The following is a 130410-nucleotide window of genomic DNA, read 5'->3' as shown; positions in this document are numbered from 1 at the left end:
GAGGAAGATTGGCCCTGACCTAACATCTGTGCCCGTCTTCCTCTATTTTGTATGTGGGACGCCGCCACAGCATGGCTTGATGAGCAGTGCGTAGGTCTGGCCCTGGGATCTGAACCTGAGAACCCTGGGCCACCAAAGCAGAGCACACGAAGTTAACCACTATGCCACTTGGCAGGCCCCAATTTTCTTCCTCTTTAAAGCTGAATAATATTCCATCATGTGGCTAGACCACATTTGAGTATGCATTCACCCATCGACGGGCATTTGAGGTGCTTCTGTCTTTCGGCTATTGTGAAAAATGCTGCTGTGAAAGTGGATATACAAATATCTCAAGACGCTGATTTCAATTCTATTTTTTTTTTTTTTGAGGAAGATTGCCCTGAGCTAACATCTGTTGCCAATCCTCCTCTTTTTTGCTGAGGAAGATTGGCCCTGGGCTAGTATCCGTGCCCATCTTCCTCAACTTTATATGGGACGCCACCACAGCATGGCTTGACAAGCGGTGCATCGGTCCGTGCCTGGGATCCGAACCTGCGAACCCCGGGCCACTGCCGAAGTGGAGTGCGCAAACTTAACCACTACGCCACCGGGCCGGCCCCTCAATTCTTTTGATTATATACCCAGAAGTGGAGTGGCTGGATCATATTCTATGATTAATTCTATTTTTAATTTTTTGAGGAACTGCCCATGACGGTTAATTTTGTGTCAACTTGACTGGACTAAGGGACGCCCAGATAGCTGGTAACACATTGCTTCTGGGTGTGTCTGTGAGGGTGTTTCTGGAAGAGATTAGCTTTTGATTCAGTAGACTGGGTAAAGAGACTCACCCTCACCAATGTGGGTGGGCATCATCCAGTCTGTTGAGGGTCTGAACACAACAGAAAGCCCAAGGAAGGGCAACTTCTCTCTTTCTCTCTTCCTGAGCTGACACATCCATCTTTTCCTGCCCTTGGACATTGGAGCACCTGGTTCTCTGGCCTTCAAACTCCAGGACGTACACCAGCAGCCCCCTGGGTTGTACCACTGGCTTTCCTGCTTCTCCAGTTTGCAGACAGCAGACTGTGGGACTTCTCAGCCTCCATGACTGTGTGAGCCAATTCCTATAATAAATACCCCTTTATATCTATCTATATGTCCTATTGGTTCTGTTTTCTCTGGAGAACCCTGACTAATACAGCGCCATACTGTTTTCCCAGCAGCCACACCATTTTACATTCCCACCAACAATGCTCAAGGGTTCCAGTTTCTCCACATCCTCAACAATATATTATTTTCTGGTTTGGGTTTTTTTTTTGCTAAGGAAGATTCACCCTGAGCTAACATCTGTTGCCAATCTTCCTTTTTTTTGCTTCAGGAAGATTAGCCCCGAGCTAACATCTGTGCCAGTCTTCCTCTATTTTGTATGTGGGACGCCACCACAGCATGGCTGACAACAGTGGTGTAGGTCCACAGTGGGATCTGAACCCGTGAACCTGGGTCACCAAAGCGGACCACACTGAACTTAACCAATACACCACCAGACCAGCCCATGTTTTGTTTTTTGATAGCAATGTTTTGCTGTTTTTTGATCCTGATGGGTGTGAGGTGATATATCATTGTGGACTGGATTGCATTTCCCTAATGATTAGTGATGTTGAGCATCTTTTCATGTGCTTGTTGGCCATTTGTATATCTTCTTTGGAGAAATGTCTATTCAAGTCCTTAGCCCATTTTTAAATCTGGTCATTTGTTTTTCATTGTTATTGAGTTGCAAAAGTTCTTTCTATATTCTGGATATAAACCCCTTATCCGATATATGATTTGCAAATATTTTTTCCCATTCCATAGGTTGACTTTTCACTCTGTTGACTGTGTCCTTTGATGCACAGAAGTTTTTAATTTTGATGTGGTCCAATTTATCTATTTTTTTGTTGTTGCCTGTGCTTTTGCTGTCAATTCCCAGAAATCATTGCCAAATCCAACGTCATGAGACTTTTCCCCTAAGAAAAGCTTTCTTCTAAGAGCTTTAAAGTTTTAGATCTTACATTTAGGTCCCTGATGTAATGGAGTTAATTGTTGCATAAGGTAAGGGTCTAAGTTCATTTTTTGCACGTGGAGGTCCAGTTTTCCCAGCACTATTTGCTGAAAACATTGTGGTGAGATGTTTAATGCCAGAAGAGCCTTTGTGTGCGGACAAAAATATTTACAACTGTTTAGGTTTTTTTGGTAATGATTAATTAAATTTTAAATAATCAACTTTCCTCTAAACATTCACTGACTACTTCCACAGCTAAAAATAGCAAGTCATGAATTTCACAATTTTGTATTTCCCCAAACATTTGAACATTGATAGCAAATTCAATCAATGAACTTTTCACAAGTCTAGTATCTCAGATTTCCTCAAGCGAGTTAAGTGCCTTGAACAGAAGAAAAACAGTAGTACGATCTTGATCATATTTTTCACACGTCTAATGTACCAGATTCTCACAAATGCTTTAAATATCTTCAAGGATGGACAAATAGGAGTACAGTGATTATCAAATTGGTCTGTTTCCTTACATTAAACTGGTCACAAAAGTGCCAGCGTTGTGGATATAAATCTATTTCTTCAATACTTCTATTCTGATCAAGATTTTGATTCAACAATCCTGATGCGCCTTCTTACCTGTGATTTTTCTTACCTACAAGAGAATTAGGCTTCACTCATCCGCCAGCTGAGGTTGAGTTAACAGTTTGATGATTGAAGACTCAGGCCTGGGACAGGAGTGCCGGAGTCCCTTCCAAGCTGATTCTCACCAAGCCTGAGTTCAAAGGACAGCTAGACTTTGTCACGACCACATGAATTAGGAAATTGACTTTGGTGATCCTGATTTATTTCCTACAGCTGTTTGCTCAGAGTATCATATCTTTATAGTACAGCCTGAAAAACGTGTTCTAAGAGTCATATCATTTTAATAGGCTGGGAGGTGAGATTATTAGGAGCTATTTGTTCTGGGGCCTTCTCTGTTAAACGTGTGGAACATTTCCTCTTTTTTTATACACCCAGGGTGAGCCTGTTCTCCCTCTGTTCTGGTGAGGCTGCTCTGTTGTCTCTTTAGCATGAAGCTTGCCCTCCAACTCCGTGACCCTCTTTGACAACCGCCAGGAGTGGCAGGAGACTGGGGACAGGAGGGGTGAAGGGACTTCTTTCCCACCTCCTGCCCCAGCATGCATTTTCCCAGCAGCCTGGGGCAGCAATGTCTCCAGCTTCCAGTTACTTTAGGCACTTCCAGCACCAGCCAGCCGCACCGCCTTGGTAGGGAGATCTCCAGCCCTCTCGGACAGAGATACTGTCCCCCACAGTCCACACCCTCTTACTCATAGCCCCCTCCCTAGATGTCTGAATTCTCCCTGCAGAAGCCACTCCTTCAAGCTCCTACCCCCTGGGTGTTTGAGCTGCTTCTGATAACTATTACCTCTACTACCTCAGGGATCAAGTTTTGCCCTTCCAGCCTCCTAGTGTTTGTGTAACCAATTCCCTCTAATAAATTACCTGTATTTGAAATATCTGGCATGGTTTCTGTTTTTCTCTGTGGCTCCAGAAACCTGGTCTGTTTCAGTTCAATTGAAAACCTCTGGTCAAATTTGAAATCACAACTTATCTTTCTAATAAAGCTTAAGATCTACCATATTGACAATGAAAATGAACACGTTCAAACATCTAAAGACATTTTTTTAAAAAGATTAGAAATGATAAAAAGCAAGGCATTATTAAAAGACCGGGCAAGTTCGGAGAAGAGCAAAATAGAAGAACTTCTAGCAGGAATGAAACATACAAGGAAACAAAATAGTCATTGAAAGGAAAAACTTGTCAGAAGAGTCGAACAGCAGATTAGAAACAGCAATAGACAGCATTCGTGACCTGGAAGATAGATCTTAGTATATCACCCAGAAAGCACCACAGAGAGAAGCTGATGGAAAATTGAAGAAGAAAATAAGAGTCATGGAAGGTAGAACGAAAAGGTCCAGTAAACTTCTGGAAGAAAATGTAGAGATTAAGGGAGAGGTAAGCTTCAAGAAGATAATGGCTGAGCGTTTCTAGAATGGATGAAAGAAGTGAATTCTTAGATGTAGGAAGCACAATGTGTCTTGGGCAGGATCAAAGAAATGCACACCTAGACATATTCTAGTGAATCTGCAGAACACCAAAGACAAAGAGAAGACACTTAAAAAAGCCAAGGGGTGGGAAACTGGCCTACAAAGGAGAGACAATTAGATTGGCAATCGATTTGTCAACAGCACCAATAGAAGCCAGAAGTCAGGGGTGTAATATTTCCGAGGTGCTGAGAGAAAATAAATAAACCCAGACTGAAATACAACCTACACCACCTTTAAAGAATGAGAACAAAATAAAGGCATTTTCAGACAAAGAAGAATGGGAAAATGTTTATTCTAGGGGCACCTCCCTGAGAGAGCTGCTGAAGAATGTAATTTACCAGGAGAAACTAAACAAGCATGGCTTCAGACTTTTATACAGCAAGGCTTACTTCAAGAAGGCCATGGAGCAATGCCCATCACGACCACAAGGAAATAAAGCGTGATCCTAAAATTTCATACCCAGCCAAACAATATAATGACAATAGACAATATTTCTGAGCATGTCAGAGTGTGGGGCATGGAATTTCCATGAGCACCGCCCTACAAAGGTATGACTAGAGGTGAATGGAGATACTATGTCAAAAGAATAGAGGAATTAAGAGAGATTTCTACAGAAATAGGAGAGACTTCTGATTTGAAAATGGTGGTGGATGGGAGAAACAGCCATTTTGGCTCCCTTCCTCTCATAAAATACCCCAAATACCAAAAACCACACCTTTTAGCCCCTGATTATTTTTTCACTTAATGCTATGTCTTGGAGCTCTTTCCATAGGAATATCTAGAAAGCATTTCATTCTTTTATACAGCAACATAGTATTCCAGTGGTTGGATGTACTGTAATTTAATAAATCTCTTTCCTTTTGATGGCTACTTGAGCTGTTTCCAATCTCTTGCCACATCAAAGAATGCTACAGTGAATAACCTTGTAAATACTTCATTTGGTATGTATATAGATAACTTGTAAGCTAAATCCACCCAAATAGGATGGCTGGGCCAAAGAATACATTTGCAATATTTTAGATGCCGCCAAATTGCCCTCTATATAATCAGCACCAGTTTGTACTCTTACCTATGATCTGCATTCCTTCCTCCCCACAGAGTATGTTATCAGACTTCAGGATTCTTGCCAATCTGATACAGGGAAATGGTATCAAGATGTGGCCTCAATTTGCATTTCTTTTTTTGTCAGTGAGGTCCAGCGTCTTTCCATAGATTTACAAGCCATTTGAATTTCCTTCTCAGGGCACTATATGGCTTTATCCTTTGCCTATATTTGTATTGGTTTGTTGGTCTTTCTCATAATGGTTTCTATGGTTCTTTATATATTAGAAATTAGCCCTTTGAATATGAGTTGCAAATAATCCCCCCCCCATTTGCCATATATCTTTTGAGTTTGCTTAAGGTGTTGCGTGTGCCATGAAAAATTTGTCCTGACAAAAAAGTAATTTTTCTTAACTCTGAAACAATCACAAACTTATTTTAAAAATTTAGAAGTACGGTACAATCAGCTCTTACTTTCCAGAACCGTTTGAGTAAGACGTCCCCTTGAAGTCCCATCATCACATTAATAACACGCTTGAGCATTTATCTTTGTGTGTGTGTGTGAGGAAGATCAGCCCTGAGCTAACATCCATGCCAATCCTCCTCTTTTTGCTGAGGAAGACTGGCCCTGGGCTAACATCTGTGCCCGTCTTCCTCTATTTTGTATGTGGGACGCCGCCACAGCATGGCCTGACAAGTGGTGCATCGGTGCGCGCCCGGGATCCGAACCAGGGCCACCAGCAGCAGATCGGCGCACTTAACTGCTACGCCACAGGGCCGGCCCTGGGCATTTATTCCTTACAAAGTCATTCTCCTACAGAACCACAGCACGACCATCAAAATAATACATTACTATCCTGGAATCTTAAAATGGCACTCAAGTTTTGCCAATTGTCCCAATAATACCCTTTGTAGCAAAAGAATGCAGTTCGGAATCATCCAAGGCTTCAGTTGCCAGGGCTCCCAGGAAAGACCAGCTCCTCAAACTTTCCTGACTTGCATGACCTTGAATTTTTGAAGATGATAAGCCAGTTATTTTGTAATCTGTCCCCTGATGTGCGTTTGTCTGATGTTCCCTCATGATCAGGTTTTTTGGCAGCAAAAATACTAAGGTGATGTTGTGGTTTTTTCATTGCATGTCAGGGGCTCCCAATATCCATCTCTCCGGTGACGCCTGATATTCACCTCGGCCACACGATTAAGGTGGCATCCGCCAGTCTCACCCATCGCGAAATCACTCTCTCCCCCTCTGTAATTAATGAGAACTTTGTAGGGAGGTACTTTGAAACTATACAATACCCCACTCCTCATCAAACCTTCAAATTATCATTTAATTTCTCTCTGTGTAGACTCAGAGCTTCCTATTTTATTCCATGAATTGGGAATAAAATTCCTATCGTTCTTTATTTTTGGTGGTCAAAATTCTTTCTTTTGATGTGTTATTTGTTTGATTGGGGAGTGCTCAATTTAGTCCACTATTTTCCCAATAGGAGCCCCTTCAAGCTGATTTCTGTGTCCTTCCGACACGCCCTCATCACCCATTGAGCATTTCCTTGCTTTCTGATACAGCAAAATGTCCCAGGCTTGTTTTCTTCATTCTATAACTCAACTGTAGGGTCAGCCATTACTCCAAGGACCTCTGGGTTCTTTTAGTAGAGAATGGGAATCTGAGATCTGAACCCTAAGGGGAGTCATTGCTTCTTCTGGGGTTTTGTTCCTCACAGGTTCTCCCAGAGAACAGAGTTTATAGAAGAATATAGATACAGCTATAGATAGACAGATCCCACATATTATATATGCATAGATAATGTATATATTATATATTGTGTCAATATTATGTGTATGGTATATACATATATAGTATATATAGATACACACATATATATACACATATGTACATATACACACACACATATATATACAATATGTGTGCATATACACACATCTATGTATTAGGTATATCTACATATACACACGTGTTTATTAGGTGGATGTACATTTATATATTTCCGTATCTCTTTATGTATATTGAAAACTGTGAATTCACGACAATACTAGTCCAACTAGTCAAGTCCAACTCCTCTAGTTCCATATTTATACCCCCCTGCTCCGGCAGTGAGAAATCTGACTTCCACTTTCCTTAATTTACTTCTTTGATCAATTCTCCTGTATATTACCCCTCCCTCCTCCACCCCCACCCAAATTCTCATCACCTTGTCTCTCGCCAAGCCAGTCGGCCCCTCTCCCAGCACAAACGCCTTACACCTCCCACCTGGGAGCTCCTACTCTGCTGAGCTGCCCTACAAGTAGATGCCCTGCTCACCCCACTCAGGTCCTGACACCCCATTCTGGGCCACTGTCCTCACCCCTACCCCCAGCTGGCCTTCCCTGCTCCACCCAAGGGCCTTAGGACTATATTGTTCAGGAAGAAACAGAAAAGGAGGAGGAAGAATGTTTGATTCCAGTCCATGCCTTTAAATGTATCAGTATTTTCTTTTCTGGCTTCTGGATTTTGACTCATAATTCAAAGCCTTTCTCCACACCCAGGTTATTAGGGAAACTTTACGGTATTTATTTCTCTTATTTACATTGAAATCTTTGGTTCATTTGGAGTTTATTCAGCATATTATTTTTTCCATTCTTTCCTTCTATTGGGTTAATGGGGTTTTCTTTATTCCCCTTTTTTCATATTTATTTTTTTGTCAAAGTTATATATGCACACAGTTTAGTCACAAAGTGTTACGTGTTCAGTTTAAACTTTCACATCCTGTCCCGTTGGCAATTGATCCCTGAATTAGTTAAAGCAAGGTCAACCACTGAGGCAGATAAACTCTGAAATACCAGTGCTTTAAACAACTGATTTTCATTTCTCATTCACATAGAGTCCAATCAGCAGAGAGGCTGAGGGACAGGAACCCAGACTGATGGCAGCTGGGTGGTCGTAACATGTGGCTCCCAAGGTGTCCCTGGATGTGGCAGCCAGGCTCCACCAGGAGCCCCAATAATCTCCACCTCCTAATGCCACACGCTATGTAGTCCTCTCCCACAACGCGCTAGGGTTGGTCTATGTGACCGACAGCACATGGCAGAAGTGATGGGACATCACTTCTGAGAGTAGGTTATAAAGACTGTGGCTTCCATCTCGGGCTCTCTCTCTCTTTCTCTCACATCACCTGCTCTCAGGGAAACTAGCTGCTGTGCGACAAGAACACCCAAACAGTCTATGGAGACGCCAACAGCCATGTGGGTGAGCTTGGAAATCAGATGACTGCAGCCCTGGCTAACAGCTTGACTGAAACCTCATGAGAAAGCCTGAGCCAGAACCACAGGCTAAGTTACCCTGGATTCCTGACTCTCAGAAACTATGTGAGATAATCAATGTTTGTTATTTTAAGCCATGAGGAATTGAGGGGGGGGTAATTTGTTACACAGCAATAGATAACTAATATACTGTCATCCACATCCAATCATCAGGTGGAGAAGAGAGAGATGGACACGTGGGAAGATTTTTGTGAACCAGATCTGGAAGTGGAGCACAGCTCTCTTGCCTGTACTCCATTGGCCAGAACCAGCCACATGACCCCACATCCATGCAAGAGATGCTGGGAAATGTAGTCTCTCCATGGGCAATATGGAAAACAATTCTTGGAAGTCAGCTGCCTTTCTCTGTCACCACCACTTCTTCTGCCTGGGGAATTCCTTTCCATCATGACCTAGTTCAAATGCTACATCTTTGAGGAGACCTTTCTCAATCCGTTAGCCCACTCCATCCCTCAATGACAACACTCTCTTTACTAGATTCTCACTAAAATGCGTAAGTTGGCATTAGGGTTGGGTTTGCTGCTAAACATGTCTGATTCACCATCCACCTCCGTCCTCCTCACAACCCTGCTTCCTGGAGGATTAAGTGTGTTTCAGCATTGTTTCTGGGATTTTTCTTCCAAGCTGCTGATCTCTGCTCAGCAAACTGTGAAGCTGGTACTTTTAAGTCCACACACGTGCAGACAATGAAAACTTATAAGACCCCATGGATTATAAGGTGCATCCTGACTTCAGAGATATTAAAATGTGCCCCTTAGATCAATGAAGCAGGGTCTATAATATATTCTGCCTCCTGGATTCACTTTTCCCTTTCATGGCATCCAAGCTAGCAGGTGGCTAACTACGCAAGACAGGGCTGCAAAGTAGAGCTTCATTATTTTTAAATACTCAGCATGAAAAAGTTCAAGTGGGTTTGAAATCCATTTGCCTTATCACAAGACCTTTCAATATTAGTCCATGAAAGAAAAGAGAAAGCTGTTAGGTTAATTTTGAAGCTTTTTATTCTGACATATAACATAAATACGTAATACATTGTCAATGCAAATCACCAATAACCATTCTATAAATAAGAAAGATAGATGAATTTTATTTGAGCCAAGCTGAGGACTAGCCCAGATGCACAGTCTCCACCAAGGAAGAAAGCTCTCTGGAGAAGCATGGTTTTCAGTACAGTTTTATACCTTTTTAGAACAAAGGACGTACATCAGACATGTCAAGAATACACATTCCTCAAAGTTTCAAAGAGATATTTAGTTACAGATTACCACATACACAGCAGGTCAACATGACGCTGATGTCTGGGAAAGAAAACATATCTTCAAAGGGGTGCTGGTACTTGTGTCATAGGAAAGGAGGTATGCATCCATATCTTCAAAGAGTGCATTCTTTCCTTTGGCATAATGTTTAATGCATCATTTACTTTAATGATTAAAGCAGATGTACAATGTATGTTTGACAGGCCATAAGCCAGGCTTCTTTAGCTCACATACAGTTCAGGCCGAATCAGGTTTAAACCAGAATAGCTTCCCCATGTAGGGGAGGAAGACAAATCCTCTACCCTCTAGATCCTTCTGGCCGGGCTACGAATTAAATTGACAAGAGATAGAATAACGGGAGAAAATCAAACAAAGCTTTATAACATGTATGCATGGGAGAAACCCAGGAAAACTGAGCAACTCACCAAAATGGCCAAGGTTGTCATCTTAAATACCATCTTCAGTTAAAGGCGAAGGAGGATGTTGGGGGTGGAGGGGAGTCAGTTATGGGAGATTGCCAGAAAAGCACAGTCAACAAGAGTAAGGTTACTATGCAGATTTAAGTCCTTGCCTTCCGAAGTGATAAGAGTTTTTAGAGATAAGATCATCCTCTGCTTCCACCTGGTACAGAGAGGGAGATGGCTTTACAAATGGAGATTTCCCTTACAAATGTAAATGTCTCTTACAAAGGGTAACTTCTACTTCTCAGAGCTTCTCTCCAGTCTGCAGTTTCTTAAAAGTAGCCAGCCGAAAATAATCCTCATGCCAAAGAGATACATTTTGGGGTGCCCAGTTTTGATCCCCCTCATCACTCCAATTTTGTGTGTGTGTGTGTGTGTGTGTGTGTGAGGAAGATCAGCCCTGGGCTAACATCCATGCTAATCCTCCTGTTTTTGCTGAGGAAGACCTGCTCTGAGCTAACATCTATTGCCAATCCGCCTCCTTTTTTTTTTTCCCCAAAGCCCCAGTAGATAGTTGTATGTCATAGCTGCACATCCTTCTTAGTTGCTGTATGTGGGACGCGGCCTCAGCATGGCCAGAGAAGCGGTGCGTCGGTGCGCGCCTGGGATCCGAACCTGGGCCGCCAGTAGCGGAGCGCACGCACTTAACCACTAAGCCGCGGGGCCAACCCTAAAAGTTTATTTTTAGAAAAATCAGCAACCTACAGAACGGAAAGACAAAAATGAAAAAAGAACACACACACAAAAAGCCTAAACTAAATTAAAAATAAAAACAAAACTGAAAAGACCAAGTGTTGACCAGTAACATAGAACCCTCATACACAGCCGGGGGGTTGTGAATTAATAACACATGCGCTGTAGAACCACTGATTGGTATATGCTAAAGCTGGATATAGTCATAAATTTTATTTGTACAAGTCCCAAATTGGAACCTACTCTGTGACATTGTGATTTATAATAAGAAATATACATTGGGTCTTGTCCTGATTCTGGCATTGAGCTCCCAAAACCCTTGGAATTTCCCAAGTGGTCAGAATGATAAAAGTGTCCTGTTACTCATAATAAGCCACTTTCAACCACATTTGAGTTTATGCTAATGAGGTGACTTATGGAAAGCCCCTAAGGATGGGGGCTGGTTGCCAAGGGAACCAGTCATGTGATTAGAGGATTGGAACTTTCAGTCCCCCCCCCCATCTCTGGGGAGGGAAGAGGCAATGGCAGGTTGAATCAATCGCCAATGGCCGGTCATACCTATGTAATGAAGCTTCCAGAAAAACCCAAAAGGACGGGTTTCAGAGAGCTTCCAGGTTGGTGAAGACATGGAGGTTCTTGCTGCCAGTGTGGTGAGCCCAGGAAGCAAGAAAGCTTTGTGTCCCTTCCCCATATCTCACCCTATGCATGCCTTCCATCTGGCTGTTCCTGAGTTGTATGCTTTTATAACAAACCAGTGATCTAGGAAGTAAAATGTTTCTCTGAGTTCTGTGAGCCCCTCTAGCAAATTCATGGAACCCAATGAGGGGGCCGTGGGAATCTCCCGTCAGTCAGAGGCACAGGTGACAACCTGGACTTGAAATTGGCATCTGAAACGGGGAGTTCCACTGGTCTGACCTTTAAAATGCACCCAGAATCCCATCATCCCTTGCCCCGCCCACAGTTACCACCCTGGCCCTGCGGCCAACACTGCCCACCTGGATCGTTCAGTCTTCTCACTGGAAGCTCCCTGCTTCTGCCCTCGCCTCCCTCTGTCTGTTCCCCACACGCCGCCAGAAGGTGCCTGTTTCCACTTACGCAAGGTCAAGCTCCTTTTCTGCTGAGATAGGTAGCTTCAAGTTCGGGCCTAAAAAAGTCTGAGAGCTCATGGTGAGCCCACAAGTCTCTGAAGGGTCTGGCGCCTTCCCTCTCTGCCCTCTTATCCCACCCTTTGCCCCTGGCTTGCTCACTCCATTCCAGCCACACTGGCTTCCTGGCAGTTCCTGAAAAACATAGGGCACCCTCTAGCCTCAGGGCCTTTGCACGGGCTGTTCACTCTGCTTGAAATATTCTTCCGCCAGACACCCATGTGGCTCGCCCCTCTTGCTTCAGGTGGCTGCTCCATGCCCCTTTCTACCAGGAATTAGAGGATATTAGAGAATCGTTAATTTCATTAGGTGTGGTAAAGGGATTTACAGCAGAAAAGAATGCCTTCTAACAAAAAAAGAGATAAGAAGGAGGCTAGAGTCGAGATGTGACAGTTACCATGATCACCTCAAGGCTGAGCTATGGGCAGAAATTAGAAATTACATTTTAACCTTGACTGTTGCCAGATGGCCAGAGAACAATGCGGTAGTTTTTCTCTCCACTTAGGACACATAGAAAGCCCTGGGCACAAGATAAACTATAACTGGAAAGGACGACCAATCGGAACTGGACTCAGCCTTAGCCTTGCACACTCTGCACTTTTTGCCTTTATAAACCAGCCACCCCAAGACCAACGGGGGGGGGGGTCACCTATCAACTTGTGGGTTGAGGTGTACTTCCCTAGTTTGCAAACCTTTTTTTAATAAAGCCTCTTTTTTCTTTAAAATTGCATTTTTGGGGGCTGGATGGCATAGTGATTAAGTTTGGTGTGCTCTGCTTTGGCGGCCCAGGTTCACGGGTTCATATCCCAGTCACAGACATACGCCACTCGTCAGCCATGCTGTGGCAGCATCCCACAGACAGAGGAAGATTGGCAACAGATGTCAGCTCAGGGCAAATCTTCCTCAGCAAAAAAAAAAAGAGGATTCAAAACCTCTCACAATGGAATGCACTTTTTGATTAATATGCAAAAGCTTCTGAAAGACAAAATGACTTCAAAAACAGCTCTAAAAAGGATCCTTACAGCAAAAAGAAAAGAATATTTAATAAAAATCTTTGGCCACCTGAACAAGTTCATCTGCAAGGGAGCAATTTAGATCCAACTATTCTTTTGAGTTTTGTGCCTGAGACATGGATAAAATTTTAAAGATCTCTGTTTGTGTCTATCTGTCTGTGTATGTCTGTGTATGTAAGTCTCTATATGTATTTATCTGCCTCTGGATGATATAATATCTAAAAAACTCTAATTGGCTGGAAGTAAGGACTTATATAAACTATTTCTAAATGTAATAGAAACTAGCCCAGATGTCAATAAAAGATCATTTAAGTTTATTGGTTTAATAAAAACAGGCATGTCTTCTGAGTTATCAATATTAAATATAATGTAAACATATACTTGGGTTTGCTGGTTGGATGGGCTTATGATGTTTCTGTTGTGGAATCTGTCAGCAGGGGGAATGACTCAGGATGATGGTTAACTATTTAATGTCTAACCCAAACATAACTGTTAAAAACAAATGTTTAAATAAATGTAAATAAGGCCAGCCCCGTGGCTTAGTGGTTAAGTGCTCGAGCTCCACTACTGGCGGCCCGGGTTCGGATCCCGGGCACGTACCGACGCACCACTTCTTCGGCCATGCTGAGGCGGTGTCCCACATACAGCAACTAGAAGGATGTGCAACTATGACATACAACTATCTACTGGGGCTGTGGTGGAAAAAAAAAAAAGGAGGAGGATTGGCAATAGATGTTAGCTCAGAGCCAGTCTTCCTCAGCAAAAAGAGGAGGATTAGCATGGATGTTAGCTCAGAGCTGATCTTCCTCACAAAAAAATAAAAATAAATAAATAAATAAATAAATAAATGTAAATAAGATAAAAGCTTATACTAAGTTAAACTAAATAATGGATATTCATTGAATATCTAAATCATTTCTGGATAGGATGGTAAACTGAGACACTGATTGCTAAACATAAGTTTGTCTAGTTTTGGCTTTCTAAGTTTTTTTTGCAGAGACAAACAGTATTTGGGTCTATCCATAGACATGTTTTGTGCCACATTGAAAAGTCTTCTGGGGCCGGCCCCGTGGCTTAGCGGTCAAGTGCGCGCACACCGCTGCTAGCGGCCCGGGTTTGGATCCCCGGTGCGCACGGACGCACCGCTTCTCCGGCCATGCTGAGGCCGCGTCCCACACACAGCAACTAGAAGGATGTGCAGCTATGACATACAACTATCTACTGGGGCTTTGGGGGGAAAAATAAATAAATAAATAAAATTAAAAAAAAAAAAGAAAAGTTTTCTGTAAAGAGAAATATGCTTCTAGAAATTATGACATGTGTTTATGGGTTTGCTAATCTACTACAGGATGCTGATATATGATAGACAGTTCACAACTGCCTGCTTCCTAATTTTTTCACTGGAAAGTAAAGATTACAAATCACTAAAAAGAAAAAGTTGGAAGAAGAGCTGAGAATACAAAATGAATCAAAGAGAAAATTTCAGAACACTTAGAATAATAACAACACGTAAATTAACTCTATGTAAACTGAGTGAACTGATGCTGAGAGAATGCAGACAAAGCAGCAGGAGCCCCTTTGAAGATAAGAAGCAATGAATCTCATGAGAACTTTCTCCTACTATGGGAGGATTTAACGTAATTTCCTGTTTTTCAAACTATGGTCCAAGACCATTGACAAATTATGAGTAACATTTATTTAAATAAAAAATGTATATGGCATCTACATTTATCAATATAGATAAATGGATAACACATATATCTTCAATTTTATCTATAATACATAGATAAATTTATTATTAAATTTTTTTCAATTACTTGTATGATTTTATATATATAGGTATATGTTGGACAATAATATACAGTATATTTCTCCCTACCTGATGCCTCCAGAATTGAGAAACTTTTTTTTTCCCGAAAGCCCCAGTAGATAGTTGTATGTCATAGCTGCACATCCTTCTAGTTGCTGTATGTGGGACGCGGCCTCAGCATGGCCGGAGAAGCGGTGCATTGGTGCGTGCCCGGGGTTCCGAACCCGGGCCGCCAGTAGCGGAGCGCACGCACTTAACCGCTAAGCCACGGGGCTGGCCGTAGAAACTTATGATAAGTGAGTATTCTTATTTTCATGGCAATATAGTTGTTTGCATAAGTTCAATAGAATCAGTTCTTCTTACAGAAGGACACATTTAGAAAGACTGGTTATATTGCCAACACTTTGACTGGAATGTCATATTTGAGAGAAACATGGATAACCTCAGATATGACCAAACAGCTTTGAGGAACAAGGATTGACTTTATGAAACAAATAAAGCCTTTTGGAAATATGGCCTGTTACCTTGTGTACAGGGTTCCCAGCAACCTTACCAGGTGAGTAAAGAAGGTCCCTTCCCTGGCAGGTGCAAGAACCTCAGGATATTTTGGGGAATCTCAAAAAGACAGGAATTCAGGGGCTGGCCCAGTGGCGTAGCGGTTAAGTGTGCGAGCTCCGCTTCGGCGGCCCAGGGTTCGCAGGTTTGGATCCCGGGCGCGCACTGATGCACCGCTCATCAAGCCATGCTGTGGCAACATCCCATATAAAGTAGAGGAAGATGGGCACAGATGTTAGCCCAGGGCCAGTCTTCCCCAGAAAAAAAAAAAAAAAAAGAGGAGGATTGGCATCAGATGTTAGCTTAGGGCTAATCTTCCTCACCAAAAAAACAAAAAAAGAGAGAGAGAGAGAAGAATTCAGGGCCAGCCCGGTGGCATAGTGATTAAGCCTGCATGCTCTGCTTCAGTGGCCCAGGGTTCAGAGGTTGGGATCCCGGGTGCAGACCTATACACGGCTCATCAAGCCATGCTGTGGAGGCATCCCATATACAAAATAGAGGAAGATGGGCACAGATGTTAGCTCAGGGCTAATCTTCCTCACCAAAAAAAAAAAAAGAGAGAGAGAGAGAGGAATGCACCCACATCTGTAGGTATTGCAGGGGAAGTCTGATGACAATTCCTTGGCTTGGGTTCCTGGCCTCAAGAGGTCTTTAAAGCTCAGTCTGAGATTCCTTATAAAAAGTTCCAGCAAAGCAGATTTAAAAGAGCCTATATGATCAATTGCTATTCTTGCTGTACTTATGTAAATAATTGGGCCAAGTTTATTAAAACTAGACTTATTTTGCAAACCAACGAGTCTTAACTTGGCTATGTTTGGTAAAAGTGAGGGTGATTATAGAGAGAAAAATTATGTTTCAGTAAAAACTATAATACATATTTGTGGATAATGGATTCTAGTTCTGTTAATTGTCTTGGGGGTTTTTATTTTTTATCTGTGAACTGGACTAGATCCTGAATTCCTCTAGTTTCCTCAAATATCTGGTACAGATCTCCAAACTAACACTTTCAGTTTTTTCCATCCTTTTCATTTGGAATCATTGAGAACTGAAACCACCTTTTTTTCCTGAGGCCCTGCAAACTGGAGCTGGACAGCTTGGTATAAACTTAAGAGAGATCACCATGATAGTCCATGTTTAGACAATTTTCATACCTGTTTCTGTGTAAGCTACTCAAAAAGTTTACCTGAACACACGATGACATCACCAGAGACATTTCAAACTGCAAAACATGCTTTGACCCTGACATCTAGAAATCCTCTTGGGCTCAGGAATTAATTCACAATTTGCTCCAGTCATTAACCTTGTTTTTCTTTTTGTTTCATCAGATTTCACTTGAGGTTCCAGGCACTAACCTTGATTGGTTTACAGGCCTCTTCTCCTAGATTCCCCAAGGAATGAGGTCCATTATGGACGGGATAGTAAATTTTGGGCTATTTTGCTAATATGTTTGGTCATCTATGTAACTATAAAATGTGGACTTAGGTGTCGTTCCAAAGCCACTGATCAGAGTACAAAAATATTAGTCATGCAAAGCATTCCTCACTCTCCCCACCTGGTACCAAAAAATACTTTAAAATAAAGGTAGAACAATTTCATTCCTCTGACCCTGATCTTCACCCTTTCACAGCTGGAAGTAGCTAAAGAGGTCTTTGCCCTCACTCCCCAAGATTGAGGAATGATCATAAAGCAGTGCAGATTAAAACCAAGAATGAAGGAGTTAAAATTTCCCTGGGTTAGGGTGAAAGGTGACTCATACCAACAAGGTTGACATGGGAAACAAAGTAACCAAAGTCTCTGCGCTTGTTTTGCAGAACAACAGGAGGCTGGCTGATAAGAGAGCAACTTGCAGACAGTTCCCCCCTCCCCTGACTAAACATTGCACAGTTGATGTGTGGACACCACCCCACCACTGGCAAGCCACATGATGCTGGTTCAAGCCACCACCCACGTTCAGACCATGCCACCCTCTGATGCCGCCTATGTGGGACTGGATGGAACCCAAATGGCCGAGGGGGCACTTGGGCATCGAGGGACCTAAATACTCCCCAAACTGATCAAAGGTGTTGCCCTGGTGAACCCATGATCAACAGGGGAAATGGTAAAAGAAAGAGATAAGAATGAGGCCAGAGTCAACGTGACGGTTACCACGACCAGCTCGAGGTGCAGCAGGGCTTTGCAGGAGGCGGTGGGCAGAGGCACCGACACAGACATTTCTATGGGCAGAAACAAAAAATTACATTTTAACCTTGACTGTCCCCAACTGGCCAGAGAACAATGGGGTAGTTTTTCCCTGCAGTTAGGACATTTAGAAAGTCTGCACAAGATACACTGTAACCGGAAAGGGTGACCAAGCGGAACTCAACTCAGCCTTAGCCTTGCACACTCTGCACCTTTTGCCTTTAAATACCATCCAACCCAAGACCAAGAGGGTCTCACCTATAAACTTGGGGTTTGAGCTGTACTTCTCTGGTTTGCAAACCTTTTTTTAAGAGAGCATCTTTTTTCTTTAAAATTTCACTTTTGCCTCATCAAGCTGTTTATTTCGGTTAACACTTCACTGTTGGGAGACACCAACTGAAGCATGACGGAGTGAAAATGTCTGAAATGGACTCTAACCTGGTTCAGCAAATACGGAAATATTAAGACAGAAGCAAATGTGTGGCAAAATGTGGCAAAATGTGGCAAATTGCTGAATGCCAGCGGTTGGTATAAGGTGCGAACTGTGCTATTCTTTCTGCTTTTCTGTACATTTTTCTTAACAAAAAGGTTTCCTAAATGCCACCTAAGTGAGGCTTTTCCTGACCACTATATTTAAAATCATGCTCCCTTCCAACACTCCCTTGTCCTTTCGTGCTTGGTTTTTTCCCACAACACTTGTCTCTATTTAACATACATACATACAAATTTTATATACTTTATAACAAAAGTATACAAATAATATATACTTATAAATATACAAATTTAAATGTATAAATATATTATACTTTATGATACATAAATATACTTCATAATATATAACACCTAAACATATTATACTTAATAGTATATAAGTATGTGAATATGCTTAATAATATATATTTTATAATATAGAAGTGTATACTTTACAAGAAATATAACATATAAATATATTTATGTAAACACATTAAACAACAGAAAGTATATAATTTGTAATATCGATTTTACCAACGTGTCCTATTTACTCTGTCCCCGCCATCCCACTCCATTGGAATGTGAGAGCCAGGAGGGCAGAGGTGGCCTCTTGACTTTTTCCCTGCTGGATCCCCAGTCTCAGCCCAGGGCCTGGCAGACAGTAGGCGCTTAAGCAACGTTCATGGCATGAATTAATTCCCTGTGCCGGGTCTCAGAGCAGGCCCAGCGGTCCCTCGGGGCGGGTAGATGCTTCACCTGGGACGAGAGTGTCCGGGGGCGGGGCCAGGTTTCCTCAGCTCTTTGCTGCTCGCTGAGCCCCGCCTACTTTCAGTGCCCCGAGTTGCGGCGCCCCCTGATGCAGGGTCCGGGACAGTGTACCAGGCACAACTGTCCTATTTAATCCTCCCAACAAGCCTACGAGTGAGGTGCTAATAGGATCCCCATTTTATAGATGGGGAAACTGAGGCCCGGAGAGGGGGTCACTTTGCCCATAACCCACACAGCTGGAAGACGGAGAGGCTAGGATTTTAACTCACACAGTCTAGCCTCAAAGTCCACGTTCTCAACCACGAAACCTTACTGTCCTGGGGAAGGCGCGGGGAGGCGTGTGGATTAAGTCTAATAAGCTATGCACGCTCTTACCTATACTAAAATGAGCTTCTTGGAAGAAATATTTCCCGGCCACTAGGATTTGGGTGTGTGTGTGGAGAGGGATCCCATTAGCCTTCCCTGACCGCTCGGACTGTTCATCTCCCAATAACGAAGGCTCAGGGCATGGGCCACCCACCTAGGTCAATGCCAGCCCCTCGGGCCCTGAGCCCGCGGCCACCTGCACCTGCAGATCCTCATCGACCCAAAGGGGCGATCAGCAGTTCATCAGGTACCCTCGCCGCCTCGGTGTCCGTGCCTCGGCCCACCGCCTCCTGCAAGCTCTGCTGCGCGGGGCCCCGCCCGGGTGGGCGAGACAGGAGAGCGGGGGGCGGATGGTGGGAGCCGGCGGACACCTGCGGGAGCAGAAGGTCAGCGCGGGGGCGCCTGTGCGCCCTAGCCTAGCGACCAGTGACGTCAACAAATTTCAGCCATCCGATTGGCTACACTGTCACCAAGCTTCCGCTTCTTGGTCCGAGAAATGAGCACGTGCTCCGGAATAGGGTTTCTTAACCAGGAGTTAATGAATCAGGGCTGGACTCTTAAATCTTTTGAAATTACGTGCAAAATGTGGGCATATAACATGAGCATTGGTTTAGGATGTGGACGCACGTGGGAGGGGGGAGAGACATCCTGGGTTCCCCAGCCCCTTCCCACTGAAGTAACCTGGGGCAGGGACCTCTGGATCTTAGCACACTCATCTGTCAATGGAGATGAAAGATATACTCTAGGGTCAGTGCCAAGTACCCGCTCAGACAAAGCCCCGGACAATGCTAGCTATTATTTATTATGGGCAGCCTTTAGCGTTCTGCACGCTTAACACGTTATCTGTGTGTGCAAAATTCTTATAACATAAAATTCACCATTTTAAAGTATACAATTCAGGGCCGGCCCCGTGGCTTAGCGGTTAAGTGCGTGCACTCCGCTGCTGGCAGCCCGGGGTTCCGATCCCGGGCGCGCACGTGCACTGACGCACCGCTTCTCCAGCCATGCTGAGGCTGTGTCCCACATACAGCAACTAGAAGGATGTGCAGCTATGACATACAACTATCTACTGGGGCTTTGGGGGGGGGGGAATAAATAAAATCTTTAAAAAAAAAAATAAAAATAAAGTATACAATTCAGTGGCATTAAGTACATTCACAGTGTTGTGCAACTGTCACAACTATCTAATTCCAGAACATTTTCATCATTCCAAAAGGAAAACCCCAAACCATTAAGCAGTCACCTCCCATTTCCTCCCTCCCTCCCTCCTGCAAACCACTAATCTGCTTTCTCTATAAATTAACCTATTCTGGAGATTTCATATAAATCGACTCATACAACATGTGGCCTTTTGTGTCTGGCTTCTTTCACTTAGCATGATGTTTTCAAGGTTCAGCCATGTTGTAGCATCTATCAGTGCTTCATTCCTTTTTAAGGCTGAATAATATTCCACTGTGTGGAGAGACCATATTTTGCTTGTCCATTCATCCACTGATGGACATTTGAGTTGTTTTCACCTTTAGGCTATTGTGAGTAATGCTGCTATCTGATTTCATATACAAGTTTTTGTTTGAATATCTGTTTTTAATTTTGAATTCTTTTGAATATATACCTAGGAGTGGAATTGCTGGATCATACGATAACTCTATGCTTAACTTTTTGAGAAGCTGCCAAACTATTTTCCACAGCGGCTGCACTACTTTGCGTTCCCTCCAGCAATGCACAGAGGTTTCCTTTTCTCCACATCCTCACCAACACTTGTCATTTGCCTTTTTTTTTTTTTTTTCTGTTATAGCCATCCTAGTGGGTGTGAAGTAGTGTTTCACTGTGGTTTCGATTTGCATTTCCCTAATGACTAATGTGTGGAGTATCTTTTCATGTGCGTGTTGGCCATTGGTATATCTTCTTTGGAGAAATGTCTATTCAAGTTCATTGCCCATCTTTAAACTGAGTTGTCTTTCTGTTGTTAAGTTGTGGGAGTCATTATATATTCTAGACCCTTATCAGATATACGATCTGCAAATATTTTTCCCATTCTGTGGGTTGTCTTTTCCCTCTCTTGATAGCGTCCTTTGATGCACAAAATTTTTAATTTTGATGAAGTCTAACTTATCTGCTTTGTCTCCTGTTGCTTGTGCTTTTGGAGTCCTAAGAAACCATTGCCAAATCGAAGGTCGTGACAACTTATCCCTATGTTTTCTTCTAAGAGTTTTATAGCTTTAGCTCTTACATTTAGATCTTTGAACACTTGAGTTCATTTTTGCATATGGTGTGATACAGGGGTACAGCTTTTGCATGTGGATATCCAGTTGTTCCAGCATTGCTTGTTGAAGAAACTCTTCTTTCCCCATTGAATGGACTTAGCTCCCTTATCAAAAATCAATTGGCCATAGATGCGTGGGTTTATTTCTGGACTCTCAACCTGTTCCATCGATTTCTATGCCTGTCTTTACACCAGTACCACACTGTTTTGATTACGGTAGCTTTGTAGTAAGTTTTGAAATTGGAAAGTGTGAGTCCTTCAACTTTGCTCTTCTTTTCCAAGATTGTTTCGGTATTTGTGGTCCCTTGAAATTCCAGATGAATTTTAGGATGATCTTTTCCATTTCTGGAAAAAAAAAAAAAGGCTGTTTTTTTGGTTTGTTTTGTATTTTGATAGAGATTGCGCTGAATCTCTAGATTGCTTTGAGGAGCCTTGCCATCTTTATCATATTGTCTTCCAATCCAGGAATACAGGGTATCTTTCCATTTATTTATGTTGTCTTTACTTTCTTTCAGCCACGTTTGGTAGGTTTTGGTGTACAAGTCTTTCCTCTCTTTGGTCAAGTTCGTTTTTAAGTATTTTATTCTTTTTGATACTATTGTAAGGGGAATTGTTTTCTGTTTGTTTGTATGTTTTGGTGAGGGAGATTGTCCCTGAGCTAACATCTGTGCCAATCTTCCTCTATTTTGCATATGGGACGCCGCCACAGTGTGGCTTGATGAGTGGTGTGTAGGTCCGTGCCCGGGATCCAAACCCAGGTGCCAAAGTAGCACATACAAACTTAACCACTACCCCACCAGGCCAGCACCAGGGGAATTGTTTTCTTAATTTGCTTTTCAGATTGCTCATTGCTAGTGTCAAGAAATACAACTGGTTTTTATGTGATGATCTTGTATCCTGCAACTTTGCTGAATTTATTTATTAGTTCGAATAGGTTTTTAGTGTGGATTCTTTAGCATTTTCTACATATAAGATCATGTTATCTACAAATAAAGATAGTTTTACTTCTGCCTTTATAACTTAGGCATCTTTTATTCATTTTTCTAGCTTAATTGCTCTGGATAGAATTTCCAGTACTGGGCCAGCCCCGTGGCTTAGCGGTTAAGTGCGTGCTCTCTGATGCTGGCGGCCCGGGTTCGGATCCCGGGCACACACCGACGCACCGCTTCTCCGGCCATGCTGAGGCCGCGTCCCACATGCGGCAACTAGAAGGATGTGCAGCTATGACATACAACTATCTACTGGGGCTTTGGGGGGAAAATAAATAAATAAATCTTTAAAAAAAAAAGAATTTCCAGTACAGTATTAAATAGAAGAGGCGAAGGCAGACAGTCTTTTCTGGCTTCTGATTTTAGGAGGAAAGCTTTCAGTCTTCCCCCATTGAGTATGATGTTGGCTGAGGGTTTTTCGTAAATGCCCAAGCCAGTGTTTCTTAAACATCTCCCAGGGGCGGGCCCCGTGGCTTAGCGGTTAAGTGCGCGTGCTCCGCTGCTGGCGGCCCGGGTTCGGATCCCGGGCGCGCACCAACACACCGCTTCTCCAGCCATGCTGAGGCCATGTCCCACATACAGCAACTAGAAGGATGTGCAGCTATGACATACGACTATCTACTGGGGCTTTGGGGGAAAAAAATAAATAAATAAAATTATAAAAAAAAAAAATCTCCCAAAAGAATTCTTCCCAAACAGGTGTTCTTCGAGATGTTAGCAAGCTTTTATAGTGCCATAAAAATGGTTTTAACCAATCACACATTGAAAACTGCTGAACTGTGCTTGGACTCTCCCACTGGAACCCGCCTATTGCATTCCGTTATCTTTTCGCCTGTGAGACTTTATCCCAACACCGGCCGCCAGGCGGCGCGGTAGGCACCTCTCAGCAGCGCCTGAAACCACCAAATCTCGCTGTGGTTGGGTTAATTATTTGAGATTTCTTTACCATCCTGTATTTTAAATAGTTTTTCTTTTCTTCAATTTAACCTAATTCTTCATTATTTTTCCTTATAACAAGGAAGATATATGTATATATATATTATCTTTTTTTATTATCATCATTATTTTTATATGATACTAGGTGTTCCTGCCCAGAACGTAATTGATTTTATTAATTTTCTTGATTGGCTTATAAACGTAGAATTGGTATTTAGCATTTACAGCTAGACTAAATCTGATTTGTCGGACTCACTATGAATTATTGTTTTTTAGAAACCAATAAAATTGTTCATATCCAAAACTATGATAGTGAAACATGATTAGTGAAATTAAGGCATTTACAGCTTCAGAAAATCAAATTTGCAAAATGGTTTTATTATATGTGAATCCCAGGATATTTTTGTGATTTTTTTTCAGAATTTTGATTACTAAATTAAATGAAAATGCATATTTTGGTTCTTTCCACTTGGTGTGTATTTATTATTTCCAAATGAAGAACATCCTTAAGCATTAAGATGACAAAATATTTTGAAAAAAATCATCAGGCCAGCCCAATGGTATAGTGGCTAAGTTCGCGCACTCTGCTTCAGCAGCCTGGGGTTCGCAGGTTCAAATCCCAGGCGTGGACCGATGCACCGCTCATCAAGCCATGCTGTGGAGGTGTCCCTCATACAAAAAATAAAGAAAGATGGGCACAGTTGTTAGCTCAGAGCCAATCTTCCTCACCAAAATAAATAAATAAATAAAAATTTAAAACATTTAAAAAATAAAAAAATCAATTTTCTGAAGCCATTTAAGCCTACAGTCCCCTGAGTATTTTATAATTAAATACATTTAATCTTTACAGATATTCATTTTCCCACCAAATTGGACAGCTTTTTGAATAAAGCTGGAAAATCAGAATCACAAGGCAAATTCAGTTGTCAAAAATAACAAAAGCACTTTTATAGTGCTTTCTACATACTAGGCCCTGTTTTAAGCACTTTACATATAATAACATTTAATTCTCAGTATGGCCTTAATGGGTGGATACTATTATCCTCACTTTAAAAATGAGAAAACGGGCCAGCCCAGTGGTGCAAGCGGTTAAGTGTGCGCGTTCTGCTGCGGCGGCCCGGGGTTCGCCGGTTCGGATCCAGGGCGTGCACCGATGCACCGCTTGTCAAGCCATGCTGTGGCAGGCATCCCACATATAAAGTAGAAGAAGATGGGCATGGATGTTAGCCCCGGGCCAGTCTTCCTCAGCAAAAAAAAAAAAAAGAAAGAGGAGGATTGGCAGATGGTAGCTCAGGGCCGATCTTCCTCACACACAAAAAATAAAAATGAGAAAACTGAGGCCCAGAGAGGTGAACTCACTTTCTCAGCTTCACACAGCTATTAGGGGATTGAAAAAAAGAGTTGATCTCTAATTAGGCAATGTGAGAGAGTTATCTAAAATGTGAATGTGTGTACCCCAATAAGTCTCTTCTTTACCCTAAGTGTCTTATTCGCATTGAAACATGATCAAATAAAGCAATAATGGCAGGGCCAGCCCCATGGCTTGGTGGTTAAGTGCATGTGCTCCGCTACTGGCGGCCCAGGTGCGGATCCCGGGAGCGCTCCCCGGGAGCGCACCGACGCACCACTTCTCCAGCCACGCTGAGGCCGCGACCTACATACAGCAACTAGAAGGATGTGCAGCTATGACATACAACTATCTTCTGGGGCTTTCGGGGAGGGGGGGAAGGAGGATTGGCAATAGATGTTAGCTCAGAGCCGGTCTTCCTCAGCAAAAAGAGGAGGATTAGCACGGATGTTAGCTCAGGGCTGATCTTCCTCACACACACACACACACACACACACACAAGCAATAATGGCAAGCAAGCCTACTGGCGTCTCCCCACAGAATGTCTGTCTCACACAGAAAAAGCTTGAACCCTTTTTAAAAGGGAAGAAAAGAAGAGATAGCCCTTCTGGATTCTTTCATCAAGGGAAGACAGGTTTCCCAGAGACCTCCAGGCAAATTTCCCCTTGTGTCCCCTTGGCCCATGACCATCCCTTGAGTAATTCTTGAGAAAAGGGAATGACGGGGTGTGGCAATGGTTGGCTGCTGCCCCAACTAATCAGAATTCTAGTCCTAAAGCTGATGGCTGCTGGATAGGCCACAGATGGAAGCTACCCAATAGGGTCTCCCACAGGATCTCCCTGCAGCTGGATCAGAGGTAAAGTGACACAGCTGGGGTCACACACCAAGCCGATAACAGAAGCAGGTTTGACTCCAGACCTGCAACTGGATACGCCTGGTCCTAAGGCCGTGGTCCTAACGTCTGGCTCTTTCTACACCTCCAAATAGCATTAAAGCATGTGTGTGAAAGGACCAAAATTAGGATACACAGAATCACAAAGTTAACAGGGACTATGTTTTATAGATTTCTAGATGTTCATCCCCTCCAACAGTCCAGTATCCAGCCTCATGCCACACCCACCAGGGCCCACTATCTGTAGTACTGTCTGCAGGCACTGGAAGAGAGTGAGCGGGGGCAGCTCTGGGTGTAGAAAGACCCCTTTTGTAACCGAACCCAGTTTGTTTTTGCCCGTCGCCCAGAAAGCCAATCACCAAATCAAAGAGATTGCAGCAGAGAGTTTAATCACAAGGCAGCCAACTGAGGAGGCGAGATAATGAACTTTAAATCTGCCTCCCTGAAAATGGTGACTCAGGGATATTTATGGGGTAGGGGACAAGTGTGGAAATAGATGATTAGAGGTGAGGAGAGGTGAGGTAATTGATGAGCTGCGCGAGCGTAGTCAAGCTGCATGGCTCTTCATAGGACGCATGTTCACAAAATGGCAGCCTTAGCATGATCTGAGGGTGGAGTTTTTAGCTTCTTGACGTCAAAAAAGTCACCTATCGGGCATCTTCGAGGGCCCCGTTGATGGGTTGGTGGTCTCAACCGGCCTGAACTGGACAAGTGGTCCTAATTCCTGAAAAACAGCTCAAACATCTGTTACCATGGTGACCCAGGCACCAGGGAGATGTTATTTATAGGAACCTAGTGGGAGTTGGGTAATATATTGCCTAAGCAGCCCAGTTAACAGTGGGCAATCGAACAACTAAAAGCTATAATTACTAGTTGCAAAAAAAAAAAACCCTTTAGTTACTAGCTACCTAGTCATTAATGGCTGTTTATCGGTTTCACGTCAGGGCCAAACTTGAGGCCAGAGAGGAGGCTGGGACAAACGTCCAGGCAGAAGACAAGGTCTGAGCTGATGCAGCGCCAAGGGGACAGAGAGGAAGAGACAGACAGAGCAGAGTGACAGGGCTTTGGGGGCGAAGGGGTACAGTGCCGAGAGATCTGGTCTGGTGACTGGATGTGTGGTTGGGCTGTCCCCAAGACGCGGAAGTGGGGGAAGTGCAGGCTAGTGGGAGAAGATGCTAAACTCAGTTTGTGATGAGGTTGAAAAACCTTCCAAGTCAGAGAAACTGCCAGGACATTGGGGGCTCGGATTGCTGGGTCCTTAAAAATGAAACCGGCTGAGGACCAGGATTCCTGGTTAAAACCCTAGAGTCCCTGACTTGCATCATTGGAAATGACAGCTACTGTCTTGTTCTTTGGCATTTTACTTCAAAATTGCAGCAAAAAGAGGGAAAAAATATATATGAACAGCAGCACCAGGAGATCCGGCCTGAGAACGGAGTGATGCGGCGTCGGGGCCAAATTACACCCTTACCCACAACACGGAGCAGCCGGGAGGCCAGATCCCCAAGGCCTGAGAGGCGCGGCTAGGGGCCCAGACGCCTGGGTCCGGCCCTTAAGGCTTTGGGAGTGTAGCGACCACGTGGGGGCGCCAGAGACCCAGGCGTCCCGGGCCCCGTCCTTTTATTTTATATTGCACTTCAGGTGAGTCATTGTAGGGCGGCGAGGGTCCGGCGGTGACTACACGCTACAGGTCGGTGGATCCCAGGGGGTGGCCGGCACAGCCCGCAGGGTCATACTGGGAACATCCACTCGTGGGCTCTTGTTCCGTACTGCGGGACAACAGAGGCGGAGCGTGAGAGGGAAGCCACACTGCAACTCCCAGCAGCCCTGGGGCGTCCCAGGCTGAGCGCTGGCGGAGTCGCGCCCCAGGACCTCATGGGAAATGTAGTCCACTTCCCAGAGGCCCGCAACAATCATGGGCGGGGGGGGGGGGGGCGCAAATTGTGGCAAACACGGCGCAGAGAAAGAAGGGAGATGTAGTTCTGCAAAGAGGAATCGTTGTTGGGCCCCGAAGGCTCTTGGAAAAAATCGTTTCCAGCTGAGAACGCACGGATAGTCAAGAGAGGTGTGGTTCTAGGTCCCGCTGCACCGGAGTTTATAGAAGCTCATAGGAAAGACGGCTCTAGGTCCAGTGCCCAGAAGGGAGCCCAGAGGTTCTCGGCAAAGATATCTCGGCTCAGACGAATGGAAATACCTCCAGAGGCTCATGAGAGGAAACATTAACAGGGGGCCAAGGTCCAGAGGCTTGTAGAGGAAGATTGCTTGGGCCAAAGGGGTTTAGTAAACCCAGGGCTCCAGGGAACCCACGGGAGAGATCTTCGTGGCCAGAAGGCTGACTTCAAGTCCCAGAGGCTCATGGGAAGGGGCTTTCTCCCACGGGAAGGCTAGACGTGAGCAGCAGAGGCTCACGGGAAGGGGCTTTCTCCCACGGGAAGGCTAGACGTGAGCAGCAGAGGCTCACGGGAAGGGCCTTTCTCCCACGGGAAGGCTACACGTGAGCAGCAGAGGCTCACGGGAAGGGGCTTTCTCCCACGGGAAGGCTACACGTGAGCAGCAGAGGCTCACGGGAAGGGATTTCTCTCTTTGAAAGGATACTCAGGGGTGGCAGACGTGCAGGGAAGGGGATTTCTCAAGCCAGGGCTCCAAAGGCTCAAAGGAAAGGGTCATTTAGCCCCAAGCCGTGTTCTAGGCCACAAAAGCTCTCAGTCCAGAGGCACATGGGACGAGAACTTCTCTGGGGAACAAGCATCCAGCCCATTTCCCAGCGAGTGCGCCTCACCTGGATCGCCTTCAGCTCCTTCTGGAAGCGGAGGACAAGCTCAGGCCCATTTTCCATGGTGGGAATGTGGAGGTGCTGGGAAGAAAGTGCCGTGAGGACCGGGCTCCTCCCCCTTCTCTCCCATCTCCAATGGCAGCCCCACCTCACCTTGCCTTGGTACAAGATTTGGTGCACAGGGCAGACCTGGCAAGCGGTGCCTGAGCCAAAGACTTCCCGAACCCGTCCCTCTTCCAGCGCCCGCAGCATCTCCTTCATGGTGATCTTCCGCTCTACTACCCGGAACTCACCCTGCGGGGCAAGAGACAGATACATATGAGCCCAGCTGCAGAGGCCCGCCTCTGCCTCCCTAAGGATGCTGAGAAAGACAGAGACCCAAGTCGGGGAGACAGACACCCAGAGAGAGGAGGGCAGAGACATGCCAGTGAGCCCTAGCCCCCTGATGCTTTGGGCCCCCAACATAGCAGTACCCCATCATTCCTGCTGCCCGAAGACACCACGTCCTCACCCAGGTCTGAGCCAGGTCCAGCAGACTCTGTCTCACTACTCCAGGCAGGATGACACCGTCCAACGGGGGCGTCACCAGTTCCAGCACTGGGTCAAGTGTAAGGGATGGGGGTGTTACCTCACACCCTCGTGCACACCCTCCCATCCTCTGAGGAGCCACCCCACCCAACCCCAAGCCCTGAGACCTGCAATCTGCTAGGAATCATGGTACCACCCACTTCCACCAGGGCTTGGGTTGGGTTATGGGTGGGCTCACCCCCATCCTCGTGGGTCCAGTAGATGAAGATGTTCATGGTGCCCACCTCAGTGAGCTGTTGGTCAGGCCCATACAGCCAGAGGACTTGTTCGCAGCCCTTCCTTTTTGCCTCCAGCTGCACAAACACCGTGGGCCCATAATTCCTGGTGGAGAGCAACATAGGTGACCAGGGTAAGGGACCCCCATCCTTCCCCAACATGGTCCTAGATGAGTCTTTCCATACCGGGGCTGACCCTACTCCTCCTCAACTCACAGCCCTCCCATGGCTCCCCAGTGCCCCCAAGACAGAATCCCTGGCCAGTAGCTTGGGGTCAAGGCTCTAGGTGGTTGGTGCCCCCTTACCTTCCTTTTCCCACTCTGCAGATTACAGTACATCACTGTTTTCTTTGCTGGGATCACTTCCGCACCCAACTCCCCAAATGACCAAATCCCTAGTGTCCTTCAAAACCACCTGTGATGTCACCTCCTCTCAGCGCCATTTCCAAGCCTCAGGCTGGGTTCCAGGCCTTCTCTGGGCTCCCCCAATAAATTAAGCCACCTCGACGATTTCCCATATCATCCTGTTTTAATACTGTCTCTCATCCAGAGCTGACTTCACCCCTCATCTGCTCACAAGCTTCCCATGGCTCCCCATTGCCTTTGGGACAAGATCCCAGCCCCTCAATCTTGTGTTCAGGGCCTATCCGGGTCTGTGACTCCTTGTTAAGCCTTTTGCAAAAACCAGACTTATTTTTTTTTTTTTTTGCTGACAACTTCCGTGACTCTGCCCCCTACCCTGTCCCCACACCTGTGGCCCCTAGGATTAGAAATCGTTTACCATCGTTTGTACCCAGGAAACCATCGCCTTCCTACCCACCAGACTCAGCTGAGGTGTCACCACGTCCTCTGTGAAGTCTTTCACAATGCCCCAGTCACCTCCATCAGAGCACAGGCTGCTCTGGATATTGGGGTTCCCACCAGCCTGGGAGCCCCTGGAGGACAGGGCCCGGATCTGACTCACCCGTGTCCCCAGTGTCACCCAGCACAAGGGCCTGGCCCTTAGGAGACCTCACAAGATGTGTGTTGAAAGGATCTGAATCAACTCCCAGCGGAGGCCACACTTGCTGTCCCAGCATGCCCTTACGCCATCCTCAGCCTGATCACCACCCAGGAGACCCTTTCTGCCCTGCTGAGCCAAGGGCTCTGGAAAGATAGATTTACTCAGAAAGTCCACACGCAGGGTGATGGGCACTGGAGGCCCAGGGGACTATGGGAGCCAAGCGTGGGGGTGGGGGTGGGGCTGGTAGAGCATGGGTGTTCAGGGTAGGCTACCAGGGAAGAGACCAATGAGCTAAGTATAAACTTAATTTCTGGAAGCTTCTTGGGGGACCAATCCTGGTTTCTCCACTGACCTCCACCCAACCCCTTCCTGTCTGAGCTGACTTGTCCACATGCCTTAGCACAGACTCCCCCCACTTCCCCACCACCACAGTGCCAATGACATCACATCCCAACATGCGAGCACCGCTGTCCCCAACCATGTGAAACAGGACAGGGGGGACAAAAGACATCCAAAGACACATCCCAAAGTGCGGGCACTACACCCTGTGTCTCTGAGTCCAGTGTGCCAGACACGCGGGGTTGGGGGAGGGACTACTTACCCCCCCAACTTGTAGTTGCCGACCCCACCCACCCAGGCGCGGATGAATGTTGGGTCAGCCAGGAGGGAGACAGGGCTCACGGCGTCTCCAGGGAAGTATGTGCCCACTGGGCAGAGAATGACGTACAGGAGGGCTTGCGTGGGAGGGCTGACACCTAGGGAGGGCTGTGATGGGCAGAAGGGGACATCAGGGACGCAGGAGTCCAGGCCCCCAGCCCTCCCCTTCAGGACCCCCCCCCAGGCCCACCTCGTTCCCGATGAACACAGGCCGCACGTAGAGGCTGGTACCCGTGCTGGCAGGAACCCAGTCCTTGTCCACTTCCACCAGCCGGCGGATGCACTCGAGCAACTCGGCCTTGTCAAAACTCTAGGGGGGATTCTGATGAGTCAGGGGGCCCTTGAAGCCCTTGCGCCACCCCATGCCCTACTCCCCGCAGGCTGGCCAGGGCCCCTCACCGGCAGGCAGAGGCGCAGGGCCGAGCACAGCATCCGGTCCATGTTGAGCCAGGGTCGGAAGAGGCGCACCCGCTGGTCACTGCCTCTGAACGCCTTCATGCCCTCAAAGAGCTGTGGGGGACAGGTGGGTGGGTGGCTCGGAGACCACCTCAGACAGTCACGAAGAGACGGTGAGAGACACCAAGACAGAGACTGATAACAAGGATATAGACACAGAAGGATGCAGAGAGACTGCATAACATGCTGAGCACAGAAAGTAAGAGAGAGAGACAAAAGAGAGACGGATAGAGACCCAGAGAGACTTGAGAAAGCAAAGGACGGAGACCAGAGAAAGCAGAACACAGAGACCCAGAGACAGAGGTGCAGAAAGAGTGCCCTGCTTAAACCCTTCCCATGTTACTGGTTGTGTTTCTCAGGAATGATGACAATGTGAAAGTGATGTTTTTAAAGAGTCCTTGTGTTTTAGAGGAACACTGAGATGGCTATGGATGAAATAATACAATGTCCAGGATTCGCCTCAAAATCATACAGAAAGGGGAAGAGGATGGAAGTCTAGAAGAAACAAGACGGTGACCAACATGTGCTAACTGATGAAAGATAAAGGAGAGAGGGTGTTATATCATTCTACTTTTATGCTTGAAATTTCCCGTAAGAAAAACATTTTTCAAAATACAAAACAAAAGTTGATCCCCACCCCTACCCTGTCACTCCCCCCAGCCCTGGAGGCTCCACAAGATCTGGTCTCTCTCCCCTCAGCCTCCTATACTAACAGTGCCCACTGGGCCCCCACTGCTGCCACCATGGCCACCTCCTGCTCCCAGGTTTTGCACCCGCTGGATCCTCTGCTAGGACACTGTCCTCCTTGCTTCACCTCATGTCTTCCAACTCACTTCTCAGGGCTCAGTTTAAATGTTACATCCTTCATGGTGTTACATCCTCACCCCCAGACAGGTCAGGGCACCCTGATTCCTTCCCCATGGTTCCCTGTTTGCTTCTTCAATGTTGGCCTCACTACAAATGGGAAGTGCCCAAGGGTCCCCTGTGTCCAGGGCAGGGCTTGGCACCGAGTAGGTTTTTGTTGAATAAATGAATAACTAAATGCATGAAGGAAGAATGACAAAAAAAAAAAAAAGCAAAAATAAAAGAACAAGGGAAAGAGGTGAGAGTGGGAAGAGGCTTTATCAGATATTAAAACAGATTATAAACCTACAGTACTTAAAACAGAGTGACACTGATATATGAGTAAACAGAATGAACAATGGACAAAACTAGAAAGTGATTATAAAGCAATGGGGGAAAACATGGTTAATTCAATTAAATGGTGCTAGGACAACCAAATATCCATCTAGAAAAGAAAATTAAATTGGATCCCTACTTGGGCAGGCCCCATGGCTTAGCGGTTAAGTGCGCGCACTCCGATGCTGGCGGCCCGGGTTCGGATCCCGGGCGCACACTGACGCACCACTTCTCCGACCATGCTGAGGCCGCGTCCCACATACAGCAACTAGAAGGATGTGCAACTATGACATACAACTATCTACTGGGGCTTTGGGGGAAAAATAAAATTTAATAAATAAATAAATTAAATAAATAAATAAATTGGATCCCTACCTCACACCTCACACTAGGAAAAATTCCAGGTGGATTACAGATTTAAATGGAAAAAAATTAAACCATAATAACTATAGAAGAAAACACAAGATAACTGTTTTATATCTTGAATTGGTGATAGTATTCTAAATATGACAAATCACAGAAGCCAAAAAAGAAAAGACTGATACAATTGACTGCATAAAAATAAAACAAACTGGGGAGAGATTTTCAACTCCTATCAGAAATGGTTTATCTAATATATAAAGTACTTCAACAAATAAATTTTTAAAAACCCACTCTGATAGAAAAATCAGCCAAGAAAATGGACAATTCACAGAAAGGAAATAGTAATGGCTCTTATGCTTGTGAAAAGATGGTCAACTTCATTCATAATTAGGGGGAAAATGCAAATTAAAATGACTCTGAGATATCTTTAAAACCATTTAGGAGATTAGAAAAGATCTAAAAATTTGACAAGGGCTGTCCAAGGTATGGAGTAAACTGTCTCTGCTGGTGGGCGTGGAAACTGATACAACTTCTACAGATGTGGATGTAGCAATACTTATCACAATTACAAGCTCACACACCCTTTGACCCAATGGTTCTAGAAATTGAGCAGAGATTAAGATACACTTGCACTTAAAGAAAGTGATGTGTTTACTGCAACATTGTTTGTAATGGCACAAGAATGGAAACAATCTAAATGTCCAACAATAGGGGATTACCTAAATGAGGCATTGTTAAGATGGAATACTATGCAGCAGCAAAAAGAAGGAAAACACTCTTTGAAGGCTGCTTAAGAATCTCCAAGGAGGAAGGCAAGATGCCAAACAGTGAGTGGACAGGATGCTACTTTTTGTGTGAAAAGAATGGAGTGAAACAATTATACACATCAATGCTGATATCCAGAGAGCAGAACTCTGGAAGGACATGGGATGTGGTAATTGGGGCTGCTTCTGGTGGGGTAGGGGAGGTGCTAGGTGGCTTGGGAGCTGGGGAGGTCTATTCCCTTTTTAACTTTTAGAACTTTGGACTGAGTGAATATATGACTCATTTTTTAAAAAGATGTTTTTAATTTAAAAACACTCCAAATAAAATTAAAAATTTAAAAACACAGGGAGACAAGGGCAGAAAGCAGATTAATAGTTGTCAGGGACTGGGGCAAAGGGCATGGGGAATGACTCCTTAACGGGTACAGGGTTTCTGTTTGGGGTGATGGAAAACTTCTGGAACTAAGCAGTAGTGATGGTGTACAACATTGTGAACGCACTAAATACCACAGAATTGTAGACTTTAAAATGGTTAAAACAGTATATTTCATGTTATGCATATTCTTATGTATGAGTGTTATTACCATGATAATAAAAAATAACAATACAAGTGGTTCACTTGTTATTCTACACATGCCCCAGAGTGAGGATGACATGGGGACATGAATTTCCTGTGCCTTCGGCTGGCTTCAGTTCCCCAGGTGCCCTGTATGAAAAGGATGGCAAAAACATATGTTTTGTACACCGGGGCCTCTAAATCCCTTCATGTGCACTCACTCAACTGAAGAGAAGGTACTGGATCCCCAGCTGGAAGACAACCTGCTGTGTTGGGCTCAAAGGAGAGGTAATAAATGGTGATCTCCCCAAACCACCATCCTGGGGGGATCTGTGGACAGAATCCTGATTGTCTGTCCTTGGTTTCTAATTGCCACCGGAGGTGTGTCTCCTCTGCACAAAATTGACTGGTTCTAGTTAAACGTCCAGAGCAGGTGGGGAAAAAAATCCTCTCAGAATTCTGGCAAAAAAAAAGAAAGAAAAACATGCCGAATGTCACAGATCCCTGCCCTAGGGACAGAAATTACTCAAACTGCAAACCAGCTACTAGGACCGTAATACGTTCATTCAAATCTTGTCACAACTAGAGTTTCCTCAGGGACACTCTGCTTCCAGCCATAGCTTTAAGTCGTAAGCCAAATGCCTCCTGGGTCTCTCTCCTTACAGGCCCCTCACCGAGTCTGGCAAAGCTGATCCTCCTCCTGAGTCCCTAGTTGGGGACAGTCCCCTGGTCTACCTGGTCACCTGGCCAAACCTCTGGGCACCATCCTTGGCCCTCCCTTGCCCCCTCTCGCTCAGCCCACCAAATCCCTCGTGTCCCTGAATCTCTTGGCCTCGTCCCCTCCCGTCCATCCTCCAGCTCTACCCCTAGCTCAGGCCTCCACATCCACCTATTCTCTTCTCTCTAGACCTTCACCCCAGCCCGACATCCAGGCCTCCAGCTCATCCTCCACGTGGCCTGAGAGGGGTCTTGCTATACCCAGGGCTGGCCCTGCCCCTCTCCTGCTCAGAGCCCTCCATGGCTCCCACCGCCCTTGAGAAGGTCTTAGCCCCTCAGCTCCTCTGTGGCCCTGATGACATCTTTAGCTTCCTCCACCACCTCCAATCCCACAATTCCCCCCAAATATGCCAGCTCTTCTTCGTATTATGTCTTTGTACTGGCTGTCCCCTTGCCCTCTAACACCCTAAGCTATCCTCTTTGCCAGGACAGACCCCACCTTCCTTCCAGTTGGAGGCAGGATCAGGTTCCTCGTCCAGCCTCCCACAATGCCTCAGCTGCCTCCACGAGAGCACAGATCTCACTGGGTTGTGGCCAACATATGCAGTTTTCAAGTGAAGGAACTAGGTCTGCTCATCTCAAGGAACCCAGCATCAACCAACACAGGGCCTGGAACATGACAGGCCTCAGAAAACGGATGATGAATGCACGGAGAGAAGAAACACACAAAACGCAAACCCAGGGAGGTGGACGGAGAGAAGAAACACACAAAACGCAAACCCAGGGAGGTGGACCCGGCAAGAGACACAGCAGGAGGGAAGAGATGCACAGGCAAATGGGATAAAGTTCACCGCCATGCCACCTGCTGTGAGTAGTGAATGGCGGAGCAGGCTGGGTGCAGCATGAGGTTCTGGAAGGGCTGGATTCGGGGCTGGCCCCAGCCCTTCTCCTCATTCCATTCCACCATTAGCATGTGGTCGGTGAATGTCTTCCCAAACACCAGGGGCTTGCTGGGGTCAGGCTTCTTATGAGGCTTCTGCGTTAGTTGCAGCTGCAGGTCTGCAGCCTGAGAAAAACAGAGGCACCCGGGTGTCCTGGAATCTGGCCACAACCTCCAAACTAAAAAACTACAACTCCCATGAATCCCTGGGGCTAAGACCTAGAGAGAAGAGGATGTGTAGCCCCATGGGCTTCTGGGACATGCAGTTGCATTTCTCTCCCACTGCCTAATGGCAGGCCATTAAGCTACCCTATTGCCATCCACCTTCACCTTTGGGCCCTGGACCTTCTGGAGATGCCCACTTCTAGCCCCCAGCCCTCTCCTCCCTGAAACCTAAGAGTCCCAGCCCCCAGCCCCTCCTCTTTGAGATCCAAAAGTATAGTCTCCTTCTTTTACCTTAAAGTTGGATGAGGCATATCGTCTGGGGCCACACAGAGGCCAAGGGACAGGGAGAAGTTTTCGGGCCCAAATCTGGGGATGGGGACAGAAGTAAGAAAGGTGGTGAAGCCAGGAGAGAGAGCAGGGGGCCCTGGCACCCCTTCTGCCACCTCCTGCACTTGGGAGGTCCCTCTGGTCTGCTGTGCCCCGGGCCCAGTGCATTCTCAACAGGGCATATGGCCCTGGCCAAGACCCCTCCCCTGTCCTGATCAGCATATAGCAGGAGGAGATCCTGAAGGAGGCCAAGTCCCTCCTTCAAGTCCATGAGGGCCACTGCTAGAAAGAGCTGAATCAGCTCCCATCCCCTCCTCCATGTTGGGGCAAAGTCAAACGCAGGCGCCTCCCACCCCAGGGAACTTTGGTCCCAGCCCTGAGACCAGCTCAGACAGAAGACGATGAGGGAAGGTGTGCAGGTAAGTGAAGGCCTCCCTGGGGGACCCAAATCCCAATAAGAGTTAGAAAAGTGAGGGACCTATATATAGGTCATGCTCTCCAGTACCCGAGAGCTGGGCCCCCAGCTCCCTCCACTGTCAGACCCAGGAATCCAAGTGTTTATTCTTTTAGGGTATTAGATCAGCTGGGCTCAGATTACCTGGAACCCCTAACCCTACACCTTGGACACCAGTGATTCTGATTTTGTTCAGATCCGGGGGCTGAGGGGCAGCTACATGGACCTGGGGGGTCACCCCAGTCATCAACAGACACTATTCAGATGAACACTTCCCTGTGGTCCTGCCCGTGGCAAGCAGGGGAGAGCAGGTCTGGCTGTGTCCAGCAGGGTGGCCTCTCCCCAGTGTCTTTTGCCCTCACAATGCCTCTTTCTCCAGCCTGGCGGGAAGGCAGCTGGGTCATGAGGTTGAGGGAGACAGAACAGCCTAGCCTGCTCCTGCCTTGAGAGCTGGGTGAGCTGATACCAGCGAGAACGGACCTGAATGGCAACAGTCACTGGTCAGTAGGTGAGTCCTGGGGAGAGTGAGGCCGCGGGTCTGCAATGTCCTAAAGTTGGGGCCATCAAGTCTGAGGGGTCCTAGATAGTGTGGGGCCCAAGGGCTTCTGGGATGATCAGAGTGTGGTCCCTGGCATGGCCTCTAGGTGGCAACGTGTAGCCAGCCCAAACTTGTAGCCACGCTTCTGTCCAGGACGGGCCAAGACACTCACAGTACAGAGAGAATATGGACACACGGGGGAGCCAGCCAGCATCTGGGCGGGAGAGCAGCCCTCAGAGGGAGCTAGAACGGAGAAAAATAAAAGTGAGTACGAGAGGGAAGAACAAGAATGAGAAAACGAGAGAGACGTGGAAATAAAAACACAAATTTAAAAGACAAAAATCAAGGCCAAGAGATGCCAAAATAGATATGAGCCTAAAGAGAGACAGAGACAAGAGACAAAGGGAGAGAAACTCAGGCAAAGCCAAGCCTGGGGAAATCAAGAAAAATATGGGGGGGTGGGGCATAAAAGGAAGCCACGAGAGAGAATGAGGGAAGAGGAGAGAAAGAAACGAAGACCAGACTTTAGGTGACAGAGCGCCAAGTGAAAGGGAGACCTAGAGGAATGAGGCAAGATTGGGAGAGATGAAGCGATGCCAACGCCTACAGAGAACTATCTCAGTGTTGCTTAAAGACAGAGATATCCAGGAGAGAGAGAAAGGAGAGGCAGAAAAACACGCCCACAACGCAGAGAGAAGGTGCTGGGCTCGGTGTCCAGGAGATTATAAACCTCCACTGGCCATAGAGATCCTGTCACACTGGGGGAAGCTGCCTTCACCCTCCCAGGATATTTCTCTAGGGACAGGGGTCTCACCTCAGCTCAGACAAGGTGCCATCTGATACCATAAGCCATGGGGATTGGGCCTGAAGGAGACCTCAGATGGTAGATGGGCTTTGGAGACAAAGCGTGTTAAAGGATTGGGGCTGAATTAAGAAATGGAGAAGGGTTCTGGGGGAGTGCCAGGGCAGGGCTCTGTAACATGACAGAACCTCCTCCCATCACGGCTCAGGAGTGTCACCATTAAAGCCCAGGACTGTCTCTGTCATAGCTTAGCACTGTCCTTCACACTTCAGGACTGCCCCCACATCACAGCCTAGGGAAAGTCCCTCTCATAGTGCAGTGCTGTCCTTGCCTCAGCCAGGGACTGTCCCTATCACAGCCCCAAAGTGTCCTTGTCACAGCCCAGGACTGATCCCATCACATGTAGAACTGTCCCATTAAACCCGGGACTCTCCCATCGCAGACCAGGACTGCCCTAGGACAGCCCAAGACTCTCCACATCACAACCCCAGACTGTCCCCATCACTGCCCAGAACCGTCCCACCACAGCCCAGGAGTGTCACCATCAAAGCCCAGATTGTCCCAGTCATAGCCCGGGCCTGTCTCCATTAGTCACCGAGACTCAGAGAGTAAAAATCTACCCTGCTATCTCTCCATCAGGCTGGGAGAAGAGTCCCAGATAAAGTCAGGTGCAAAGTTAACAGGAAACACTCCTCCCAAGGTTACGCTGCAGCTGTCAAGGGTTATCAAGACTCCCTTCTCGAAGTTCTTATTGTTTCCCTTCTGACCGAGAAACCTTGTTCTCTAAAATCATAGACTCCCCGAAACTCTGCTGGTTGACACCCCACCAGTAAGAAGGGACCGTCCCACTCTCGCCTGGAGGATGTGTCACTTTGACAGTGAGAAGCTGCCTCGGTTTCCACTCTGGGTGCAGAGCTTCAGATAAGAGGTCTCGGGACACAACGTTCCACATCTATCTCAACATTTAGTTCCAAGAAAATAGGGTCTTGGGTCCAATTCCGAGTCCAGATCTGAGACAGAACTCTGTGTCACCATCCTACCCCCACCCCTAGAGGTCCCCGCGCCCCCTCACCCCCACCCCAGCCTGACTATTCCCTCCTTAATGTCCCCACCCCAGTCGCATCACTGTCCCCTCCTCCACGTTTCCTTCCGCATACCTCCCATCCGGGTCCCCTTCCCACCAATTACGTCCCCCCCATCCCCCATTAAGCCTTATGCTCTTTTTCAGGGACCCCCTCCTCCTTGGCGGCCCACAGCGGAACCTGAGCGCCGCAGGAGCAGCTCCAAGCCCGAGGAGCTGCAGGTGAGTGGTCCTCCCGGAAGTGCGCCTTCCTGCGGGGTTCCCCAGCCCCAGGCGTGGGGCCGCAAACCCACCTGACCCAGTGCGGCTGCGGCCATGGTCGGTGCGGCGGGTAACTCTGCTCTCCCGAGGCGCGGTCCCAAAAAAGCACGTTCCGGCCCCGCCCCGCTCACGCCACCTCCCGCGGGAGGGCTGTCCACCCGGCACCCCAGGCCAGCCTGGCCTCCCCAGTTATACAGCGCCCGCGGGGAGCCGGGCTCTGCTGCAGAGCGCATGCGCTGGAACCCTCGCGGCGCAGGGAGGTCAGTTGATACCCACCCGCCTCCCAGCTTCCACCCAGATTCTGTTCCGGCCACGTCCCTGCCTTGCAAGAGCGTGCATGCAGCGGTTTGCAAAAATGCATTTTAATATTTACTGTCACGGAGTGCTAACGAGGAGAAGCAGCCCAAGGTAAGGGAGGGGAAAGGCCCTGAGCAGAAACCTCCGCCTATCTCGATCCCTTAGTGAAAAGGAAAAGCACACAGTAAATGTTGGCAGGCGCCGATAGCATGAAAGAATGTACAGGAAAAGGGAAAGGACTCGTAAGAGGGCTGAAGGGGTTGCAGTCAAACCCTGTTTGAATGTAGTTTTTCCTTCCAACGACAAAATATGAGTATTCTGTGTAACTTTTTAAGAGATCAGAACACACACGGTTCACCATGCCTCCTCCCAGTCCCTTTCATCAGTGAGGCCGGAAAAATGTCAATCTCCCAACTCATCAATGAGTCTCTAAGAACAGCCCCCGGAGCAGGATTTCCTGGTGACGCCCCTTCATGAGTGACACCCCAACTTCAGGACCCCCAGAGGCAGAGTGAGCCAATTACAGCCCCTCAGGATCCCTCTAATCTCCAACAATGCAAACCTGCATCAATGTCCCGTATATGGTACTCCTTGGTCACTGTGCCCCCCAAAACATCCGGTGGTCAGAGTTCCCCCAACTCCTGCATCCTGGTTACTGTGACACCAAAATCTTTTTCCTGCTGAATCTTCAAACTCCGGTCCCTAGGCCACTGTACCTCCGTAATTCTACCCTGGGTATTTTGCCCCCAAATTGTCCCCGGGTCACTGTCCCCCAGCCCTAACAGCCACAGGCCCAGGCAGTCAAATTCCGATCTCTCCCTCTCAGGGCGTTGTCCAGTTTTTCCTCTTCCCCAGCCCTCCTCCCCAAGCACCAAGCCTGGGGCCGTAAGGGTGCGGCGCCCACTGACCGCTCCCGTCCCACCTCGCCAATCCGCGATTGCCGCACACCCCCCGCCGCGGCCAATCCGCAGCAGACATGCAGCTCCACCCGCTCGCCTGGGGCTACATACCCGGCCCCCTCCTGGAGAAATCCAGGGTCCCCAGTTTCCTCTTCCCCCAAACCCAGGAGTCCCTACCTGAGCCCCTCCTCCCTCTGACTCAGGAGTCTCAAATCCCAGCTTCCTCTTCCCTCAGCACTTTTGGCTCCTGTCACCCTCCTGCAGGCAGCGATGTCAAAATTCCTTTCCCCGAAGGGCCACAAACAAAGACGAGGCCTTTTTGCTTTCATTCCTCCATTATCCCCTAATTAGAGCTTAATGTACTCGTCCCTGCCGGCCTTTAAATTAGCGCACAGGTAAAGCCGACCTGCAATTCTTTCCCCAGGAGCCCCGGCCGACTGGCTCCTGCTGCAAGGCCCGTTGGGGGTTGTAGTCCCTGGGGTAGAGGCCACGCGTGGGAGTGATACCGGCTCAACACGCGGTTGCCATATTGTAGAAAAGAAACTGTATTGTAACTTTGAAGGACCTCTGATTAACTAACCCCAACACGCTCTGTGGATTTTATGGCCCCTCCCAGCTGCTATAAGTTGATAACTTGGTTCTTTTGAGTTCCTGAGGAATGTGATGACCCCCCCCTCCGCCCGGCCCCAGGCAGAAAGTCTACACTGATAGCCATCATCAATGCCAACTGAAAGATCAGGGTGTAGGGCATTGCTCTGGTCTCTGATGCATATCCAGTAAAACAAAATCTATGAGGAACTAAGAACAGATGGATGCCCCCACCCTGAGACCAGGTGTCTGCCTCCACCCAGAGACCAGCCCCCTATATAACTGGCCTGTAGTCTTTGTTCTGTAAGATGGTTCTTTGGGACATTAGTCAGCCACCTTCCCCCTTACTAGCAAGCTGCAATAAAGTTCTTTCTCTCCTACCTCTTTGCCTCTGGACTATTGGCATGTCTTATGGCAGGCAGAGGAAGTCCCCTCTTGAGTGGAACAGGAGCGCATGGGGCTGGGGGGGCGGGGATTGTGGTGTGGCAGGACTCACAAAGGGTGGAAATTAAATGTAATGATGCCCTCCTTCTTCTGGCTCCAAATTGCTTTTATGGGACCCTGTGGGGTGGTTTGGCACATGCTAAGTGGTAATGTCTGGAATTGGGGGCTGCACCCAAGAGGCATGTGGTAGAGGCTAGAATTTAGGAGACTGAGTTTAGGGTGGGAGAGTCCTAGTCAGGGAGGCCCAAGGGAAAACGTGGGAAATCAGGGAGGGATGGTGGGGGCTTCCACAGGGGCGCCCCACTTGGCCTTGCACCCATACCCCAGCTCCGCACCCCCAGTCACAAACAGCTCAATCCCTGTGCAGAAGTTGGCTTCGGAGGCCAGGAAGACGGCGGCAGCCCCCACCTCAGCTGGCTGGCCCATGCGGCCCAGGGGCTGGGGAGAGACAAGGGACAAAGGAGGTCAAGAGGAGGCCCCACCTGACGGCCACCCCCGAAGCCACCCCCATACCACCTGGATCTGGCCCCCACTCGTACCTGGGCCAGTGTGCCCTCTCGGATTGTGGCCGTGGGGTCCGGCGTTGAGGCTGCCAGCTCCTCCCACAATGGGGTCCAGATGTTTCCTGGGGAGATGCTGGGGAAGGGATCAGGGAAGTCGGCTGCCAACACTGCCTCTCAGGCTTACTCCCAGTCTTCCCAGTCCCCCCAGGAGGCTCTCAGCCCACTTGGAGCAGCTCACCAGTTGACTCGGACGCCATATTGACTCTCATCCAGGGCCAAGGCTTTGGTCATGGCTGTTACTGCCCCCTGCAGGAGACAGATGGGCAGAAAGTTCAGTCCAGGGAAGATGAGGCTCCTCCCATCCCCTCCTCCCAACTAGGGGTCATCCAGCAGGGGCATCAGAATGGGGAAGCCCTGCCCTCCCTGCAGGCTTCATTGGGAGGCACCAGGCTCTGTTTCTTGGGAGACACCTGGCTCATAACAACATGTCACCGGTTGAGGCCCCTGGGGCCCCAGGGAGGGAGTGAAGGAAGGGGTGGGGTACCTTGGTGGCCACATAGGGAACAGCCTGGGACTGGCCAATCGCCCCGACCAGGCTGGAGATGTTGATGACATTCCCCCGGCTCTTCCGCAGGTGCGGGAGGGCGAGCTGGGGAGACAGGAGGCGGAGTAAGCAAACCAAGGCCCTGGATCTCCTCCAGCCCCACGGAAACCCAGCCTGATGTCTGGGACAAGGGCCATCTCCCTGATATGTTCAATAGTTGATCTGTAGCATCCAGAACTCCAGAGCGCACATTCTCTGGTTTGCCCCAGTGTCTCTGGGTCTCAGCACTTAAGGGAGAACTCTGTGGTCAGAAGGTGATGTGAGAGGCCTTCATGAAATGCACCCCATATTCTTTTTTTTGCTGAGGAAGCTTGGCCCTGAGCTAACATCCATGCCCATCTTCCTCTATTTTGTATATGGGATGTCACCAAAGCATGGCTTGAAGAGCAGTGCGTAGGTCCACGCCCGGGATCCGAACCTCCAAACCCTGGGCCGCCAAGGCAGAGCGCGTGAACTTAACCACTACGCCACTGGGCTGGCCCCAAAGTGCAACCCGTATTCTGCCAACTTCTCTCCTGTGACTCCCTGGAGGTCTCTAAACTAACTCTCTCTCCCTCTCCTGCTCTCTCTCCCTCCATCTCTCAGTTCTTTTGCGGCACATGACCTTGAATAAACTCAAATTTTATCCTCCCCCTCGCTTCCCTTGGGCAGCTGAGCTGGCCAGGCAAGGCCTGTTCTTGCCGCTAAAGAATTCTGAGCACAAGCCTGCTCCCCTAAGGGGTTCTCAGAGTGGGAATGTAAATTAGCTCCCTCTCTGGTTCACGAAACCAGCTCTTTCCAAACTTCTGCACTCCCTCAGAAACAGCCTCCACCCCGTTCTCAGTGCTGTATCTTCAACACACCTGGAGTGCTCCTGTAACTGAGTAAGAAGTTAAAAAGTCTTCCCTGGGCTAGAAGAGAGCCAAAACTTTGAGATAAGCTTTGCTAACTGCAGCTGTGCATACTCAGAATAATCAACTCGTGTGTAAAACTAACCAGGTCTTTCTGTCCCTTCTTAGTACATGAGTGAGCTGTCTTGCCCAGGCAATCAAGGTCCAGACGTCAAGATTCAGCCTCACAAGGCCAAACGCAGGCTGGTGGGAAGGTGCCAGCACGGCCACATGCTCCCCCTCCCTTACCTAAACCTCCAGCACACGCTCTCCCTCACAACCTTTAAAACCCCTTGCCTCCCATCTTTTGGGGAGACGGGATGAAGTTGAGGGCTCACTCTCATCTCCCAGCTGATGTCACCCAAAATAAAAATGCTTTCCTTGCCATAAGCCTGGTGTTCTAGTTTTATTTGGTCCCTCTTGTGTGGTGGGTAAAGAACCTGGGTATGTATCCAGTAACACTTTGGCGAGCCAGCCAGGAGGCTCTTTGCCCACGGCTCTGCGGCCCCTGGGCCGACTCGAATTTCCTGGGAAGCTATCCGGCAGCTGCCTAGGTGGCCCCCAGCACCTTCCATCTGACCAGGCCCCACTGACTGTAGGCAAATTTCTTATAGCAAGGAAACAGGTTCTAGATTTGTTTGTTTGTTTGTTTTTGCTTCTGGTGAGTCGATGGACTCAATCTGAGACAGGGTAAGTCACCTCGAGGATGCTCATGAACTCTCTTCCCCTCCATCTAGGGTTCCTTCCGTTCACGGAGGGACCATCCGGGCATGCATTCGGAGTGGGAACAGTTGTAGGACTTTCTACCCTAAATCCAGGAACCGGTTCACTGGTGTTTTTCTGTGTCTGGATCTGTGTGTCTGTCCATCTCCGTGTATTGGAATGGGAAACATGCTGTCTGTCCCCAAGCGGAGCCATGGGGGCTGATTCTGAGTAGATGGTCTAATTATAGTTATAAGCCAATGTCTAAAAGGGATGATTTTCATTTGTAACACCACATGGCCACAATATTCTTTAGGCTCTGGGGAAAAAAAATGGCCAAACAACGGATTCTTAAGTTGGAAAAATTTTCAGAGAGCTCTCATCATAAACAGCTGTTTTATTGGTACCTATAAAAAGACCAAATTAAAAGGAAAATACAATGACTAGTCTTAAGACGAGTCTTAAGAACTTAACCGAACTTTGGGTCTCAGCTTCTTCTCATGGTCTTACAGATGCTGATGAAAACATTAAGCTAACAAAAAAAAAATAAAATAAAAGGAAGATGAGGAAAAATAAAGGAACTCTTTTCAACAAGGTGGAAATTTTTGAAGTTTTTCAATAATAATAATAATAATGTAAATAAGGCAAATATTAAAAGTGGAAAAGCAAAGAGGAATCAAAAAGGAAAGAGTCATAGGATGGAAATCTTTAGCTAGTTATTAAAAAGAAAAGTGGGATAAATGGAATGGACATGAATGAGGTTAAAACAAAGGTTTTAATAAAACACTGCCTAAGGTTAGATGGGCCAAAAGGACCCTCTACTGGCCCCTCAACATTAAAGGACCTCAGAAAAACCTATTCTATTCACCCCAGTTGGAAATAATTTAAAAAGCCAGAAGGCAGAAATCACAATGAGAAACCTGATCAACAATTGTTTGGGGCAACAGTTAGACCACTAAGGTTGATAAAATTATAAAGATTAAAATGTATTGAGCTGGGCCGGCCCCGTGGCTTGGCGGTTGAGTGCGCGCGCTCCGCTACTGGCGGCCCGGGTTCGGATCCCGGGTGCGCACCGACGCACCGCTTCTCCGGCCATGCTGGGGCCTCGTCCCGCATACAGCAGGTAGAAGGATGTGCGGCTATGACATACAACTATCTACTGGGGCTTTGGGGGAAAAATAAATAAATAAAAAATTTAAAATGTATTGAGCTAATATTATATGCAGAGGTTATGTCAACTTTGCCTGATTGTTTTTTCAGAAATGAATGTTATGTCTGGCTGGGAATGCTTCCCCTACACAGTACTGTAATAGTGAAACTTGTTTTTTGTGTGTGTGTATGAGGAAGATCAGCCCTGAGCTAACATCCATGCCAATCCTCCTCTTTTTGTTGGGGAAAACTGGCCCTGGGCTAACATCTGTGCCTATCTTCCTCCACTTTATATGGGACGCCACCACTGCACAGCTTGACAAGCAGTGCATCGGTGCGCGCCCGGCATCCGAAACCAGGGCTGCCAGCAGCGGAGCGGGCGCACTTAACCACTAAGCCACCGGGCCGGCCCCGGTGAAACTTGTTAATGGAATCCTAATATAAGTTGTAATTAGAGGTATAAAAGTTGATAAAATTAAGATAAAATTTTGTAAAAATTGGTATATTTAAATGGACTTCATGTAAAATGATTACATCTCTTTTGCCTGATTGTATTATAGATTATGTTATGGGGATTAACATTATATCTCACTGGGAACGTTTCCCTGCCTAATATTGTAAGACATATAAATCCACCCTTCAGGTAACGTTAATTAAACATGCTAACAGAGATATCACTTTAAAACGGCCAAAATGGGGCAGTTTCAGTTTACCCAGACTGGTGTATTTACATATGCAGTTGGAAAAAAGCCAGCTACAAAGTTAAACAACCAATGGGAAGCCTATTTTAATCTTCTGAGGCTTCTAAATGAAATCAGGAAGACTGTACTGCCTCTTTAAAAGAAAATAATTAAATAATTAAACATGCCAGCAGCCAAAGCCAATTCTGCTCTCCTCTCTCCTCTCTCCTCTCTCCTCTCTGGCTGAGCTTCCCCCCTTCAACTCTCCCGAAATTCCTGACCTAAAATTAAGCAAGTGAAAATAAGCAAACTTTTGAAATAATTTGGAATTATAATGGTCATTCTGGGGAACCTCTCTTCCAGCCAAGGCCACCTTAAGGGGACAACCTTAAAAGAGAGGATTCAGGGGCCAGCCCTGAATGGCGTTAAGTTCATGCACTCTGATTCGGTGGCTGGGGGTTCGCAGGTTCAGATCTCAGGCGTGGACTGGCACACCGCTTGTCAAACCATGCTGTGGTGGTGTCCCATATAAGGTAGAGGAAGATGGGCATGAATGTTAGCCCAGGGCCAGTCTTCCTCAGCAAAAAGAGGAGGATTGGCAACAGATGTTAGCTCAGGGCTGATCTTCCTCACACACACACACAAAAAGAGGATTCAAAACCTCTCATGATGGGATGCAATCTTTAATTAATATACGGAAACTTCTAAAAGGCAAAGTTATTTAACATGATCTAAAAGGATATTTGGTAACTGAAAGCTTATTTAAGTTTGTTGGTTTGATTGAAATAGGCATGTCCTCAGAGTTGTCAGTACTTGGATATGATGCAGATGCACAGCCTGGGTTTACTAGTCAAATAAACTCACATTATCCCTGTTACAAATTCATCAGCGAAATAATAGCTTCAAATGATAGCTAATTTTGTCTAATGTCTCATGAAGTTTCCCTGGGTATTCTAAACATAATTGTTGGAAAAAAATAATTTAGATGGGTAAAAATGGGTAAGACAGAGATCCCTCTGAGAACAGGAACAAGACAACGGTGCCCACTCTCACCGCTCATATTCAACATAGTACTGGAAGTTCTGGCCAGAGCAATTAGGCAAGAAAAACGAATAAAAGGAATCCAAATAGGCAATGAAGAAGTGAAATTCTCACTGTTTGCAGATGACATGATTTTATATATAGAAAACCCTAAAGAATCCATCAGAAAACTATTAGAAATAATCAACAACTACAGCAAAGTTGCAGGGTACAAAATCAACTTACAAAAATCAGTTACATTTCTATACTCCAACAACAAACTAACAGAAAGAGAACTCAAGAATACAATCTCATTTACAATGACAACAAAAAGAATAAAATATCTAGGAATAAATTTAACCAAGGAGGTGAAAGACCTATACAATGAAAACTATAAGACATTATTGAAAGAAATCGATGATGACATAAAGAAATGGAAAGATATCCCACGCACATGGATTGGAAGGATAAACATATTTAAACTGTCCATACTACCTAAAGCAATCTACAGATTCAATGCAATCCCAATCAGAATCCCAATGACATACCTCACAGAAATAGAACAAAGAATCCTAAAATTCATATGGGGCAACAAAAGACCCCAAATAGCTAAACCAATCCTGAGAAAAAAGAACAAAGTTAGAGGCATCACAATCCCTGACTTCAAAATATACTAAAAAGCTATAATAATCAAAACAGCATGGTACTGGTACAAAAACAGACACACAGATCTATGGAACAGAACTGAAAGCCCAGAAATAAAACCATACATATATGGACAGCTAATCTTCAACAAAGGAGCTAAGAACATAGAATGGAGAAGGAAAGTTTCTTCAATAAATGGTGCTGGGAAAACTGGACAGCCACATGCAAAAGAATAAAAGTAGACCATTATCTTACACCATACACAAAAATAAACTCAAAATGGATCAAAGACTTGAAGGTAAGACCTGAAACTATAAAACTCCTAGAAGAAAATATAGGCAGTACACTCTTTGACGTCAGTCTTAATGGGATCTTTTTGCATCCCATGTCCACTTGGACAAGGGAAACAAAAGAAAAAATAAACAAGTGGGACTTCATCATACTGAAGAGCTTCTGCAAGATAAATGAAACCAGGATCAAAATGAAAAGACAATCCACCAGCTGGGATAAAATATTTGCAAATCATATATCCAACAAGGGGTTACTCTCCATAATATATAAACAATGCATACAACTGAACAACAAAAAAACAAATAACCTGATCAAAAAATGGGTAGAAGATATGAACAGACATTTTTCGAAGGAAGATATACAGAAGGCCAATAGGCATATGAAAAGATGTTCAACATCACTAATCATCAGGGAAATGCAAATCAAAACTACACTAAGATATCACCTTACACCCGTTAGAATGGCTATAATCATCAAGACAAAAAATAACAAATGTTGGAGAGGATGTGGAAAAAAGGGAACCCTCATTCACTGCTGGTGGGAATGCAAACTGGTACAGTCTCTATGGAAAACAGTATGGAGATTCATCAAAAAATTACACATAGAAATACCTTATGATCCAGCTATCCCACTTTTGGGTATTTATCCAAAGAACTTGAAATCAACAATCCAAAGAGGCTTATGCACCCATATGTTCATTGCAGCATTATTCACTATAGCCAAGAAGTGGAAGCAACCCAAGTGTCCATCGACAGATGATTGGATAAAGAAGATGTGGTATATATATACAATGGAATAGTACTCAGCCATAAAAAAGATTGTCCCATTTGCAACAACATGGTTGGACCTTGAGGGTATTATGTTAAGTGAAATAAGCCAGACAGAGAAAGACAAGTACTGTATGACTTCACTCATATGTGGAATATAAACTAACACATGGACAGAGAGAACAGTTTGGTGGTTACCAGGGGGAAGGGGTTGGGGGGTGGGCACAAAGGGTGAAGGTGCACATTTATATGGTGACTGACAAATAATAATGTACAACTGGAACCTCACGTTATAAACTATTATGACATCAATAAAAAAACGGGTAAGAGGTTTTGGGTGCAATAATTATGTTTTATGATATATATGCTTGAAAAATAGCTTCCAAAAACTTTTTGGTAACTTGAAACTTTAGAATTTTGCTAAATTAAGTTAAATAATAAAATTTGTTGAGTATTATGTCATTTCCACATGAGATAAAATATTATAAATTGATTACTAAGCATAGATTAGTCTGCCTTTGGTTTCTTATCATCTCAAACAAACTGAAAGATGCTTGGGTTTATTGATAAACATGGTTTGTGCATGCTGAGAAAGTTTCTCTGAGAAAGCACATATTTCTAGAAAGGCTGTGTACAAGGAAAGTAAAATGTACGTTTTCAATAAAGAATAGATATTTTTGTTTGTTTTTTTTTAAGAGAGAGAAATTTGTCCTAAAGTACAAGGGAAGAAAAGAAAGGAAAGAACGCATAGGACAAATTCCAAATGTAAAAAGTAAGTGACAGAAGGTTTGTGGAAGTAAAACCCTGAGGAGTTTTGTGCATGATCAAGTTGGCTAAAGTAAGCTGGTGGAAAATTAGGATTTGGCTTTCTCTCTTATAAAGGTAATTTTCTTAAACTTTTGTTCTGCTGTTTATAGAGGTTAAAAAGGTGTTCCTTTGAGAACGTCTAGCTAAAAAACAGAAAAATCTATGTTTTGTTAAAATAATTTCCTATGTTCTAAAGGACTGAGGTCTGTCTATTAAGGTTTTGGTTTTTTTTTGTTTTTTGTTTTTTTTTGACTGTTTGAACTCTCTGTTTCCCTTTGACTGTTTCTATTGTCATCTTGATTAAATGGACAAGTAGGCATTGTTTCTTATTTGACTAAGTGTTTTAAAACCTTTTGATATTTTTGATGAACTTCTGCCAAAATTAAAGTCTTTCTTTTGACTTAAAAAGGAACTTTAAGAATGTTCAATCAGCCTTGAGACTTCTCAAAGAATTTGTTCTCTCTCTCTATAAAGAGGAAGATATTAAACTAATTAGATTTATTTAGTATGTTAAATTACATGGGAAATATTGTCAAATAAATAATAATAAGACTTTCTAGGTTATATTATGTGGGTAAATTTTATTAATATAAGTGTTTTTTAAAAAACATATAACATTCCAAGGGCCGGCCCTGTGGCTTGGTGGTTAAGTGCGCGCGCTGCGATGCTGGTGGCCCGGGTTCGGATCCCGGGTGTGCATCGAGGCACCACTTCTCCGTCCATCCTGAGGCCGAGTCCCACATACAGCAACTAGAAGGATGTGCAGCTATGACATACAACTATCTACTGGGGCTTTGGGGGGAAAAAATAAAATAAATAAAATCTTTAAAAAAAAAAAAAACATATAACATTCCAAAAGTTGTGGTCTGTCCTGGTTGTCAGTTATAATGCTAGCTATTATCTCAAAGTGCTGTATGTTACAGAAATAGCCAAGTGTCTTTATCAATTGCCGTTTTTGAATGTTTTGTCATTTGCAGAAGGTTGTTTTACTCTGATGTTTTTGCAAATATGTGTCATCTTCAGAAAAGCTCACAAAAAGGACTCTGGCACTCACTCTAGAACACAAGTTTCTGATAAACTTTCAGATCATAAAACTAAACTGGTTAAGAAATTACAAAATTCTAACTGAGAAACTAATGACTTTGTGAAACTACTAACAAGATTAAGATCAAGAATTGATTATACAGGACTAAATGAACTGATGAAGATGACTAATTTTTATGCCTTTGTTTGAAATATTGCTGACTTTTTAAAAATATTGTTTTGTTTTTTTCAGATTTAAGGAAAACTTTTTCTCTTCTCTCTCAAGCTAACTATGACATAGCAATTACACGTTTGTAAGCAGAATTGAAACATTTATCTTTTTCTCTATACCTGATCACTCCAGAATTTGGAAACTATTAGTGAATAAGTATTATTTTCATGGCAATCTGGTTGTTTGCATAAGTTCAATAAGAATCTGTTCTCCTTATACAGGGCACAATCGGAAAGACTGGTTATATTACCAAAGCTTTGACTGGAATGTCATATCTGACAAAGATTGGACTTTATGAAATAAAGCCATTTGGAAATATTGTCCTTGTACCTTGTTTACAGGGTTCCCAGAAACCTTTCCAGATGAGTAAGGAAGGTCACTCCTCTGGTAGGTGCAGAGAACCCCAGGATATTTTGGGGACCTCAAGAAGAAAAGAATTCACCCAAATCTGTAGGTATCACAGGCAGAGTCTGATGACAAGTCCTTGGCTTGGCTTTCCTGACCTTGAACGGCCTTTAAAGTTCAATCTGAGATTCCTTACAAAAAGTTCCAGCAAAGCAGATTATTTATTTATTTATTTATTTATTTATTTATTTATTTATTTATTTATTTATTTATTTATTTATTTATTTATTTTTTGTGAGGAAGATCGGCCCTGAGCTAACATCTGCCAATCCTCCTCTTTCTGCTGAGGGAGACTGGCCCTGGGCTAACATCCATGCCCATCTTCCTCCACTTTATATGGGACCCCGCCACAGCATGGCTTGCCAAGTGGTACGTTGGTGCACGCCCGGGGTTAGAAACCGGCGAACCCCGGGGCCGCCGCAGCAGAGCACGCGCACTTAACCGCTTGCGCCACCAGGCCGGCCCCGAGATATTTATTTATTGATTGATTGGTTGGTTGGTTGATTGATTGATTGAGGAAGATCAGTCCTGAGCTAACATCCGATGCCAATCCTTCTCTTTTCCCTGAGGAAGATTGGCCCTGGGCTAACACCCGTGCCCATCTTCCTCTACTTTATATGGGACTCCACCACAGCATAGCTTGACAAGCCATGCATCAATGTGCACCCGGGATCCAAATCTGTGAACCCTGGGCCACCAAAGCGGAGTGTACGCACTTAACCACTTCGCCACTGGGCCGGCCCCATAGCAGAGAAGATTTAAAAGAGTCTATATGATCAATTGCTATTCTTGCTGTACTTATGTAAATAATTGGGCCAAGTTTATTAAAACTAGACTTATTTTGCAAACTGGTTAGTCTTAATTTGGCTATCTTTGGTAAAAATGAGGGTGATTTTAGAGATAAAAATTACATTTCAACAGAAACTATAACACATATTTCTGGATGATGGATTCTGGTTCTGCTCATGGTCTTCGAGGTTTTTGTTTTCTATCTGTGAACTGGACTGGATCCTGAATTCCAGTTTCCTCAAATATCTGGTACAGATCTCCAAATTAACGTTTTCATTTTTTTTCCTGTCCTTTTCGTTTGGAATCATTGAGAACTAAAGCCACCCTTCTTCCTGAAGCCCTGCAAACTGGAGCTGGACAACTTGATATAAACCTAAGCGAGGGCACCATGAGAGCCCATGTTTGCACAATCTTGATGCTGTTGCTGTGTAAGCCACTCAAAAGGTTTACTGAATGCCTGATGACATCATTGGAGACATTTTAAACTGCAGGGGATGCTTCAACCCTGACATGTATTGACCGATCATCCCCTGAGCTCAGAAATTGGTTTATAATTTGCTCCAATCATTAACCTTGTTTTTCCTTTTGTTCCTCTAGAAATGCTTCTTATTAAATACCTGGTTACTCGCTTACACAATATAGGCCTAACTTTGGGAGACCCTTCCTATGTTCTAGAGATGATCCAAAAGACCTGGAGGGAACTTGAACTAAGGAACTAGGCACTGTCAGATGCTTCTCTGCACCGTCTTTGTCATAGAGACTGTGTCCTATTGAAATCCTGGACTTCGTCCCTGCTGGATGGGACCATACGAGAAACACCACAAGGAACGGGAACCATGCCATGTAAAAACATCACAACTGGGATCACTCAAACCTTGGCTGGCTTCATACTCTAGACACTGACTTCTCTGAATGCTTAAGCGAACCCCTGACAGACTGTAAGTTGCTGTTCAGAACACAGTCTCCTAAAGATAAGTAATAAGTAACTCTCAGGCTCTTACCTTACTCATTGGACTATTAGACAGCAGGCTACTTGGCTACATCAGATTTCACTTGAGGTTCTAGGCACTAACCTTGATTGGTTTACAGGCCTCTTCTCCTGGATTCCCCAAGGATTGAGGTCCATTATGGAGGGGATACTAAAATTTGGGCTATTTTGCTAATACATGTGGTCATCTATGTAATTATAAAATGTGAACTTAAGTGTTATTCCAAAGCCATCGATCAGAGCACTAACATATCAGTCATGCAAAGCATATCTCACTCTCCCCACCTGGCACCCAAAATTATTTTAAAATAAAGGTAAAACAGTTTCATTCCTCTGATCCTGATCTTCGCCCTTTTACAGCAGGAAGTAGCTAGAGCGGTCTTTTCCCCCATTCCCCAAGATTGAGGAATGAGCATAAGACAGTGGGGATTGTAACCAAGCATGAAGAGGTTAAAAAATCTTCCCTGGGCTAGAAGAGAGCAAAAACTTTGAGAAAAGCTTTGCTAACTGCAGCTATGCATATTCAGCATAATCAACTGTTGTTTAAAACTAACCAGGTCCTGGGGCTGGCCCAGTGGCACAAGCAGTTAAGTGTGCGTGCTCCACTTCGGCAGCCCAGGGTTCACAGGTTCACATCCCGGGTGTGCACTGACACATTCCTTGTCAAGCCATGCTGTGGCACCGTCCCATATAAAGTGGAGGAAGATGGGCATGGATGTTAGCTCAGGGCCAATCTTCCTCAGCATAAAAAGAGGAGGATTGGCATCGGATGTTAGCTCAGGGCTGATCTTCCTCAGAAAAAAAAAGAAAGAAAGAAAGAATTAAAAAAAAAAAAACTAACCAGGTCTTTCTGTCCCTCCTTAGTATATGAATGAGCTGTCTTTACCAGGAAATCAAGATCCAGACATCAAGATTCAGCCTCACAAGGCCAAACACAGGCTGGTAGGAAGGTGCCAGTATGGCAACATGCTCTCCCTCCCTTACCTAAAACCCCAGCACATGCTCTCCCTCCGCTACCTCAAACCCCAGCACATGCTCTCCCTTGCAACCTTTAAAACCCCTTGCCTCCCATCTTTCAGGGAGATGGGACAAATTTGAGGGCTCACTCTCATCTCCCAGCTGACGTCACCCAAAATGAAAACACTTTCCTTGCCATAAGCCTGGTGTTCTAGTTTTATTTGGCCCCTCTTATGTGGCGGGTAAAGAACCTGGGTATGTATCTGGTAACATTCCAACCTCAGGGCCTTTGCACCTGCTCCTCCCTCTGCCTGGAATGCTTTTCCAGAGATAGCCATGTGACTTACTCCTAGGGTGACCAACCATCCCGGTGTGCCTAGGACTGAAGGGCTTCTGGGCACATATGACTTTTCAGTCCACAGTTTCAGTGCTAAACTGGAATGATCCTGGGTAAACCTACCTCCCCAGCAACTTCAAATCCTGTGCAAATGTCACCTTCTCAGGGAGGCCTTCCCTGACCATCCTTTAAAATGGCAATCTGCTTACCCTTGGGTCCACATCCCACTTCCCGATTCCTTTTCTCTGTGGCACACACCCTTTTCTGACATGCCACATATTAGTAAAAGTAAGATACCCAAAGATTATCTTTGGAATAAATATATTTATTGAGTACCTACTCTGTGCCTGGTCCTGTTCTCAGTACTTTGCACAGATTAGCTTAGTTAATTCTCACAACTCCAGGAGGTAAAATCGATAGCCCCATTTTACAGGTGAGGAGACTGAGGAACAGAAGGGTGACTGACACTCAAGTCACTCAGAGGGTCACGTAACACCTGACAGAGCCCGGATTTGCAGCTGGGCAGTCTGAGACCAAAACCCATAGCCAAATAAGAATTTCTGACAACTCTGACTGTTAAGAACTTTAAGACAATTGGAGGGCCGGCCCCGTGGCTTAGCGGTTAAGTGCGCGCGCTCCGCTACTGGCGGCCCGGGTTCGGATCCCAGGCGCGCACCGACACACCACTTCTCCAGCCATGCTGAGGCCGCGTCCCACATACAGCAACTAGAAGGATGTGCAGCTGTGACATACAGCTATCTACTGGGGCTTTGGGGGAAAAAATAAATAAATAAATAAAATTATAAAAAAAAAAAATAAGACAGTTGGAGCCTGCCTGAGGTGAGCATGTGGACATTGTGGGTGGATTCTAACCTTCAGCCTCCTCCTCAGAGTCCGCCCCTCCCTCATCCTCACCTCCTCCCTCACTCTCACCAGCCTGGAAACAACTCTCCCTCCCACAGCCCGGGGGCTCACCCAGCCCCCACCCCAGGCCCTGCCCCTCCTCAATCCTTATCCCTCCCTGTCCAGCTATTTAACCCCCTCCCCACCCCCACCTTGCCAACAGGAGGTCCACAAGGGCTGAGACAATGGTTCATTCATTCACCACCCCCATCCCAGCACTGGCCCCACAGCTGGCACTCAATATTTGTCACACACTCCCTGCAGCCCCTTCCCAACCCTCCTGCGCATTCCTTGGCCAGCGTCCTCCCCGCTCCCAAGGTCACCTAGCACCTCTGTGTAGCTGCATCAAGGACTAGCTGGACTCTTACCGACCTGACTCTCCCTCTCCTCCCTCCCTCCCTCCCGTCAGACACCCGGATCTGGAGAGCCTGGTTCTTCTGGGTGTCCTGCAGCCTCGCTCTGGCCTGACTCCATTTCTCCTAAACGTTGGGGTCCTGGGGTCTGCTGCCCACTCCCTTAGCTCTTCCAGGGGCACCCCCACTTTGCTGGTTCCCCACCAGCATCTCTTAAATCGACCTGCCACCCTTGGGCATCTCCATCGCAATGTCTCAGTGCAAAACTCACCCCACTGTCTCCCCCCCAAAATCGGCCTCTCTCCCTGGTTCCCAGACTCAGACGTGGGGCCCACTCCCAGCCAGCATCTGAAGCGCGGAGACCTGGCAGTCTTCCGGAGACTCGCTCGGTTCCTCATCTGATCCCATCCATCACCAAGCCCCGGCCACTGTGCCTTCTAGGGAATCTCTTGAATCTATACAATTCTCTCCATCTCATTCATTCATTCAACAAACATTCATTGAGCACCCATTATGTGCCAGGTAGTGTGGTAAATGAGGAGAATACCACAGGAAACTAGACAGAGGCTTCTGCCCTCGTGAAGCCCATGTTCTGCGGGGCAGGCAGCAAGAAACAGATACATGAATGCATTATGGAATGTTCTAGAGTGTGATCAGGACTGTGAAGCAAGAAGCTGTGCAGGACGAGGGCAATGGGAGTGTTGGGCTGGGTGCAGTTTCAAACAGGAGACTCAGGGAGGGCTTTGGGGAGGTGACATCTGAATATTTTGAGTCCAGATGTGAGCTGTGGGGATGTCTTAGAGAAGACCGTGCCAGGCAGAGGGAACAGCAAGTGCAAAGGCCCTGAGGCAGGACCAAGCCTGCTGTGTTTGGCAGTGCCGAGGCCACTGTGGTGGGAGGTGAGGCCAGAGAAGGAACAGGGGCCAGAGCGTGTGAGGCCTTGAAGGCCACGTCTTCTCACTTGCACGCGTGTGACCGTCTCCTAATTCTGGTTTCCCACCCCACATTTTGCCCTCTGATCTGTTCCTCATACAAGAGCCAGAGTGATCTGTTAATATCAACGACCTGTTAGTATAAATGGGATCACATCACTTCCTTGCTCTTGAGATAAAGACCAGATACCTCAGCACAGTCCTCAAGGCCCCGTGTGATCTGCCCTCCCAGCTCCTTCCTGCACCACCCCTTGCGCTCACTCCACTCAGCCCCCCGAAAGCACCAAACTCTCTCTCACTGCCAGGCCTTTGCACAGGCTGTTCCCTCTGCCAGGAACACGTGCACCTCACATGTAGCCACATCAAGGACCCACTGGACTCATTGGTCTGACTCTCTCTACCCCCTCCCTCCCTGGGACACCCGATCTGGAGAGCCCCCTCCCCAAGTTAATGCTTCTCCTCTTTCACTTCCTCCAGGAAGCCCACCCTGATCCCCAGAACAAGCCAGTCTCCCTGTCACACATCTCCCAGAACCACACCTACCTCCTTTCTCGCACAAAACACACTCACCCATAAAAACTCATCTCTGTGCTTATTTGTTAGCACCTGGCTGCCCCACAAGATCCATTTCTTTGACTATGTAACTATCCCTAATTCCTACATTGTTTTCTCTAGTCTAGGGAATCACGAACTTTGGCTTGTGTCAGAATCCACTGGGGAGGCCAAAGATCCAGAGATTCTCATCCAGGAGGTCTGGGTTAGGGCCCCAGAATCGACATTTCAAGAGCTTCCAAGGGATGTTGGTGGTGGTGATGATGATGGTGATGAAGGTGATGGTGATGATGATGGTGATGAAGGTGATGGTGATGGTGGTGGTGATGATGATGGTGATGAAGGCGATGACGCTGGTGGTACCGATAATGATGGGGATGATGATGATGGTGATGGTAATGATGATGGTGTAGATGTTGATGGGACGATGGTGGTGATGAAGGTGATTATGATGGTGGTGATGATGATGGTGATGAAGGTGATGATGATGGTGATGGTGATGCTGATGCTGATCATAATGATGATGGTGGTGATGGTGGTGATGATGATGGTAATAATGACGGTGATGATGATGTTGATGGTGATGAAGGTAATGATGATGGTAATGGTGATGATGATGGTGATGATGATGATGGTGGTGATGGTGATGAAGGCAATGATGACGGTAATGGTGATGATGGTGATGGTGATGATGGTGGTGATGATGATGGTAATGATGGTGATGATGTTGATGGTGATGAAGGTGATGGTGATAGTAATGGTGATGATGATGGTAATGGTGATGATGATGGTGATGGTGATGATGGTGGTGATGGTGATGAAGGCAATGACGACAGTAATGGTGATGACGGTGATGGTGATGATGGTAATAATGATGGTGATGATGATGTTGATGGTGATGAAGGTAATGATGATGCTGATGGTGATGATGGTGGTGACGGCAATGATGATGATGATGGTGATGATGCTGATGATTATAATCATGGTAATGAAGTGATGATCGTGGTGATAATGGCAGCCACTTACTCATATTGACAGATTTCTTTGCAATAGGCACAGTTTTAGGTGCTGGGATAGAGGCATGAACAAGCAAACATCTTTGCCCTCTGGAAAACCAAATGCAGTGAGCGGACCTCACACTGGAGCCTGGTGTGAACAAACCTACTCTAATAAGACATTTGGGAACAACTGGGTGAGTTTAAATAGGGCTCGGGTATTAAATGGTAATAAGAAATTACTGTTAATTTTATTAGGAGATCTAATGTCAGTCTGCTTATGGAAAAAAAGTCTTAATTTTTAGGAGATGCTTACTAAAGTATTTGGAAATGAACTATCATGCTATCATAATATACTTTATTTTTTTTTATAATTTTATTTATTTATTTTTTCCCCCAAAGCCCCAGTAGATAGTTGTATGTCTTAGTTGTCCATCCTTCTAGTTGCTGTACCTGGGACATGGCCTCAGCATGGCTGGAGAAGCAGTGTGTCGGTGCATGCCCAGGATCCAAACCCGGGCCGCCAGCACGGGAGCGCACACTTAACCGCTAAGCCATGGGGCCAGCCCAATATACTTTATAATACATTGGCAAATATATATATATATTTATGTGTATATGTGCATATATATATATGACATAGCAAAATGTGAATAATTGTTAAATACAAATGATGGATATAGGGCCATTTATCACACTACTCTATTTTTTTAAATTATTAACATTAGGTTAAATTTATTTTTAAGTTAAAGCAATGTTTTGCACTCCCTTGCGGCTCGGGTGGGGGTAACTGTGAGGTGCCTGTTTCTCGCTGACCCCCAGGGGATGGCGCCCCACTTACTCCAGCAATAACTTGCCCATTGACGCCCTTCACCAGCTGCCTTGTGCGCCCACAACTACGCCCCACCTGAGGGCAGCGCCTCCTGGGATTGCCTCCCACACACTCTGCACCCCAATCCCCATCTAGGGTCTGCTCTTGGAGGAACCCCAACTAACACAGGTGTGCCCCTGGTACTGTGATGATGTTAAGAATTCCAATAATCTGAAGAAGGTCTCTAGATTAGCGAAGACCATGGTATCAATGTTACTCTTGCTGTGATCATGTAAGAGAATATTCCTGTTTTTAGGAAATACACTCCAAAGTGCTGAGGGGTAAATGGACATCACACCTGCAAATTACTCTCAAATAGAGAGAGAAAAATGAAGCGAATATGGTAAAATATTAACATTGGGCAGTCTGGGTGTGTGGGAACTCTCTGTGCAATTCTGGCATTATTTTGTAAGTCTGAAATTATGTCAAAATAAAAATAAATAACCATTCTAATCCATTGGCAGTATTTCTGAAGTTCTTGCTGATGAAATCATAGCATGTCTGGGTAGGGAATGGCAGGAGGCAGTTGATAGAACACGTTTAACAAAATGCTTATAATTGCTAAGCTGGAGTTGGAGATGGGGAGCCTCTTGTTCTTAAATACACCCAGCTAGTTTCTGCCCCAGGGCCTTTGCACACTCTTTTCTTGGTGAGTGATACACCCTGTGCCCTATTTCTCCACTTCTTTCCCTCCCACTCAGAGTTCAGCTCAAGTTCCAACTTTTCCCTTCTACTTCTCCCAAGCTTCACTTGCCCAACCTGTATCTCATAGACCTTGAACCGAGTGAGGTGAATTGGCCACAAAAAATCAGAACGGGGCGAGGTTCATGATAAACAATAATAACTTGCAAATAGTAAACTCTGTGCCAGGTCTGTTCTAAGGGCTTTGTGAGTATTTAATTTAAACTCATTCAACTCTTAGAACAACCCTGTGAACTAGGTACTATTATCAGCGCCATTTTTTAGATGAGAAAACTGAGTTGCAAAGAGATTGAATAACTTGCCCAGTGTTGCACGTAGGAAGCAGCAGAGAACTTAGGCAAGTGAGTCCCAGATCGAGACCATTATTCCCACGTGAGGCTTCGGGACTAGCCACACAAGTAACAGAGTCAGGTAGTCCAATAGGGAGGGGTGGGGACTGGGGCACAATGGAGACTGTCACCCTGCTCTGTGAGTCCAGCTTGCCAACTTTTCAAGAGAAACCAGAAATCTGGTTGTTTATGAGACATCTCTTTCTTCTTAAATGCTGGCTACTAAGGAGAGAGAGAAATATCCTTTATGGGCTGTGGTGTATGTGTGTCTTTTTGTATGAAGGTGCCAGTCTTAGAAGGCACCCAGAAATTGGGCACAGGAGTGAGTCTACTGGTCGAGCAAGGGATTACCCAATCGCCCCGGGACATTTTGCTTGGATCTCAGATGGGCCCTCAAAGACAGACAGTGGCCCCCTGGCCCACTCCTTGGACCCCTGTCTATACTCGCTCTTCTGAGCTCCTCCAGCCTCAAACTGATGTCTCCAGGCCTCGCCCCCTCCCCAGACCCAGGAATCCCATGTGGATGTGTACCGGGCATCTCCCACTCAACAGGTCCCCCACTCCACCTGCTCCTCCCTAGGCTTCCCCGCCGCAGAGGATGGCAAGTCTGCCTGCCAGTTGCTGGGGGTAGGAAAGGGGGAAACAAATTAACCAAAAAACCCCATTCCTTTCTTTCTCGAGTCCACCCCCTTATCTAGTCTCTTAAGGAAATCTTGACAATTCTACCTTCAAAACGGATCCAAAATCGGAACCACTGCTCCCCAAATCCACAGCCACCAGCCTGGTGGGATGTGACATCACCTCCCGCCTGGACCATCGCCTGGACCATCTGGCCACCTCCCCACTGGGCCCGCTGCATCAGCCCTCGCCCCCAGGCTGTTCCCCAGGCGGCTGCCAGAGGGCACCAGTTCCCACTTACAGCAGCTCACATCCAGCCCTCGGCTCCGAAGACTTAAGTGGGCTTCCGGCTCAATCAGGGTCACAGCAAAGTCTTCTCCGTGGTTTACAAGGCCTAGATAATCTAGGCCCCTTTGCACCCTTTCTGCCCTTGCCTCCAGCCCCCTCCCCCTCGCTCACGCTGCTTCAGTCACACTGCCCTCCTCGCTGCTCCTCCTACCCTCCCAGCAGTCCCAGCCACCCCAGGGCCTTTGCACTGGCTGTCCCTCCACTGGACTGCTCTTTCCCACACACCTCCTTGGGGTCTGACTCAAATGTCACCTCTCAGGGAAGCCTTCTGACCACGCTACCCTGTCTAAAAGCGCACACAAACATACTTTTTCAAAAAACTCTCATCTGGTAAAGATGCATACTGAATTATTTACAGGTGAAATATGATGTCTGGGATTTGCTTTAAAATACTCCAGCGAAAAGAAAGAAAGAAAAAAAGTGAGCAGTCTACAAGAGGCCAGAATGGTAGAACGTTGATCATTATCGGCACTGGGTGATGGGCGCATGGGGTTCAGTACGATTCCCTCTGCTTTCGGGTATGCTTGCAAAATTCCGTAATAAAGTTTCATAAAACAGCATTTACACCCACCCACCTTTCCTTCACTTTTTTGCACAGCACTTATCACTCCCTGATCGGACCATCAATATTTACCGGCTCATTGTCTGTCTGTCTGTTTCTCCCACTTGGAGGTCAGCTCCCCAAGGGCAGGAATGTTGTCTGTTGTGTCCCCGGCTGGGTGCCCAGTGCTTAGCACATTGCTGGCACTCAATCAATATATGCTGAGTGAATGAAGTGAATAAAAAGTGCTATGATGAAATAAACAAGCTGTTCTAGAGAATGAATATATCTGAGCAAGGGTGGTTGGGAAAGGCGTTTCTGAAGAGGTGACATTTGAACCAACATGATATGTAGCTGGCAGGTATGGGAAGATTCGGAGGAAGGGCAGAGAGGTGGAGGGAGATGCTCTTTGATCCTAAGAGCTATTCATTGGGTGGCAAAGCTGAAACTCCCTGTCTCAGTCCCTCCTCCTATTTTGTTTTCTTTTCTTTCCTTTTTTTTTTTTTTTTTTTTTGGTGAGGAAGATTAGCCCTGAGCTAACATCTGCTGCCAATCCTCCTCTTTTTGCTAAGGAAGATTGTCCCTGAGCTAACATCTGCCCATCTTCCTCTATTTTATATTTGGGACGCTGCCACAGCACGGCTTGATGAGCAGTGAATAGGCCCGTGCCCGGGATTCGAACCCATGAACCTGGGGCCTCTTAAGTGGAGCGTGTGAACTTAACCACTACAATACCAGGGTGGCTCCTCCCTCACGTTCTTAACATCCCCCACTACCACCACCACACCACTCTGGAAGGTCCTGGAAGGTTCCTAAGCAGGCTGGGCTATGGAGTTACTACAAAGTAGCTTTTGCTGGATGGAGGGATTTGCACTGTTTCTTTTCTGCAAAGAATGGAGTCCTTTTGGAATAAGACCAACCAAGGCACAGAAAACATTTTGCTCTCAGATAAAGTAGATCTGACAGTCTCCCTGCCAGGAGGCCGCCTGCGCTCACCTTGGTCAAGGTGTATGTGCCCAGCAGGTTCAGTTCCAGCAGCTGCCGGAAGCCCTGGGTGGAGGTCTCCTCGGGCGACTGCGGGGGCGGGTCTAAGGGCGTGGGAGAGAGAGCAGAGAGAATGAGAGAGCCAGGTGAACAGGGGGATGTGGGGGAGAAACCGGGGTGGGGGGAGGGGGACGCCGCGTGGCGGGGGGCAGACAAGAGGGTCAGGGATCTTGCAAGGACGGGAGGCTGCAGAGCGGTTAATAAAGAGACAGTCTCGGGGCCAGAAGTCCTGGGTTCACACCTCAGCCCCGCCGCTCCCCGGCTGTGTGGCCTTGGGCAAGTCACTCTGCCTCTCTGTGCCTGTTTGCTGGTCTACAGAAGGGGGATAACACTTTGTTCTTGGGCTTAGAAATTTCTTGGGTCAATATTTGTGCTGGACACTCAGTACCATAACGTGTTTGTTAAATAAATAGAAAGAATTTGAGGCGTGTGGGGAGTGGGGCACAGAAAAATCAACATTCAGAAGAAAAGCAGGAGCCGGCCCAGTGGCTTAGCAATTAAGTGCGCGCGCTCTGCTGGGGTGGCCCGGGGTTCGCAGGTTTGGATCCCGGGCGCGCACGGACGCACCGCTTGTCAAGCCATGCTGTGGCGGCGTCCCATATAAAGTAGAGGAGGATGGGCACGGATGTTAGCCCAGGGCCAGTCTTCCTCACACACACAAAACAAAAAGAAGAAAAGGAGCTGAGAAACTAGGAGAGTGGAAACAAGGGGAAAAGACAGGCACTGGGAAGAAGGGGGCCTGGATGCTCCAAAGGCCTTAGGAGAGGAGTAGGTGAGGGGACAGAGGTGGGAAACAAGACGACAGGCGGAGACTTGAGGAAATAGTGGATTATTCCTCCCCAGAGACCCAGGGCTGTGGCCTCGCTTCCTTCAGGGACCTGTGCAAACATCTTCAGAGAATCCACCCGCGATCCAGATCCTCTGTCCAAAGCAGACCCCCACCCCCTGTCACTCCCTAGGCCCTCAGTCGGTTTTGTTTTTCTTCATAGCCTGGATCACCACCAGACACGCTAGTACATGGTCATTCTCATTATTCGAGGCAGTTATGGTCTACAAAGTCGCCACGAACACTGAATTAGTGAATACTGACCATCGCCCCCCGGGGAAATACGCACATATACTATTATATGATACTACACAATAATACACACACGTTATGGACTGAACGTGTGTCCCCCCAAAATTCATATGTTGAAATCCTAACCCCCAGTGTGAAGGTATTAGGAGGTGGGGTCTGTGGGAGGTGACTAGGTCCTGAGGCAGGAGCCTCCTGAATGGGATTAGTGCCCTTAGAAGAGAGACCCCAAGAGCATTCTCGCCCTTTCCACCATGTGAGGACACCACGAGAAGTGGGTCCTCACCAGACACCGCATCAGCCGGCGCCTTGATCTTGGACTTCAGCCTCCAGAACTGTGAGAAATACACGTTTGTTGTTGAAGCCCCCAGTCTGTGGTGTTTCTGTTCCAGCAGAAAGAACAGACTAAGTCAACACGTATATGTTAAGATTATGATCTTAAACCCTACAAACAGCTCATACTGGTAGACTCTATTTTGTAAATAAGGTTCAGAAGTCGTCAGTGACTTGCCTGAGGCCACTCCCGCTCACAGGCGCCAGAGCTGGGATTCAAACTCCTCCAGCTAGCCCCAGGGCGCGAGCTCCCTGCACTGCACCGCCCCCTCACCTCCCGGCTCTGTCCTCTGGGCACCTCTCTGCTTGAGAGCTGAAACAAGAGGCCAGAGCGTCACCTCCTCCGACCTCAGCTGGGAACACACGCCACCACAGGCAACTTCAGTTTTGCTGGTCTGCTCACATCCGCGAATAGCGAGAAAGCTCGCTATTGCGAGTACTGATTCTATGATTACGAACAAATTTTTAGGTGAATTCCCAAATACAGAAAACTGGAATAATGCGATTAACTATACCTGTCTTCTCATGTCTATTTCCTTGCTCTAGAATGTGAAGCCCACGGGGGCTGGAATGTTTTGTCTATTTTGTCCATTGCTAAATCCCCAGTCCTTAAGACAGAACTTGGGACACAGAATGTGCTCAATAAATTTGTCGAGTGTATAAAGGACACAGAGAGAAAGGATGAACTAGTATGTGCCGTCTCTTTAATCCTCACAACAATATAAGGAGGAAAATGCAGCCCAGGACTATTGGTGGTGAGCACGACGCAGTCTATACAGAAACTGATATATAATAATGTACACCTGAGGGGCCTGGCCCGTGGCGTAGTGGCTAGGTGCGCACTCCGCTGCTGGTGGCCCAGGTTCCGATCCCAGGCGCACACCGACGCACCACTTGTCAAGCCATGCTGTGGCGGCATTCCATAGAAAGTGGAGGAAGATGGGCACAGATATTAGCCCAGGGCCAGTCTTCCTCAGCAAAAAGAGGAGGATTGGCATGGATGTTAGCTCAGGGCTGATCTTCCTCACACGCACACAAAAATAAAATAATGTACACCTGAAATTTACACAATGTTATAAACCAATATGACCTCAATAAAATAATTTTTTTTTAAAAACTTGGTCTTTATTATTTTTAAATTTTATTTTATTTTATTTTATTTATTTTTCCCCCAAAGCCCCAGTAGATAGTTGTATGTCATAGGTGCACATCCTTCTAGTTGCTGTATGTGGGACGCAGCCTCAGCATGGCCGGAGAAGCGGTGTGTCGGTGCGTGCCCGGGATCCGAACTGGGGCCGCCAGCAGCAGAGTGCGTGCACTTAACCGCTAAGCCACGGGGCCACCCCAATAAAATAATTTTTTAAAACATGCAGCCCAGAGAGGGTGAGCCACTTGCTCAAAGTTGCCCAGCCAACAAAGCAGGCTTCTTTCTACCACGGCCTTGCTGTGTGACCGCCACGCAATCAGTTCACCTCTCTGAGCCTCAGTTCACCACCATGAGACATTCTTATGAAGGGCCGTCATCAAGCTGATGGCAATTTCCCCTGGGAGCCACCACACCAAGCCCTATAAACCATGCACCGTGAGGACATCTTCACAGCCATCGGCAAAGAGAAGGGCCATGGCCTCGCTTCACAGATAAGCAAAGTGAGGCTACAAGATGGAAGCTGTTTGCCCGAGATTGTACGATAATTATGCAGCTGATGAATAAATGAAAAGCAACACGGAAAGTACATATATATTGAGGGATATGAGGAAGCCATTTGGTTTAAAACTAATTCGGCCTGACTTTGTTTTTCCAGAATGGTCTGGTGTGCCCTGTCGAACATGCATTGTGCATCTGCTTTAAACGTTTACAACGTCCCAAGCAAAGACCGCTGCCTTTAAAGATAGGGATGTAGGCCTCCTCCCACATCAGCATTTCTTTAAAGATAAGTATTTCCTTCCAGAAACTAAGGTCACCGGGACCTGCCATGCTAGCAAAACATCTCGTGACTGTAGTAAAAGAGATATTCCTGTCATACGTGGCGTCTGTTCCTTGTTCCAAGTCAGTATATAACTACACTGTACACCCCGATGCTTCGGAGGGCTTCCTTCCTTGGGGAAGGTGTCCTCCCAGGCTATGTGGTCCTCAGATTAGCTCATGTAATCAACTCACCCCAATCTTGATTTATAGATTGATTATTGATTATTTGTGTTGACAATGCTGAGTAGTTTCCCTTATTCGGTATCCACAACAACCCTATATGATGATCATCATCATTCCCATTTTAAAGATGCAGAAACTGAGGCACAGTGAGGTGAGGGCACAGGTCTGGGGGCACACAGCAGGGAAGGGACAGAGCCGGGATTTAAGCCCAGGCACGGAGGATTCCATAGCGGTCCTGTCCTGTCTAAGGGGACAGAGGGGGAGGGGGCAGAGACAGGGAAACTGAGGCAAGGGAGGAAGGCGGGGGAAGCCAGGAGGCGTGTGGACCTCAGTGGGAAGGGCCCTCAGGCCTCACAACTCACGGTAGCCGGCGTTGTTGACCACACAATCCAAGCGGCCAAAACGGCGGATGGTCTCAGAGATGAGGGTCTGAGGAGAAAGACGGGTCGTGAGGGAGCAGTGTTGGCCCCGGGCCTTGGGGAGCCCGGGCGCCCAAAAGCAAGGCGTGGAGGTGGACGCTGGAGTCACAGTTGAGGGAACAGGAGCTGAAGGAAGTGAGGGACCCTCCCCACAAATCACCAGGCCTGGCAGGAGAAGAGAAGACAGGGAGCGGGGGGGTGGGGGGGGGGCGGTGGCAGATACTAGATCGACACTGATTGAAGGGAAGGGACAGAAACCCTGAGATGGGCGAGGGAAAACTCTTACAGGAGAGCCGCTGTGACAGATTTTTTTGTTCTAATGCTCACGACAGAGTGGCAAGAGTCTTGAAGAAGTAGGAGATAAAGGAGAACTTTCCCAGGAGACACAGGACCTGGCCAGCAGAATCAAGGAGAGCCTTGAAACAATACTGAGCTGGTCCCAGTACAATTTAGCCAGAAGAGGGAAAGGTAGAGGGAACAGCATGTGCAAAAGCCTAGAAGAGAAACGAGAGAGAGAGAGAGAGAGAGAGAGAGAGAGAGAGAGAAACTGCTGGAGATCCGGAGTAGGGACCGAAAAATACTCACCCTTATGTCTTCCTCCTGAGTCACGTCACAGAGGAGAAAGACAGTTCCAGGAAGCTCCCGCTCCAGGGCCCGGCCCCCAGACTCTGCAGAGAGAGAGAAGGGCTGGGGGTCCGGACTCCCAGATCGGAAGGAGGGGGCTGGGGGCCCGGACTCCCGGGTCTGGGGGAGGAGGGGCTGGGGGTGAGGGACCAACACTCACCATCTTTGTCGCAGATAATCACTTGGGCCCCGCTTTGCACTGAGAACAGAACAGGTTACCCCAGCACAGACCTTGGCGAAGCCTCTGCTGCCCTCTTGTGGCCACCTGGAGTGGGGACTATCTCCCTCCCTGCTCCCTCTGACCCCAAAGTCTCGTGATGATCCCCTAGGTCAAAGGGCAGAGGCCTTGACACATATTCTTCTTGGCTGCTCCAGGTGCCTGCTGCGGCTCCCGAGCCCCCACCCCTGGGATCCAGAGCAAATTCTAAACCTGCAAGAGCCATTCCCCCAACCACCGCTTTTGTAGCTATAACTGAAACTCAGAAAGGAAGGAACAGCGTTTGGGTGACACGCCAAGACCTCAGGCCCTAGGCTACCCCTGCCAATCCCTTCGCTGGCATTACAATTGGCTTTTATACGATAAGAATCTTGACTCCGGTACTGAAGACCCTTCTTCCCACATCCATTAGCCCACGGGGTCCCTCCTCTCCCAGACTCCAATATTTCGAGCAGCCAGGCCCCTCTCACCGAACGATCGCACGATCCCGGCTCCGATGCCGCGCCCGCCCCCGGTTACAACGACCACCTTCCCGGCATAGCGCGTTCCCGCGGCCATTCTGCCTCAGTCCGTGTCTCCCACTGTCACTCACTCTGCCCCTCTTTCCACCTCCCAAGTCCCGGGAGGCCGAACCATAAATAGAGGCTGGATCCTGGAAGCCCGGCCCTGGGGGGCGTTGCCAGAAAGACCAGAAGCCTGGAAGTTTGGCCCCAGCCCCTCCTCCCTCAGACTCGGGAATCTAGGTCTCCAGTCCCTCCTTCCTCACATCTGCAAGTCTGAGGTCTCTGTCCCTTCCTCCCTCGGGACCCAGGAGTCCAGACTCCAGCTCCGCCCCTCAGAGATCCCACAACAGACACAAAGAAAGCTATTGACTAAAAGTTCAAAGTTTTAATCCGAATTTGGACAAGTGTTGGGAAAACCAAACTTTGGCCACCGAAACCACTCGCCGGCAGGCCACCGGAGGGGACTAGATCACGCCCCCCGGTGCCCTGAGTGGCTCCAGATTTCCGGGCGGTACCTCCAGGCCACGCCCTCACGCTCCGATTGGCTGCCGCGTTTGGGCGTGTCAGAAGCTGGACTGCAGCAGTGTAACTCGCAGAGGCCACGACCCCTCGTCTTGCGTCAGGGCGGGAGGGGCGGCCCCAGGATCCCACGAGGACTCCCAGGAGGCGGGGCCTGCGCCGCGCCCACTACCTCGGCGGGAGAACCTGGTGGAGCGGGAATTGGCCAGTGGAGGAGATCTTGGGGGCGAGGACACCTGGGGCGTGGGGTCTGACGGAGGCGGCGGCGCAGGGGGAAGAGGGTCTCCTCGGGAGTCCAAATTTCCCCCTGGAGAGGACGATTGGGGAATGAGAATGGCAAAACTTGGGATTCGGGAGTCCAGACCCCCAGACTTTTCCTCCTTCAGACCCAGGAGTCCCGACCTCTCAGTACCCTTCTCCAGACCCAGTAGCCCTGGATCCCGATCTCCTCCCGCCTGGGATCTAGAATTTCCAAGCCCCGTCTAGCTCTTTCCTCATCAAGACAAAGGATTCCCGGCCGCCCTCAGACCCCTCCCCACCAGGACCTAGGATTCCAGGCCTCCGGCTCCCTCTTCTCTAAAACCCAGGAGCCCAAAGTCCCCAGCCCCTCCTCACCTATCATCATTCTGTGCCACTGCGATGCCTCAGTAGCCAGGGCTTGAGAGAGGCTGAGGACTCGCTCCCGGTGACCTTCGGATGTTGGCAAATAAGGGGTGGTGTTTCTTGGACTAGAAAAAAAGAGATTTGGGGGACGTATACAATTATCCAGTACAGAGAGGACCGCCGTGCTGCGCGTGTCCTTCTGGGAGTTGTAGTCCCTAGCACGTGTCTCTAAAGGTCTTTAAACATGGCGCGGCCCTCATAAAAAGCACGCGTGCATTATGGGATTTGTAGTCCAGTCGCCCTTAGACTTCACCCCTTTTCCAGACGGAGGAGCGGAGTGTGATATCTACCCAGTTTTGCAGTTTTGGAAACTGCAGTTCTCGCTGCGGATCTAGGGCTTTCTGATGGCCCAGGAACTCAAGCGTCTCCAGCAGGTTCTGCGACCTGCACTTCAGTACTCAGGAGACATTAATAATAGTGCTACTATTCCCTTCCCCTTTGGCAAATGGATTTCCCTGCTCCTGGCCGCGCCCTCCTGTTCCCTACCTGCTCCAGGACCCGGAGCTTCTGAGCCATTTCGGGGCTCCTGAGTGTCCTGGAACAGGCTGCAAAGGAATTGGGGCATTAGAATTCCTCACTTGGAAGTCCCCACGTTCTCATTTTGAGGGTGAAATGAAGGGGGCTCAGAGAGGGGATAAAATTGCCCCCAGAGACACTGACAATGTGTAACTTTACATGCGCTCCTGGGAAACAGGTTAAGATCCCGCCCCACCCCTCCACCCCCCAACACACACGCAAGCTTGTGTGTTCTGGAAAACGGCTTACTACAAGAACCCTTCTTCTCCATATGTCTTAGATAAGACTCAGATGACACCCCGCACCCCTTGTTTACCTATGACAAGGCCAGAAACAGGCCCTCCAAACTCACATTCTCTACCTCACAAATGATTAGCTGAACTGTTTGTCTCCCCAAAACTAGGTAGACACAGAGATAAACGGTTGGTGTTCAGCTGACAGAGATGCCCCCCGATTACAAAAACAATCCCAATCTTGAATCACCCCACCTATGATTTGTCTAATTCCTTCCTAGAAAAGTCTAAGATGAAACCATCCCACCAAGACACTCTGATCTTAAGATCTGGGGTGCTCTCCCCCACTGCAATAGCATGAATAAAATCGATTTCCTTACTTGCTCAAAAAAAAATTATTTTTGCCTTTGATAACACTGGGCTTCCAGTCCAGACCTACGACCTCCACACTGAAGGGAGAATGCTGATGAGGTGGAGATGTTGTCTCTGCCCCACCCCCTACCACACCCCACTTCCATTCCCCATGGCTAGGGGAGCCAGAGTGCTGATTTCAGCTCAAGTAAAAGTTGGGGCAAATCTGGAAACCCAGTTCTGGGTAAGGAAGTAGGGAACATCCCCATTTTACAGAGAGGGAAACCGAGGCTCTAACTAGGAGCAGAAGACCCGCTACCACCCCATCGCCCCACCTCGCACCCCTAGTTCCCCTCACCCTTTGTTCCGTGTCAGGCTGGCGTCTGGCTGGGGACAGTGTCCTCCTCAGGGTGAGGAGCCGAGGGGAAGCCGGGCGAGGGAGCGGCCGTCCACACTCCTGGTTTCTGCGTATCCTCTCCAACTGCTCCTGAGCACTCATCCGCGGCCGGGGCACGGGAGCCTGGGGGGATGAGAAACACCTCGAGACCCCAACCTTGGGCCTCCACGTTATCTCTTCCCTGAACCTCTCTGTCTCCAGTCTTGCCCTTTCTAGAAAGTTCTCCACCGGACCTCAGAGGAATCTTTCTGCACCCAGAATTATGCTGCTCTCATCCTCTTACGGCCCTCAAGCACCCTCAGGACTACGGTGTTTGAGGTCCTGTGTGGCCTATTCCCTACCCACCTCTCAGGCCTCAACCCCATCAGCCACCCTATTTGAACCCAAAGCCCCAGCCTAACAAACACCCACACTCCCCTAGATATATGAAGCTTCTTCACACTAGTAGTCAGGACCCTGGGTTGCTTCTGTTGGGGATCAGAATTTGCGACGCCAAAATGTGTCTCTTTGGCTTGATTATTTTTTTTTTGAGGAAGATTAGCCCTGAGCTAACATCTGTTGCCAATCCTCCTCTTTTTTTTTTTTTTTTTGCTGAGGAAGATTGGCCCTGGGCTAACATCTGTGCCCATCCTCCTCTACTTTATATGGGACGCTGCCACAGCATGGCTTGACAAGCCGCGTAGGTCTGCCCCCAGGGATCCAAACCTGCAAAACCCAGGCCACCAAAGCAGAGCGCTCAAACTCAAACTCTAGCCGCTGGCTTGATTATTTTTTAATAACAAAAGACTCAAAACGAAACTATGACTTTCCCCTAACTGCCTAAAAAAGGAAGGCCTGTCCCAGGACAGGCCATGACCACAGATAACTCTGGGTATGGTAGACTGGGAGGGTCCTTGCTAAGCCCATTTTTATCAAAGTTCTCTCCCTTGGGTCTCATTGTCTATAGATGGCCCAGCAAACATTTGTTTACCAAACATTTGCCTTTCCATCTCCATGTAAATTGCCTTCTTCCCCTTTGAGGTCCCAAACCACTACCCCCAACATCCTCCTTTGTCCTTAGCTGAAAATGGTATTTAAGGTAGTGGTTCCCTCATTTTGGCAAGTTACTCAGTTTTCCTGGGTTTATGCCACGTATTCATGTTATTAAACTTTGTTTGGTTTTCTCCTGTTATTCTGTCTCACATCAGTTTAATTCTTAGATGAGCCAGAAGGACCTAGAGGGTAGAGGAATAGTTCTCCCTCCCCCACACGTGTGATGAAAGACAATTTTAACAACAAAAGGAGGAATGAGATGTAGTAACTAAACTGTTGAGAGGATCAGTTTGGGTTGGCCTGAGAGAGGACTTGATGAGCTCTGTCTTGCCCTCAAAACCCGAGAGAAGACACACCCAGGAGGAACACCCTGTGACAACTGGAGCTTTGCTGCCACAAGCCAGGGAACTACCGGAAGCCAGGAGAAAGGCCCAGAACAGATCCTTCCCTGGCACCTTCAGAGGGAGTATGGCCCTGCTGACACCCAGATCGTGGACTTCTAGCCTTAAGCACTTAAAACGAAGGAGGACAGACATAAATCAAAGAAAATATCGTTCACCAAAAGGAAACCAGAACTTGAAGATTTGGAAAATTCTCAGCCTATCCAGATTGCAAAAAATGAGAGAGAATGTTCTGGAAAGAACGTCAAGGGTGTGGCTGGACAACCTGTTTGCTAAGAGATTAGGCATGTGACATGTGGATCCTATAAATCATCTCAGCAGAAATGCTGCCAGCTTGAACTGAAGGGGACAGACAGGGGACGAAATGAAGGAAGGCTGTCAGATTTCTAGGATGCTACAGGCAGGAAACGGGCCGATAGGGCTATCTGGCTGCACACATCTGTTATCCTTCAGGAAAGGGGGCAATCTGGACACAGACATGTACACAGGGAGGACACCACATGACGAATGGAGTTATGCTTCCACTAGTCAAGGGAATACCAGAAGCCTGGAACATATCCTTCCCTAGAGCCTTCAGAAGGAGCATGCCCCTGCCGACACTTTGGTTTTGGATTTCTAGCCTATGGAACTTCGAAAGACAATAAATTTGTTGATTAAGAAAAAAAAAAAAATCAGAGGGAAGAGAACTCTTAGCTGCAGTCTCCAACTAGAAAATTCTATGGAGCCAGCTTGGATCAGCTGCTCATTGTAGGTCCAATCCCAGCAGATTACTCTGGTTCACTCTAATTTGGCCAATCTTGAGTGACACGTCCACCTGTTATAAAAATGATGGCCCCTGTATATCGGCCGTATGTTATTTCTTCACAGCAGCCAGATCATTGGCCCAAAAGCCTGCTCTCGCCAAATTCCAACTTTTACACATCCACTTGCCTTAAACATAGCCCAGATAGGCAGATAATTTTAGCCATGTATAGCCTGCCTGCTTTGAATACTCCACAAAACCTTGCCTAACATCCGCTCGCCATAGATAAGGTAAATTTCTGGTAGGCCAATGGTGCAATGAATAAGCGTCTCACTATAGATCAGAAAATAACATAAACTTGTAGCTCTAAAACACCCCAAGCTGCTCCTGTTCTCTGAAGCTCTCTGACCCAGGGACTCCCCACCTTACCACTGCGCCGACATCACCTAGACCCTTAAGCCCCTTCTCGGATCTCCCTCTCCCCTGAGATTTCCCTTGCCCCGCTCCCCTTCTGGGCAGTGGCTCCCAGGCAGTAACCTCTGGAGGGTCTCATCTGTGAGGGACTTCTCCCACAGGCAAACCTGTCAAAGTATGGACCAAATAAAGCTCGTGTGTACCACTGCCACCTCGTGATCATATAATCCTCCGTGCTCAGCTCTGAAACCCCCGGAACTCACTACACACCCCCTGAGCTCTGGACAGTGGCAGCCCTCGGACCCACGTGGTTGGGGGGAGGGAGGAGCAATTCCCAAGACCACTGTTGTTCGGAACAGCCCCAACAGTCCAGGTCCTTTGCAGACACCACTGAGAATTACAAAGTTCCTCCCTTCCTAGGAAAGGCCTGATCGATTGTTTTGTATCCACGATGAGAAGGCAGCACCAGAAATGCTTTTAAATCTGATCGAGCAATCGCAACGCACCCCAATGGCGCTTCTGAAAGCCAGCCAATCAGAGACGACCCCGTGTTGCATCAGCCAATCAGCAACAGACACACAGCTTCCGCGGCTTAAGGTCCACCAATCCCTAAACACTCCTGGCCCCGAAAGCCCACCAATCGCTGAACTCCATGCTAGATGACGTCAGCTTTGCTGGGGGAGAGTGTAACTTAGAAGAATAGGTCTGTCCTGCGTAAGCAAGTAATAAATTCAGCTTTGTTTCTGATACAGACCAGGAGCCTCTTTCTTTGACACCTCACGGTTCTGTCTCTTTGGAGTACCGTTTTCTGCATGGCCAAACCATTCTTTCATTCATCCAGACTCGGCTTACCTATCCTTTAAGAGGCTTCCCAGTGCTCCGAGTCCCCCTGTGAAATGACTTAACCATATCGGGTATGTATGAGGACTGCGTTTGTGCCTCTCCCACCTCAGACTGGAGAATCAGCGCTAATTCCTGGCCGGGTCCCCAACACCTTCCACAGGGCCTGGCCCCTAGAAGGCCTCGGGAAAAGCATGGTGAGCAAATAAAGGAATTTGGGATTTCTTCCTGCAGTGGCCACACCTAAAAGCTTAGGGAGAAGGGGACAGTGGCAGCTCCCTGGCCCCCAGACACCCTACTTGGATTGGTCTTGATGTCTTAGTGCCCATCAGAATGGTCCTGTCAAGTCCACAGGCCGTACTTTTTCTGCAGGAACCCTTTTCCAGCTTCAGGATGGGGGAAGCCATAGAAAAATAGGGGTTTCATGCACTTTCACTACACAGCAAACTCAACTCAAAAGTGTAGGTCCTGGGCCAGCCCGGTGGCATAGAGGTTAAGTTCAGTGTGCTCCACTTTGGCGGCCCAGGTTCACTGGTCTGGATCTGGGTGTGGACCTACACTGCTCATCAAGCCATGCTGTGGAGGTATCCCACATACAAAATGGAGGAAGATGGGCACAGACGTTAGCTCAGGGCCGCTCTTCCTCAAGTAAAAAGAGGAAGATTGGCAACAGGTGTTGGCTCCAGGCCAATCTTCCTCACCAAAAAAAAGAAAAAAGTGTAGGCCCTTGAAAATAGGGACTGGTCTGGGGACCCAGCGTTGTGGGGCTCGGCACTCAAAAAGGGTCTGAGATGATGTTCGTTGACCTCAATTGAACAACTTTTCAGTAGGCAGAAGTTCTGGAGACCAGAGTTGTGTGCTCCCAAGAGACCATGTACAGTTGTATGGGTTGCTCACTGCCCAAGGGCTGAGCCCTCCACTGACCAACCCATGCTCCACCCACACAGAAGGGGTGCCTGTCTCTAATTCACAAAAAAAGGCATCCTGTAGGCTAGCAGAGGCCCTGGCTTCCTAAATCCCAACCTCAGTCTGGACATTTGCATGAGCTGTTCCCCTGTTTCCCCATTTGGTAAATTCTAACTCATTCCTCAAGGTCTCTCTGCCTCCAGTAAACCATCCCCCACGTGACCAGGCTGTCTGGGAGCTGTCCTCCGGAGTGCCCCAATGCCTTGTGCTTTCGCCATCACACCATACGCCTCCCTCTGTTCTGACCGTGTTTATGTCAGAAGCTCCTCGATGCCTGGGATCCGGCCTGACTCAGCTCAGGAACCACAGCGCCCAGAAAAAATCCAGTACAGAAAAGGCCAGAACCACAACAGCGCCGGTGAGAAGAATCGCAAACATGAGGCTCAGAATTAATTAACGTTTTCGAACTTGAACTCCTGTCCTTCCCTCGCCCCACTCCCACCCCATCTCCTGCCTGGTAACTCCATTCTTCCAGGCGCCCAGGCCAAGAACCTTATCGTCATCCTTGACTCCTCACACCCCATCTCTAACCTGCCAGGAAATCTTGTGGGCTCCACCTTCAAAATCAGCTCCCCAAATCTCTTATCTGTAATTCAAAAAAAAAAAATCTGAAAATTGACATTTGTTTTCCTAAATTTGGTGCCAATATCCACCTGGTGGTCGTATGTATGACGTCACTTGAGTCTCTATCACCCAAGCTTCTGCCGTCCACTGCTATTGTCTTGCTTTTTTTGTTATTCGTGACTTCCGGCTTAATTGCTCTCTGAAGATGTTGAAAAGAGCCAAAGATAGCCCCAAAGATAGGGAGAAAGGGGCCACAGAAACATCTGTCGCTTCCAAGAGCTGAGAAGGTAGCACCACTTCAGGAACAGGACTGTGGAGCATCTGCTGGGACATCTCAGTGAACATGACCCACGAGATACCCTTGAATGTGATGTGACATAAACCGAAAGACATGTCGTGGAAGTTTTATGGGGACAATAATGACCAGAAACTGATGACAAATAGAGAAACTCTGCAGAAGGCGAAACATGAAGACCTGGACCGCAGGTTGATGAAGAAGTAAGTGGATGCCCCTGACTGGCTTTTGGTCATGAAATAAGCTAGGAACATTCCACAAAGACTTGAATGTTAATTGTGAGCACTGGCTGGCAACACCAAAGAGGCATATGATGTAAAAAACCCGAATATCCGGAGTGACAGAGCATCTGCAGATGACGAATGACATTGATGAGTTTGCTAAGATAATATCTGATGAAAACTGAGTTCTGGAAAAATGTATACTGTGGACAAAACAGCTCCATAGCAACGCTGGGCTTCTACAAAAACATCACCAACAGCAATGAGAGATGACAGTGACAGGCTGGAAGGATGTCAGGCTCACGTGATCTGTTCTTGGGTGTGCTAGAGCCGCAGGCACACACAAGACACAGCTGGCAGTGCCTGGAAACAGCCAACCTCCAAAATGTTTGGAACATGTCTATAATTTTCCTGGGCATTATTATGCAAACTAGAAATCATGAGTACCCAGACAAGTCTTTCTGGACGAGTTCAGTAATCACCTTGTGATCAGCAGCATGAGATCATTGCAGACAAGCTAGACTGGAAGAAAATGGCTGAGTTTTGGTTCCTGAACAAATGTTCTAGAAATTTCCTTCCTGAATGTCTTGTGAAGAGTGGTATCTGGGGGGCATTAGCTTTCTGCCTCGTGTGGCATCTTTACATACAGCTTGTAACCATGGAATTTTACACTCCCTGAAGAGCAAGACTAACACCACCACCTTTAAAAAAAAAAAAAACTGTAAGGCCAGCCCGGTGGCATAGCGGTTAAGTGCACGCGCTCTGCTGCAGCGGCCCGAGGTTCGCAGGTTTGGATCCTGGGCACGCACCAACGCACCGCTTGTCAAGCCATGCTGTGGCGGCGTCCCACATAAAGTAGAGGAAGATGGGCACGGATGTTAGCCCAGGGCCAGTCTTCCTCAGCAAAAAGAGGAGGATTGGCATCAGATGTTAGCTCAGGGCTGATCTTCCTCAAAAAAATACAAAAAAAGTCCTGTATACTGGCTGCAGGTATCAGGAACTCAAAACCCAACACTTCTTAGGAATGCCACATTTGCAGCGGCTAATACTCGGAACGAGGTTCATAAATAATCGCAAAGAAATGCAAACACAGACTTAGGACTCCAACGATGTTCGAGGATGACTCTGCAGATGAAAACACAAGCATCGCCTTTTTGCAAAGTCCTCAAGCACCCGGATGTGGTGCCACTGATGAGACTAGGACAAAGCTGCACCGTGTTATTTATGCCCAAGGTGATCAGGTACAGTGGAAGCTCCCACTGGACGCTGACAACAACCGGCCTGTTGGGCACTCGTTGGGGGATGAGAAGCCACTGACACGGTGTGAGATGCAGAAACGTGAGGGGATTACAGTGATGACGTTGATGAGTTGGGGACACAGACAAATAACTCCCCACGGATGAAATGGTGAGCTGGGTGATCAGTTCCTTGCTCACTTTCCACACTGTATATTTATCAGTGTCTAAGAGATGCTAACCAGTTTATTCAATTAAAGGGACACTGCCCAGGCAAGACACTTTGTTAAGGAGCAGATGACATGGCCAGAAACTCTATGAAGGCCACCTGCCTTGTCCCCAGGGGCTCCCCCTGTTAGCCCTGCCTCAGATGTCTGACTCCAACTCGATGATGGCGCTGATGGCTTGACCAATGACCCCTATCTCGAAAAGTCCTCAAGCCACCAGATGTCATGAGCATTGACTGCACGTGTCCACTGAGGTATTTGGCTTCATTTGTACCCAGATGTGTGACATGATTTTTTTTTTTTTTTGGTGAGGAAGATTGGCCCGGAGCTAACATCTGTGCCAATCTTCCTCTATTTTGTATGTAGGACACCACCACAGCATAGCTTGATGAGTCGTATGTAGGTCTGCGCCTGGGATCCAAACCCACAGACCCTGGGCCACTGAAGCAAAGCATGAGAACTTAACCACCCCACCATCAGGCCAGCACTCCTGCCTTTTTTTTTTTTTTTTTTGCTGGGAAAGATTGGCCCTGAGCTCACATCTGTTGCCAATCTCCCTTTTACTTTTTTTTTTTCTCCCCAAAGCTCCGGTACATAGTTGTATATTCTAGTTGTAAGTCCTTCTAGTGCTTCCACGTGAGCCTCTGCCACAGCACGGCTACTGACAGACGGGTGGTGTGGTTCCACGACTGGGAACCAAACCCAGGCCGCTGGAGCAGAGCGAGCCAAAGTTTAACCTCTAGGCCATCAGGGCTGGCTCAACATCATGTTTTACTAAACTTTTTCCTTAGAAATAAAAAGTGCCTGATATGTATGATCTATTTTATTCCACTCTGACTTGTTCATTTCGTAGTTCACTGCTATATTAAAAATTTTTGACATTTAAATTGAGATGCTATTTAGAGCCTTTATCCCATTTAGTATGAATATTCATACATTTTATTAATAAAACGTCAATGTGTTTGATCAAGACGCTGCTGGAGGTTAATACAATACGTAGTATATGCGCCCTATTACCCGTCTAGAATCTGCAAAATTTTGCATTTTGAATTACTCCTGGTCCCAAGGGTTTTGGATAAGGGTTGAAGCCCCAAATATCTAGAATCTGATTCCCTCTCAACATCTCCACTTCTTCTAACTTAGTGGAAGCTGCTATTATCTCCCTCCCGGACTCTCCCAGGCGCCTCCTCACTGGGCTCCCGGCCTCAGCCCTCGCCGCCACAGTCTGTTCCCCACACGGCCACCAGAGGGCGCCTGTTCCCACTCACGTCCCTCTGCTCAGAACCCTCCTTGGCTCCAGGTCGCTCAGAGTCAAAGGGAACCTCCTCACCTTGTACCACAAGGCCCAGCAGGATCCGCCCCCATCGCCCGTCTGTCCTCACATCCACCCCTCTCCTCATTGCTCGCTCACTCGGTTCCAGCCACACTGGCTTTCTAGCTGCTCCACCAACACTCCAGGCTCTCTCCTGCCTCGGAACATTTGCAAAGGCTGTTCCCTTTGCCTGTCACGCTTTTCCACTAGATATCCCCAAGTCTCGCTCCCTCACCTCCTCAGGTATCTGTTCAAACATCACCTTTAAATGAAGGCTCCCCAGACCAAGCCGTTTACAATTGCACCCCTCCCCAAGCATCCCAAACCCCTGTGTCCTTTTTCTATTTATTTAGCACATATTATATATAAAAACGTATAGTAAATTGATTGCTTATTTTCTGCTTCTGACATCCACTAGAATGCCAGATTCATGAGGGAAGGATTTTTTTTCTCATCTTGTTCATGTTTGCGATCTGGGTGCCTAAACAGCCCTATGCAATAGAACATTTCCATGAGATGGAAATGTTCTATATCTACACTGCCCAAATAGAGCACTTGAAATGCAGCGAGTGCGAGTGAATTAATTTTATTTCATTTTAATTCATTTAAATTGAAATAGCCACACGTGGCTACTGGCTACATTATTGGATAGCAAAGAGGGTATTTAAAACATATGTGTTGAATGAACGAATGAATGAATGAATGAATGGAGTCCTTATTATCCAGGCACTATTTTCAACCCTTGATGGGCATAGTGCGGATCCTCACATCAGCTCTAGATAGTAGACACTGCTATTAGCTTCATTTTGCAGATGAGAAAATGGAGGCAGAGAGAGGTTTAATAACTGACCCGTAGTCACACAGCTTTGAAGTGGCAGAGACAAAATCCAATCCCAGTGCTCTTAACAAATAGTGTTCTCTCTGCTTTGGGGTGAGGCCTTAGAACTCCTCTCTCCCAGCTGATTCCCCAAGAGTGGGGGGTCGGTGGCGGTCAGATCAAAGGGTTACAGGATGGACCTGAGGGGACCAGATGGACCGCCTACCTTGGTTCCTGGCTGCGGGGAAGGGAGGCGGCGACCCTCAGGGCTGGAAGCCCGGGAGACCCTTGGAGACCCAAGACCTGGAAGGGCAGAACAGGACTTCGTGAGGACAGCGGGTGCCAGCAAGTCCCACCCAACCCAGGACACTCACCTGAGCGAGGGCTGGCGAGGTCTCTGTCGCCCCCGGGGGGCTGCCCCCAGTCAGTCTCAGGGGAGCGGGATGAGCTCAGTTCCAAGGACTCAGCCAGGCTCTGGAGGGGTCGGGAAAGGGAAATAATGATTATCATTATCATTATCATTATGATTTTTCAAGCATTTAGCAATTCGGACACAGCATGAGTTGGATTAAGATTGAAAACCAGGAGCCAGACGACCTGGTTTCAAATCTCAGCTCTGCCATTTATTAGCTGTGTGACCCTGGGCAAGTTACTTTGCCTCTCTGGGCCATATTTCACCTTTTGATATGAAGATTGAATTCATACATGTAAGGAACTGAGAACAGCGCCTGGCACATGGCAAGGCTTATAAGGGCAAGTTTTACAATGATTATGTATCTGGCGCTGTGCTAAGCACTTCACTTGCGTTATCTCATTGAATCCCCTCAATCAACCTACGAGGCAGCTACTATTATCCCTATTTTACATATGGGGAAACTGAGACTCAGAGAATGAGATCAACAACCAATGGCACAAAGACAGCAGAGCTGGGATCTGAACCCAGGTCTTCTGGATATGTGATCTGACGGTCAGGGTTACCAGCGGCTCTAACCCAACCATGACAATAGTGGCTCCTGCTTCCTCAGGGCCTACTCTGTGTCAGGCACTTTCCAGTCACGATTTCCCTTTCTTACAGAATCCTTCAAGGTGGGGGTTATGATCAGCGGTGTCTGGTAAATGTTTAACAAATGTCTCTCTGGGAGAAAAGAGCCCTCGTTGGTAGTGTCTGCCAATTTCTGTGGTGTAAAGACTCCCACCATGGTGAATTTCAAGCTACCAATAGGACATCATTGAAAGTAGAGTTGAGAGGGCCGGCCCCATGGCTTAGCGGTTAAGTGCGCATGCTCCGCTGCTGGCGGCCCGGGTTCGCATCCCGGGCGCGCACTGACGCACTGCTTCTCCAGCCATGCTGAGGCCGCGTCCCACATACAGCAACTAGCAGGATGTGCAACTATGACATACAACTATCTACTGGGGCTTTGGGGGGAAAAAAATAAATAAATAAAATTATTTAAAAAAAAAGAAAGAAAGTAGAATTGAGAAGAGATGCACGCTAGCGGCTCTTGGGAGGTGTTGGCACACCACCACTGGACCATGATCACAATCTAACAAATAAGGAAACAGAGGCTCCCTGAGCTTAAGATACTTGCCTGAGGTTGGTTAACTGATCAAGGGAGAGAGAAAGAGACAAGTGGGTGATGAGCTGGGCCAGACGCAGATAGGGCAGGAAGCTGGGGGTGGGGAGACAAGTGTGTGAATCTCACCTCCCTCTCTGAGGACTCCTCGCCTTGGAGTGCGGGGGATGGGGAGTGAGGCTCAGTGTGGGGGGGTGGTTTCTGGGGGGCCCCCAGACCTGCCAGCGTGTCTTCCACCATCCACAGCTGCTGCTGAGCAGACGCTCTGTCCTGGGGAGAGGAAAGGAATTTGTTACTCAAAGGCTGGAAAATGCAAGGAGGGTTAAAGTTGATAGGCCACAGAAAGGGTCTGAAATCAACTGGACTATATTTATGGAGTCATAAATGGACTACGTGTGCATATGGAGGCTATATCTGTGGATTTCCATTTCCATATGGATATCCTACTGACCAACCACCATTTATCATAAACACTGTCTTCTCTTTACTGCTCTGCAGTGTCACCTCTCTCATAAATAGGTGACCATATAAATACATGTGAGTCTGTTTGTGAATACCCTATTCTATTCTTTTGGTCCACTTGTCTAACCTTGTGTCAATACTACACTGACTCACTAACTGTAGCTCTACAGTCAGACTTAACACCCAGTTGTGTTAGTCCTCTGGTTTTGTTCTTGGAAGTTGGCTTGGCTACTCTTGGCCTTCTGCACTTCCAGATACAATTTAGAGTCAGCTTGTCAATCTCCACATAAAAACCTTCCGGATCTGTATTGGGATTGCTGATCCCCACTGGGGAAATCAACTTGGGGAGACTCCATCTTTCCATTATTGTATTTTTCCTATCCATGAATATGGTATATCTCTCCATTTATAGAAGTCTTCTTTAATTTCTCTCATTGATGTTTTGTGGCTTTCAGAGTAGATGTCTTACATATCTCTCATTCAATTTCTTCCTGGAGATTTAGTTTGTTTATGTTAATTACAAACACTACTGTTTATAAATATTTATTTTCTAATGGTTTGGTATTAGCAGACAGGAAGACAATTGATTTTTGCATATTATCCTTGCATTTAGTGACCTTGTGGAATTTGCTTATTCTAATAGTTTATCTGGAGATTATTTTGAATTTTCTACCTATACACAATCATGTCATCTGTAAATAAAAACAGCTTTACTTCTTCTCTGGTCCTTATACCTTTGATTTATTTCTCAGGCTCACTTGTCCTGTCTAGGACCCTGGTACAACATTGACCAGAACTGGTAATAGCAGACACCCTTGTCTTATTCCAGATATCAGGGGGAAAGTTTTCAATATTTCACTGCCAACTATAACGTTTGCTGTAGGTTTGTTATAGATGCCTTATCAGATTAAGGAAGTTCCTGTCTATTCCTACTTTGCAAAGAGCTTTTATCATGAATGGATGTTAAATTTTGTCGAATGTTTTTCCGGCATTTACTGAGATGATCATGTGGTTTTCCTCCTTTATTTTGTTAGATGTGGTGAAACACATGGACCGATTTTCAAGTGTTACATTAACCTCGCATTCCTGTAATAAACCTGATTTGGTTGTGATGTATTGTTCTTTTCACATATTAATGGCTTGAGTGATGTTTAACACAAATAGGTGGGGGATTAGAGTTGAAGGGTGGATTTTAAGAAGAAGTGGGAGGGGTTTAGCATGAAGAGGGTGGGGCTTAAATCTGTGAGTATGCATTTAATTCTAGAAGTCAATGTTTTTTGCTTGAGGGAGATTGTTGCTGAGCTAACATCTGTGCCAATCTTCCTCCACTTTGTATGTGGGATGCCACCACAGCATGACTTGATGAGCAGGGTGTAGGTCTATGCCCAGGATCTGAACCCACAAACCCTGGGCCACTGAAGCAGAGCATGCAAACTTAACCACTATGCCACTGGGCCATCAAGAAGTCAATGTTTTTAATTAAAGATATGTGATTTAGAAACTCGACTACTAGGCTTAGAGTGAAGAAGTGGGTCTGAGGCTAAGCAATGGGGCTTATACCTCAGGAGTGAGTCTTGAACCAAGGGACAGGATTTAGAACTGGAAACTCCCAAGGATAAATTTAACAGCAAAAGTTAGGAGACAGAATGTAAGAGATGAACTTGCAGGGGACAGGGCTGAGGGGTGGAGTTTTGACACGGAGGGCAGGGCTTCAAAACAGGATTCAGGAGAGATTTAGAACCAGAGGGGAGAGTGGTTCTGAACCTGAAGGTAGGTCTTAAAATGAAGGGCTTGGTCTTAACTACAATACGAGGTTTAAAAGGAAAGGAAAGGACAGAGGAGGAGGAGCTTGAGAGAAAGTGGGAGGGGCTTAGATTATGTGGGAGGGGCTTAAATGCCAGAAGGGTATCAGAGTGAACTTAAAGTGGAGGGTGGGGCTTGGGGCAGGGATGTACCTGGGGGGACCCGAGATGCAACAGGTACTCAAGGGTCTCTCTCAAGGTGCCCAGCTCCTGCTCCAGGCCGCTGTATGTGTCCCAAACCCGCTCTCGTTCCTCAGTTCCCAAAAAGAGGAGACACGGGATTAGCCTGCCCACCCACCAGAACTTCCCCCACTCCATCTTTTCCCAGCTGAGGAAGAGGAAGAGAGGCCTGGCCCCTGGTGCCCAGGAGGTATATGGACTACAGTTCCCAAGATCCTCTTTGCTTCAACTACTGGGAACCCCAGTGTCTATATGGAACCTGCCATTCCAATGAGCTGCTGGTGTAGACAAATAACAGCTTCCCCTGAATCCTCTGGATTATCTCTGCACTCCCCTAGGGCAGCAGAGTCTACAGATCTAATGAATTCTTGGAACAGCCAAGACCACAGCTCCTATGCACCCCTGGGCAGCAGAAACCTCCTTGCCAATATCAATAATAATAATAACAATAGCAGCTGCTAATATTTAATAGGCATTTACCATGTGGTAGGCACTGTTCTTAGCTCTCATTTAATTCTTGTGAGGTAGGTACTATTGTATAAATGTCTCCATTTTACAGATAATAATAATTAAAGCTAACAATTATTGTTTACCATATACCAGGTACTTAAGTATTAAATAGTCATTCATTCATTCATTTACATATATTTACAAAATCTTAACAATGACTCTATGAAGTAAATACTATTTTTATCATTTCAAGTATATATAAGAGGCATCTAAGGCCCAAAGAGGTTAAGCAACTTTTCTAAGGTCACACAGCTACTATGAGCAGGAGCTGAGACTCAAAGCTAGGAAGCCCATATCAAATTCACCCTCGTAAACCACTAAATTAAGTTCTGCTGTTTCTGGGCTGCTTGCCCTTCACCCTCTAGGACTATCAAGATCACTGGTTTAAAATTCGGGGAGGGGGGAATTCTCAAGAGCTACCTTCCCAAGAGCCTTTGGGGGTAGGTCCCCTTCAGTAACAACCTGTAGAGTCCTGGGGGTCTCCTGGGAGGAAATGCCCCTTCCCAGATGCTCACCTGGGTCAGATGACAAAGAGTGGCCCTCACACTGACCAGTCGGTCCTGCAGGAGGCGCTGGCGCCCCCAGGCCCTCCCGGGAGCCGCAGCCTCCCTGGTTGTTTGGCTCAGCTGCTGCCTGGTCAACTCCAGGGCTGCTTCTAGCTGCTCCTGCACCGAGAGGGAAGGTGGTTAGACTTCTGAAGCCACACCCAGCCCCAGGGAGAGCGAAAAGAGAAACTCTCCCACATCCTTGGGCATGCTGGGGATCAGGAAGGGCTAAAGGCAGGTGGAGAGAAACCGGGTGTCCCCACCCCCATCCCAGAACCCGGTACCTTCTCCTCCTGCCTCTGGTCTATCTCCTCCTGTAGCCTCCTCAGGAGCCGGTCCTGCCCACACAACTTTGTCAACAGAGTCTGGAGAAAGGAGAACAGGAGCTATGTGTGGACCAGTTCCGGCTCTTCCCCCTACCACTCCCCCATCCCCATCTAGAGCATTCTCTCCCCAACTCTGGGAACTCAGCAGGGGTTGGATCAGGGAGAACTTACATCTGTCTCCAAGCTCTGCTGGAAGGTTGAGTCCAGGGGGGGACCTGGCTGAGGAGAAGAAGAAAAGCCAGGGGTCACATGGACAGACAGGTCGTTATTGTAGCCCAGTGCTGAGCCAAGCCCTGTTTCTGCTGACAGACACGTGTCTCCTTATTAGCTTCTTCTAAGCTTCAGAAAACCTTAGTAGACCAATTGCCAAATTCTTGGCTTTAGAAGGATCTAGTGGATCCTCTTACCAAAGAGCTATAGCAAATGCTACAATTAACAGAGAAAATTTAGACATTTCCTTTATGATTAAGAATAAAACAAGGATGCTCACTACCACTGTTGCAGTTTAACACAGTATTAGTGATCTTGACCAATGCTAGAAGATAAGAAAAAGGAAACAAAAGAAGTGTAAAGACAGGAAGGGGAAGGATAAAACTATTATTTAGAAAAACCAACAGATTCAAAGAGGATTCAGCAAGGATGCCAGGCCCAAGATGAAGCTACAAATACTAATAGCATATCTCTACACCATCAATACCTAGAAACTATGACTTAAAAAGAAAAGAAAATACCGTTCAAATAGCTATAAAAATTATCAGGAATTTAGGAGCTATCTTAACTAAGAGCACATAAGATCTCTCTGGAAAAATTTTAAAACTCAAATAAAAGACCTAGGAGATGATATGAATGAATGCAGAGATATTCTCTATGTATGGCACCCAGTTTGTGGCAGCCCTAGGAAACTAACAGAAGCACCTACCCAGGGACCTTGAAATATCTTCTCTAGGCACATTCATCCAGGAGATGACATTCTCCATAGCAAAGAAAGCAAGGGAGGGGGCTCTGGCAGATTGGAGGTGCCCCAGGATACCTACCAATAAAACCATGGAAGCCCGGGTCCCAGGAGGTCTTGGGGGCAGCTGGAGATATGTGGAAGAGCCAGAGGGGACCTGGGAAGAATACTGAAATAGAGATGTCTAGAAATCGGCATGTCTTAGTCATATATATTAGAGTGGGTGTGTCCAGAATTGAAGTGCCTTAGGAGACCCTTTGAGGTTCAGCACTGGGCCCCCACAACTTCCTCAACTACTTGCTCTCCAGCTGTGTGCCACTGTGGGGACAGAGACGATGATAATAAATGGACAAGCCTAGCTAAACAGTCCCAGAAGCCAATGGAAGTTGCAATCTACTCTCACTCTCACATTTGTGGTTAGCTGTGGATATTCTGGGCTACAATCCCAGGACGCTCAGAGAAAATAGTAGGTGACCAACTTGGAAAGATAAACTGGAGACACAAAGCAGATGCAATCCAAACTATCCCTCACAGCATTGTCTTGGAGTAGTGTATTCTGGACTACAATCCCCATAATGCTTAAGGAGTAATCGCCAGAGACGAGCCTGAAAAGACAGCCCTGAGGACTGATGGGAGATGTAGTACCCCTCCCCATCACCTCTCTGCTCACCTGTGTTCTGGCCTCCTGACTCCAGTGCTGGGGACTCCTGGGGGGCCTGCCTCCTCCAGCCTCAGATGGGGGTCCTCGGCGGGGAGTAGGGGGCCGAGAGAGGGTCTGGCGCTGGGGGCCCCAATCCAGGGGAGGCCGGACATCAATGCGACTCAGGGGGGTATGGGGTCTGCCAAGGGGTGCTGTGTCACCTGAGGAGGGAGGGGGTCTGCGTGCAGGAGCAGAACGGGGCCGGGGGAGGCTCAGAGGGGAGGGAGGGCGAGAGAGGGGAGTGAACAGGCTGTGGGGAGGAGAGAATCGGGGAACTGGGTCAACTAGAGTGCCCTCATCCCACTACCCACCAAGTCAGCCTCAGGTATGACAGTGTCTCCCTTCAGTACGTCTCACTGTCCCTCTAGAGTAGAACCCTCCTCTACTGCCCAGATCCCGAATAATTTCCTCCTTTGTGGCATCTCCTCCTTAGGACTTCTCCCCTACAGGCTCTGACCCCGCAAGACCCAGCAACTCACAGTCCCAGGAGAAAGTACTAAGCCACGCCCCTAATCAGTGCTAGTCCCCGCCCTTCCCAGGCCACGCCCCCAACTTCGTTTTTCCTCTGAAGGTCAGCACTATAGAACCTTCTCGTCCCAGACTCCCGAGTCCAACTCACTCCGGGCTCCTTGTCCTCCGAATCCGGGGTCCAGATTGGAGGTCGGCCGTGGGGCTGGGAGCGAGCAGCCCGGGTCGGCCACGACCTCTGGAGATCCGAGCCACCTCCGGTGATTCTGAGCTGCGCCCCTCTTCCCCTCTTCTCACCTCCGGGGGACCACCGGGGCCGCCAGGGCCCTCCCCAGACTGGGGACGTGCAGGTGACCTGGGTCGCCCACTAGCGAGTGGGCACAGAAAAAGACATCACTCCTTTGAAACTCATGACAGCCCTTATTCTCTCTCTCTTTTTATTTTTTGTGAAGAAGATCAGCGAGAGCTAACATCTACCAATCCTCCTTTTTTTGCCAAGGAAGACTGGCCCTGGGCTAACATCCGCGCCCATCTTCCTCCACTTTATATGGGACGCCACCACAGCATGGCTTGACAAGCAGTGCGTCTGTGCACGACCAGGATCTGAACCAGGGCTGCCGCAGCGGAGCATGCGCACTTAACCGCTACGCCACCGGGCCAGCCCCATGACAGCCCTTATTGTCGATTCATAGGTAAGGGCACAGGGGGCTACACAGAAAAAAGGGGAGATGATGCAATATAAATCATTGTCCCCATTGTGCAGTTGGGAAAACTAAGGCCGGAGTGTGAAGGGACTTGTGCGGGGCCACAAGGTCCTTCCAGGTCGCTGGACCCAATGCCCTAGACTACTATGAGTCTCCAGCCTGAAAACGGGCATGCGGGCACAGACAGCCTGAAGCTTTTCTTTTTATATCTGACATTGTTTAGGTGACAGCCCCAGGGAGTGGAGACTTCTGAGGGACCCAATCAGAGAGTGTGGAATATTGATATGGGGCTGGACCAAATGGTGGGCGGAGCTTAGAAGAGAAATACTTTTTGCTGATTGGAAGAGATGACGGTCCTGGAGGTGGGGCCTGAAAGGCGGAATCTCCTTAGCTAGAAGAGGAGTGATTGATTGGCCGTTGAAGGGGCAGGGCCTCAAGGGGCGGAGTTGGGGATGAGTAGACGGACTCGGATTGGAAGTACAGGGTTAGGGGCGTGGCATGGACCCACACTCACCAATCGTCCCCCTCTGCGCGGGAGGCCCGGCCCAGCGCCCGTAGCCAGCCTCGCAGGTCCTCTAGCGTGTCAGCGGCCAGGACGTAGGTCCTCATGCCTGGGTGCTCCGCCTGCGGGAAGAGAGAGCTGGGGACCCGGAGGCCCGGGACTTCTAAAAAGGAAGACGCCAGGGACCCTGGTCAATATCTTTTATCTCCAATAATGGATGCTCCAATGCCTGCCCCCATCGCCTAGTGCCTTAGTGTCCATGGGCGATGGAGAGACTCACGGTGAAGGTGAAGCGCCGCCCTCGGGGGGCTCCTGCCCCATCTGGCCTGATACTGTAGCTGGGGAGCAGGACGCTGCCCAGGACGCTCTCCTCGCGGCTGTCTGCAAAAGAGGGGCTGGGGTCAGGGATCACACAGGGATCTGGACGCTGAGAACCTAGAGGACAGGGATGGTGGGAGGGGGGCCCGCCCACCCCATGCCAGCTGGGCACTGACCCTTGTAATAGAAGAGGCAATGACCAGAGAGGACGAACCAGCGGCGTTTCCAGAGCCGGAGCCCGGAGCTGTCCTGGGGAGAGAGATTGGGAGGAGAGGCCTGAGTACAGCGGAGAGGAAAAAAGGAGAAGGAGACAGTGACACTTGGGGACAGAGACCCAAAGAGAGGAAAGTAGCAGAGACGCATGTTTGACGCAATAGATTCAGATGGAGAACTGGAAGCCAGCATGTTGTGGTTGAAAGGCCATCGATTCTGGATACAGCCCAACCTGAGTGTGTCTTCTAGCCCCACCACTATGCCCTTAAACAAGTCATTTCTCCACTAGGACCTTCATCTGTCACTTGGGGACTGAGAAGTTACAGGAATATTGGAACGAGATACTGTACCACATGTGGGTAGCAGCTTTATATTCCAGACTTGGTCCGATTATTCTGGAGCCTGAGACAGAGAGGCCGTAACCCCAATCCTGTCTTCCCATCATCTCTGCTTGAACTGCTCCACCATCTCTAACCCTATGCCCCTCTTCTCCTCTTCAATCCGTTCCCACAGAAGCCAGCATGATCTTTTAAAATTATGGCAGATCATGTGAGTTCCCTGCTCAAAACAGAGTTTACCATCACGCTTAGAATAAATCTCAAATTCCTTACCCTAGTTTACTGGCTTGCTGAGAATCTCAAATTTGGGCATGCATAAAAATTACCAAGAGGCATTGTTAAAACACAGGTTCCTGGGACCCGTCCCCAGAGCTCCTGAGTCAGTAGATCCAGGGTGGGACCTGACAATGTGCATTTCCAGCATGTTCCCAGGTGACACTGATGCTGCTGGTCCAGGACACGTTGAGAATGGCTGCCCTGCCAAACCTTCTCTCTCCCCCCTTGGCTCGCTCCAAACACCAAGCTTTGACCTGCTGCAGGGTCTTTCGCTCTCGGATTCCCTCTGCCCCCCAGATCTTAGCACGAAGGGCTCCTTCTTGTCCTTTAGTTCTCAGCTCAAATGTCATCTCAGAGAAGCCTTCCCTGACCAACAGTCAAACGCAGCTCTCATCCCTCAGCCACTTTTGAGCACATCCCCGTGTTATTTCTTCGCAGCAGTTCCTACAATCTGAAACCATCGAGTCCATTTATTTATATGTATGAATTCATTATCCATCCCTGCCCCACCCCCATCTTGAATGTACAGTACTATAGACACTTGTTTGTCTTATTTGCGTAAGTGCCCCAGGGCTTGGTACCTTGTAAATATTCAAGAAGTCGTCATTGAATGAATGAGTGGATGAATGAAACAATGGCAGAATAAGAGAAGTAGTGATGGAAAAAAAGAAACCTATTTGGAGACTTGGAAGGAGAGAAACAGCAGACAGCCAGGGGCACAGCCTCTAGCGTAACCGGGGGTGTCCTTTCTCTTCTCCTGCTCACCCCACCTGCTTATGAAGCCAGCCTCGGATGTGCACGGGGAGGTTGGGATCCCTTCTGAGCGCATTGCCCCTCTTCCCGAAGGCGTGGACCTTGCTTACTGCCCGGGTGGGCTTCTGAGGAGAGAAGGAGAACAGAAGTGAACAAGGCCTCGGGATGGGCTTGGGGAGGTGGTGCAGCGGGACGCAGGCAACCTGAGGCCCTCACTTGGCTGCCTTTAGAAACCAGGTCAAGGAGGGAGCTGAGTTTCGAGATCGGAATTGCGTGTGCACCGTGCAGAGTTGAGAGACACTCTGGATGGGCAGACGGAGGTGTTCGGAGGCAAGGAAGAGGCTACTGGCTGATGGGGAAGGCATTTGGGAATCAAGAGTCCACTGCCAAGGAAAGGATGCCCTTGGCCACCAGAGTCAGGGATGTAGGACAGCCTGTGGGATCCGAACTGGAAATATTGCCTGGGAGGTCCTCATCATCAGGAGGGTCCTCCATGCTGAGTCCCTGGAAATGGGTCGGCCAGAATCGAAGGACACCTCGGTGCCGGGTAGTGACATCCCTTAGCAACCATGTCCACGGTAGAGAGATGGCTCCAAACCTCTCCCAGCAGATGGAGCCCCCTCTCCTGTGCACACAAGCATTTCAGGCATCCACAGCCAGATTCCCACAGGATGCCCTTCCTTGGGGATGGTACTGACCAAGATCAGGATCAAATCTATGAATTCTGAACTCGGGAAAATGGACATGAGTGAAGAGAATGACAGAAGGAGAAGAAAATGAGTGTCATCACTGAACTTTGGGCTGGGGTGAAGATTTAGGATGCAACTATCTCAGGCCTCACGGGGTCTTATTGTCAGAGAAAGGTCTTTCCTTATCGGATTTCAGAGCTGGTTAGATGGGATGGCTAGAGACAGGCCAGGGAGTTCTCAGTCCTAATCAAGAGTAGCCACCACATCTGAGTTACTGGGGGGAGGCGGGGCTCATGGCTGGGGAGTGGCCCTATCTCAGCAACCAGAGTCAAGCCGAGTTATTACTCTGGCTTCAAATTAGGAAAATAGGAGGGGTGGGGACAGTTGGGAGTGGCTCTGAATTCCTAACTGCAACTGGTGGGCAATTTGGGACCTTACTAGGTCTGGGAGACCTCGTTGCTAAGGATCCTTGCTCTTAACAACCAGAGTCCCTAGGGTGGCGCTGAACCCAGGCCTAGGAAACAGGAGGATGGGGCAGCCCAGAGCCCTGGCCCCCCCGCTAGCCCCCCAGCTCCACCAAGAAGCTCGAACCTTGGTGCTCAGGCTGCCGAGCGAGGAGATGGTAGAGGCGCTGCTGGCTAGGCTGAGGCTGCTCCGAGGTCTGCCCTCCTCCATCGAGGGCTTGGGGAGAGAAAGAAAGGGACTGTGTGCATATCTCTGCAGCTGACCCGGCTGGGGACAGAGACGGGGTCAGGGGCTCGCAGGTCGGAGGAGAGGCTGAGGAGAAAGAGCCTGTTGTTCGGGGCCTGGGGGGTTGGGGGAGGCCCTGGCCCAGACCGCATACCAAGAGCGATGCCAAGAGAGGTGGGCGGCACTGGCAGCTGCGGGGAGGGGGCAGCTGTCTGCAGCCCAAGACAGAGAATAGGGGGTCCTTTATTCTTGCCCTCTGCCCTCTGGCCAGGAATTTGACCCTCTCTGTGCTGAGGGACCCCCCCCATGCCCTGCCTCTTTCCGGCTGCCCCCAGCTACCTGTCTCCTGCCCTCCCACATGCACCCCTAAACCACCCCTGCCAAGCCCTGGGGCACCACCCAGGAATGCACACCCAGGCAGCCCCTCCCAGACCAGCCAGGAAACTTACCAGCTCTGAGGTCCCAACAACAGGGAGCAAGAGGGCTGTGTGGGTGCTGGGACCACAGTCTCCCTCCTTCTCCGTCTGTTAGGTGCTGCCTCTCATAGACCTCAGTCTTGCTTCTCACCTGCTCCCTCACACTCTTTTTGTTTCTTGTCTCTTATAGTCTCTCTTTCTCTCACACTCTCCCTTTCTTTTCGGCTGTCTCTGTCTCCAGTCTCACCTTCTGTCTCTCTAATCTCTGTCTCTTCTAGTCTCTCTGTCACTCATTCTCTCCCTCACCCCCCGTATCACTTTCTCTTCCAATCTTTCTGTTTCTGTCCAAATCTTTTTCCCCCGAACTCAGAGAGTCTCTTCCTTAAGTCTCCATCTCGTTCTCCCTCTCCCTCCCCCTCACAATCTCTTCCTCTTTCTTTCTCTCTCTTGCCCTCCAGGTCTTCTGTCTCCTCCTCTCTCCCAGATTCTCCTTCTCACTTTCTCTCTTCCTCCCTCTCCCAGTTTCTCTTTCCTCTCTGCTGGTTTGCCAGCCGCCCACGCTGCTGTCTCCCCTCCCAATCCCGGCTGACCCCGCCCCTCCTGGCCTCCCCACCACAGCCTGACCCCCTGGCTCAGCTACCCCCACAGCTGAGGGGAGGGGCTGGGGCCCCCCTGACTCCTGGGTCCCTGCTGCGGTGGGGGCCTGGAAAGCCGGGGTCCCATAAGGGCTGAGACTGGGATTCCTAAATGTTTGGAGAGTAGGAGGTGGGCGTGGACTCCAGGGCCCCGGTGGGCTGGTTGTCATCAGGGGCATGGGTCATTGGCACCCTGAATGGAGGTAGCTTGGATCTTGGAAGGGGTGGGAGCTCAGATTTCTGGGTACCTGAGCAGGTGTGAGCCAGGAAGCAGGACTCCTGAGTTGTGAATGGAGCCGGGGGTCTGGAAGCGTGGCTTTGAGTGGAAGGGTCCCAGTCCTGCAGGGAGGAGGGAGTGGCCCTGGATCCTGGATTCTGGCTAGAGCAGGGTCAAGTGGCCAGGGTCAGATCTCCACCTCAGATCCGGGTGAGAATTCTGTTCTAGACTGAGGATGACCCCCTTAGGAGGGAAGCATGGTTCAGGGCGTATTTTGAGAAGAATTGTGGACCCGGGAGGGGGAATGGTGCCGCAAGGGCTGGAATTGGGGCTGTGTCCCTGGGCCTGGAACTTGTGGCAGACCTCCCATGAGGTTCATTCATGCTACCCAGCAAGAATTTGAGTTTGTGTAAAAGCAAGGCTTTCGTATGAGTTTGAAGCAGGTGAAATTGAGGAGTGGAATCTTGTGCCTGAGGCCAGGAAGGGATCTGAGCTTTTGGTTTAGTATCCACTCACTACATATTTGCTGAGCACCTACTGTGTGCCAGGCACTGAGAAGAAAGCACCGAGCAAACCCAAGTGCTGCCCTCAGAGTGCTGACATTCTTGTTCTCATTTGCAATGAATCTAGACTCTACTGTGACCACCCTGGGCAAGTAACTTCATTCCCAAGACTCACTTTCCTCATCTGCGAAATGGAAACAATAATACTATCCCACACCGGGGAGGACGTGAAGGTGGGAGAGTCTAGACTGGGACCTGCTGGTTAAATTGGGGAGGGAAGGCGTTTGCCTGGAACAGGAGTTTAGAGACGTCCCTCTCTGCTGAAGCCATTCACGCGTTTGATTGACAGCTCGCCTGCTTCCGGGCGTGGCTACGCTCCGAAACTCCGCCGTGACGTCACAAAGCCCGGACTTTCCGCGAGAATTCCAACCCTATTTTCCCTTCCCCCACGTCTTCGTTTCGAAACCCCGCCTCTCCTCGTGACGTCATCACGTCCGGCCGCGTTAGACTATAAAAGTCTCGCGGGCGGCGTCAGAGCTGATTGGCTCCCAGCTGTTGACTGCATGTATCTTCTGGCACGACTCCGCGTCCGTTTGTCGCGACAGCGCTTGGTGTCTTGAGTGACTTGAGTCCCCGAACCCGACGCCGGAGGGCGAAATGAACGCACTGGCCTCCCGAGCCGTCCGGACCTGCGATCGCTTGTGGAAGACCGAGCCCGCGCTCCTGCCCCCGGGGTGACGCACAGCCCCGAGCCGGTGAGTGAGGGGTCGGAACGCCTGGGTCCCGAGGGGCTGGGGGCTGGGGATCAGACTCCTGGTCGGTAATGAGGAGGGAGCTTGGGCTTCTGGGTACCGAGACAGGCGGGTTCGGGTGCCGGGACTCCTGGGTCCTGAGGAAGGAGGGCCTGGGAGCTAGAACTCTTGTGTCCGGGGAGGCGTGGGGGACAGGGACGGACTCCAGGGCTCGGATTTAGGAAGAAGAAGGGATTGGGACCCTGGAGTGCTGAGCCTAACGGAGGAGGGGTCTAGGGGCCAGACTCTTGGGTCTCCAATGAAGGAACCATATGGGAGTCGGAATTTTTGAGTCTCTGTGGGAAGAGGGTGATGAGGGCCCGACTTGTCGATCCTCAGGAGGATGCGAGAACCGGGGACTAGGACTTTGTCCCCACGGGAAGCAAGCAGAGGACCTGCGTTCTCACTTCTTGGGACCGGGACTTCTGGGTCTGAGGGAAGATGGGGCTGGGGGCTTGGCCTCTTGGGTCTAAGGAAGGAGAGAACTGGGGACCTAGACTCCTGGGTATTGAGAGGAGAGGTGAGAACCACGGGAGAGAGATGGGGAGTGGCTGGGATTAGAAAGGAATGTGGGCGGGGACTCTGCGTTGCTATTTGTGTTACTACTTCTGTTGCTGTGACTCACGGTCATTCCCTGATGCTATCCCCTAAATGGCTTCTAAACTTTATTCCCTTTTTTCCTGCCTTTTTCCCAGCCCAGACAGATGGCCCCAGGCCAAGTGCCCCATCAGTCTGCCCCCTGGAAGGATGCCCACCCCTTCCTCCTCCTCTCCCCGCTGATGGGCCTCCTCAGCCGGGCCTGGAGCCGCCTGAGGGGCCCAGGATCTCCAGAGCCCTGGCTCGTGGAAGCAGTAACGAGTGCAGAGCAGGAAGAAGCTGGCTTGGAGGGAGAAACTAAGGCTTCTCTGGCCACCCACCATGCCCCCGGGGGCAGGTACCCTCAAGAGGAGGCTGGAGACCGTGAAGCAACTGAGGAGGATGGAGAAGCATCATGGGGGACCTGCCCTGACCTGAAAGCCAACAGTTCTCTTCTTGAAGCCTGGGGACTCTCAGATGATGCTGATGAAGAGTATGGTGAGGAGGAAGCCACCAGTGTCCCTAGAGAGCAGGGAAGTGAATTTATAGATGGCCAGCCTGTTCCCCTGTGCCCCAGCCTTCTGATAAGAACCCTGCAAGACCCTCCTAGGGAGGAGGAATCTGAGGAAGGAGGAGTTGCTGAAGATAAAGAAGCCATCACGTTCTCTTTTCCTCCGTCACACTGGGAGTGTTGTCCAGTGGTGGAGGAGGAGAAGGATGGAGAAGCTATAAACAAAGAAAGTCCCAGAACATCCACTTCCTCCTCATCTCCGGGATCCAAACCCACAGCTTGGGTAGATTGTTCAGGGGAGGAAGAGGATCGAGCAACCAAGGAAGAAGAAAGAACAAATAAAGAAGCCACGAAGACCTCCATTTCCCCCTCAACTGCAGGCTCCCACCCCAGGGCCTGGGAGTGTCGTTCAGGAGAGGAATCTGAGGAGGAGAAGGACAAAAAGGCTGAGAACGGAGAAGCTGACCCAGAGCCGCACTCAGTTCCAGCCCAGAGGCCCCTGCTCAGGCCCTGGCAGTGTCAACCCACTAAGATCACAGAGGAAGACGATGAAGAGCAAGATGAATTCAGTGATTCAGGAGCAGCTGAGGGTCCCTCTTCCATCCCCCCCACAAGTGCCTTCCTGAGGGCCTGGGTGTATCGGCCGGGAGAGGACACAGAGGAGGAGGAAGATGAATTCAGTGATTCAGGAGCAGCTGAGGAACAGGGAGCAGCTGAGGGTCCCTCTTCCATCCCCCCTCGAAGTGCCTTCCTGAGGTCCTGGGTGTATCGGCCAGGAGAGGACACAGAGGAGGAGGAAGATGAATTCAGTGATTCAGGAGCAGCTGAGGGTCCCTCTTCCATCCCCCCCCGAAGTGCCTTCCTGAGGTCCTGGGTGTATCGGCCAGGAGAGGACACAGAGGAGGAGGAAGATGAATTCAGTGATTCAGGAGCAGCTGAGGGTCCCTCTTCCATCCCCCCCCGAAGTGCCTTCCTGAGGTCCTGGGTGTATCGGCCAGGAGAGGACACAGAGGAGGAGGAAGATGAATTCAGTGATTCAGGAGCAGCTGAGGAACAGGGAGCAGCTGAGGGTCCCTCTTCCATCCCTCCCACAAGTGCCTTCCTCAGGGCCTGGGTGTATCGGCCAGGAGAGGACACAGAGGAGGAAGATGAGGATGAGGAAGAGAATGAGGATGACGATGATTCAGAAGCAGCTGTCTCAGGGCCAAGTCCCTCCCTTCAGGCCCAGAGCGCCCTCCTCAGGGGCCGGATATATCAACCTGGAAAGGAGACAGAGGGAGGGGACGCTGCTGAGGAGTGGGGAGAAGCTGGGCCCTGCCCCTTCCGAGTGGCCATCTATGTACCTGGAGAGAAGCCGCCACCTCCCTGGGCTCCTCCTCAGCTGCCCCTCCGACTGCAAAGGCGGCTCAAGTCTGCAGAAACTCCCACCCGGGAAATGGACCCCGAGACTCCCCTAAAGGCCAGAAAGGTGTGTGCTGAGGGGTCAGATTCTTGGGTCTTAGGAAGGAGGGGGCTGGGAGCTGGAACTCCTGGGTCTGGGTGCCGAGGGCTGGAGGCCCCAACTCCTGAGTGCCCCGTGTGTTGCAGAGGGTTGCATGTCAATTCTGTTGGGAGAGCTGTGTTCACTGTAATGCAATCCTTTGCAAGAGGCTGGGCCCCTGTGGGAGGAGGGAGCAGCTGTGGCTCACGTCACCCTTAGGGAACCCACATCCACCCTTAGTGAGTCAGATGAGAATCTGGTGGCGGGCAGGTGACTGGCGAGATAGCAAGCATTTTTGTGTAACTAATTTTTGTTTGGTTCTCTCTCTCTCCTCCCCTCCCACCTGTGGCCACATGTATCTTGTGTCTCTATCCCTGTCTCCTGGTGGCTGTGCCGGTCTGTCTCCAGGTGCGGTTCTCTGAGAAAGTCACTATCCATTTCCTGGCTGTCTGGGCAGGACCAGCCCAGGCCGCCCGCCGGGGCCCCTGGGAGCAGCTGGCCCGGGATCGAAGCCGCTTCGCCCACCGCATCGCCCGGGCCCAAGAGGAGCTGGGCCCCTGCCTCACCCCTGCCGCCCGGGCCAGAGCCTGGGCACGTCTTGGGAACTCTCCCCCTTCTCTGACCACCATACCTGCCCCTACCCATGCCTTGCAGACATGCTCCGTCCAGGCCACGCCCTTGAGCCATGCTGTGGCCTTCCCCTCCCCTTCTTATGTGTCTGTATCTCCTTGCCTGGACCTCAGTGGGAGGCGTGGCTAAGATCATGTGGTTTACCTGTTATTAACTATTTATTTTTTTTTAAGTGTTGGTTTATATAAGGAATAAAGCCTTTTGATTTGTAGTGAGCAATGTCATCGTGTGTTTCTGAACTGACAATATCTACTGCTTGTGGGTCCCGGAAGTAGTTGGGGGGAATAGCATAAAGGCAGTGCCTCAGGGCCAGCCCCATGGCTTAGCAGTAAGTGCACACACTCCGCTACTGGCGGCCTGGGTTCGGATCCCGGGCGCGCACCGACGCACTGCTTCTCCGGCCATGCTGAGGCCACGTCCCACATACAGCAACTAGAAGGATGTGTAGCTATGACATAAAACTATCTACTGGTGCTTTGGGGGAAAAATAAATAAAAATTTAAAAGGCAGTGCCTCAAAGATAGGATAAACTACATTTCCCATCATCCCTCGAATTGGTCTCTTCTCGTCCTGAAGCTTTTGAACTAAGGTCTGGTGGGTTTTTTAGTTTTTCTTTGGCTTCCACCTAAATTTTATTAAACTTGGGACAATTATCTTCCCAAAGGGGCTGAGAGCTAGACTCATTGATCCCTAACAAAGGGTTAACCCCCAGTTTTCTGTGCCTCCCTGGAATATAAAGACTCATCCTCCTTCTGGCCTTGACATGGTGAGTTTCTCAAGGTTTTCAGCTGCCTGATTTCACATTTATAAGCCCTGTGTCCACAGACTCCATTTTCTTATCTGTAAATTGTGGCTAACAATTGCACGTACCCTATGGGATGGTAAGGCCCCAAAGGAGTTCACATTTAAAACAATGCTTGTCAAATAACATGTTCTGTAAGCATTAGCTAGTATTGGAATTATTCTCTCTCACCCGTGCGTGTCTTCAATTACCCATCCAAGTTTACGCCTCCAGCTTAGAACTCTTCTCTGAGCTCATAAGATCTGTCCAGCAGTTCAAACAAGAGGGGCCCAAATGTCCTGCGCGGTCCCCAGCCTCATCCCCTGCCCCTCTCCCTTGGTTCCCCAGTCTCCGCCTACACTATCCTCCTTTCATTTTCCCAAACAGACCAAGCCCCCTTCCACCTTAAGACCTTGGTATGAGCTGTGCCTACTGCCTCATGTTGCCATCCCTCACCCCTCTGGCTCAGCTAGTTCCTGGTGATTCTTCAGATGTATGAAAATCACTTCTTTAGAGATGCCTTGCTCTGACCCAGCCGACTTGTGCCTCCACGTGCTTTTCTCCTTCAAAGCAGATGAGCATTTTGATTTTTTGTTGTTGAAGACCCATCTCCCACAATCTACTCTCAGTCCCACAAGAGCAGATGCTGCTGAACAGTCCGATCCCTAGAGCACAGGACTGGGCACCCAGGGGGCGTTCTAACAAGTGTTGGTCATTAGTACGGCGGTGCAAAAGGCGGCACGCTGGGGCCCCTTCTCCAAAGCAGCAGGCACAGAAGGTGATGAAAGTATCATATCTCATTGGATTACTCACATGCCAGCTTCCCATCGAAACTGGACAAACAGATGGCGAAGGCTTGGAGCGGGCAAAGGGGGAAGCGGAAGTCCATGGTGAACGTGTCTGGGTCCACGCGGCCAAACTGGAGGACCAGGTAGTTCGCTGCGGAGGAAGTCAGGAACTAAGCCTCGCGTGATTCCTGCTGTCTCGGCCGCGGGCCTCTGAGCTGCTAGAACTACGACTCCCAAGAAGCTGTGCGGCGCCCTTACTAAGCCCGGAAACCCGCTGAGGGCCGTTGTAAACTACAGTTCCCAAAAGGCTTCGCAACAGCGTGGAGTCGGCCCTGCCTAGGAAAACGCTCAAGTGCTGATGGGAGAGGTAGTTCTCGTCCCCGTTCACGCCCCCGTCCCCGTTCACGCCCCCATCCCCAGGTAAACCGGTTCCAAGGGGCTCACGGTCATCCGGATGCACGATCTGGAAGTTTTTGACCGAGGCCCGAGTGACTCGACCATGAAAATCGAGCACGTAGGCGCCACTCTCGTCGCTCCACGATGGAGCCTTGTTTTGCAGCATGACTAGCCCCTGCCTGGCGCCCCGTTGGAGGCGACTCAGTAACGACTCCTGTTCCTAGAAGGTAAAGTAGGGGGCGTGGTTAATCTACCACCAATTGGCTTTTTTTCTCTGGACTCAGCATTTTGAGTCCCTAGTCTCTCCTCCCCGAGGCACAGAAGTCTGACAAATTCCTCCCGGCTTCACATGTGACCTGTAATCCATCGGTCCCCTCCTCCCTTAGGACGTAGGGGCAGTCCCCCAGCCCTTCCTCTCCCACTGACGCAGAGATTCTCAACATTAGCTGACTCACATTTTGTGGCTGGACGCTGATTCTCTGGTTCTGGGCGTCGATTCCTGGAATGATCACAGTCATTTTCCGGGGCCCTCGGAATCCCAAGACGTTGGTCTCCTGAGGATATTATGCTCCAGTTGGCCTGGCTCTTTCTCCCTCCCCACTGTCCTGCTCCATTCTCTCTCGTCTTCCAGACACTCACATAACACACAGCCCCCAGCTCCTCCCTGATCCGAGCAGTTTTCGAGACGAAATTCTTCCTTTCGGGATTCACCCCATTGTCGAAGATAGTGAACTTGGTACCCAAGACATTAGATCTGCTCCAGGAGGGAAGTGGCCAGAATAAAAATAATAATTGTTACTGTTTTGCTGCACGTTAAGTACTGTCCCATGTCATCTCATCAACTCTTCCCATCAATCCTCTACATAAGACTCATGTTCTGTTTTCCAGGTATCACAGTCCCAGCCCCCTCTCTTTAGCCTCCTGCCTTGGCCCTTTAGGAATGCTCTACCTTCTAGGATGCAAGAACTCACACATCCCAGCCCTCTTCTCCCACAGGAACTTGGAGGCCCAGCCCATTGCCTTTCAAGAAGTCAAATGTCTTAAAATGCCAGCCTCTGCTCCAAAGCCTTCAGTTCTATTCCCGACCACCCTGGGGCTACAACCTGAAGAACTACAAAACCCATCAGTCTTGAAGAGAAAAGGCCCTAGAGCAGGTGGAACTTGTGCTCTATGGCCTACCGGGAAATGTAGTTCAATTGTCCCCTTCCCCCCCCCACCCCCAGACCCCCTGCCACCTGTTTCTCACACACATCAGGGCTCTGCCCACCTGACTTTGCCCACAAAGTTGGCCCCATCCCGAGACAGGTCTGTGGGGTCAAGGGAGATGAGGTAATTAGAGGTTTTGCTCCTTTTTCTTTTGCGCCCAGCCAGAAGGAAGTGCTGTGGATGGGAGGAACAGTCCATCAGAACCGATTTCTGGTATCTGGCTAGGGCTAGGGGTCCAAAAACAAGGAAACACCATGTCCCCACCACATAGGAAAGGATAATGGACTAATAAGAGTCCCAAGGCTTGCTGGGAGATGCGGTTCTCACTGAAGGAAGTCATCTGCTGGGTCCTGAAGGGGAGCTTCATATCTTAATATCTCCCCCTCATTCCTTCCGCCACTGGGTCCGGGGTCGAGGCTGAGCCGTCAGGGGAGAACCTGACTGGCAGGCAGGGCCTGGCTTTGGAGAATAGGGAAGACCCTCACTTGGAACACAGCAGCAGTACTTCAGTAAGCGTTTCATCCCGGAAAAGCAGGTCTGGCACCAAGTAGAGGAAAAGCCTCTTTCCGGGAGGGATAGATTGCCTTGAGGAGAGGCGGCCATACAGAGAGAATGGCCAGACTGAGAGGGGCCTGGTTTGGTCTGGATGGGAAATCCACGAGGGGAGGGGCTTGGTTCCTGAGGGGCAAGGCTTATCCCAGGATTAGGTGGGGCCTAATAGCAAAGAGGCTCAGTGGAGGGGCCAGACTTGGACCGACAAACGTGGGGCCAATACCGCGAGAGGGTCTGTAAGGGGTAAGGTTTTCGATCCTGAGAGGGCTTGGCCTGACTTTGAATAAGGTGGGCCCATCTCGAGAGTAAATGGGTAGATGGGATGGGTAAGGCCCCTGCGACTGGGCTCTATAAGGAAAGGAGCCCAGATCTGTGAGGGACAGGGCGTGGCTTTGGAGTTGACACGTCCTAGCTCAATGACGAGCAAGGCCTAGCTTCATGAAAGTCTTGACCTCGCTCAGAAAGGGGCAGGATCTGCCCCTGGGAGGTGGGGCTTGCTCCCGAGGCTGCCAGACCGCACCTTCCAGCCGTCCGCCGCCTCCAGGTGGAGATAGTAGAGAGGGAACATGCCCTTGTCTACGCCACGCTTGTCGCGGCTGATGCGACACTGCACCGTGCGGCCACGCAGCGCTGGCCGCAGCACATACGCTTCTATGTCCTCGCCCAGCCGAGGGCCTGGGGCGCAGGGAGGCGAGCGGGGCGAGCTCCCCACATCGCTGCTGCCCACGTCGCCCTTGCTTCCTGGGGCCTCGGACGCGTCCTCGTCGGCCGCTCCTGCGAAGTTCCTCACTGTAGACTCCGACTCCCCTTTCTCCTCTTCCAGGTCTTCGCCCTAGCCCACGCGTCAAATTTAAGTTGAGGGACGGCCGAGACCCGCCCACATCCCCCCCCCCGGGCAGCCTTGCCCACTACTGATTGGCCATCCCAGTTCCGGGTTACGCCTTCTGTCGACCATGTTTTGTGCCTATTGGTCAAACATCTCGGCCACCTGCTGATTGGCCAACTCGTTCAAAGGGCCCACCCAGCCAAGCCCTCATCATCTGTTGATTGGCCAACACCATTAGCTTCCCTCTGCAGCCACACCCACTCCATCTACCGATTGGAGAATCCCTTTGAAAGCACCGCCCATTCAACTAAAACCAGTGTAGACTCGGTCTAGATAACATACAATACGGCCCAGATCTACCCAACTGAAGCTATTTATCTCACTTTGATCAATACCAAAGTGAGTGCCGACTGACCATTCTGTTTCACCCTCTCCAAAGCTCGCTGCCTTTTAGTGGGCTGGATTTCAATGTATATGCTCACATTTTTCAAATCCTCTAGATTGACTTCATAGAAGGTACACACGCAGAGCCTCTGCCAGCCCAACCATAACAGGTTCCACCCGCCAGTAAAAAGGGCCTCTGATTGGCCGGCAGAATTTTAGCCCCACCCTTTCTAAAGTCCAAGGCTGGCCCTCCTCCTCCAATATCCTGATTGGCTGGGCCACCTCCCACCTTGCTGGAGGTCAAGTCTCCACATCCCCCGTAACCAACCACTCTAGGATTTGGTTCTGGACTGGGTGCCTCGTATTCATCTCCAACATCCTGAGATTCGCTCTCGTCTTCTGTACTGGTCCCTAAGGGGTGGAAGAAGCCGGAAGAAGACTGAGCTCAGGACACCTGGGTTCCAGGAGCTTGGGAAAAGGTCACCAGTGCTAGCCGGAGAAGGCCAGAACTCCTGGGTTTCCAGCCCCAACTTATTACTCATCGCTTTCACTTGCCAGATTCTCCTCCTCCCGCATGTACACGCGGTTTACACGGGCTGAGAAGTCTCGGACTGCCCTGGGTCTAAGGACAGGGAAGGGTTAGAGTCTTCCCTTTCCCTTGTCCCAGAGAGAACATCAGAGAGACTGGGAAACTAAAAAGGGAGGGGGGAGTGGAGTTTGAGGTGACCTTTGAGTCCTGTTATTGAAATCGTTGGTCGTGTCATGAGAAAAAAAAGAAATGTCACTACAATGGAATATTATTAAGAAATAAAAAGGAATGTGATACTGATAATGCTACAACATAAATGAACCTTAAAAACATGCTAAACAAAAAAGTCAGTCACAAAAGATTATAAATTGTATTATTCTATTCAGATGAAATGTCCAGAATAGGCACATCTAAAGAGACAAAGTAGATTAGTGGTTGCCTAGGGCTGGGAGAAATGGGAGGACGGGGGTGGAGACAGCTAAAAGGTACAGTGTTTCTTTTGAGGGTGATGATAATATTCTAAAATTGATTTAGTATGTTTACATCTCTGTAAATATACTAAAAAACATGGAATTGTAAACTTTAAATGAGTGAATTGTATGGTATGTGAAATATATCTCAATAAAGCTGTTACAAAAAAGGGGGAGGATTTGCCACATGGACCAGGGGGCCAAATTTCACCTAATGTCCCCAAAATTACCAGATCCTTGGCGGGCTGGCCAACCTCTGCGTCGAGTTCCCGGAGGCTCTTTACAGGGAGGGGGAGAGACAGGAACATCCTCCACGGAGACTTCCTCCAGCTCCGGATCGGAACTCTCTGGTAGTCAGGATAGGGAGTGGGACTGGAGAACGGGATTTTTGAGTACCACGGAGGAAAGGGCTGGAGATTCAGATTCTCGGGTGTTGGAGGAGGAGGTTCAGGACCTGGACTCCTTGGTGTGGTGAATGACGGGGCCTGTGGGGGCCTGACTCCTGGGTTCTTTAAAGAGCAAGGATTGAGGTTCCAGACTCCTGGGTTCTAGTGGGAGTGGAGTTCTGGTGTATAGCCGATCCAAGGCCTTAAAATTACCTGTTTCTGTCGGCGACGCCATGGGACCGCGCTCGTGGCTGCCATCTCCACTGCAGCTCACGGTGCTCAGGTCACTGCGGGCACCAGAGCGCACATGTGTCTCGGGCACGTTCTCCTGGAGGAAAGGTTTCCCGAGGCCTGGGAAAAGGTGCGGCGACGCTCATTAACACGATGTACAAATTCCAGTACTCTGCGAAGAAGATCCGCCTCCTCACTGAGCTCTCAGACACGGCCCCCGATTCACCATCCAAACCCCCGAGACACACTCAGAACCCAGACTCCATCCTAAGACTCAAACAAGCACGGCCCTACAGCTAAATTGTTGTGGACTCCGTGCGTAAACGATCCCACACCGGGCTCTCAGTCTCTCCGGGACCTTGTCTCTCAATTACCCAGGCCTCGCCCCGCCCCCGGGCTTTGCCAATTTCAGCCCTCAGATTCCTCCCCACCGGGTCCGCTGCTTTCCCACGCCCCGCCCCCCGACTCTGCCAGGCCCCGCCCCCGGGCTCTCTAGACCCCACCCCCGCACCCTCTGGGCAGTCCCCGGCTTTCCAAGGCTCCGCCCCTGAGCCCCCACCGGTCGGTCACTCGGGCTCTTCTGGGCCTCGCACACGCGCTCCACCAAGTCCCCGCCCAGGGCTCCACCAGGCTCCTCTGAGCCCTTTAGGCCCCGCCCCCGTGCTCCCACGGACCCCTCCCTCCAGGCCTACCCCCCTGACAGACCCTAGGAACCTTTCCTCACCGCAGCCACCCGAGAGGCGTTCCTCTCGCCTCTGCAGTCGCCTGTGCCGCAGGGAAGTGTCAGAATTGGCCTGAACCATGAGGGGCTCTTGGCGCTTCCTTCGCTGCTGCTTCTCAAACAGCCGCCGCTGTGGGAGCGGGAAAGGAGAGTGTGGGGGCCAGGAACCAGACCGGAAGATGGGTTTAAGGGGCCTGGGGCAAGGGGAGGCCTGCATCCGTGGAAGAGGTCCAGGAGTCCAGGCCCTAATCACTCAGCTCCTCCTTCCTCAGATCCAGGAGTTCTGGCACCCAGTCCCCTCCTCCCCCAGGACTTAGGAGTCCTGCCCTCCAGAGCCCTTGTTCCTTAGAAATTGCGGAGACTCATCACCAAGGTTTACTTCTTTAAGATCCCGAGTTCTTGTTTTCTCATTTCTCAGGTGCAGCACTTGAGAGAGCCAAGGAAGGCCAGGAGTCCCAGAGCAAGTCCTGGGGATGGGGCTCCTGGGGAGCTATGGAAGATGAAAGAGTGGGGGTGGCAGGGTTCCTGGGTGGTTAGTACCTGCTGTTCCAACTTCTGCAGCCTCATGGTGATGAGCTCATCCCCTAGAGCCCTGAGAGAGATGCAGACTCATGGTGACAGCAAGCAGGGCACCCCCATCCCCTCCTTCCCCCTGCCCAACTTAGGGTTCTGAGCACTTGTGAGGTCACAGAAGGGGCAGAGCCTAAGCCTGCTCCCCCAGTTCTGAAGCTTTGTCTCAGCACTGGCCTGTCTAGAATCCGGGAGCCAGAGCTCCCAGGCCCCTCCTGTCTCAGGATTCAGCAGTCCAAGCCCCCTGCCCCTCCTCTTCCAGACCCATGAGTCTTCATAGCTCCCTGCCTTTAGGTAGGACCCAGAAGTCCAGGCCCCCAGCCCCTTCCTACAAGGCTGATGGTGTTGAACCTGCAAATACCGTCATGGAGTCAGAGCTGAGTGGATGTGGGCAGAATCAAACTCTGGGTTCCCGGTTGCAGCCCCATCTCCATCCCTGCCCATCCCGTTTCCCCACTCACTCTTTTTTCCATGTGTCATTCTCCTGTGACATTCTGGAGAAGAAAGAACGGGGAGTCAGGACCCAGACCCAACATCCCAATGGACTCTGCCCTCCAACACCTGATTTTAAGCTTTAAATTTTCTCCTGGACCCAGGCAGCCTGTTTCCAGCTTTCATCACTATCAGGGGTCCAGGATTTCAGTTCTCTCTCCCCGAAAACATCTCTCCTACACCCAGGCACGGGAACTCAGGACCTCAAACACCCAACCCCAGTGACCCCAGACCCCCAGCACGCACCTGCCTGGAGTCCTGGAGACTCCTTCTCCTCCTCTCATGCCTGGAGAGGCTTTCCACATTCACGCCTCAGTGCTTTGCCTCTCTGGCCAATTTCTAAACATACCTAACCCTCTCTTTGGAGGTTGAGGACCTAATCTATGGGTCTCTGGGAAGTAAGCAGGGGAAGAAAGAGGACTCAGAGGGAAGGGACCTGCCCTGATCCCCTCCCTCCTGTTCCCCCAAGCTCCACTTCCAACAAAGCTACGACCCCGGGCCTCTGCTGCAACCAGGCAACCGGGCTCCCGGGGGTTCTGAATTGGAAGGGTATGCGGGTGTTCCTTAAAGAGACCCAAGAAAGGCCGCATCGCAGCCTCGCTCTACACCTCTCTCTTACATAAGAAACTATAAGGTGACCTGTGCCAATTGCTACCGATCTGTAACTCGCAGCCACTTCTTGGGGAGAAAATAAATGGGAAAACTACAACTCCCATGAGGCGAAGGGGCCAAGATGCCCACGGAAGTTGACTCATTTTCCCCCGGCCTGCCTGCAGGGAGTTGTAGTTCTCTTTGAAAGCATCGGCTCTCCTTTCGCCTAGAAGGCAGGAAATACGACGTCAAGAGTTAGGGCTTCCGAGAAAGGAGACGAGGCTTTCGAGAACAAGCAAGAGACTTCGACAAGGGGCGGAGCCGCTAGGCAGTGACGAAGGGGCCTGGAGCCAGCGTGGACCAATCAGGCTTCTGGGGGCGGGAAAGTGGGCGTGGCCTGGGGGAATCAGCAGGACCGCGCCGGAGGTCCTAGCCTTGGAAAACGCCCTCTGCGGTGAAGGAGGTGAGGGGATGGGGGCTTCTAGACTCTTGGGTCCCGGGGAGGGGGGAAGGTGGGGGACCAGAGGGCTGAAAAACTGGGTCCCGGGGGAGGACGAGCTGGGCACCAGTACTTCTAGATCCTGGGGTAAAAAGGGGGCTGGGGGCCTGGACCTTTGGGTCTGGGGAAAGAGGGCAAGGTTGCGATCCCAGATTCCTGAGGCTGAGCGAAGAGGGTGCTGGGAGCCAGAACTCCTGGGTCTAAGGAAGGAAAGAATGGAGGCTTGGAATCCTGGCTCCCAGGAAACGGGACGCTGTCTTGACTCTTGGGGTGGGAGGGGGCGGGGTGGCGGCGCCGGGGGCCCAGATTCCTGGGTCCAGGGGAGGAGGAGGTTTGGGACAGATATTATTCACCTCTTCGTCCGCCCACAGACCACGCCGCCATGCCTCCCTCTGGGCCCCGCGCTGCCCTCCTCCTCCTGCCACCGCTGCTGCTGCTCCGCGCTGTTCTGACCGTGCCCCTGGAGCGAGGGGTGCCCAAGGAGGAGAGCCCCGCGACCGAGAGCCCCGTGAGTGGCCCTGCCCTGCTCTCCAGCCAGGTGTTTGCAGTGGTACTGCGATTCCCGCAGACCCCTTGGGCGGATACTCCGCACGGATGCGGCTTGGAGTTTGCCTGCCATTCTTTGCAGTCCCAGGGCTTTGACGTGGTGAAAAACTGGAGGGGAAGCGGAGGGGGCAGATTTCTAAGTCCGTGACTCTGAGGTGTGGGAAATCAGGTCAGATTTTAGGTGAAAAATCTGCATCACCGCCCCCCCTCAAACCTCTCTGTTCTTTTTAAGACCCTCTCCCCTCAAAAAGGAATCTGAAAAAAAAGAACTACATTTCCCAGTAGCACCTTGAGCAGGTGTTGTTAGCTAACTGAGGTATTCTCACTTCACGGAGATCCTGGGAGTTGTAGTTTAAATTATGAAGGGGTATGTAATCTGTTCATTTATTAATTCCAACACGTGTTTATCAAATGCTCTGAAACCAGTGTTCTTAGGGAATTTGGAACTTTAAATCCTCAAAGCCAATGCCCTGACTTGTGGCCTGAATCCTCCTACAGCTCCCTCCAGGAATGGGCCAGTCCCTGTCTTTGGAACAAATCATTCCATGCTCCTGTGTTGCACGTCCCCACCCACGAGTTAGGCCTTTGCTCCGTGAAACCTTTGCAGACATAGAAGGGCAGCTTTGAGTCCCCTTTTCCTTCATTCCTTCCACACATTTCTTGAGCACCTTCTATGAGCCAAGCACGGTGCTGGTGCAAGCCCCCTGCCCTCACAGACCAGCCTAGCTCACCGGGAAGACAAACAGCCAGGCTCCCTGAGAATGGACATCAGGGGTGATGGTCAGCAAAGAAGGGTCACTTCAGCTGAGATCTGAAGGGCAGGGAAGAACATTCCAGGCAGAGGGAACAGCCTGGGGAAAGGCTGTGGGGTGGGGGAGAGCAGAGTGAGTAGAGGGACTTGGAGGAGGCCAGTGTGGCTGGAACAGAGTGAACGAGGGGGAGATGAGGTCAGAGATGGGACGGGGGCAGATCGTGCAGGGCCATGGTTGAGAATTCCTTTATTCTGAGGCTAACAGAAAGCACAGAAGGTTATAAACGTTAATAACAACAACAATCAATAAGATTGACAGCTCCTACTAAGTACCAGGCACTGTTTAACATTTAAAGATATTAACTCATCTAATCCTCACAACAGCCCCTATGAAGTGGGTACTCATTAACCTTACTTTACAGATGAGGAAACCGAAGCACAGAGAGGTTAAGTAACTTGCCCAAGGACTGAGGTTGCCAGCTTTAGCAAATAAAAACAAGGGACACCCAGTTAAATTTGAATTTCAGATAAACAACGAATAATTATTAGTATACGTGCACCCCATGCAATATACCTATACTAAAAGTTACTCGTTGTTTATCTGAAATTTTCATTTAACCAGGCTTCCTAGCAGTCCTAACAACGTCACCTGACTAGTAATTGACAGATTTGGGATTCCAGCCGCTGTGTTTGGCTGAATGATGGCCCCCAAAGATGTCCACGCCCTAATTCCCAGAACCTGCGAATATATTACTTAGGGGGCAAAAGAGTGTTTGCAGGTGTGATTGAGTTACGGCTCTTGAGGTGAAGAAATGACCGTGTATTATCCAGGTGAGCTCAATGTAATCACAAGCCTTCCCTATAAGAGGGAAGCAGGAAGGTCCGAGTCAGAGGTGATGTAATCAGAGGTCAGAGTGATGCGGGGCCACGAGTCAAGGAACGCAGGCGGCCTCTAGAAGCTGGAAAAGGCAAGGAAATGGATTCTCCCCTGGAGCCTCTAGAATAAGCTCACCTTTGCTGACCCATTTTGAACTCTGACCTCCAGAACTCCAAGAGAATAAATTTGTGTGGCTCTAAGCTTCTCGTTTGTGATGCTTTGTTGCAGCAGCCGCAGGAAATCAGTACACCCACAGTAACATAGCTGGGCGACCCGCTACCATTTCTCAAGCACCTACTGTGTGCTTCTCGACATATATAATGATAGCTAGAATAGATTATCTTTTATATCATTTTCATCATGCCAGGCCATTTGTCTCATTCACTTTTCGCCACAGCTCTGAGAGGTAGGGAATTTATTGACTATTTTACAAATGGAAGCGTGAGGCCCAGGAAGAAGAAAGTGCCAGCCACCTACACATGGCAGGGCTGGAACCAGGAGCCCAGGGATTTTCATCTGTCTTATTCACTTGCTGTGTCCCCTAGAACAGCGCCTGGCACACGGTAGGGGCCTGCTGAATGCTTGTTGAATGAATGAATGACTGAATGTATGTTTCACTGCTTGCCAACAAATACCAGTGTGTCCGCTCTTTAAGCACCCACTCGGGGGACAGTGTTGGGTTGGATGTTTACCCGTGTGATTTTCATCTCATCTTCACTACAGACCTGGGAGGAGGTGACAGCTGAGGCCCGGAGGGTCAGGCAGATGGGGATTAGAACCGGGGTCTGCTGGCTTCAGAGTCTTTGTCCCATGGGGCAGGCCTCCTGCTCCAAGTGGGGGGATGGGGGTCCCTGGGTCCCTCAGCAGGCGCCCTGAGTCCTTCCTGCAGGGAGGGACCAGAGAGGGGTGGAGGCTGGGGCTGCTATGTTCGTCCTTGTCCCCTCAGGACACAGGCCTGTACTATCACCGGTACCTCCAGGAAGTCATCAACGTGCTGGAGACGGACGGGCACTTCCGTGAGAAGCTGCAGTCTGCCAATGCCGAGGACATCAAGGTGCAGCTGGGTGCGAGCGCGGTAGGAGGGGATGCCCTCAGAGGGCAGAGTTCGGGAAAGGACCAGCTTCCGTCACGGGGCCCCGTGGCTCCAGCCCTTACAAACCTGAGACTCTGGAAAAGTCGCTTCTCGGGGTCACACAGCTGGGAAGGGATTTGGGGAACACAGTGTGTGGTTAAGCAAGGATGCAGATGGCACAGGCTCCCTGTCTCGGCTCTACCACTTACTAGCACTGTGACCTCCCCTCACCATGCCTCAGTTTCCCCATCTGTGAAATGGAGTAATCACCGAACCTGCCTCATGGGGTTCAGGTTAGGATTATCCGAGGTAAGCCATGTGAAGGGTTCAGGTGGGCACAGAAGCCTTCCTTAGTAAGTGCTGTGTGAGTGCTGGTTCAGCCGAGCGCTCAATGCGCTGCCTTGTACACACGAAGAATTCAAACCCCAGAGATGCTGTTACCACTCGTGTCACCTCCAACTCTCACTCGGCCTCCAGAGGAGATGTGATTATCCCCATTTTACAGAGGTGGATGCTGAGGCCCTGGTAGCAGTGTTTGTCCTTCCTGTGGGCCCGGCTCTCACCCCCTGGGCTGGCTGAGCCCACAGCCCACGCCCCACCCCATCCCCCAGGCAGTGTCCCCTCGGAAAGGATGCTGGCACTCCCCCGTGAGGTGACAGGGCTGCCTGCCACTGGATTCTCCTCCCCATCGTACACCTATTAGGGTGCATATAGGAATGTCCCCTCTGGAGAAGCCACCCGCTTCTGTGTTCTCCAAACACCTCGGTCCAGGAGAGGCCAGGGCCTGGGACTGATGGGGAGGTGGCCCTGCTCCCCACGAAACCTCCCAGCATTCCTGGGGCTCTGCCCAGCCCCCAGAACCAGAGATGAGCCCAGCCCCTCCCATTGCCCAGCTGGGGAAACTGAGGCCCAGGAGCCCACCCAGCATGCCCAAGGTCACACACCTGGGAAGTGACGTCAGAAACAGAGTGGCCACTAAGGCAGGCAGGTTCTGGAGGGAACGGTGCCGGGTCCAACCCCAGCTCCACCTCACGCTCTCCTGGACAAGTGGCCACACCCCTTTGGGCCTTGGTTTCCTTCTCAGAAAACAGGGAGGCTGATGAACAGTTTCCAGGTTGGGAGGGATGGTTGGGCGAATCAGAGATAATCCGCACATCAAGGGCTTGGCCTGGCACATCGGAAGCCTGAGTGGGTGTCCGTCGTTTCGTTGTTGGTGGCGATAACATCAGCCCCAGTTTTGAGGTCCAGGGCAGGAAAAGGGTGTACTGGGGTCACGCAGTGAAGTGGTGCCCAGGCTGGGATTTGAACCCAGGCCCCAGGACACCAGCTTGGTCATCAGGCTGGAAACTGGCCTTCCATCCTCACTGTCTGAGGGACCTTGGGCAAGTGGCTTGTCCTCCTGGGCCTCGGTTTATTCATCTGGACAATGGGGTCATGGGCAGGATGAGAGGACAGACTCAGTGACTCCAGCACAGGGCTTGGCCCATAGTAGGTGCTTGGCTGGTTGAGGTTAATATGACCATCACTGGTGTCACTTTGTCCTGCTGCCTCTGCAAGGGCCACGCCCCCCGTGGGCTGGAGAGACCGATGTGAGTCATGAGTGATTGAGAAAGCGATCTGGGCAATAACAGAGACAGCGGAGGGTGTCGGGGAGCCCCGTAGAGGGGCCCAGCCCAGTCTGACAAGTGAGAGGGGTCTTCTAGAGGGTGGGCCCCACCTCCCACACACACCCGAGGGAGGTGTGACTCTGAGTGGGCGTGGCTGTGGTCTAGAAATTGAAATTTGTGTGTGTTGAGGGTGGCACTTCAGACATTAGGAGCTGTGTGCATGTGAAGCATTCTGGAACCTTCAGCTGTCTGCTGGTGGTTCCTTATAACTGACATAAAGACGAGATACAGGGCTTGAGGGGTGGGTGGGTGCAGGGTTTTGAGTGCTAGGCCCAGGGATTCTGTCCTGGGGGCACTGGGGAGCCATGGGGGGCTGTGAGCAGGAGAGGGGTGGGGTCAGCTCTGATTGAGAAGGAGACATAATCCAAAATGATAATAGAGGTAGCTCAGAGAAGGCACCCTGCTCAGCCCAGTGTGTGGGGGGGGGTGGGGGGGGCAAGGGGGTTGTCGGGAGATTCTTCCCAAGGGAGGTGCCATCTGCTTTGAGTTTTGAAGGACAATGAGGATCTGGTTAGGCTTGAAAAGTCGTGGTAGAGAATCCCAGGCAGAGGGACCAGCATGTGCAAAGGCCCAGAGGTGGGAAAGAGCCTGGAGCATGGGGGCCTATGCCCAGTTAGCGTTGCTGGAACCAAGAGTGTGATTTGATGATGGAAGGGAGATGGTGCTGCAGAGGTGGGCAGGGCCTCAAATGCCAGGCTCAGGGGCTGGGACCTTGTCTCGGGGGCTCTGGGGAGCCTCAGAAAGCTTCTAGAATGTTCCAGAGAAGGACAAGGCTGCCCAGCATGCCCCGTCCTGGACCTCCAGCCTGACCAGCGTCCCCTCTCTCTCCGGGCAGAGCGGGAAGCTGAGCCGGGAGCTGGACTTCGTCAGCCACCATGTCCGCACCACACTGGACGAGCTCAAGCGGCAGGAGGTGTCAAGGCTGCGGATGCTGCTCAAAGCCAAGATGGACGCCGAGCAGGAGCCCAGTGAGTAGGGGCGGGGGCGGGGCGGGAGGTGATTTTGTGCTGGGGCCTCAGTCCCCTGCCCCTGTACAATGTGCATCGAGGATTGATCAAATTTTCTTCCTAGCACAATCTACTGCTAACATTACTCTGTTGTTGGTTGGTTGGTTTTTTCTGTTTTGGCTTATTTTTATTTTTTAAAATTATAGTTATTTAATTTTTTTTTTTTTCTGGCGAGGAAGATTGGCCCTGAGCTAACATCTGTTGCCAATCTTCCTCTTTTTGCTTGAGGAAGATTGTCCCTGAGCTAACATCTGTGCCAGTCTTCCTCTATTTTGTATGTGGGACGCTGCCACAGCACGGCTTGATGAGTGGTATGTAGGTCCACGCCCAGGATCCAAACCCGCGAACCTGGGCCGCCAAAGCAGAGCATGCGAACTTAACCACTATGCCACTGGGCTGGCCCCTAAAATTTTGATATAACTTAAAACTTACAGAAAAGTTGCAAGAATAGGACAAAAAACTCCCAAATAACCTTAACCCAGATTCCCCAATTGTTAGCATTTGCTCCCTTTGCTTTGCACTCACATTTGTGAGTTCCTTGCAGACGCTGTATCCCTTTACGCCTAAATATTTCAGTGTGATTTTCCTCAGTACAATGATATTCACCTCCATAACCACAGGACAGGGGTCAAAGTCAGGAAGTTTAACAGTTAACACTGTTTTTCCTTGCTTAGTCATTTTCTCTCTCCCCCGCCAGAATGATTCTAATTTCCTGGTATTTATGTCTGAGGCTATATTTTATAGTCTAATTATTTGGCTAAAAAGAAAAAAAATGTGCCTGGAGGAGAGAGATCTGGGTGACTTCAGATTCCAAGATCCCGTCCTATTTATAACATTCCTAGATACAGCTTGTTGGAGTATGTGTCTGGACCATGCTATTTCTTTTAAACAGCTTTATTGAGATATAATTCATCTGTCATACACTTTACCCATTTAAATTATATAATTCAGTGGGTTTTAGTATATTCAGAGGTATATGCAACCATCACCAAAATCCATTTTAAAACGTTTTCATTGCCCCAAAAAGAAACCCTGTAGCTACAACCCCATTCTTCCCCCACCCACCCCTGGCAATTGCCAACCTACTTTCTGTCTCGATAAATTTGCCTATTCTGGGCATTTGATATAAATGGAATCATACAATATGTGACCTTTTGTGGCTGGCTTCCTTCACTCAGCATAATGTTCTCCAGGTTCGTCCACACTGTAGCATGGGTCAGTGCTTCATTCCTTTTCAGGGCCAAGTAATATTCCATCATATGGATCTACCACATTTGGTTGTATCCATTCATCGGCTGATGGATGTCTGGGTTGTTTGCCCCCTTTGGCTACTATGGACCGTGCTGTTTTCCTTTAGCTCTGTGGTATGTTCTGGTACTGGTGGGGCATGTTTTGGCCCATCACTAAGTGTAAGAACATTCCCTTTTGTTGAGATTCACCTCCAGCTTCTTTCATTTCCTGACACCCTGTGAGGCTCCCGTGTTACCGATGGGGACCCTGAGCCTTGGCGGATGGTGTTGAGGGTCAATAGGAGAGCCGGGCTTTCTTTTCTTTCCTGACTCCTTTTTTTTCTTTTTTCTTTTTTTTTTTTTTGCTGAGGAAGATTCACCCTGAGCTAACTAACACCTGTTGCCAATCTTCCTCTCTTTGTATGTGAGCCTCCACCACAGCATGGCCACTGACAGGCAAGTGGGGTAGGTCTGTGCCCGGGAACTGAGCCCAGGCCGGCGAAGCAGAGAGCACTGAACTTAACCACTAGGCCACTGGGGCTGGCCCTATCGGACCCTTTTTATCTGTTGACCAAACATGTCATGAGTCCTACTGTGTGCCAGGCACTGAGTGGGTGCTGAAGCTCTGAGGTGACCAGGCGGGCATGGTCTCCAGCCTCCTTCTGCCGTGAGCGTCCACGCCTCCTCTGCTGCACTGTTTTAATTATGACAGTTTCAGAGTCTGATCTGATCTCTGGTAAATTAGGTGTTCCCTTGTCACTCATGAGAAAAATATCGCCTGTTCCTGGCTGCTTATTCTGTCCCACGCGCTGTGCTATGTACTTCACCTCGCGTCCCTTCGACAACTCACAGTGTCTCCGGAATCTGACCACTTCTGTCCACAGCCGTGGCCGCCACTCAGGTCCCGTGTGAATCACTGCAGTCGCTTCCTCCCTGGGCCCCCTGCCACCCCCTGCTATGCCCATTGTTTGTTCTGTTTCCCATACAGCAGCCAGGCGGATCCTGTTAGCATCTTAGTTTCCTGCGGCAGCTGTCACAAATTACACAAACTTAGTGGCTTAAAACAACACACACTTATTCCCTTACAGTTTGGACGTCAGAAGTCCAAAATCGGTGTCACAGGGCCAAAATCAAGGTGTCCAGGGCTGGATCCTTCTCGAGGCTCTAAGGGAGAATCTGTCTCCTTGTCTTTTCCAGCTTCTAGAACTACATTCCTTGGCTGGTGGCCCCTTCCTTCATCTTCGAAGCCAGCAGCGTAGCATTTTTCTTCAGTTGTCACCTTGCTTTCTACTGTAGTCAGATCTCCCTCTGCCTGCCTCTTATAAGGACCCTTGTGATAACACTGGGCCCAGGCAGGTGATCCAGGATCATCTCCTCATCCCAAGATCCTTAATTTAATCACACCTGCGAAGTCCCTTTTGCCACCTGAGGTCACATATTCACAGGTTCTGGGGATTAGGATGTGGACACCTTGGGGACTGTTATTCAGCCCATCATAAGACCCAATTCAAGTCCTGTCTGTCCTCTGCTCAGAACCCGCCGTGGCTTCCCAGTGCCCTCAGGATCAAGTCTACACTCATTGCTGGTTGGAGGCCCAGCCGAGCCCTGCCTCGCCCGCCCCAGCCCCTCCCTTCCCCTGTGTGTTTTAGTAAGTGCTGGACTGCCACATGTCTTTCTCACCCCAGGACCTTTGCCCGTGCGCTTCCTTCTGCATAGGATGTTCTTTCTCAGGGCTCTTTGTGTGGCTGAGTGAGCTCAGATGTCACCTCCTCAGAGAGTCCTGCCCTGACCGTCCTGCATGAAGGAGCCCCCATTCAGGTCCTTTGTGGTCGTGTGTTCATCCCTTAGCCGCCTGTCCTTGTCTCTTGACTGGGTGCCCCAGGGGGGCAGACGCCGTCACTGTCTGGTTCCTGTCTGGTGTCCACAGTGTCAGGTACAGGGTCTGGCCCGGATTGGGGCCTCAGCATGTATCTGTGGCATGAATAAGGAATCGTGAGATTCGAGCTGTTCTGTCCCTCCTCTGGGCTCCCCCAGGCCCAGAGCTGCCCCCACTGCCGCACGGGCCACCTGGATCCCAGCCGCCTGTGTGTGTCTTTCACCCCCACCGGACCAGGAGCCACCGGAGGGCCAGCCCGGGCCTGATTCACTTCTGGGGCCGTGGGAGGCCTCTGGAGACGTGTGTTCAGGGAACAAGCAGGTGCTGAGTGTGTGTGTGTGTACTCTCCCATCCTGGCTGCTTGTAAATTCCCGGATGAGGAGGTTGCCTTACTTTGCTAAGGCTGCTGTAACCAAGAACCCCAGACTAGGAGCTTAACCAACAGACGTTTATTATCTTACAGTTCTGGAGGCCAGAAGCCCAAAATCAAGGTGTTGGTAGGGTTGGTTCCTTCTGAGGGCCATGAGGGGGATCTGTTCTAGGTCTTTCTGTTTGGCTTGTAGATGGCCATCTTCTCCCTATGCCTTTTCACATCGTCTTCCCTCTGTGTGTGTCTCTGTGCCCAAATTTCCTCTTTTTATAAGGCCACCAGTCGTATTAGGTTTGGGCCCACCCTAATGACCTCATTTTAACTTGATCACCTCTGAAAAGACCTTCCCTCCAAATAAGGTCATGTTCTGAGGTACTAGGGGTTAGGACTTCAACAAATGAATTTTAGGGCACACAATTCAACCTGTAACAGAGATCGAGTGCACGTGCTCTGGAGGCCAACAACAGGTTCTAATCCTCACTTGGCCACTTCCTAGGTGGTGACCTAGACAAGTCACTTCCCCTCTCTGGGCCTCAGTTTTCACATCCATAAAATGGGATAATCATAGCAGCTGTGTTGTAAGATTTTTGTGGAAAGGAAATGCATTAATATATTTAATGTGTTTAGAGCAGGGCCTGGCATGTAGTAAGCACTCAGTACATGTTACTTATTATCATGGTTATTATTATTCTAAGCATCAGACTTGGCCGTGGCATTGCCTCCTCCAAGAAGCCCACCCTGATTGTCCCAGGCTCGTTCAGGCCATCCTCTGGGCTTCCCCAGTGCCTTCTGTGACCTCCTTTAGAGCACATCTGGCCAACGACAGGGATTTTGAAACAAAGAACATTCCATGAGTTGTTTTTGTTTGTTTTTTCCCGTCTTCGCCCTCATCCAGATGTGCAGTTGGATCACCTGAACCTCCTGAAGCAGTTTGAACACCTGGACCCTCAGAATCAGCACACGTTCGAGGCCCGGGACCTGGAGCTGCTGATCCAGACGGTAGCGTGAGGGGGCCTAGAGGCAGAGGACGGAGGGGGAGACGGGAACGGAGCCTGGGAGGTGAGCCCGCTCGCTCGCCGTGCCTGGCATGTCCCCTGAGGTCGGCGGCTGCAGAGGGCCTGCAGAGGGCCGATGGTGTCTAAAAGCCCTCCTCAGGTTCTCTACTGGGAAGCCAAGGTGTAGGCAGGACAGGCTTGCTCCTCTCAGACCTGGTTTCAAATCCCTCCTGGGTTTTGTCCTTCCCATATGACTTGGGATGGGGCCGTCTTCTCTGTGTCCTTGTGGGGGGAGCAGAATAATGGTCCCCCCAAAAGATGTCACATCCTAATCTGCAGAACCTGTGGATATGTGCCCTCACATGGCAAAAGGGACTTTACTGCAGTAGGAGAGGAAAACAATGTGACAACAGAAGCAAGATGCTATGCTCCTGGCCTTAAAGACGGAGGAAGGGGCCACAAGCCGGGAATTCAGCTCTAGAAGCTGGAAAAGCCAAAGAAAACGTTTCTCCCCCAGAGTCTCCAGAGGGAGCACAGCTCTGCCAGCACCTTAATTTCAGCCCAGTAAAGCTAATTTCAGATTTGTGGCCTCCATATGGTGAGATGATAAATGCGTGTTGTTTTAAGCCACCAAGTTTATGATAATTTGTTACAGCAGCCGTAGGAGCTAATGCAGTCCTCATCTGAGAAATGGGATCCACAGCCCTCCCGTATGGAGAAGGCCAAGTGCGGGGCTGGGGCGTGGAAGGGGCTGTCCAGGCCTGCCCTGCCTCTCTCCGGCTCACGCCCCTTCTGTGGCTCCCAGCACCCAGAGGAGAGATCTAACCTCTCAGCCTGGCCTGGGCCCTGGTCTTCCTGCTACTGGAGCGCCATCTAGTGGCCATGAAGATAATAGCAGTAGCCAGTGGATGTTTTTGCTGCTTATTTCTAGAACATTCCAGAAACTGTGCTTTTTCTCTAGCCCCACTGTCATTCTCGTGGTCTCAACTCCCATCATCTCTCATAGCCACTTCCTCACGGGGCTCCTCCCTTCTGCCTCCCTCTCCAGCAGCGTTTCTCAGCGCTCTTGACATTTGGGGCTGGATGGTTCTTTGTTATGGGGGCTGTTTGTGCATTGGATGTTTAGCAGTATCCCTGCCCTCTACCCACTAGATGTCAGTAGACCTCCCCTAGTTGTGACAACTAAAAACATCTTCAACATTGACAGCTGTCCCCTGCGGGCCGCAGTCACCCCAGGTCGAGACCCCCGCCGCGCGGTCTGTTTCCCACACAATAGCTGTATTAGTTTCCTGTCGCTGCCGTGTAACAAATAATCACAAACTTAGTAGCTTAGAACAACACGAATTTATCTTACGGTGTAGGTCAGAAGTCAGGAAGGGTCTTATTGGGTGTATTAATTCCCTGTGGCTGCCATAACAAATTACCACAGGCTTGGTGGCTTAAAATAACAGAACTGGGGCCGGCCCTGTGCCTTAGCGGTTAAGTGCGCGCTGCGCTACTGGCGGCCCGGGTTCAGATCCTGGGCGCGCACCGATGCACCGCTTCTCCGGCCATGCTGAGGCCGCGTCCCACATACAGCAACTAGAAGGATATGCAACTATGACACACAACCATCTACTGGGGCTTTGGGGGAAAAAAAAAAGGAGGAGGATTGGCAATAGATGTTAGCTCAGAGCCAGTCTTCCTCAGCAAAAAGAGGAGGATTAGCATGGATGTTAGCTCAGGGCTGATCTTCCTCACAAAAAAATAAGAAATAAATAAATTGTTTAAAAAAAGAAATAACAGAAGTGTATTCTCTCACGGTTCTGGAGGCCAGAAGTCCAAAATCGGTATCACTGGGCCAAAACCAAGGTTTCCCAGGAGGCTATAGGGGAAGCCACTTCTTGCTCTCCCAGCTTCTAGGAGCCGCCACCAGTGCTTGGCTTGTAGACACATCATTCCGATCTCTGCCTCCGTCGTCACATGGTGCTCTTCCTGTGTCTCTGTCTTTTCTGAAGCCTTCTTATAAAGACACCAGTCATTATCCAGTAAGACCTCGTCTTCCCTACATCGGCAAAGACCCTATTTCCAAATAAGGTCACATTCTGAGGTTCTGGGTAGACATGAATGTTGTGGGGATACTGGTCAACCCAGTATACTATTGTTATCTCCATTTTATAAAGGTGGAAACTGAGGCACAGAGAGGCTGAGTAACTTGCCCAAGATCACACAGCTACTGGGATTTGTTCACACAGCGCAGCCTGGGTTTGAGCCCTGGGCAAAGAAATTAGAGACCTCATGTTCTTTACCAGCTAGCTGTACTGCTTTCCGAATTAAGTCCACCTCCTGTGGTGTTCCTTATTACTTATTCCTCCAAGATCTTGAGATTGTGGAGGATTTGAAAGAGGTGGGTTAAAGTTGCTGTTGTGTAAACATCCTAATCTGTTTTGAACAAACAGAGAGGAGGCTGTGTTATGGGGCAAGAGTGGGTCATAGAGACCAAGAGGTGAGATCAGAACATGAGACCTAGGACAGGGTGGTGGTTGGGCCAGCTTCAGAGCCAAAAGCCTGGCATTTGGAGGTTGGAATTAGGGGCTGCGCATAGAGGTGAGACGAGAGTGACCGTCTGCCTTTCCCCAGGCCACCCGGGACCTTGCCCAGTACGACGCAGCCCACCATGAAGAGTTCAAACGCTATGAGATGCTCAAGGAACATGAGAGACGCCAATATCTGGAGTCACTGGGAGAGGAGCAGCGAAAGGAGGCAGAGAGGAAGCTGGAGGAGCAACAGCGCCGGCACCGAGAGCACCCCAAAGTCAATGTGCCTGTAAGGACCCCTATTCGTGCCCACCCCCATGTCCAACTCGCCTCCAAGCACCACAAGAAAGTAGCTGAAGAACTACAACTCCCAGTAGGCCCTGAAGCAAAAAAGTCCCTTTTATAATGTACCCAGCTGCCCCAGGGGCTGCTGGGAGTTGTAGTTTTCTTGCTTGAGGGGAATGACATTTGAGGGATGGGGGACCCAGACTTCTTGCTCATGAGCCCTTGGCTCTCCCCTCCACAGGGCAGCCAAGCCCAGTTGAAGGAGGTATGGGAGGAGCTGGATGGATTGGACCCCAACAGGTTTAACCCCAAGACCTTCTTCATACTGCATGGTAAGGTGGGGAGGGAGTCCCAAGACCCAGGCTGAACCCTGAGGCTCTTTCTGGGGCCTGAGTGCTAAGAAGGGGTCTCCCCATCTCAGTGAGGCTTAGGCAGGCTGAAGGGGTCAGAGCCCATTTCCCCTGGTGGTCTAGAAGGCCCTACTCCTCCCTATTACTAGAATCTTCCATGAAAGAGCTGGCCCTCTTCTGGGATACACCAGACCTGCAGGTTCTAAGGACTGGCCAGTATCTTCTAACTGAGCAAACCAGGCTTGGCTAGGCCTGGGTCCCCCTCCCACGCAGCCCAGAAGCCCTGGTCCCCTCTGGGAGCCCTGTGGCTAAGGGTCAGCCGCTCTCTAGTCAACAGGCCTCCAAGGACCTGGGAAGCCCCTTCTCCATGGTGGTTCAGAGGCACATTCTCCTTCATTCTCTTCCTGTTGGGAAACAGCCTGGGGTTGCCAGGCCCCCTCAGGTGTGCCCAGGACCCTGACCCAGAAGCTACCACCTGTCCACAGAGCTTAGCAGGGCCTGATTCACTCATTCAGCAAACATTTACTAAGCTCCCTCTAAAGACCAAGCTTCTCAGGGATCCCGTGGATAAAAAGAGAGTCCCCCCTCACAGAACCGGTGGTCAGGCAAACATAATACTGTGTTTCCGTGAATCTGAGAGACCGTGGAGTGTAAGAGGCACTAGAATTTTACATAAGCTGCCCGTTAAACTGACACACCATGGGTGACAAGATGCCGCCCGATTTCAGGGATGATAAAATACGGGGATAAAGAAAAGAATGACATCTTAGAATGAGTGAAGTAGGTTCCATGGTAGAGTCTCAGGTAGTGACATGTACCGTGGTTACAAGGACAGCAGGATTAAGGGCCTAGAGTGACAGTTTTAGATAGCCTGCTCAGGGAACGTTTTGCTAGACCAGCACTGTCCAATAGAACTTTCTATGCTGATGGAAATGTTCTAGTCTGTGCCATCCAGCACAGCAGCCACCAGCCCCATGTGGCTGTTAAGCACTTGAAATGTGGGTTTGACAACTAAGGCACTGAATTTTTTTTGTAGGTTTTTTTTTAAGATTATATTTGCTTCTTTCTTTCTTTCTTCTTCTTTTTTTTTTTTTGAGGAAGATTGGCCCTGCATTAACATCTGTTGCCAATCTTGCTCTTTTTTCTTTTTTCTCCCCAAAGCCCCAGTACATAGTTGTGTATCACAGTTGTAGAGTGTAGCTCTTCTGTGTGGGACGCCGCCTCAGCGTGGCTTGATGAGCGGTGAGTAGGTCTGCGGCGAGAATCCGAACTCGTGAATCCCGGGCCGCTCAAGTGGAATGCGTGAACTTAACTGCTATGCCACTGGGCCGGCCCCTGTAGTTTTGATAAGTTAAATTTTTTAAAATTTGTAATTGTAAAATACACATAACGTAAAACCATCTTAGCCATTTTAAGTGTACAGTTCAGTAGTGTTAAGTACATTCACATTGTTGTGCAACCAATAAAATTCTTTTTATTCTTGCGAAACTAAAACTCTGTATCAGTCAACAACTCCCTGTTACCCCTCCCCCCAGCCCCTGGTAACTTCTATTTTCATTTCTATCTCCATGAATTTAACAACTCTAGCTACCCCATGTAAGTGGAATCATACAGTATTCGTCTTTTTGTGACTGGCTCATTCCACTTTGCATAATGTCAAGGAACTGAATTTTTCATGGTATGTGATTGTTATGCATTGAAATTTCATCTGTCCCATGTGGCTAGTGGCTGCTGTATTGGACAGCCTAGCTCTGGAGATTTGAGCTGAGACCTCAGAGAAGTGAGGGGTTGAGCCTTGCAGATATTTGGGAAGAGCGTTCTAGGTGGAGGGAACAGTAGGCACACACAGGGAAGAATGAACTTGGTGGGTTTCCAAGGTCACTGGAAGCAGAATGCGGGAAGAGAAGAGGGATAAGAAAGACAGCTCAGGAAGAGCAGGCGTGTTTGGCAGGAAAGATTGGGAACTGCATCTGCTCAGGTTAGATTAGAGATGTCTGTTGGACATTTACGTGGAGATGGAGAATAGGCAGTTGGCTATTCCGCTGTGGAGGTGGCTTAGAGATGGCGTTGAAAGCTGAGAGACCGGAGGAACCCATCTAAGGAAGTGCTGGACAGTCAAACTCTCTTTGTGACAATGGAAGATGTTCTGTGTTGCCCAGGAGAGCGGCCACCAGCCACATGGGGCTATTGAGTGCGCGACATGTAACAAGTGCAACTGATAAACTGAAATTCTAATCTTAATTAATCTTAATCAGTTTAAATTTAAACACCCATGTGGCTAGTGGCTACCATTGCACAGATTCCCAGATTAGATAGAGAAGAGGGCCCAGGCCTCAGCCTCGGGGTGCACCAATGTGTAGAAGTCAGGTGGAGGACAGAGCCAGCAAAGGAGAACGAGGGGCAGCCGGAAAGGAGAGAATGATGTTCTGGAAGCCAAGGGCAGAAAGGCAAGTAAGATGCGGGCTAAAAATTAACCACTGGATTTGCAAGGTCGAAGTTCCTGGTCACCTCCGCGGGACCAGTGTGGGTGCTGATGTGAGTGTGTGAGCGAGCAGAGGAGTGGAGACAGTGAGCATGCCCAGGAGGCTGAGGAGCCTGGAGCCCTGCAGCCGTATTAGCTGGGGGGTGCTCCTCTGGCAAGTGGAGTCGGCCCTGGCCTGGTCCTCTGGGAGGCAGAGGCCCCTGACACCCCTGGATCCTGGGCACAGGGTGCCAATCCTGGGCACAGGGCGCCAATCCTGGGCACAGGTCACTGGGTGCTAGGAATCAAGTTGTTCTGCATGACAACGGCCCAAGAATGGTCCCAGTGAAGCCCCACCTTCATTTACTCCATTCTTGGGACCCTCGTTGGTAGGGAACGGGCTGTCCCAGCAACAGGCCCATGGGGCGGTGAAGCCTAAAGACCACCATTCTACTATCAGAGACCTGGTGTTACCTGTCCTCTGATATCAGACCCCGCATCAGCCCCAGATTCCTTCTCTAGCAGGTCCCTCAGGGACCTGACCCACTGTGTTCTCAGTCCCCCAAGATACCTTGTTGTCTCCCCCTCAGATATCAACAGTGATGGCGTCCTTGATGAGCAAGAGCTGGAGGCCCTCTTCACCAAGGAGGTGAGCATCTTGGAAGCCGTGGGCGCAGAGGATGCCCAGAGCAGCCACCTGTCCCCTCAGGTCCCCCTAAAAACAACTCCCAGCAGCCCCTGGGGCAAAAAGAGGCTGCCGGGAGTGGCAGGGTGCCCCAAGGACTGTGAAGTTGTCTGGTGGTTTAAGGAGGTAAAGTGACCTAAGAAAGAGGTTGCCCTGGACCCCTCCATACGTCCTGCCTCTCGCTTGACCCTACAGCTGGAGAAGGTGTATGACCCAAAGAATGAGGAGGACGACATGCGGGAGATGGAGGAGGAGCGGCTGCGCATGCGCGAGCACGTGATGAAGAATGTGAGATGAGGGACCCGGGCCGTGGGGGAGGGGGTGGGGGCGGGGGTGGAGAGGGGCCCAACTCTGTCACTTACCCTTACCTGGCTCCCCAGGTGGACACCAACCAGGACCGCCTTGTGACCCTGGAGGAGTTCCTCGCATCCACCCAGAGGAAGGAGTTTGGGGACACCGGGGAGGGTTGGGAGGTGAGGACGTGGGGGATGATCTGGGTCCTGAATCTCTCTCTCCCAGCCCTAACGCATCTTTCAGGGCCTCTGTCCCCTTCTCTCTCTGGGTCTCTGTCCTCCCCTCTCTCTGGGTTTTCATCCCTCTCCCCGGGTCCCACTCAGATCTCTTCCATCCTCCACTAGCCGAGCCCTCTCCATCGTGGGTGGGCCAAGGCTGGAGTCACCCTGCTGATGGCCTCTGTCCCCACCCTGTCAGACGGTGGAGATGCACCCTGCCTACACGGAAGAAGAGCTGAGGCGTTTTGAGGAGGAGCTGGCCGCGCGCGAGGCGGAGCTGAACGCCAAGGCGCAGCGCCTCAGCCAGGAGACAGAGGCTCTGGGGCGCTCCCAGGGCCGCCTGGAGGCCCAGAAGAGGGAGCTGCAGCAGGTGACCGGCCAGGGAGGCTGGGTCCACCCTCTGAGTCCCTGGTGGCTCTTGTCCTTGTGTGTCCAGAGGCTGGGAAGGCCTGAGGCCACTATGTTAATCACTGGTAGAGCCTCAGGATGCAGCTGCCATCTTGAGTAAGGGCAGATGTCCCATCCCTGATAGCTCTGCGGCTGCCATGTTGGATAAGGGCAGGGGGCTTCTCAGAGGGAGATGGGGGCAAGTCCAAGGAGGGAGAAAAATAGACTCAACGAGGGTTCAGTGAGGGCTTCCCGGTCCCAAGGTGCAACTCAAGCCATGATGGGAGGGCGAACTGGATCTTTATTATTAAGCTCAACTGTCATTGAGATAGAAGAACTGAGGCCCAAAGAGAAGGGCCTGGTCCATGACCACTTAGCCGGTTGCCATGGAGACTCAATATCTACCCTCTTGCCTGTGCAATCTCCTCCGCCCTCTGCAGGCTGTTCTGCAAATGGAACAGAGGAAACAGCAGCAGCAAGGCCACAAGGACCTGGCCCCCGGCCCTGAGGGACAGCTCAAGTTCCACCCAGACACAGGTGCTGGCCGCTGGCTCAGGGAGGAGGGAGGGGCTGGGGGCCTGGACTCCTGGGTCTGAGGGAGGAGGGGCTGGGGGCCCTGACTCCCGGGTCTGAGGGAGGAGGGACTGGGATGTCCAGTGCTACCATTTCCTCCCTCCATTTTCAGGTGACACACCTGTCCCAGCTCCAGCTGGTGACAAGAAGGATGTGAACCCTTCAGAAAAGAAGGTTTCTGAACAGCCCCCCGAGCTGCCCCAGCTGGATTCCCAACAGCTGTGATCCCTCTGGGACCCCAGCGCTCTGGGTTCCTACCGAGGCAGCTGATGGGAGGAGGATGAGGTGTCACAATCAGCCTCCCCTGGGAGCCGGCAACACGTGTGGCCCCTGGGGGAGAGGAGACAGGTGGCACTGCACACATTGCTGCCCAGGCCCCGTATCTGCTGCCTCGGCTTCCGCTGCCTTCCAGTCTGTGGTCCCTCCTTTCTGTTCCCCTCCAAGGGTCCCGCCTTCCCGTGTCCCGTCGGGCGCTCATGAGGTCGACGTAACTTAGGGAAGCCCCTCTCCCCCGAGGGGTCTGCTCCGTGCCTGCCTTTCTAGATGGTTTGGCCTCACCTGCTGCCGGTTGTGGCCACTCCGGCATCCTGCGTCCCCACAGCTGCTGGCATCCTCCCTGCTGCTCTCGGCCCAGCTTCTGGTGGTTTATGGGGCATGGGTGGTCCCTCGAGAACTTTCTGTACCTTTTGTGGGACCAGCGATGCCGCAAAGACTGTGTCTTCCCCGTGGCTGGGGGCGAGGGGCGGAGAGTCCTCAGCATGGCTGATGAGCTCTGATACCAGGAGCCCGGACCCTCCCTGACCCCTGGCTTCCAGCTGCCTCAGCCTCCTCCCTGACAACTTGGCCCCTAGCCCCTTCCCCACACAGCCCCAGAAGGGCCCTGGAGCTGACCCTGCCCCAGGAGCAGGTTCCAACCCTCAGCCTCATGTGGGAGGCCTGTGAGGTCGGCCCTGCCCGCCTCTCTGGCCTTATCTCACACTGCTCCTGCTCTGTACTCTACTTCCATCCAAATACACTTTCTGGAACAAATCTATGCCTCTGTGTCTTTGTCTATACTGTTCCCTCTGAAACCCCATCTCCACTTCACCTGTCAAAGTCCTCCTCATTCTTTAGGATTCGATTCAAGCGTCATTTCTGAGAGGCTCCGTCCTGGCATTTTTCTGTCCTCTCCATGGGTCCACTGCCTACACACACAACTTCAGCAGGATCCCCTCAGCCACAAGGATGGAAAACCCAAACCTAGGCTGCAACAATGAAGAAAAATGCATTATCACCCAAAACGATAGTTCCAAGGTAGAGTGGTTTCAAGACCAGGGAACCACATTCTCCCATCTCCTAGCTCTGCCATGGTAGGTGTGGGGGCTGCACACCTCTTGTGGTCTCAAAGTGGCTGCAGCTGCTCCAGATGTCACCTCTCTGCACCAACAGCTGATGAAGGAAATCGATAGAGGCTACATGTCAGAGCTTCCCCACACCCATCCAAGAGCTGGTCTGCCAGCACACCACTGGACATAGGGCAGGTCTAGTTTGGCATCCACAGAGAGGCCCAGATGATAAAAATTATCTGGGAGGCTCGTTAACAATACATATTCACAGACCCTGGAATGTCCAAGGAAGCATCCTGGGAAGTTAGTTATATGTGCCACACCCCCCAGCTGAACCTCAACAACAATGACCTTTTGCAAACATGAGCCACAGCCTCTGCTTCTCTTGGAAAACCATGGGGGCTGAGCCTTAGTGACCCAGTCTGGAAAATGGGCATAAAATGGTAGCAGCCTTCCTGCATTCTTTGAAGGATTTGATCATAATACACATGAATGACATGGCTCCTGGCCTGAAATTTGAGGTCAGCAAGCTGTAGCTATTATTATTGTTTTTATACGGACACATTTACACAATAAGAGTCTCTGGGAACCTGTCCTTGACTCCCATATCTAAGGAGACCCATTCCCATCATCCAGGATGCTTTCCACATTGTGCAATTCTTTATTTGTACGGGTGTCCACTTGGTTGTCTCTGTTGCCCACAATAGACTCCAAGTCCCAAAAGGAGCAAGGAGAGAGAGGCTGCTGTCTGTCAAGTTCACTGTCCCATACAGCAGAGTGCCCTGCATGCAAAGTCAAGACAGGGGCCAGCCCCGTGGCATAGCGGTTAAGTTCGACACCCTCTGCTTCAGCAACCCAGGTTTGTGGGTTCGGATCCCTGGCGCAGACCTACACCACTCATCAGTGGCCATGCCGTGGTGGCGACCCACATATAAAGTAGAGGAAGATGGGGACATATGTTAGCCCAGGGCTCATCTTCCCCAAGCAAAACAAGAGGAGGATTGGCAATGGATGTTAGCTCAGGGCTAATCTTCCTCAGCAAAAAAAAATAAAAATAAAAAAGTCAAGAAGGGAGTCACCTTTGCCCTGGAGCAACCTCTGCCCAGATCAATACGTGCCTCCTGCCTGACCTTTCCTTCCAGTCTTAAATCGACAGAATTATATTGGCCCTTTATGTTTAATCTGAAAATGATTTCCTTTTTGATCTGCATGTGCAAAGGTCTTAAAATGATTAACTCTTTCTTGGCCATGTCCTGTCCCTGACATTCCTACCCCACATTCTGGGTCTCTGGTCCCCTCTGTATTAACCATGTGTTTCTGACGTCTTGACATCTGGGGCCTTACAGACCCTGGAGGATGGCCCCTCCCAGGATTAGCCAGTGGCTAGAGATGGTAAGCTATTCACCAGCTAGTGGCTGCACCTTCCAAACGCAAACCAGCCAATCCAGAGCCCAGACCCCAATCAGTCCTTTATCGGGCTCCTACAGTTCTGGGCAATATTCCCATCCTCATCACCCCAAGCCAGGTACCAGACAACTCGGGACAGCCCCTACACCCCGGAGCTTCCTGAAATTATTCACACTAGCCAGTCCTAGACTCGCTTACCCTGCCTTGCCCGTTTCTTCCCACAGAAGCCACAATGAAAGCTCGTGCCCACAATTTCCCCTCACTCCTGCCTTCTGACCAACGCCGGTGCTTCCTGGTGTGGTCCTGCATAGCGTCGTGTGCCCCCTCCTCTTGGGAACTGTAACAAACTATCTTTTCTTTTTTTTAATAATTTTATTTATTTATTTATTTTTCCCCCAAAGCCCCAGTAGATAGTTGTATGTCATAGCTGCACATCCTTCTAGTTGCTGTATGTGGGACGTGGCCTCAGCATGGCCGGAGAAGCAGTGCATCGGTGCGCGCCCGGGACCCGAACCCAGGCCGCCAGCAGCGGAGCGCGAGCACTTAACCGCTAAGCCACACGGCCGGCCCACAAACTATCTTTTCAACGGCAACTGTCTCCTGCTCTGTGGCCTCACTGGACCTCAATAATAATAAAACCTACACCTACTTTCTCTGTATGGGTCTCTGTGGTAGAGAGAATAAAGACTTCTCCAAAACGTCCATATCCTAATCCACAGAACCTGTGAATATGTGGCCTTTTGTAGCAAAAGGAACTTTGCAGGTGTGATTAAAGTAAGGCTCTTGAGATGGGGAGATGATCTTAGATTATTGGGGTGGGCCCAATGTAATCTCAACAGTCTGCATAAAAGGGAGGCAAGGGGATGACAGTCAAAGAAGGAGATGTGACCACAGAAGGTTGTGGACAGAAATTTGTACCCCTGGCCCTGGTCTAACAGGTGAATCAAGCAAGCAAATTGCACAGGCTTTAAGTCAGTACAGTTACATCCGTGCTGTCCTGTGAAGCAGCTACGCAGGCCATCTTCAGCCTTCAAAATGACCTTGCAACCCCACACCTCATGACTGAAGACACCAGCTGGACAGATCCACAGCAGGAAGAGATAAAGGGGTCCTTCACTTTCACATTTCCCAGCCCCCATTTCTTGGAGGCTGAGGGAATAATTAAGGATCCTGGTCCTTGCCTCCCTCCACACATAGAAGACATCAGCATCTCTGACCTTGTCTGCTGTAGAACCAAGGAATTCTTGTTGATGTTGCCTTCAATGTATAATCTAGAGAAAAGCCCACATGTACTCTATCCCTTTTTTTACATATATGAAATCTAGTCGTAAGGTTTTTTTCCTCTTCCTTCACATACACTGTTTTGTGAAACAGATATAAGCTACACTTAAACCCATGTACCCCAGAGCAGTTCCTTGGAATACTCTGTTGGACTGTTTCTCAGGATTCAAATTCCTCACCTTAATTATCAAATAGACTCCTTTAATTAACCTTTACCCAGATTTTTTTGTGTGTGTGAGAGGATGATTAGCCCTGAGTTAACATCTGTTGCCAATCCTCCTCTTTTTGCTGAGGAAGATTGGCCCTGGGCTAACATCCATGCCCCTTTCCTCCACTTTATATGGGACACCGCCACAGCATAGCTTGACAAGTGGTGCGTAGGTCCACACTCAGGATCCAAACCCACGAACCAGGGCCGCCAAACCAGAGGGCACGAACTTAACTGCTATGCCACCTGGCCGGCCCTTACCCAGACTCTTTATTTCAGTCCACAAGGTCAAAGTGATTCAGGGCCAGGAGACAAGAAATCTTGGTGGCTTCTAGAAGCTGAAAATTCAAGGCAAGGAAATGAATTATTCCCTCAGAGCCTCCATTAGGATGGCGGCCGTGCTGACACGATGATTTTAGCCCCATGAGACCCATTTTTGACTTCTGACGTCCACAAGTGTAAGAGAATCCATTTGCGTGGTTTTAAGCCACTGAATTTGTGGTTGTTACAGCAGCTGCAGGAAACGAATATAGTCTTTTTTTGTTTGTTTTTTTGGTAAGGAAGATTGGCCCTGAGCTAACATCTGCCAATCCTCCTCTTTTTTTGCTGAGGAAGACTGGCCCTGGGCTAACATCCATGCCCATCTTCCTCCACTTTATATGGGATGCTGCCACAGCATGGCTTGACAAGCAGTGCGTCGGTGCGCACCGGGGATCTGAACCGGCGAACCCCGGGCCGCCACAGCAGAGCGCACGCACTTAACCACTTGCGCCACCAGGCCGGCCCCCGAATATAGTCTTTCTCTGAGTCTCTGTCCCTCTCTTCTCCCTTCTCTGAGTCCGCCTTCACTTCAGTCACTAAAGCAGCAAACTTTCCTCTCCTCATCTTTTTCACGGTCAGAGGTCTAGACGGCGACCAGAACTCTCGCAGTATTAACACGGATACCATTACTGATGGTAGCAATTTCTTACAGCAGCGTGCAACGCTAATACACAATAACACAGAGTAGCTAACAGTTCTCTAGCACTTAGAATGTGCCAGGTACCATCCCAAGCACATTACATATTATAAATAACAATTCATTTCATCCTTACGAAAACCCTGCAAGGTAATTACCATCATCAACCCCGTTTGACAG

At 49.3% G+C, this 130410-nt stretch overlaps 6 protein-coding genes across 16 annotated transcripts; 2 read left to right on the top strand and 4 right to left on the bottom strand.

The window, feature by feature from the left end:
* Positions 1–25990: 25990 nt before the first annotated feature.
* Positions 25991–40854, bottom strand: BCAT2 (branched chain amino acid transaminase 2). Of its 6 annotated transcripts, none has more exons than XM_087421409.1 (11): positions 40834–40854; positions 36289–36363; positions 35755–35958; positions 31257–31367; positions 31048–31167; positions 30802–30965; positions 29162–29304; positions 28907–28992; positions 28549–28689; positions 28402–28476; positions 25991–27391 (listed from the first exon to the last, which is right to left on the bottom strand). In XM_087421409.1, exons 3-11 carry the CDS (start codon positions 35863–35865, stop codon positions 27353–27355), a joined length of 990 nt encoding a protein of 329 aa, XP_087277535.1. In that variant the 5' UTR covers positions 35866–35958; positions 36289–36363; positions 40834–40854; the 3' UTR covers positions 25991–27352. The 6 variants fall into 6 exon arrangements, with proteins under 6 accessions (XP_087277535.1, XP_004440295.2, XP_087277534.1 ...); XM_004440238.3 differs by lacking the exon at positions 40834–40854 and adding an exon at positions 39493–40820; XM_087421408.1 differs by lacking the exon at positions 40834–40854 and adding an exon at positions 39381–39461.
* Positions 40834–68105, bottom strand: HSD17B14 (hydroxysteroid 17-beta dehydrogenase 14). 2 transcript variants are annotated; one of them, XM_004440419.3, is made up of 9 exons: positions 67932–68105; positions 67405–67443; positions 67206–67288; positions 66564–66630; positions 62597–62688; positions 42736–42840; positions 42430–42497; positions 42228–42324; positions 40834–42126 (listed from the first exon to the last, which is right to left on the bottom strand). In XM_004440419.3, exons 1-9 carry the CDS (start codon positions 68017–68019, stop codon positions 41953–41955), a joined length of 813 nt encoding a protein of 270 aa, XP_004440476.1. In that variant the 5' UTR covers positions 68020–68105; the 3' UTR covers positions 40834–41952. The 2 variants fall into 2 exon arrangements, with proteins under 2 accessions (XP_004440476.1, XP_087277536.1); XM_087421410.1 differs by lacking the exon at positions 67405–67443.
* Positions 68106–68195: 90 nt separating this feature from the next.
* PLEKHA4 (pleckstrin homology domain containing A4) lies at positions 68196–92674 on the bottom strand. Of its 2 annotated transcripts, XM_087421398.1 has the most exons (20): positions 92161–92674; positions 91613–91702; positions 90350–90457; positions 88929–89001; positions 88715–88815; positions 88447–88556; positions 87380–87595; positions 86731–87010; positions 86143–86217; positions 85280–85327; positions 85067–85147; positions 84753–84902; positions 83701–83799; positions 81413–81553; positions 80084–80183; positions 79936–80012; positions 70605–70766; positions 69633–69691; positions 69099–69211; positions 68196–68790 (listed from the first exon to the last, which is right to left on the bottom strand). In XM_087421398.1, exons 2-20 carry the CDS (start codon positions 91694–91696, stop codon positions 68528–68530), a joined length of 2340 nt encoding a protein of 779 aa, XP_087277524.1. In that variant the 5' UTR covers positions 91697–91702; positions 92161–92674; the 3' UTR covers positions 68196–68527. The 2 variants fall into 2 exon arrangements, with proteins under 2 accessions (XP_087277524.1, XP_014650672.2); XM_014795186.2 differs by lacking the exon at positions 92161–92674 and having other exon boundaries at positions 86143–86229; positions 91613–91961.
* A 1337-nt stretch (positions 92675–94011) lies between these two features.
* PPP1R15A (protein phosphatase 1 regulatory subunit 15A) lies at positions 94012–97681 on the top strand. Of its 2 annotated transcripts, none has more exons than XM_087421400.1 (3): positions 94012–94237; positions 94974–96828; positions 97249–97681. In XM_087421400.1, exons 2-3 carry the CDS (start codon positions 94978–94980, stop codon positions 97597–97599), a joined length of 2202 nt encoding a protein of 733 aa, XP_087277526.1. In that variant the 5' UTR covers positions 94012–94237; positions 94974–94977; the 3' UTR covers positions 97600–97681. The 2 variants fall into 2 exon arrangements, with proteins under 2 accessions (XP_087277526.1, XP_087277525.1); XM_087421399.1 differs by having other exon boundaries at positions 94969–96828.
* A 66-nt stretch (positions 97682–97747) lies between these two features.
* Positions 97748–106744, bottom strand: TULP2 (TUB like protein 2). Of its 2 annotated transcripts, XM_087421402.1 has the most exons (13): positions 106049–106744; positions 105772–105804; positions 105281–105332; positions 104744–104870; positions 104002–104139; positions 103633–103749; positions 102693–102814; positions 101714–102025; positions 100703–100815; positions 100075–100189; positions 99891–99989; positions 99484–99655; positions 97748–99190 (listed from the first exon to the last, which is right to left on the bottom strand). In XM_087421402.1, the coding sequence occupies exons 1-13, from the start codon at positions 106105–106107 to the stop codon at positions 99057–99059; spliced, it is 1593 nt and encodes a 530-aa protein (XP_087277528.1). In that variant the 5' UTR covers positions 106108–106744; the 3' UTR covers positions 97748–99056. The 2 variants fall into 2 exon arrangements, with proteins under 2 accessions (XP_087277528.1, XP_087277527.1); XM_087421401.1 differs by lacking the exon at positions 103633–103749 and having other exon boundaries at positions 99105–99655.
* A 26-nt stretch (positions 106745–106770) lies between these two features.
* On the top strand, positions 106771–126080 carry NUCB1 (nucleobindin 1). Of its 2 annotated transcripts, none has more exons than XM_087421403.1 (13): positions 106771–106856; positions 107264–107430; positions 110013–110120; positions 112641–112773; positions 117183–117286; positions 119902–120087; positions 120325–120415; positions 123485–123543; positions 123775–123867; positions 123960–124052; positions 124291–124461; positions 124919–125015; positions 125164–126080. In XM_087421403.1, the coding sequence occupies exons 2-13, from the start codon at positions 107275–107277 to the stop codon at positions 125274–125276; spliced, it is 1404 nt and encodes a 467-aa protein (XP_087277529.1). In that variant the 5' UTR covers positions 106771–106856; positions 107264–107274; the 3' UTR covers positions 125277–126080. The 2 variants fall into 2 exon arrangements, with proteins under 2 accessions (XP_087277529.1, XP_087277530.1); XM_087421404.1 differs by having other exon boundaries at positions 106773–106856; positions 107264–107400.
* Positions 126081–130410: the final 4330 nt, after the last annotated feature.

This window comes from Ceratotherium simum, chromosome 33 (genome assembly GCF_057802395.1).
Source record: "Ceratotherium simum simum isolate JZ-2026a chromosome 33, ASM5780239v1, whole genome shotgun sequence".
NCBI lineage: Eukaryota > Metazoa > Chordata > Mammalia > Perissodactyla > Rhinocerotidae > Ceratotherium > Ceratotherium simum.
The sequence above is the reverse complement of the archived record's forward strand: the minus strand, read 5'-3'. Positions and strand labels throughout refer to the sequence as shown.

Excerpts from the sequence above, each read along its gene's own strand:
- PPP1R15A (XM_087421400.1), top strand. The coding sequence starts at position 94,978 with ATGGCCCCAGGCCAAGTGCCCCATCAGTCTGCCCCCTGGAAGGATGCC. Across the intron at positions 96,829-97,248 it reads CTCCCCTAAAGGCCAGAAAG|GTGCGGTTCTCTGAGAAAGT; the intron begins GTGTGTGCTGAG and ends GTCTGTCTCCAG.
- BCAT2 (XM_004440238.3), bottom strand. The coding sequence starts at position 39,693 with ATGCGCTCTGCAGCAGAGCCCGGCTCCCCGCGGGCGCTGTATAACTGG. Across the intron at positions 31,368-35,754 it reads CCATTCACTACTCACAGCAG|CTCTTTGAGGGCATGAAGGC; the intron begins GTGGCATGGCGG and ends TGTCCCCCACAG. Across the intron at positions 27,392-28,401 it reads AGGAGCTGAAGGCGATCCAG|TACGGAACAAGAGCCCACGA; the intron begins GTGAGGCGCACT and ends GTTGTCCCGCAG.
- TULP2 (XM_087421401.1), bottom strand. The coding sequence starts at position 106,107 with ATGTGGAAAGCCTCTCCAGGCATGAGAGGAGGAGAAGGAGTCTCCAGG. Across the intron at positions 102,815-104,001 it reads GGCGTCGCCGACAGAAACAG|GGACCAGTACAGAAGACGAG; the intron begins GTAATTTTAAGG and ends TCCACCCCTTAG. Across the intron at positions 99,990-100,074 it reads AGCTGGGGGCTGTGTGTTAT|GAGACCAACGTCTTGGGATT; the intron begins GTGAGTGTCTGG and ends TAATATCCTCAG.
- PLEKHA4 (XM_014795186.2), bottom strand. The coding sequence starts at position 91,696 with ATGGAGGAGGGCAGACCTCGGAGCAGCCTCAGCCTAGCCAGCAGCGCC. Across the intron at positions 80,184-81,412 it reads AGGAGTCCTCAGAGAGGGAG|AGCCTGGCTGAGTCCTTGGA; the intron begins GTGAGATTCACA and ends CGACCCCTCCAG. Across the intron at positions 69,692-70,604 it reads AGCCTGACACGGAACAAAGG|CCTGTTCCAGGACACTCAGG; the intron begins GTGAGGGGAACT and ends ATTCCTTTGCAG.
- HSD17B14 (XM_004440419.3), bottom strand. The coding sequence starts at position 68,019 with ATGGCCGCGGGAACGCGCTATGCCGGGAAGGTGGTCGTTGTAACCGGG. Across the intron at positions 42,841-62,596 it reads GCACATACACCTTGACCAAG|CTCGCCCTCCCGCACCTGCG; the intron begins GTGAGCGCAGGC and ends CTGTCTCCCCAG. Across the intron at positions 42,127-42,227 it reads GAGAGGGCACACTGGCCCAG|CCCCTGGGCCGCATGGGCCA; the intron begins GTACGAGTGGGG and ends GTCTCTCCCCAG.
- NUCB1 (XM_087421403.1), top strand. The coding sequence starts at position 107,275 with ATGCCTCCCTCTGGGCCCCGCGCTGCCCTCCTCCTCCTGCCACCGCTG. Across the intron at positions 112,774-117,182 it reads GGACGCCGAGCAGGAGCCCA|ATGTGCAGTTGGATCACCTG; the intron begins GTGAGTAGGGGC and ends GCCCTCATCCAG. Across the intron at positions 124,053-124,290 it reads ACACCGGGGAGGGTTGGGAG|ACGGTGGAGATGCACCCTGC; the intron begins GTGAGGACGTGG and ends CCACCCTGTCAG.